Here is a 121,896-nt window from a genome sequence, read left to right as displayed (position 1 = left end):
CCTTTCTCGTAGTACTTGCCTTGCTACATTGCATTTCTGGGCTAGGAGTATAGACGAGCAAGCCTTGCTATCCACAAATGTCTCTTTGGCATGAAAACAATCAAGGCCCACAAGACTCAGGAAGAAACTTTGACCTTCCCCCAACTGCTTCAAAGAATTAGATAGAGAACCTGTTTCAGGAAGGGAGCTATTGTCATAGATAATTATAGTATGAACTATTTGTGTAGACAGAGAGGAACGTAGCAAAGTCTGTTTGTTAAAATTTCTCTCTGGGTCTCATTGTCTCTGCATGACCCAGCAAACATTTGTTTACCAAACATTTGCTTTTCCATCTCTGTGTAAATTGCCTTCCTCCACTTTGAGGTCCCAAACCACTCCCCACAACATCCTCTTTTGTCTTTAGCTGAAGATGACATTTCAGGTGAGGGTTTCAGCCATTTGGGTGGGTTACTCTGTTTTCCTGGGTTTCACCCTCATATACATGTTATTAAACTTTTGTTTGATTTTTCTCCTGTTAATCTGTCTCGTGTCAATTTAATTCTTGGACCAGCCAGAAGAACCTAGAAGAGTAGAGGAAAAATTTCTTCCTTCCCCACAGGGGACCATCTCTAACTCTAGACTGTAAATTCCTTCAAAAGAGATCATGCCACTCCTTTGTATCCCCAGAGCCTGACTTACAGATACACAATTGCTGCTCAAGAGATTTGTTGAGTGAATGAATGAATGTGACTTCTCAATCAAAGAGGGCTGAGATTACGTGTCAACTGAAATAAAAATACACACCACTGGATAAACAAGGTCCTACTGTATAGCACAGGGAACTATGTTCAATATCCTGTGATAAAACATAATAGAAAAGAATATGGAATATATGTATGCATATATGTATGTATATGTATATATGTATAACTGAATCACTTTGCTGTACAGCAGAAATTAACACAACATTGTAAATCAACTATACTTCAAGAAAATAAAATAAAATAAAACATAAAAATTGTGAGTTAAGCGCTTCCCTGGTGGTGCAGTGGTTGAGAGTCCGCCTGCCAATGCAGGGGACACGGGTTCGTGCCCCGGTCTGGGAAGATCCCACATGCTGCGGAGCGGCTGGGCCCTTGAGCCATGGCTGCTGAGCCTGCACGTCCGGAGCCTGTGCTCTGCAACGGGAGAGACCACAACAGTGAGAGGACCATGTACCGCAAAAAGCAAAAAACAAACAAACAAACAAAAAAACATTGTGAGTTAAGCTTTATTTGGGGAACTTACTGAAGACAATAGCCTGGGAGACAGGCTCTCAGATAGCTAAAGTGAAGCAAAGTGTTCTTTACCCAAAGTGAGGAACCTGAAAAGAGCTCAATGAGAGATGAGCAAAAGCTCTATCTATATAGGCTCTTCCTCAGCTCAAGTCAGATGTTTCTAGATTTCACAGAGTGGGTAAATTATCTATTCATGCTTTGGAATTTGTGCATTGTTTAGAAGATTAGAAATCCAAAGATTTCCCAAAGTTTCCTTTATATTATGCAGAGAACCAGAATTTTTAAGCAAAACCATTGTGACTTTTGTGACCACATAATAGAGAACAATATAAAAAAAAAGTGTAAAGCACCCAAAGAGCAAGGTACCTATTTTCTCCTAGATACTGTTTCAGTGGTTTCAGTTACCATCACCATGTGATGAGCCCATAAATGTATTCTTCTCTGTGGATAGGCTACACTCTAGGCGAGAAGAGAGCTGAAATGAACCTTTGATTCAGTTAATTATGATTGCTACTGTAAAAAGTATTTAAAAGAACTGTTAAGTTTTAGCTTGTTACTTAATGAAACATCTAAACAAAAGCATCATATTCTGACATTGACATCAATCTCTAACTTATTTATTTAATTTGACCCCAAGCAAAAATTTTCCAGGCAAGTTCCAGATGCTGTTCACCAGCTATTTTCTCCTCACATCTTCATTATTAAATCCTCATGCCTCATTATTCCAAGCCTGTAATAATTGAGGTCATTGACGAAGGTGTCCTCACTCTACTAATCCCCACTTATTTTTTCCCAAATTACTAATCTTCAGGGAATATCTCAAACCATCATTTCTATTTCTGAGTCAGAAAAACAAAAAGTGGAGAAAGATATGCATGACAAGGACTCTTGGAACATTAGACTTTAACATGGGCCATGTGGCAATCTCCCCTTTACCTGGAAAGAGATAGATTTGATACACTGTCATTGGAAATTCAAGGTGCCTCAAAGCTAGGATTATTTTATTCTCAATACATAACTTTTAAAAACTAAAAAGATCTAGGGAAAGAGTATGAAGGATGTTTTTGTCTTTGTATCTTTCTCTTTGTTATGAGAATTTTTGTGTACATGTGTTGAGGAGGGGGAAATTTCCCCCTCTACCCTTTTTGCATTCTTGTGGCTGGACTAAATAAAATTGACACAAGACTGATTAATAGGAGAAAAGGAAACAAAATTTAAATTCATGCATATGGCGGACCCATAGAAATGGGACCGAAGAAGTGACCAAAGGAGGCAGCTTTTATATTTTTTAGACAAAGAAACAATATATTTGTGAGGAATTGACTGGACAAAGAAACTTAGGTTTGGGGTGCCCAATTAGTGTTCTAAACAGAATTTGGGCTGGGGGTAGTAAATTAAAGATGTTGCCAGGTTTGTTTACACAGGCTTCTCAGCCCCAATTCCCTGTCTCTGGTGATAAGGGTGTCCTTTTACCTCCAGATGAAAAGAGGGCACCTTTCACATGAGCCATTTATTACCTGCTTTCAGGGAGACAGAGAGGAGGGTCAGAGTGGCCCTATTGCATTGGCTGTTCTTAAATAACTTTAATTCAAAATAATCAATATGCCATTGAGGTACATTTTGGGGCGGCCTACTCTGAAACCCAATACATGTAATGCTTCAGTTAAAAGAAGCCCACCCTTCAAGGCCCTAAATATAAAAAAAATAAAATGTTTTAATTTGGTGTCACTTTAGGCATCAAGGTCACTTTACAAGGAAAGAGGCAACTAGGTCATGACAATGGGTCCTGACCATAGATGGATTTTTCAAACTTTGGAGACAATTAAGGCAAGAAATTTCAGCAGCAGTCGCTTTTGCCCTACTGGAATTCTGCCTGAGACTACCATGTTAGAGCTAATCTAACCCACCATAGGATGGCAGGCCATCTCAGGAGACCTGAGACCTGTTGCTGACGGCCAGTGCCAAACTGCCCGTCTTGTAAGGCCACATTTCCCCCTGGCCAACCTATATGCAGCTACAAGAGTGGGCCCAGCAAAACTGACAGAGGAGCCATCCAACCAACCCCCAGAACTGGCATAAGGAATCCTTGCTGTTAAATCACTAAGCTTTGGGGTGGTCGAAACAGATTGGAACAGTTGAGGAAGACATCATGAAACTCAACTAAAAAGAAACAACAGGCCCCAAATGGAGTCATTTATGCTAAGTCCACATCACCAAACCAAGACTTAATACCTAACCTAATTGCTATCTCAACCCCCTAAGAATGTGACCTTTAACCAGTCAACCTGGAATTGTCTGTCGGCACTAATTGAGGTAATTTGCTCAATAGGTACTTTCCTTCCCCTTAGGAAGGTGACCCTGCCTGAAACTGCATTCTTTGTTAATAATTTTCTGTTTCTGCCCCCCTTTTTGCCTTTAATAACCTTTCCTTTTCTGTAACTCAAGGGAGCGCCTATCTATTTGCTAGGTGGATGCTGCCTGATTACGAACTGTTTAATAAAGCCAATTTGATCCTTAAATTGACTCCATTGAATTTTTATTGCTTAACAACATGTACAAAACTAAACTCAATTTTCTTGACCTTCCGAGTCCACTTTTTCTAGTAATAGTGCCTTCATTTCTATTCCATTGTGTCTTGAAACAGAGGCATGCTTTTTCCTTCATTTTCTTTATTTCCCTCTCTAATATACAGTGTGTAAGTCTCATTAATTCTTCCTTAATAATTTCCTTCTCCATTTTCCCTTCTTTTAACACTGTTACCATGTTTATGTTAATTTAATAACTAAAGCACAGCAATGATTCTTTGTTTTTGAACTTTAGCAGTTCAGTTTATCCTGAATCCTCATGGAGCTGTCATTGTAGTAAAATATTGCTCTAATTATGCTTCTTTCCTCCAAAAAATCTTTAAATGGCTTCCTTTGCTGACACAACACTGTTCTTACTCCTTCGTTTTATTGATTGAATCACCTCCCTCCCAATTCTGGTTGCCATGTGTAGTCCGGGGCATAACCTATCTTTCTTCCAAGCTATCACTTTTCTCCAAAACCCCCAATTCTGGCCCAATAACACTAGTTATTATTTCTACACTAATCCATAAGCATTCTTTCTTCAATACTTTTGCTCTTCCCTGACCATTCTCAGATTCTTTTTTAACTCCTTTAATATTTCGTCCAAACCATACGATTAACACCCACTATATAGGCATTTATTATAGTTACATTTTTCATATGTAATAAATGTTCTAACCACACACCTAAACTGCAGACTTCTGGAGATCAAGGTGCATACCTCAGACCTTGTATAAGGATGAAGTGTTGTCAGAGTAAAGAGTGATCAGTAAAGAGTAACTGATACTGAAGGAAGCAGTCAGGTTTGGGTAGGTGGGCAGAGAAAGGGCATTTGAGAGGAACAAGAGGAACAAGAGAAAATGCACCGCTTGTTCCAGAGACAGGAAATATGATATTAAATAAAGGGTCAGTTTAATTCCTTAAGAACAACAACAAAAGCAGGGCTCAGCTATTCTTCTTCCCCTTGCTTACTTTTCTCCAAGGCACAAGGGTGGGTCATTTTTGCCTCAGGACTTTTACACTTTTACACTTGTTGTGGAAAATATAATCACCAAAATAGAATTTTAAAATTACTTTGTTGTTTGCAAGAGCCCTGTTACAGGAAGGAAAGAGGGGGAGGGTTCACGAACTGTAGGCAAATTACCACCGTACCCCAGTTCCTTAACGTATAAAATGACAGGATCTATTTTATCCAACCCTCCCACCCCCGCCATCCCCCAGAGTTTCCTTGTGGTTAGCAGGGGGGAAATGCCTCCTACACCCAGCAGGGTGGAGGAAGGGAGGGCCCTGTAGTCAAAAGTTCCTGAGAGCTCTTTAAAACGGCGCTGTTTGCATAAATTTGCGGGTTTTTTAAATTTTTAATTTAAATTTTTTTTTTAATTTTTTGGCCATGCTGCGCAGCATGAGGGATCCTAGTTCCCCAACCAGGGATCGAACCCATGTCCCCTGCAGTGGAAGGGCAGAGTCCTAACCGCTGGACCTCCAGGGAAGTCCCTATCTGCATATATTCGAGAGGGTCACACAGCTGGTCCAGTAAAACACTCAGGAACCACTATTTACACAAGCCCTTAACTTCTCTAACAACTGATACGAAATGCTGTAACCATTCAACAAACTCATTTATTCAACAAATATTCTCTGAATACTAGAGAATATTTGAGATAAACACTGTTCTAGAGGAAACATGCCTCACAATAAACAATATACAAAAATCATATACACAGAAGTTTTATGAAAGAGTAGGGAAATATATATACCATGAAAATACTGATCAAAAGAAAGCTGGTCTAGCAATATTAATATAAATGAAATACACTTTCATACAAAAAATATTACTAGCAGTTCACTTGTAATGTTGAAGTGATCATCAGGAAGACATCACAATTTTGTTTCTGTATCCTCTGAATAACAGCCTCAATATATATAAAGCAAAAAAGTTGACCAAACTGTAATGGAAAATAAATAAATCCACATTTTTAGTAGATTATTGTGGAGAAGCTAATTTCTTTACCATCCCTTCTCTCCCTAAATCTTTGCATTGCGTATTCCTCTCCTTTTTTCCTGATATTATCTTCTTAGAGAGCTAGTTTCAAGTTATTCTATTTAAAATAATGCCTCCCTATTCTTTTTTTTCATTAAATTATTCTATAATTTAGACAGTAAATATGGTCTATTTTTGCTTCTTTCCAATAGAATACATTTGATCACATTTTTTTATACGGCAGGTTCTTAATAGTTCTCAATTTTATCCACATCAGTGTATACATGTCAATCCCAATTGCCCAATTCATCACACCACCACCCCCAGCCCCCGCTGCTTTCCCCCTTGGTGTCCATATGTTTGTTCTCTACATGTTTGCTTCAATTTCTGCCCTGCAAACCAGTTCATCTGTACCATTTTTCTAGGTTCCACATATATGCATTAATATTTGTTTGGTAATCAGATATTTGCCCCACCATGAAGGTAAATCTTTCAGATAGAAAAGTTATCTCTGGTAATAGCTCTCTCTCTGGGCCAAGCCTCCTATCTAAGTTCTTTTAGACAGTTAAGAGAGAGAGAAAAGTTTTTCTTGAATCAGCTGGGTCTTGATTGCCTTCAGCCCAAAATAATCCACATATGCAGCGGGACATATTTTGGGGTGGTGTATTCTGCTTTCCTTCACTCTAAAATACAAAGAGTTAAAATAGCTATGACACTGTTATTATGCCTAAGAAACTTGATAATATTATCAAATTTCCGGTCAAAGTTAAAATTTTCCTGATTGTTTCAGAAATGTTCTTGCAGTTGATTTGTTAACATAAGGATCTAATTAAGATTCATACACTACATTTGGTAGAATTGCTTCTTAAATCGTTTAAAGTATGTAACATTTTGTCACCTTTTTTTTTTTAAAAACAATATGTTTGTTGGAGAAATTGTTCTATAAACTTGCCCTTAATTTCGGATTTTTCTGATTGCAGCCCCATGATGTTATTTAACATGTTCCTTTGTCCCCTGTATTTTCTGTAGAACTGGTAATTAGGTATAGAGATTTGATCAGATTCAGGTTTAGTTTCTTTTGGCAGGAATACTTCATAGGTGTTGTACACATCCTATGGTATCAAATCAGGAGACCTATAAGCCTAATTGTCTCTCCTTTTGTGATGTCAGGAGCCATTGATCACCATTGCATAAATCCAGGATTTCATTAGGGTTTGCAGTCTGGTAATATTTTTGTTGCTGTTTTTTAACTTTTTAAAATTGAAGTATAGTTGATGTAAAATACTGTATGTTACATGTGTACAATATGGTGATTCACAATTTTTAAAGTTATACTCCATTTATAGTTATTATAAAATATTGGCTATATTCCCCATGTTGTGGAATATATCCTTGTAGATTACTTTATACCGAGTAGTGTGTACCTCTTAATCCCCTACCCTTATATTGTTCTTCCTCCCTTTCTTCTCCCCACTGGTAACCACCAGTTTGCTCTCTATATCTGTGAGTCTGCTTCTTTTTGGTTATATTCACTAGTTTGTTGTATTTTTTAGATTCCACATGTAAGAGATATCATACAGCATTTGTCTTTCTCTGTCTGACTTATTTCACTTAGCACAATGCCCTCCAAGTCCATCCATGTTGCTTCAAATGGCAAAATTTCATTCTTTTTATGGCTGTGTAGTTTTCCATTGTGTATGTATATATATATATACACACACACACCACATCTTCTTTATCCATGCATCTTTTTTTTTTTTTTTTTTTTTTTTTTTTTTCTGTATGCGGGCCTCTCACTGTTGTGGCCTCTCCCGTTGCGGAGCACAGGCTCCGGATGCGCAGGCCCAGCGGCCATGGCTCACGGGCCCAGCCGCTCCGTGGCATATGGGATCCTCCCAGACCGGGGCACGAACCCGTATCCCCTGCATCGGCAGGCGGACTCTTAACCACTGCGCCACCAGGGAGGCCCTATCCATGCATCTTTTGAACACTTAGATTGCTTCCATATCTTGGCAATTGTAAATATTGTTATGAACATTGGGGTGCATCTATCTTTTCAAATTAGAGTTTTTGTTTTTTTCTGGTATATACCCAAGAGTGGAATTGCTGGGTCATATTGATAGTTCAATTTTTAGTTTTTTGAGAAAACTCCATACTGTTTTGCACAGTGGCTATACCAGTTTATTGATACATTCCCACCAACAGTGTACAAGGCTTCCCTTTCTCCACTACCTCATCTACATTTGTTATTTGTGTTCTATTTGTTGATACACATTCTGACAGGTGTGAGGTGATATCTCATTGTGTTTCTTTTTTTAATTGAATATAGTTGATTTACAATGTTGTATTAGTTTCTGGTGTTCAGCAAAGTGATTCATATATAGTTTATATATATATAAACTATAATGGAAAAGAATATATACATATAAAGAATATAAAGAATATATATATATATATATATTCTTTTCCATTATAGTTTATTACAAGACACTGAATATAGTTCCCTGTGCTACACAGTGCAGACTGGTAATATTTTAATATTACTATTCCTTCTTCAATTATGAACTGGAATACATCTATATAGAGAAACTTTCCCTTATAAACTATTCCCTCAGGTTATCCTCAGGTGCAGTTCTTCTAGGAAAGGCAAGACAAATGCTTCATTCATTCTTTGTTTAGTTTCTGTCTTCAGAATAATGAGTTGGTTTCCTGGCATTCTCCAAAGGGAACAATGAGGCTTTTTATTCTATTGTTGGAAATACCACCATGACTTTTACAAATTTGAAATGTTCCAATAAAAGTATACATACATTGATGTGGTCCAAGAATAAATGTATGTACATTACATACATGTATACAACACCAATATTACTACTAACAATTTGATCACAGAAAACAGATTAAGATTTCTTTGTAGTTATTTTTGTCCTTAGGATACTTCCCAGTGGGGATACATAGATAAATTCCTATGTTGTAAAGACATTTGGAATAATTTTTTTCTATGTGATTAATCTGCCATCTTTCTACATAATTAGGTTTATTTATTTTATTTTGATTTCAATTATTTTTTAAATTTTACTTGGCTTTAAACTCACATATTTCCAAAGTCTATGCTACAAAACAAGGTACGTTTTTGAAAAGATTAACTTTTTTCCTATCTCACACACCCTGTCTTCTCTATCCCCTCATGGCTAACCATTTTTATTAGTTTTCATTTATTCTTCATTTTAAAATAATATATGTGAATACATTTCTCTATATTATTATTCCTCCCCTTCCTTAGGTAAAAGATACCTGGTGTTTTATTTTTTTTTTTCCTAAACATGTTTGTTTTCTAAACATGCTTGTTGGGCCTCCCTGGTGGCGCAAGTGGTTGAGAGTCCGCCTGCCGATGCAGGGGATACGGGTTCGTGCCCCGGTCTGGGAGGATCCCATGTGCCGCGGAGCGGCTGGGCCCGTGAGCCATGGCCGCTGAGCCTGCGCGTCCGGAGCCTGTGCTCCGCAACGGGAGAGGCCACAACAGTGAGAGGCCCGCATACCGCAAAAAAAAAAAAAAAAAAAAAAAAAAAATGCTTGTTTTTCATGCTTAGCCAGTATATCCTGGTAATTACTCCACAGTAGTATAGATACTGTCTTTATTCATTTTATAGTTGTATACTATTTAAATATGCAAAATAACATAGTAGTTTATTCAACCTGTCTTTTCATGATGGGCATATATGTTGTTCTTAGTCTTTTGCTGTTACAAAGAGTGCTATCATTTATAGCCTTGTGCATTCAACTTTCTGTGTTTTTGTTAGTGTTTCTTTGGGATAGGTTTCTGGAAGTGAGAGTTTTGCATCAACACAAACACATTTGCACTTGTCCTGAATATCACCACGTTCTCCTCCATGTCGGTTATGTAATTTTGCATTCCCACCAGCAATGTATGGTAATATCTGTTTCCCCACAGCCTTGCCAACAGAGTATGTTGTCAAGCTTGTGGGTTTTTCTCCATCTGATATGCAAGAAATGGCAACTCATAATGGTATTAATTTGCATCTTTTTTTTATTATGAGCAGCTTTCTATATGGTCAAGGATCATGTGATTTTTTTTCTGTGAGCCATCTGTTTATATTTCTTAACCATTTTTCAAAAGCTCTTTTAGATGTTCTTTATACATCAGGGATAGTGCTCCTTTGTGATACAAGTTCCAACTATTATTATGTGAGGAACATGTACGATTTTTCCTTTTCCATACAGCTATTCAGTTATCCCAACATCAGTCATTAAGAAATGGAACATGGCATTGTTTTGCAGCTGAAAGGGGACCAATGTAGTTGGAATAGGTCAGTGGGAGAGTCATGAAAATAAAGCTAATAAAGTTGGTAAGGGGTAGATTATATAAAATTTTACAGTACAGATTAGAAATTTTCATTTTTATCTTGGTAGCAGTAGATAGACAGTGAGGAGTAGTATATGTCAGGGGGTGTTTGAGCAAGCTTCCCTTGGCTGGGGGTGGTGGCAGTGGGTCAATTTCTTTACCCAAGTTGGAGGCAAGACAAGCCACAGAGGTTAAGTAGTAGCAAAGGTCCCAAGGTATGTAGCTGAATTTATACTTGGAATATTTATTCAAATCCCAACATATTTAGTATTAAAAGACATGTAGTTGACTTTTCTTGTTCCAATATGGTTCCCATAGGTATTGCTAAAATTTCAACTGGCCGCATCTGAATTGCAGTAGCTGTCTGCATGGATGGTGCCTGTAATGTGTGAAGCTACTCCCTCCTGTGGGAAGCAACTCAACCTACAGCAGGTCTAGAAATCCCTTATGCAACTGTCTGGAACAGAGTGTGTAGGCATCGTATCGCAGTGGGCTGTACAGGGATACTAGCCATAGATTCGGCTCACTTCTGTTCTTCCCATCAATTGCAGTAATTACTAACTGCCCCACTTGTTAGCACCCCTCCTCTAAATAGTCCACAGTGAGTTTAGCTTGGAAGCTGAATCTTGCTCAAGACACATTTAGTAAATATATCTCTCTAGTTTTACTTTTTAAGGTACATTGTATACATTATTGGACAGCCCCTCTAACCAAACGAAAATATTGGAAGTTAACAAAGGGGTTGGGAAATTATGTATCAGTGTAATCCAGTCAATGTTACAGTCAGTGTCTTTGTGAAGATAATAGCTTATAGCAGCGGTCCCCAACCTTTTTGTCATCAGGGACCGGTTTCGTGGCAGACAGTTTTTCCACGGACAGGGGGTGGCGGGGTGGGATGGTTCAGGCTGTAATGTGAGCGATGGGGAGCGGCAGATGAAGCTTCGCTCGCTGGCCTGCCATTCACCTCCCGCTGTGCGGCCGGGTTCTTAACAGGCCTCAGACTGGTACAGGTCTGCAGCCCAGAGGTTGGGGATGTCTGGCCTATAGGATCCTAAAAACTCTTAGTGCCACCTAACTGACAAAGGAAAAATAATGTAAATAGAGTGTTGAGTTAAAACTTTTAAGGGTCAGTTTTATAACTTGTAATGAACTGAGGTGAATTGGGATCTATTTCGGTTTGTATATACTGAAATGAAACAATTCATTCGAAAAACAATCCCCTTGAAATGGAACAATCTAGCACTAGGTGATAGGGTTAACACAGGTGGAGAATCATGGTTTGACTTGAAACAAACCCAACAAGGCAAAAATTAAATAAAAAACCCACTTCTGACTGATGCCCTTCTCTTTAAGTTCTGAACATTTTTACTTTCTTATGAAGAAAAGGGTCTCACAAGAATAAAGGGGCGTCACCTCGTCTTTGGCAAAAAATTCCCCTAAAATAGAGTGGTGCAAATATATTCACTATTTAAAAACATCACTTTGGCTGCTTCACGGTGAATGGATCAGAGGAAAGCAAGAGTGGAAGTGGGAGGGCTTCCCTGGTGGCGCAGTGGTTGAGAGTCCGCCTGCCGATGCAGGGGACACGGGTTCGTGCCCTGGTTCGGGAAGATCCCACATGCCGCGGAGCGGCTGGGACCGTGAGCCGTGGCCGCTGAGCCTGCGCGCCTGGAGCCTGTGCTTCGCAACGGGAGAGGCCACAACAGTGAGAGGCCCGAGCACTGCAAAAAAAAAAAAAAAAAAAGAGTGGAAGTGGGGATACCAGTCATTCAGGTGATAAACAATGGAGGAAAGTAGATGGATTTGAGAGATGTTTAGGAGTTATAAACCATGGGACTTGGTGATTCACTGGATGTCAACGGTAAGGAAGAGGAAGAGTCAAAGGTAATTGTCAACTGTGGCTAGACTTTTCCAGATAGACCTTAAGTACACATAAATGGAAAATCTCTCAGCTTTGCAGTACAGACACTAATAAAGGGAGCTTGTCCTGGTGCTGGCACGATAAGAAAGTCAAGGCCTTTAGCCTGCTTATTACACTTGCGTGACATGGCTCACTGAGCGCATTGATGGTTACTGACACAAAGCAATGGGTTCCACTTTAATAATCTAACGATCTGGAGCACATCTTACTCAATGTGGTGAGGATGCCCACCATCCACTGGGCTTGGCTTTATGAGATTCAAGGAAACCAATGGGAAGATGAGCCTACCTAGCTGCCTATTTGGCTCATTTTTATCCTTTATGCAGCTGATTTGCTGCTTTAGAAGTAAATCAATGCAAAAGGAACTGAACCGAGTTCAAGTTGTCATTTGTATTTACCCTCAATCTTAAACCAGTGAGTCTCTGGCTTGAGCACTTGACTAGGCATCTGGTTATGCTACTGTTTGAGATGGGGACCATAGTGGAGGAGAACTGGGCCTTTTATTTTGCTGCTGTTTTTGTAACTGCTGTTGCTGCAGCTGTGTGAGAGGTAAAGAAAATAAATTCCGTTTTGGATATGTTGACTTTAAGGTCGCTTTGATATTCCAAATGGAAATAGGAACTAGGCAGTTGTATATATGGGTCCAGATCCCAGAAGAAAGTTGTGGGCTAAAGATAAAAATGTGAGAATCCTTAGCCAAACAGATAGAAATGGAAATTATGAACATGAATGAGATCACCTAGGGAGAGAGTATAGTCAGAAGAGGAGTAAGAACGGGACTCTGAGAGAAACACGCTATTTGTCAAGGACAGAGAGCGGGCTGAGAAGACAGATGTATATAGCAGAATAGGGAAGAGAAGCTTGGGAGACTGTTTCAAGGGGAATGTGATCAACTGTCAAATGTTTTTGAGAGTCATGTAAAATGCAAACTGTCCACTGGATTTAGCGAGCAAAGTTTATTGATAGCCTTAAGTGAAAGCTGTTTTGGTATAGCGGTGGTAGCTAAAGCCAGATAGAAATAGTTTTAGGAGTGCCTGGGAGGTGAGGAGAGGACACCAAATATAGACAACCCTTGAGGAGCTTAACTTTGAGGGGATGGAGAGAGATTAACAGATTTTAGGAAGCCAGGAAAGAAGAGAGAGCAAAGTAGTAATAGTATATGTGCTAAATGTTACATAAATTAAATTCCACAAACATTTGTTGATCACGTGAGGGGCACAGGGCAGGGAACTGAGAATTGCAAGATGAGAGAGTAGAAAGCAGTCCTTCCCCTCAAGGTGCTCAACGTTGAATAGGGGAGAAACAGCTAAATAATTATGTATAAGGACAGTGTAGTAACACATGCGCTAGACACAGTGGTAGCATAGTATGTTTGTTACGAAGGAGAACAGGGAAGACATTTAAAGTCACGTTTAAACTGAGTTATGAATTCTTAACTGTTTTCTCGGATGACTATGAGAAAGGTATTCCAGGCAGAGGGAAAAGCATCATTTACCGGAAAACTGCATATACAGCCTTTAAAGAATATGGGTTCTTGGAATGGCATTGTCTAGATATAAATCCTGCCTCCAAAATTACCAGCTCTGTGACTTTGGGTAATGACCATACCTTTGCCAAGCCTCCACTTTCTCATCTATAAAATGAAAGCTGATAATTCCTACGTCAGATTTTTAGGGAGGCATAAAAGCTGAGATGCACTGAATTCAGCAGCTGGTACACAGTAAATATTCAATATACATTAGTTCTTGTTATTACTGTAGGATCTAAAATGCAAAAAGTGTGGCAAGGTATGAAGCTAAAGAAGGTAATCAGGAACCAGATCATGATGGATTTGTCAGGAAATTCAGCATTGTTCCCAGCACTAATGAAAAGAAACTGGTGCAATTATTAGAAGACAAACTGAAGTCAGGCTTAATTCTACCAAAAAAAAATTTTTTTTCAGGAAGCATCATAATTATAATCTCCTGTTGATGAAGCCTAAAGCAACAGCTATGTACAAGTACCTCTCAGGCTACTAATTAGGAGGCTGAACTGTTAACCTCTAACTGTGCAATTTGCAATTTTTTTTTTTTTTTACATTACAACATCTTGTAACACAATGCATTATTTTTCATTAAGATTGTTGCTAAACTTCAGTTTTCTAATTCTTCTCTTTATATTTTTTGGTATTTAAAAAGAAAAACTGGTAGTATGGCAATGCTTTAATTTCAGTAAAAAAGCTCTTTCACCTCTACCACCAAAACAAAACAAAACACACTAGGGTTAGCTGATCATGTACTATAGCTGACCTTAAGAGTATGGTAAGGGCATTTTTAAGTGTAGAGTTAGACTCCATAAAAAAACTGCAGGTAGACCTAAGGAAATTTGCATTGGAACTGTGGTCTCTATCCTTTTGTCATAGTTTGGATGGATAAAGGTTACTCTAGTCCAAAAAGTCAGTGGCTTCTCTCTTAGATTTTTATTTTGAGGTAGTTCAACTTCTCACTTATGTAAGCAATATTCCTTCTGTAGAAGAAAATTTTGCTTTGAAAAGATAATTCTGGGTCACCACTGCCTAGAGTACTTAATTTAACCTGTTGAGTAATTTTTTTTTTATTGAGGTAAGATTGGTATGTAACATTACATTAATTTCAGGTGTACGACATAATGATTTGATATATGTATACACCACAAAGTGATCAACACAGTAAGTCTAATTACCATCCATACAGTTGACCACTTTCACCCATTTTGCCCACCCCCAACTGTCTTCTCCTCTGGTAACCACCAATTTTTTCTCTGTATCTATGAGTTTAGTTTTGTTTTGTCTGTTCATTTGTTTTCTTCTTTAGATTCCACATGTAAGTGAAATCATATGGTATTTGTCTTTCTCTGACTTATATCACTTATCATGATACCCTCAAGTTCCATCCATGTTGTCACAAATGGCAACATTTCTTTTTTTTATGGTTAAGTAGTATTCCACTGTATATACATACACCACATCTTCTCTATCCATTCACCTATCAAGGGACACTTAGGTTGCTTCCATATCTTGGCTATTTTGTAAATAATGTTGCAATTCAAATGCATACATCTTTTCAAATTAGTGTTTTTGTGTTCAGCAAATACCAACAAGTGGAAGAGCTGGACCATATAGTAGTTTTATTTTTAATTTTTTGAGAAACCTCCATAATGTTTTCCATAGTGGCTGCACCAGTTTACACTCCCACCAACAATGTACAAGTGTTCTCTTTTCTCCACATCCTTTCCAACATTTGTTAAATTTTGTCTTTTTGATAGTAGTCATCCTAATGGGTGTGAGTTGCTATCTCATTGAAGTTTTGATTTGCATTTCCATGATAATTAGTGATGCTGAACATCTTTTCATGTGCCTGTTGCCCATCTGTATCTCTTCTCTAGAAAAATGTCTATTTAGATCCTTAGTCCATTTTAAAATCAGATTGTTTGATTTTTTGCTATTGAGTTGTTTGAATTCTTATACATTTTGGGTATGAACCCCTTATCAGATATATGATTTGTATTCCCATTCGGTAAGTTGTCTTTTAATTTTGTTGATGGTTTCCTTTGCTATGCAGAAGCTTTTAAGTTTGATGTAGTCCCACTTATTTTTGCTTTGGCTACCTTTGCTTTTGGAGTCAGTCCAAAATTTCAGTGCCAAGACCAATGTCAAGGATCTTACTGCCTATGTTTTCTTCTAGGAGTTTTATGGTTTCAGGTCTTACATTCAAGTCTTTAATCCATTTTGAGTTAATTTTTGCCTATGGTATAAGATAGTAGTCTAGTTTCATTCTTTTGATGTAGCTATTCAGTTTCCCACTGTATATTCTTGGCTCCCTTGTTGTTAGTTAATTGACCATATATTTGTGGGTCTATTTCTGGGCTCCCTATTCTGTTCCACTTACCTGTGTGCCTATTTTTATGACAATATCATACTGTTTTGATACTATAGCTTTGCAGTATAGCTTGAAATCATGGACTGTGATACCTCCAGTTTTGTTCTTCTTTCTCAGGATTGCTTTGGCCATTTGTGGTCTTTTGAGGTTTCATACAAATTTTAGTATTGTTTGTTCTAGTCCTTGAAAAATGGCATTGTAATTTTTGATAGGGATTACATTGAATCTGTAGAATGCTTTGGGTAATATGGATATTTCAACAATATTAATTCTTCCAATCCAGGAGCATGGAATATTTTTCAATATTTTGTGTCTTATTTCTTTCACCAATGTCTTATAGTTTTCAGTATACAAGTCTTTCACCTTGTATTAATTTATTCCTAGGTATTTTATTCTTTTTGATACAATTATAAATGGGATTGTTTTCTTAATTTCTCCTTCTGATAGTTGGTTATTAGTTTAAAGAAAGCAACAGGTTTCTATACATTGATTTTGTATCGTGCAACTATAGTGAATTCATTTATTAGTTCTAACTATTGTTCCGTGGAGTCTTTCTTTATACAGTATTATGTCATCTGTAAATAGTGACAGTTTTACTTCTTTCCTTCCAATTTGGATGCCTTTATTTTTGAGTATTTTTAAAGTTGAAAGTATCATCCTGATATCTTCATTTGGGAATTTTCCACTCCTGACGAATCCAGTGGTATAATCTTTTTACTGGAATGGTTAATGCTGATTTTAGTATTTGATATGGCATGTATTGTTATTGCTATTTTTGATGCGTGGTATGGAGTGATTTGTGTTACCTCTTGCGTGTGTGTGTTTCAACTTCCCTAATTTTTTTCTGATGGTCTGAGCTTATAAATTAAGCCTCATTTTAGCATCTATCTATCTATCTATCTATATACACAATTGGGTCGATTCTTCAAGATGTTTAATCAAGCTTATTTCGTCCAATTAGTCGAACACAATTTCCTATGGTAGGAGGTCCTGAACTACTGCCAGCATTGTAGGTCTTATCTTTAGGTTTGCAGATGTTTAATAACCACACTGAGATGATCTAAGAGTGCAGGGCAATTTCTTTCAAGCAGTGGCTTTGGATTTCGAAATTTTTTGTTTTTGTTTTTCCCCCAAGATCTACCTTAACATCTGTCACCCAGTACACGTGTATATGACTGAATAAAGAGTGTTACTGCAGAATACTTACTCGACTATCCGAGAGGTTCCTGAAATTTTTCACTCTGTTTCAGATATAAGAAAAACTGTACCCTTTCCAGGTGGAAACCGGTTAAGCTGATTTCACGAACTACTAGTGGGTCGTTAAAGGCAGACTGAAATCGCTCCTCTAGTAGTCTCCGCTGCTGCTCCTTCTGTCCCAGCCTTTTGGAAATGCATTGCAGAAGTTACCGAGCCGCAGCTGCGGTTCGTTCCTAGAGGGTGGGCCGGTTTTCTTCCTGGGAAGCAGCAGGGTACCAACCTACAGCCCCAGACTCGGTGGATGATGCGGGGCTCGACCCGTTTCCCTGCCTACCAGCTTCCTCGAAGTCCGTCCCGCCTCCTTCATCTGCTCTCCGCGAATTTAGTGCCTCCCGGGAGAAGTGGGCCGAGCGCCGAGCGATCGATGCCTCCTCCCCGCCCTGGGAGCCGCCATTTTGGGGGGAGGAGAAACACTCGTAGGGGCGGCTGCGGGTCAATGGGATGTTGACTAGCTTCTGCTTCTCTGGCCAGCGCTGTGGAGCCGGGGCAGAAGCCTCCACCGGGGCCGCTCCTCCGGCTGCCTCTCCGGAATGAGGCCTCAGTTCCCGCGCAGGACGGCTTCCTTTTTCTTCCGAGAGTAAGTGGCGGCCGGCGGCGTGGCACGTCCCCGCGCACCCTCCGCTGTCAGTTACCCCGCGCGCCCCAGTCCCTCCCCCGCCCCGCTGGGCTCTCGGCGCAGACTCGCTTGTTTATTTCTTCAGGAGTCCAAGGAGAGGCCGAAGCCGAGACGATGCCTGGGAAGCTGAAGGTGAAAATCGTGGCCGGGCGCCATTTGCCGGTGATGGACCGAGCTAGTGACCTGACTGATGCCTTCGTGGAGGTTGGTGCAAGGTCCTGCCCCTCCAAACACAGGGAGCGCCGAGCCCTGTGAAGGATCTTAGTCACCTCGCCCGCAGCCTCTCAGCCTATTCCCCTGTCGACCGCCCTGCTGGGTGCCGTGCTTGTCCAGCCCTCCCTGGAGGGCTGACTGCCGAGACTGCAGCCCATGTGATAGAAGCCCTGCTCGCAGGCGTCCGCGGCGCGCTGTGCCGCGCGGGGAGGCTGTTACTGCTCTGCCTGCAGGGTGACCCTGATGTCAGGACTCCTAACAGGCCACCTGCCAGTCAGGACATCCCAAGCAGTGATCACGCGGCCACTGAAACACACACACACACACCTTTCTTTGGTGGGGGGAGGGTAGCTAGCTTTTAATGCTAGAGTGATGGAGATGATGTTTAAGAATGTAGATACGGTCCGTTATGGGCACTGGGGGAGCTGCAAGGCGATCTAGTCTTTAACATAGGATTTTCTGAATCATCAGTGTAAGTTCTAAAACACAAGTGTAACACTTTTCTTCTCTCGTATAGACTGGTAGGTCTGAGGAGCTGTTTCAGGGTAATTTAGTGCCTTGTGGTATGAAGCCAATTAAGTGCCATGGATTTAAATTGCAAAATTGCTTTTTAAATCTAATGATTAGTTTAAAACTCATGCTAATTAGCACAGGCCCCGGAAAGTAATAATCCAGAGAAAGAAGCCAAGTGAGATTGTAATAAAAATTGTCACGATGAGCCAGAGCTCATGCTAATTAGCACAGGCCCCGGAAAGTAATAATCCAGAGAAAGAAGCCAAGTGAGATTGTAATAAAAATTGTCACGATGAGCCAGAGCATTAGAACGATAATCATTTGGGCTATTAATGTTTAGAGTTGATAGATGCATGATAATACACAGCCTGATTCCATATCAATATACAATATTATTGATGTTCGTTAAAGATTCTCTGACCTAATCAGGCATTGCCATTGCAATTCTCAAGCTCAACTTCATTTTTATGTGAGGAACAGTTACTGGGTGTGTTCTTGGGCCAGGTGATAGGTCATGGGGATACACAGATTGCCAAAGCCTCGTCTTTGCTTTCCGGTATCTCAGAGACTGACCCACACAGTTTAGGTTAATAATAGCTAATACGTATTGAGTCTCATTATTGCCAGGTCTGTGCTAAGTTTTTTTCAATTCTTAGTCCTTATAACAGTCCTGCTATTGTATTATTTTCCCATATTGTAATTGAAGTACCTGAAAGACACAAGTTTTTTGTTTATTTGTTTTAATATCACATGGACTTTTGTTTCCAAGCAATATATACTTGTAATCAATTAAAACATATCTGAAAGGAACCATGAAACCTGAGAACTGCTATGGGGACTTGCTGGTACATAAGAACCTAGCAAATTCAGGAAACAAGGGAAAATGTTCTGAGATAACATTTGCATCGTCAACCTCTACTGACTGTTTTTACAATTAAAAATATTTTATAACTTAAAAAAAAGCCTAGGAACAGTAAATAATTTGCCTAAGGTGCCTTAACCTTGTAAATCTCCAAAGCCTAGTGGTTTGTTAATCCACGGTGCAAATACTGACTCTCCAGACAAGATGATGAGTGTTTCTGTAGACTGTGGAAACTTAATTCTGTCTCTGAAGGTTTAGGGAGGTTTCCTAAAAAAAGTGACATTTGAACTGGGCCTTGTAGGGTACCCAGGATTTTACCAGGCAGAGGGAACATCAGAGGCACAGAGTGGCATACATGGTGTGTTAGGAAACCGTCTTAGTTTGGGATGTGTCTGGAGTCAAAGCGGATGTGTGCGTAGTGGAGGTTGTGAGGGATAAGGCTGGGAAGGTAGGTTGGTGCCAGCGCCCTTTTATGTGTTTTTTGTAAATAGAGGGCAAACGGGGGAAGTTCTTCAAGCAGAAAAGCAGTAAGATCATGTTTAGATGAGGTTGTTTCTTTGTACGATGACTTGAATGGTGATGTTATCGATGGGCTGGATAGATGAGAGATGAGGCAAGGAGATGAGTTAAGAAGGTGGTAAAATTACCCAGATAATATGTGCACATTTAGAATGGCAATGGGAACGGATTAAAGGGGAAAGATTTGAGGGACATTTCTTAGGTAAAATTCTCAGGCCTTGGTAACAAATGGCTTTTGCTGGTGAGGGAGGGGTTGGATTAAAGGGTGACTCATTAATTCCTTCTTTCAACAAATAGTTACTGAGTGTCTGCTCTTTGCCAGGCCCCATGCTAGTCACTGATCTAGCTGATGCATATGTGCTGGTGAACAAAATAGACTTGGTTCCTGTTTTTATGGAGTTTATATTTTGGTGGGGGAGCCAGACATTAAAAAGTAAAGAAAGAGGGCCTCCCTGGTGGCGCAGTGGTTAAGAGTCCGCCTGCCGATGCAGGGGATACGCGTTCGTGCCCCGGTCTGGGAGGATCCCATATGCCGCGGAGCGGCTGGGCCCGTGAGCCATGGCCGCTGGGCCTGCGCATCCGGAGCCTGTGCTCCGCAACGGGAGAGGCCACAACAGTGAGAGGCCCGCATACCGCAAAAAGGAAAAAAAAAAAAAAAAAAAAAAAAAAAGTAAAGAAAGAGTACATTTATTTATTTATATTTATATTTTTTATTTATTGGCTGCATTGGGTCTTCGTTGCTGCGTGTGGGCTTTCTCTAGTTGTGGCGAGCGGGGGCTATTCTTCATCGTGGTGCGCGGGCTTCTCATTGCAGTGGCTTCTTTTGTTGCGGAGCACGGGCTCTAGGGAGCGCGGGCTTCACTATCAGTAGTTGTGGCTCCTGGGCTCTATAGAGCACAGGCTCAGCAGTTGTGGTGCACGGGCTTAGTTGCTCCGCAGCACCTGGGATCTTCCTGGACCAGGGATTGAACCCGTTTCCCCTGCATTGGCAGGTGGATTCTTAACCACTGCGCCACCAGGGAAGTCCCAAGAGTACATTTATAATTACAAGTTGTGATGAGTGCCATGAAAGAAAATGATAGAGAATCTCAGGAACTTTAGGTTGAATTATCAGGGGAGGCCTCCGAGGAAGTGCCAGTTAGGCAGAGACCTGTGGATGAGAAGGAGCTAGCTGCTCAGGGTGTGTTTGTGTGTGTGTGTGTGTGTGTCTGTGTGTCTGTGTGTCTGTGTGTCTGTGTGTCTGTGTAGGGGAGGGGCCGGGCAAAAGGGGCCGGAGGATAGGAGAGTCTCAGCAGAGGGAAGATCCTGAGGGTTTGCTTTGTTTTAGGAAGTGAAGGAAGATGTGTGTGCTGGCATGTAGTAAGTGAAGGGGAGAGTGCTGTAAGGTAACGTTGGAGAGTTAATCAGGGAGCCAGTTGTGCAGGATCCTAGAGGCCATGACTGAAGGTTGGATTTTATTCTCAGTTCAGAGGGAAGCACTTGTTGAGATGAGCACTCTTGTTGCTGTTTGGAGAATGGACTGCAGAGGGGAAAGAGCTGAAGCAGGCAACTAGTTAGGAGATTCCATTATAGTTCAAAAAAGAGGCAGTGAGGGTCAAGGTGATGGTTTTGCGAGTAGAAGTGGATGGATTCCAGATATGCTTTGAAGATAGACAGTAGAGGATTTGTTGGTAGACTGGAGTAGGGATCAGGGAAAGGGAGACTGAAAGGTGATTCCTAGCTTTCTGGAGTCACTGGGGCAATTTTCTCACTCTCCATAGGGTTGAGATAAATTGAGTGGGTTGAGAATCAGCTTCCATTTGGGCATGCTAAATTTGAGATGTCTTTGGTTCCTTTAATTGGAGTTGTCAAGGAGAAAGTTGGATTTGTGAGTATGGTGTTTTGAAGAGAGGTATGAGTTAAAAATAAGCTCACACAGGCCAGTGCTTCTCAACTCTGTGAGACCCGGTCTGCCTTTATATAGCAGGTATTTTGAAATCTTCCCTTTACTATCTTGGTATGATATCTATAGCTAATATAACCTATCTATGCCCACAGTTTAAAAATATCAGTATAATGCTCTAACTGTAATATGATAGGGAAATAAAAGTATTTTTTAATGTGTTTCAATATGGAAGTGCTTGTTAATGACCGCAGAAGACATGAAGTAATCAGGTTGCGCCCATGATATTTACTGAGCCTTTGTTTATATCAGGTACTATACTGGCTGTTGTAAAGCATGCTGGGGATAGAGCAGTGAGCAAAATGAAAGTTTCTGTAGTCACGGAACTTAGGTTCTAGTGGGAGGAAGGAGTTAATCAAAAAAATAGTTAAGTAAGAGATAAAATATGCTAGATGGTGAGAAGCTCCCCATGTGGAGAAAATAAAGCAGAATTCAGGATAGGAAGTACCTCACCTCCATGTAAAATCACGTGAACATGACTGCTCCTCTCACAGAGTGAGACAGGTGTGTAGTTTTGGCATCTTGGATGGGCCTTCACTGCCATTGGTTATCTGATTTCCCAAAATACACTACAGTCAACTCATGGGAAAAAAAGAGTTGTCCATTAATTTTCACAGTGGTTACATTTCTTGACAGTTAATGTGTATTAAAACCCATCATAATATTCTATCTATAAACCTGAGTTAGGGTCTAGGTGGGTTTTTCGCCCATGTGGCTATCTGGTGTGGATATTTGAAAGTCATGACATGAGACAAGTCTTCATTGTTGGGGACTGTCTCTTGAATTGCAGGACACCTAGCATCTCTGGTCTTCCTTACTAAATACTATTATTATTCATCCCAAAAACGAAATTTTTGAAATTTAGAAATTATTCGTCCCTAAATTTGTAAAGTTTCTTTAGAAGTTGGTTCTGTCCCTTTTGCAAACCATTGACTTAGGGGAGAGAAGAGGGAGCGAGAAGATGGATGGATCCTTGAATGAACATGACATTAAGAATTTATTAGAGGTGGAGGACTAGGGGAAGGACACTGAGATTGTTAGCCAGTGGGTGGGAGAAAAATCCAGAAAGTAATGTCTCAGAAGGCAAGAGAGGAAGTTTCTAGAAAGAGGAAATCCTCAACTGTCAAATGGCACTGAGAGGTCAAGTAAGGGGACAGAAATCACTGGATTGGACAACATAAGGTTGTTAAGGGTCCTGGCTTGAGGAGTGACAAGGACGGAAGCCCATTACTGTAGTGATTTAGAGGGTTAAAGTACACGCGAGGGCTTCCCTGGTGTCGCAGTGGTTGAGAGTCCGCCTGCCGATGCAGGGGACACGGGTTCGTGCCCCGGTCCGGGAAGATCCCACATGCCGTGGAGCGGCTGGGCCCGTGAGCCATGACCGCTGAGCTGCGCGTCCGGAGCCTGTGCTCCACAATGGGAGAGGCCACAACAGTGAGAGGCCCGCGTACCGCAAAAAAAAAAAAAAAAAAAAAAGTACACGGGAGTAAGGAAGTAGGAGAGGCGTTAATAAGCAATTGTTACAGGAAATATGGCTGTGAAGGGAGAGGAGAAATAGTGTGATATTCGGGGGGAGTATGCAGTTTGTAGTACTTAAAAAAAAATAAGGTGGAAGATATTAGAACATATTTGTGTGCTAATAGGAATAACCCAGCAGAAAGGGAAAGATTAACGCAGGAAAAAGGGGATAATGAAGGATTACAATATCATAAAGGGATAAATTTTGTGCTATGGACTCTAAGTACTGTATAAGCTCATAGGAAAGGGACATAATGAAGCCCGAGCTGGTGATGAGAAATCTTTGTGCTGGGCTTGAAAGATGGTGCCATTTCCATAGGCAGAGAGGAAAAGGGGGCATTTTTTGGATGAAGGGGATAAACGTTAAAAGCAGAAGGAGGGAATATAGCACATGTAATTGAAGGGAGGATTCTTGTTGAATAGAAGTGGGAAATAAAATTTGGCTGGGTAGAGAGGATGCGTATTACTAAGTGGTCTGAAAACGCTGGGGAGAAGTCTATACGGCAGCTGCTCTCTTAACCAGTTTCTATTAACTGCCTCATCACAGTGCCCAGGGCTCTGCATTTCTGCCATAAACACATTCTTGAATACCCCATACCGTTAGATTATACTCCAGTGTGCCTGCTTCTCCCATCAGTTGGCTGATATGCTTTACCAAGAGGCAGTTGCCTTTATTCCCTAACCTATTTATGCCAACACTCTTTGTTATTGTTATTTATTTAAATCTTATACAAATCAGTGAAATAAGTGGGATAATGAAGTTGATAATGCTGTGTAAAGCATTATGGATACAGTTGCTAAAAATTGCTCTTGAATTAGATGAAGATTGTAAAAAATCTAGGATTCTCTATCCATAGTTATTTTACCAGTGATTTTAAGTTTTACCACATTTTAAAGAAACCCAGACTGGCAAACACAGATGATATGTTATGAGAGAGTGGCAAACACAGATGATATGTTTTGGTTTATGCAGAAAAGATGACACAGAACTGTCAACAGTGGACCCTTACTCAAAGAAGAGGCTTCAGTCTTACGATAAAAGATAGAGGAATGAATATTTATTTATATGTTTTATTTGAAAATGTTTACTGTTTGTATCATTTTTAATGATTATCTGATCTAACCAGATTATTTGATTGACTAATCAGATATTGGTCCTGATTGCGTTGGGGTTGAGGGAATTTCTACTATATATGATGTGAGGAGTTTAGGAAGCCAGTGAAGACCAGGTAGTACTTAAGGATGATTATTGTGGGAATCTCCAGGATGAACAGGATGGGATTCTGTACAAGGGGAGTATTAATCAAAATATATCCCAATATTAATGTGCATGTTACAAACTGTTCCGCTAAACTACATTATCATTTTGTGTTTATCCAGGAGCCTTTGAGGGAACAGGGAGAGGAAAAGAAATTAATATTTAATGAGCATTTTCTACCAGACATTTTGCTAAGTCTCTACATACATTATCCTGTTTAATGCTCACAGCAACTCCCCTTTTCAGGGGAGGAAGCAGCTTTAAATAACAGGTTAAATAACTTTCTCAAGGTAATTTAGCTAATGAGTGGGGAAAGAGAATGCGTTTACCTTACTAGGGAATCTTGTTAAAATCCCTGATGTTCTTTAACTAAATTGTAAGGCATTCATTTAATTGCTGAGTAATAAAATCTCCTTCGAATTAAATAAGGCCAAATGAACTCTGATTCTTCTTTAGTAGAAGGGGAATCACCACAGTGTTGGCAAAATATACACTCTAGCCTTTTTCTTCTTCTAAAATCTTGTCTTTTGCTTGTTTGTTTAGTATAGTGTGGGGACTATCAGATTTTTACTATATCTAGAATGGACAGTTGACCAAAAAAAAGAAAAAAAAATCACAGTATAGCACTACATTATAATGGGACAAAACTGAAGAGGGCTCTGAAATCATAGCTTAAGAAATGATATGCTGTTTTTGGCAGTTGAGCCAAACTCCTTAAGTACATTTGGCTTTTGAATGGTTTTGAATGCTTTTATGACTCCTAATGACATTTTACTTCAAATAAGGCAGTTTTTAGGTAAGTTAAACAGTAAGTATTTCTTTGATATTTTGAATATTAAAATGTAATGAAAACTAGATAAGTAAATGAGCAGATTTCTTCCCAGGTTTCTTTTTCCTTGTTTCATTTCTTTAACATTTGTGATTTAAAAGTAAAAAAAAAAATTATGCAAGTAATACAGTTGGCCCTTCGTATCCCTGGGTTCCACTTCCTCGGATTCAACCAACTGCAGGTAGGAAATATTTGGAGAAAAATTCCAGAAAGTTCCAGAAAGCAAAACTGGACTTTGTTGTGTGTGTTCGCTATTTACATAGTATTCACATGGTATTTACAACTAGTTACATAGCATTTCCATTGTGTTAGGTACTAAAGAGATGATTTAAAGTGTATGGGAGGTTGTGCATAGGTTATGTGCAGGTACTGTGCCATTTTATATGAGAAACTTGAGCGTCCACAGATTTGGATATCTGTGGGGAGGGGGAATGGGTGGGAGGAGTCCTGGAACCAATACCCGTGGGTACTGAGGGATGACCGTACATGAATAGCTCCTGTTAGAAAAGATTCAAATACTCAGGTAAAACTTGAAAGCCCCTTACTTCTTACTTACAACACTGTACTGTGTTGTCTACACCCTTATCAGTCCCTTCTTCAGAGATAATTGCTGTCACTTCTTTGGCATGTATTCATGTACTCCTTCTCCCCTGCTTTAAAAACAAAAACAAAAACAAAAACTTTTACATATTTTTAAAAACAAATATAATCGTACTTTTTATATTCTACTACTTGGTTTTTTCAGTTATTATGCCACTGACATCGTCCCCTGACAGTACATGTAATCAACTCCATTCTTTAGTAGGGAGCATGTGATTTATTTAGTCATTTTCTTGTTGTCACTAGGTTTTTGTATATCTTTTGGGAAGGGGCCATATGTGAAAGTATTTCAGGATAAATTCTCGGCAGTGAATCCAGAATTTTATAACTGAATCAAAACAGTTTTTGCCATTTGAATTTTATTTTAATTTTTGATGTTTTTGAATTTTCAATAATCCATTTAAAAAATAGGTAATATATGTGCATGGCTCAAAATTCAAAAGGTACAGAATGAGTCAGCCTCTCATCGCCTTTCCTTTAACCGATCTGTCTTGTTTCGTTTAGTGGCCGCTGTTAACATTTGTTGTATATCCTTCCAGAAATAATCTGTGCATATATAGGCATATATCATATGCCTTATAACATTTTGTCATTTTTTTTCCTCTACAAAGAATGCCGTACATACTGCTCTGCAGTAGAGGGATGTATGTATCTTGGACATTGTTCCATACTAGTGCACGGAGAACTGCTTCGATCTTCTGTATAGCACTGCATTGTGTGGCTTTCCCATACTTAATTTAACCAGTTCCTGACTGATGGATTTCTAAGTTATTTCCAATCTTTTGCTACTATAATGCTGCTTATATATGTCATTGTGCTCCTGTGTATGAATTTAAAGGGTATAGGCATTTAAAATTTTGATAAGTGTTGTCAGACTGCACTTTGTGAAGATTGTTGTAATTTGCATTCACAGCAACACAGTATGAGAGTGCCTCATTCACAGTGTGTTTTCAAACTTTTTGATCTTTGCCAACCTGAGTAGTAAAAATGTCGGTTTAGTTTGATTTCTCTTAGTCTGAATGAGGTTTTCCGCTCTTGATATACTTAAAAGACATCTATATTTCTATTTCTTTGAATTTCCTTTTTTTGGTTGGTTTGTTGATCTTTTTCTTATTGCTTTGTAGGAACTTGTTGGAAATTGAAGAAATTAGCTGTTTGTGACATATTTGGCAAATCCTTTTTCTCACTTTCTTACTTATCTTTGACTTTATCATATTCCTTACCATTCAGGAACTCATTATTTTTATGTAATTTCTTAAACCTTTTCAACCCTCTGACCAAACTGCCTAGGTACCAAATGGTTGGTATCATTCCTTGATAATTCAAATTGCATGATAAAATAACTAGAAAAATGTACAGAAGATAATAACTCTAGGTTTGGGTATTTTGCTTTTAGAACATTTTCTGGACTGATTAAACATTAATGTCTACAAGTATTATAATACCAATAGTAGGGTTGTAGGTCAAGAAGGAAAGGAGATTTCATAGATTATCTGATTGAACCAGCATTTCCTAAGTATCTACAACATGCAAAACTCTTTACTGGGTATCGGGATAAACCTTTAATGAATTTTGAGGTTAGAAAAGATACTTAATGGTGATAACTGATAGAATTAGGGAAGAGCTTAGAGAGATCAAATTTAGGAAAGGTGAGACAATTTAGGAAGTAGTTTCTTAACTATTTTGCTCTTAAGCTTCCTGACCGCTTCTCAAGTCCAGCCTGAGGTTTCACAATCTCCATCCTTTCTTAGAAGCAAGTCCCAGGGATTTAGCCTCCTTTCTGCCTTCTTCCTTTTCTTCTTATTTACTTTTGCATTTTGATTTAGTGTCTGCCAAGACTGGCTATGAAACAGGGTAGTCTCCCCATTCCAACCCCTTTTATTGTCCCTGAAGATAGAAACATAAAACCCTTAATGACCATAGTTTATTGCTGATCACTGTGTATGCACAGGTAAGGATTTAAAAAGTAACAAATACTGAGGAAATGAGAAAATATGAGGATATGTTACTAAGTTCTTATAAAAATGGGCTGTAGTTCTGGATTCCCTCGATGAGATGGTAAGAGTCAGCTGTCCTTTCTACCTTCTGATTATATTTTGCTGGTCCTCCACCCTTAAGACTTTCCCCTTTTGTCTGAGCTCCTGTTTAGTGAAGGCCATGTGATTACTTTCTCCACATAATGGTCTGATTTTAATTTCCCTGTAGAGCCAGTGAAGCAGAACAGTGGGTGATCCCTTGTTCCAGGTGTAGTTTATAAACTTGCCTGGACCCGTCCATACTTTCTTGCCTTTTGTCTCAGGGGATAGTTGTCTTTTATCCCCTTCATGGTTAATCCTCCTATTGTTTAGCTGATGTTAAATTTTAATTTTATTCACATTTTTTATATTTTTATTTGAATTGTTCTTACTTGTTTTTAGGTAAAATTTGGTAATACCACCTTTAAAACAGATGTGTATCTCAAGTCACTCAACCCTCAGTGGAACTCAGAATGGTTTAAATTTGAGGTAAGTTTTTAAATGTCAGCATTTTTGTGTGTGTATTTTTGAGGTGACCCTTTTTTCCCAGGAATGATTGGACTACATTTTATTTCAGGTATAGTAGTTTTCCTACACCATAAAAATATTTCCTAAGAATATTGAGTTTTCAAAAAATTATGTTATAGTTCAGAAAATATCATATATGAATAGGAGAACCCAGATTAAAAAGGTATTATATTATTATATAGTAATTTTCTCTGGATTTTAGCATATACCAAAAATCACTTAAGAATAATGTACAGATTAAACATCTTTTTGAATTTTATGTGATAAAAATACATATCATAAATATTGCCATTTTAGCCATTTTTAAGTGTACAATACAGTAACATTAATTGCATTCACATACATACAATGTTGTGCAACCATCACCACTATTTCCAAAATTTTTTCATCACTCCAAAGAGAAAATACTCATTCAGCAACGACTCCCCATGCCCTCCTCTCTCCAGCCCCTCATAACCTCTAATCTACTTTCTGACTCTGAATTTGCCTATATAAGCATTTCATATAAGTAGAATCATAAGTATTTGTCCTCTTGTGTATGGCGTCTTTCACTTAGCATAATGTTTTCAAGGTTCATCCATGTTGTGTAGCATGTATCAGAATTTCATTCCTTTTTATGGCCGAATAATAGTCCATTGTATGAATATACCCTATTTTGTTTATCCTCCATCTGTTGATGCACACTTGGGTTTGGTTCTGCCTTTTGGCTATGGTGAATAATGCTGCAGTGAACATTGGTGTACCAGTATCTGTTTGACTCCCTGTTTTCAGTTCTTTTGGGTCTATACCTAGAAGTGGAATGGCTGAGTCACATGGTAATTTCTGTGTTAAGCTTTTTAAGGACCTGCCAAACTTTTCCACAGTGGTTGCACCATCTTACATTCCTACCAGCATGTGTGAGAGTTTTGGTTTTTCCATATCCTTGTCAATACTTGTTATTTTATTTTATTTATTTTTTAAATGTAAGCCATCCTAGTAGGTCTGAAGTGGTATTCACAGTATAATTTTTTTTTTTTTTTTTTTTTTTGCTGTACGCGGGCCTCTCACTGCTGTGGCCTCTCCCGTTGCGGAGCACAGGCTCCGGACACACAGGCCCCGCGGCCATGGCTCGCGGGCCCAGCCGCTCCGCGGCATGTGGGATCCTCCGGGATCGGGGCACAAACCCGTGTCCCCTACATCGGCAGGCGGACTCTCAACCACTGCGCCACCAGGGAGGCCCCACAGTATAATTTTAATGTGCATTTTTATTATGAATGAAGTGAGTTTGATTTCCTATGGCTAAGGACCACCATCTGCATTCTTTTACTTTGAACTGTCTCATATTTAAACCACCTGAAGAAGGTATTTAGGTTTCGGAGGTTGACTTCACCAGACTTGATGACCAGTTTAATACAAAGAATGTAGATGTGAGGTGTTATCTGATTGGTTTTGATTTGTATTTCCCTAATGACTAATCGCTCTACCTTTGCTTAGAGATAAATCTATAAGATTTCTTTTCCTGGAAATAAGTAATCTTTTACATTTGGTATATGTATACATTTATGGTAATGAAGATTTTTAAATTATAAGATTTAATTTTTAAGATATACTTTTTTAGGTGGATGATGAAGATTTACAAGATGAACCTCTCCAGATCACAGTTCTTGACCATGATACATATAGCGCAAATGATGCCATTGGTAAAGTGTACATTGACATTGATCCTTTACTCTACAGTGAGGCTGCAACAGTCATCTCAGGATGGTTTCCAATTTATGATACCATTCATGGTAAGCAGTTCATTTTAAGAAAATAAGTCACAGTCTTTTAATTTATCCTTAAAGACTTTTGTGCTGTGCCTGGTATTTTTAAAATACGTATCTTCAAAAGATGTCTTCTCTTTTAGTAGACATGTGGTAGTCTGTATTGTTGGTAGAATTGTAACTTTTCTGACCATAATTTGAAATAATGCCTGCTAAATTTGTACAATATAGTAAGCAAATGCATCATTTGAAAATCATCTAATATTGCTACTCTGTTTCTAAAACACATTTTAAAATGAATAATCTTGAAACTTTTCTGCTTAAAAATTCTTGAAAGGAAAAAAAAATCTTCAAAGGCTTTTTGTTGCCTAAAGCAAAGTTCTCAAAGTGTGGTCTGGGGACATCTGTGGGTCCATGAGATACTTTCACAGGCTCTGTGAAGTGAGATGAGAACTGTTTTCAGGATAATACTTACATGACATTTGCCATTTTTAGTCTCACTTTCTTACAAGTTGACTGGAGTTTTCAGAGGTTTTGTGATGTATGATGTTACCACACATTGAATGTAGAGCAGAAATTAGAATCTAACTATTTCATTAAGCTACACACTATAGAGATTGGCAAAAATGTAATGTAATGCCACTCTTATCACTAAAATTTATTTTGTTTTTCAAAATAGTTATTTTTATAAAAAGTGTTTATTTTGACATAAATTGATTTACTGCTACTTTAAATGAAGTAATAAGTAAATATTTGTCTAAATTCTCAATTTAAATTTATAGTATCGTAAATATTGAAGGTTTTGACCCACATAGACAAAGATTCTTTGAGATCTTCAATAATTTTTGAGATTGTAGAGGGGTCCTGCAATCAAAAAGTCTGAGAACCACTGGCCTAAAAATATGTCATCTCTTTAAAATGGCAGATGGACCATTATGGGCATAAGGAACTGGCAGATGCTTCTGCCTACAGTCTTGCATTTTTCTGTCTATTTTACATTTTTGACCTGGCAATTCCATTGATAGTAGTTTATTATAAGAAGATCAGATGTTTGATGAGATTTATGTGTATTGTGACATTATTCATATTCTATATTATTTATTGATGTTTAAAATGGTAAAATAAATTGGAGAACAGGATTTACTTAAATAAATTATAGAGCATCTATAGAATGAAAATAATTAGGAAACAAAGTTAGCATTGCTGTTATGATTGATACGTTATTTTTAAATCATTAATTATTTGCCTGATTATTTAATTATACTTTATTTTCTTAAGGTAGAAACTTGTTTTTCCTTTTGAAATTTTAGGTATCCGTGGGGAAATCAATGTAGTTGTCAAAGTAGACCTCTTCAATGATTTAAATCGATTTAGGCAGTCGTCATGTGGAGTCAAATTCTTTTGCAGTAAGTAAATATATTTTATTACTCATTTGATAGGAAATTTAATAATTGTTAAATATGAGAAATCAAATTAATGTTTCAGAAGTCTAATGGAAAACCTATCATACTTTGGTCTTAAAGCCAAAGAGAAAATTGTGAATTTTTCAGAAGTAATTACTGTAGCTCTGGGAACTGTTTATCTGATTTTAAAGTAAATGATATCTAATTTTTCACAAGTTCATAGAAAGTTGTTTTAGAAAAATCCAGTGGGGCATGTGTGTGCATGCGGTCATCATGACAGTGACACTGTGGCCCACAGGGAGGCTGCCTCTGGCTGTTCCCCACATCCCCGCTTCTCTAGTCTCTGTGCCAGCCTCTGCCCACAAGAGTGTGATTAGAAGGAATCACATTAATCATTGCTGGTTACAGTCACTTAACTCCAGTAGAAAGAGTAACAGGTGAAGATTTTTGGATCTTTTTCAGAATTTTTAAAGAAGAATCCATATATTAATGAGACAATATTTACATAAACCTTATGTTTAGTGATATTGGGTCTGAGGTGGAGAATTGATTGTTAAAGCACTACATAAGATTACAGCTCTGAAATAAGAATGACTGGAAACAAGATTGAAAATAAAGGTGGAACGTTTTTTCCTGCAATGCAACAAATTAATTCATCCTTAGAGAAATTAGATATGGGAATGCGAAGTGTGCATTTGTAGGTGAACTGTGCATTTGCTACAGTCCTAACTCAAAACCCAACAATTAAGGGAATAAACCCAAACGGACCTATACAGAAAGAGTCCACAATTCATTTAGGCCACATGTTGAAAGAAAATCACTTCATTGTTAAACTAGGTATGTGTCTGCATAATATAAAACATTGTGATATGACTCAGGTGATACACTGTATCTGAACAGTAGCCTATGCTACTTTGATGTCAGCGGGTTGTCAGAGGTTAGCGACAACATAGAGGGAGAGGACTTTTCACACTTTCTCAGCCAATGAAAACAAATCCCATTAATGTCTACATTTGGGAAACAAATTTGATGAGGCTACCCGTGTGGCGTATTCAGACTTAATTCAAATGGGCTCTTCAAAACCAGGCCATACAGACGTGGAGCCATTTGTGGTGGATGGACGTGTATATCTTGCAGAAGTCTCAAATGGCTTTAAAAAGCAGAATTATTTAAAAAGCATAATTACTGGACACTAATTTATAGAGAAGATTGCAAGCTACTCATCTAATGTATGTTTTACTCTTGTACCAGTAGGTCAACAAAAGGTTAAAATAATTTTCACGTATTTGTCTTACTTTATAAAGGTTAATATTTTATTGCCTATTACGTTTCTTTCAAAAGTTAAAACAAATTACTTTTGTCAAATGTGTAAAAGATCTGACTATAATTAAGCTTTGAATAACTGTCCAAAAAAAGAAAAAGCCAGTGGCATTTTATGCTGGTATAGGATGCTGAAAGATAGGAGTGGAGCTCTAGAGGCGGCACTGTGGTACTATCCACAATGACATAAGCATCTACAGGTATGGAGCCCTGCGGATGCCATGAAATATGGGTCACAATTAAACAGATCTGGGCAGTTCATAGCCAGCCTGGCCTAATAGGGTTGAAAACTCCTATGTGGTTGAGTTAGTTTCAAGGCATGAATATAGTTTGGTACAGATGTTCTCACATTCTCCCCTTTTTAATAAATCCAGTGACGTTGTTCTATGTATTGAATGAGTCTGTTAAGTAGTATAATGACTACTGAACCAATTGGCCTTATAACCATGGATTATTAGAAACTACAGGCCTGTATGACTTCTCAGATTATGTCAGAAAGGTAATGGTTTGGTTTTTAAGGCTGCAGTATGTAGTGTGCAGAACTTTTTCAAAGGGCTTCCAATAACTAGAGTGTTTTGGTATTCATTATCTGCTTTCTGATTTTTTATATAATATCAGCTAGCTCACTTTAATTTTGACTTTTTTACACTTCGTATTGAACGCTATTTAAGATGGTCTGTAGCTGTTTTCTAAATTATAAAAATACAGTTTATATCTACTATGCTTACTTGAGAAAGGCGAGAGGCCTCATGAAGGAAAATGATTATTTCTAAGAATAAAATGGAACTTAGAAGACTGTTTGATTGAAAGTATTTTTATGATTGCATTGAGGTTATCACAGTAAAAGATGTTCTTGTACTATGTATCCAAAAGGTAAGAACTTAGTTGTACATTTTTAAAAAGTTAAATTTAGCCTTGTGATAAATAGAAGCATAATAGATAATTTTTTTAACAGCGACATCTATTCCAAAGTGCTATAGAGCTGTAATAATTCATGGATTTGTAGAAGAACTTGTGGTCAACGAAGACCCAGAATATCAATGGATTGATCGAATTCGCACACCAAGGGCATCAAATGAGGCCAGACAGAGACTCATTTCTTTAATGTCAGGTATTTAAAAAAAAAAAATAATAACTTCATGGCTGATTGACTTAATCCTCCAAAATTCTTCACTTCCTTTTGACATGCTACTAAAACTTTACAATGAAGACTATGAATTGTTAACTGACTGATTCCCTATCCCTGGCCCCGTCCTTCTGAACACATGTGCATTGCCATCTTATAACAAGACGAAACCTGAATCAGAAGCTTATAGTTACATCTTAACTAGGTAGTAAAAGGAAATTGTGCTCATGAAGTGGCATGGTAGAAAATGCCCTGAACAAGGAGGTAGGAAACTGAGTCCTAGTTTTCCTCCTTGGAGTGTTTATTTGTAGTCAGAGCTTAGGTAATCTCTCTAAGGTGTTTTGTTTAAATGTTGCCTTTTCATAGTCCTTCTCTGACGACTTGTACCTCCTTTTACCCCTACTCCCCCGCCACTCTTATCCCATTACTTTTCTTTATTTTCCTTTGAAAAACTTATTTCCATCTAAAGTTTGTATTTATTATGTACGTATGTGTGAGTGTATATATACGCTCGTGCATACATACACACGCAGTCTCACACAGATATATCAGATAATAAATATGTTATATTTAATAAGTACAAATGTTATATTTATAATAAATTTATGTATTTAAATAGAAAATAGAAATATATTTATACTTATATTAACATATTAATTATATTTAATATTTATAAATACATACAAATGTTATATTTATACTTAACATAATGTTACACTTAATATGTTAAATAATCTGATTTTCTGGACTCTTTCCTATTACCACCATGTCCAGCTTTGTATTATGCAACATGCAGATAAGAGGCTGACTGTATTTTCTTCCTTTTTTCGTAGGTGAACTGCAGAGGAAGATTGGCTTGAAAGTACTTGAAATGAGAGGAAATGCAGTTGTCGGGTACTTACAGTGCTTTGATCTGGAAGGCGAATCTGGGTTAGTGGTACGAGCCATAGGAACAGCGTGTACGCTGGATAAATTAAGTAGCCCAGCAGCATTCCTTCCTGCATGTAATTCCCCATCCAAAGAAATGAAGGAGTAAGTATGAATCAATAAATTGTTCTTATGGAGCTTTTTATCTTTTGTCTACATATTTTCATTTGATTTGAAACATTTTAGTAGAGTTGTTCAACATACATTTTTTCCTGCAGCAATTTTCTTATCAGAGATGGCTATCAATATTTGGAGCTTAAAACTATTTGGATATTCCTAATATTTTATTTATACTGTCATGAAATTCAAATTAAGTAATGTAAAATTAAACTTGTTCCACATCTTTAGACACTGTATAGCTAAAGCACAAAATGAATGTTTATGCATTCTGAAGAATTTTACTTGTTGTCTGGGGAATGCTTAATACCCTATATCTGATAATCCAATTATGCCTATTATTAGCAACATAGTATAGAAAGCAGGAAAGATTGACCTGTGCAGGGGTCTCAAACTCCAGTGTCTACAGAGGCCAAGCAGTTTATATAAATAAAATAATTGGGTATAATGGAGAATACTGGGGACTGCATAAAGCAGATGTTGGCAGACTTTTTCTGTAAAAGGCCAGATAGTTAATATTTCAAGCACTGGCCATATAGTTTTTATGTTTGTTTACCAAAAAAAAAAAAAGGAGTTTGCCAACCTTGATCTAAAGGAATTTAAACTCTTACATTTTTTAAAAAAAGTATTTGTGATCCAACAGAACACTTCTGTTGGCTCCATTTGGCTAATGTGTCATCATTTGTGCCTAAGGCAGAGATTCTCAACATGGTGTTGGTGGTGCTATCAACAAAGAATGCTTGAAATGAATATTTTCTGTTGTAATGCTTGAGGTGAGGGGGATGATTCTATTGGGGACCAGAAATGCTGACTGTCCCGCACAGCTAGGGACAACTATGTACAACAAAGACTTGTTCCATACTAAATGCCAATACTCCTTCCATTGAGAACCATTGCTCTAGAGATTCTTCTAGATCAAGGGTCAACAAACTTTTTTGGTAGATGACTGGAATGGAAATAGCAAGGACTCAACTCTGCAGATGTTGCATGAAAGCAGCCGTCAATAGTGTACAAATAAATGAGTGTGTCTTTGTTCCAATAAAACTTAATTATTTTTGAAACAGATGGCAGGATGGATTTGGCCTGTACTGTATATAGTGTGCTGACCTCTGTCTTTTGTCATCAGGAGGTCAGAGTTCTGTAGTCAGAAAACCCAAAATGTTTCCCAGTTCAGCAGTAGTCAAGAGAGGTTGCCTAGAAAGCAATCACAATTTTTTTTTCAAACAGTCTATGTAAAAGTGAGATTCTTTATCTCAACTTTTTCTTTTTGTTTAATTGTTCCTTTCTTCTGGCCTTTAGTTATTTGGGTTAAATTTTAGTCACAAGAGGGAGCACAGTATTACATCTATTGCCTAATTTTATTTGGAAATACATTGATAAGTGAAATAATTGTTTTAAATGATTTATTGAGGGAATTTGCTTTATCTTCCATTTAAAATCTGTCTTAAAAAAGATATGAACTGCCTTCTGCTACAGGTAAAGTCAGATTGCAGGTATAACTTTTTGAGGGATTTAGGTTTTTGTTCTCTTTCCGTAGCAAATGTAAGTAAAGAGCTGGGTCCCTCTTCCTTCTGCCACCCTCCAGCTTTATCTGTACTGCCTGAAGGGGCCTGGCCTTTGCAACTGTGATGTCTGAAGTTTTCCTCTTTTCACTGAATTACTTAGTGGAAAGAAGGCTGCAGTACCTGTTGGTGCCTTCAAGTGATATATGGATGGTAGGGGAATACATTTCGCCTTCATTCAGGAAGAGTTCCATTAATGTAAATCTGAGCTTGTCTAAGTTTTCTTTTTCTAATTTTGTTGTAGCCATTTGCCTTAAACTGTCAGCTATTCACACCATGAAGAATTTAAGTGGCTTCATTAAGATTTTCTAATGGCGTATTACTGCATAAGTCATGTTATTTAAAAAAAACAAACAAACCTCAGGCTGCTTTATTTCAACCAGCTTCTTTGTATTTTTGTTAATGAATCAATTTGGGAGCTAGTTTAAAATTGTTTTATGAGTCACCTGATTATAATTATTTTGGTATTTAATTTTAACATTGTTGATTCTAGACAGAGATTTGATAAGGTAGTTTGGATTATGTTCCTGCCTGAATAGATTTAATGTTAGAAATACCACTAGGGTATTCTTGTAAGGCAACCTTTCATGCAAGGAGATTGATAAGAATTAGGACTCAAAGAATACATCATGGTGATGCTCTCTCCATTGTACTTGGATTTTAATTTGATGTCATAATTTGAACATTTAATGATGTTCATTTTATTTTACTTTTATTAATGGTGTGTTCTGCTCCATCAGTTTGTGTTTTCCTTTTAGATATTTAGTGTATTACGGAGTATAAAGCTCTTTGGTGTTTCCTAGCTGAACTATCTTGATGGTAGAAAGTGCATTTAAATATGGTTTATTGATTCTCTACTTTAAATAAAAAGTACTTTCTAGGAGACATTAGTCATAGTTTCTCCTCTGTCCGGCACCGATTCTTAGACTGTTTAACTCCATTAGCCACTTACTTGAACAGAGAAAGAAAAAACAAAAATAAAACCTCACCCAGTTGCTTGTGTAGAAATTGCTCACCAATGAGATATTTGATTTTTACCAGTTAAACACTTAAAAAATTTAAATTAGCAACAAAAGCAGAAACATTTGTCCTATAGTAAAAACAGTGATATTTTCAGAAAGTAGATGGTCTTTAAAAGACCATTATTGTCAGTTAACGAAAACTCATGTTTGGATCTTGATAAATTGTGATTATTGGGAATGTTCACTGGGCAGCGGAAAAGGAAAAAAGACCAGGAAAAGTTGGGCTCTCGATTACTTTTAATTTGAATTCTAAAAAAATGGGAGTATGGTAGTTTTTCAGAGTGTAGTGACTTAATTCATTTCCCCTCATTGTGCATAAGGGAAGGCATTGCACAATGAAATAGTTGCTAATATGAAGTCTAGGATTCTTAATTATATAATATACCTTTTTTTCCCCATCCACTGTAACTGCTCTTTCAGCTAAATTTCTTTGTGAAAATTTTAAGTGCCATAGATGTATGTATCTGTGTATCTGGTCTAAGTATCTTTTACATGTGCATAGATGTGATCTATTGAAGAATATTAGTTGATATCTTACACAATTTCAATTTAGAATGTAGTTTAAATTCTGTTTAAGTTTAATAATCTATTCTGTTTGAAAGCTACACAAAAGTCATTATATTGCTTAACTAATGTTTTTTTTTTTTTAAAGCGGTGTCCCTTTGCTTTGTTTTGTTCCCAGTGTAACCTGGTTTTAAGCTATATACTTGGGGTGCTGAAATATGGAATAATTGGATCTACTTATATTAATTCAATTCACTCATTTCTCTTTATGCTATCATTTTTCATATTCTTATATAACTGTCTTGATATGCTAGACAGAAACAGTTCTGTTAGTTAAACTTCCTTTGTAGAAAAATATAATTATATCAGCAGTTATTCATATCTCAGTTTCAAAGTAGTATAAGAACATCATATTTGGCTTTTCATTTTTATGTGTGTTTTCTTCCCGAAATATTGTTTAGTAAGCTCTGTGGTGATCAAAATAATAGCAAACATTTTAAAGTAACTGAAAATCCAAATTTTAATCTTTTTCTTACTTATTTCCACTGGCAGTTCTGCTTGCTATTTTTCTTATTCACATTCCTAATTTATTAATCTGATTCTTTGTAACTATTTCTTAACAAATTAATATTTAGCTCTTCTTTTTTATCTCAACTTGTTTTGTGCATGCTAGGGATTAAAAAATAATTCTTCTCCCCTAACTAAAAACTCCTTTGAAATTATTTTAACATAACTTTGCTATCTCTTGTATGTATTGTTTTCTTTTCTTCCACTTTGACCACAAATTCCTTCAGGTCTCCGCTGGTTCATCCTCCAAGCCATGGATGCCGCTCGACTCACAACAGCCCAATTCACACTGCTACTGGCTCACGACTTACTCAGAACTTCTCTGTGTCTGTTCCCACTCTCATCTATACTGGTACGAGACTGCTCAGACTCCAGAGCTGGGGAAGCAGGCCACGGGCAGAGTGGCTGCAGAGGGCAGGCAGGCAGGTAGCGTAGGCAGGTACCACAAGTCTTTGCTTCCTCCTTTTCTCACTCGTAGTCCAGCGGCACTGAAGAAATCCTGTTTTTAGCCGCCGCAGAGGCTCTAACTACATGGAAGTGAAAGTGTTCTTCCAGCTTCCAAAGTCTCTTCCATAGATCCTCTAAGAACCCTATCTTGTATATGTATACTGTGCGTTTTTAGGAGAATCCTCCAGTATGTATTTTTGCCATTATTTCTGCATTTGGTTAGAAATAAAATTGATGATTGGACTCTAAGTGAAATAGCTACCAAAGCTTCTGATTTGCTTATTTTCTTTATATACAAAACTTGTTACAGTAGGGTCTGTTTCATTCTGTGGAAGAGAGCTGTTGGAAAACAGGTAAGCGACTCTTCTGCATAAAATGCAATGTTTCTGTGTAGCCTATATTCATTTTCCACTCTGCTGTGTTTTTAGCTGTGGCACTCTTGATGCTATAGGATAAGGAAACATGTTTTTCTTTTCAAGATATCTGTGTGTGCAAATATAAAAAATATTGTGAATATTTACACACACCATTTGCAGTCATCATTTTTTCTTTCGTAACTTAAAAAAGCATTGTTTGTTTGAAAATATTTTTATTTATGTATTTATTCTTTTTGTTTATTTCTTCTTTTAATGTTTTTTTACCCCCTTAGTCTGCCATTTCATGCTTTTTTGCTTTTTTACTTGGCTTATTAACTGTTTCAAGGCAGATAATTACTTATCTGGAGAATGATGAATGGTTAAACAGCAATTGGATGTCTTTGGCCTCACACCCAGCTCCACACTTAAGAAATGACTGCTGGCCCTGCCCCAATACTTTCCTGGTGTTTAGATCATGCTGCCTCCGTCAAGTCCTTTGGCACATGATTACTTAATATTTCTCCACCTTCTTCTGGCAGGATTCCCTTCAATGAAGATCCCAATCCCAATACTCACTCATCAGGACCCTCAACCCCTCTGAAAAACCAAACTTATTCCTTTTCACCTTCCAAGTCCTACAGTCGACAGTCCTCTTCTTCTGATACAGATTTGAGTTTGACACCCAAAACTGGTAAGGCACTTCCACTCACTTTTTCTCTTTTTTCTTTTTTTTCCAAATTTGTTTATGTTCCTTATTAGCTTTCCATCCAAGCCTTTCTTCCTGTTTTTGGCATTTAAGTTAAAAGATAATGTGAATACTGATCATTTTCAGTTACTAAAATTAAAATGTGAAAATTTTGTGTAGTTCAGAAGTTATCTTGTTCAGAGAGTGACATTTTGTTGATTTAATCATAGCATAGATAAGAAGGCCAGGATTTATTTTTGCATGTAGTCATTTTCCATTTCATGCTCAAATTAAGAGGAATAACGCCGTAAAGCATTTGAATAGAAAGTAACACTAGTAGCTTGCGATCCAATTCCTCATGCAGTATAAGCATTTTTGAATTCATTGTTTCTATTTTGGAATTCTAAGATTTTATTAAGAAAAAAATCTTATCACTGATATGGTTATTTTGGAGTACATATATCTATTTACTAGCTTATTATTTAAAATATTTGGTTTTGCTAATCTCACTCTCTAGGTAAGAAAATAGCATTTTTGCTTTACTTATTCTTGCATATTTGCCAGGGTATGAAATTCATAAATTTTCCCTCTCCTATTTGTATTTTGTTAATCTCTGAGTTTTTGTGAATATGTTTTATGATAAAAACTGTTTAAAAAATCAAATTAGTTTCTTACTCCTTAAAATAGAATTAGCTTATTTAAATCATTGAATTATTATTCTTAAGAAAAATAAAAAATAAGTAAAACATTTAAAAGTTAATAGTTTGCAATTTTTGCAAATAGTATTTTTGTCTGGGAGTTTCCTTGCCAGATTGATGAAAACATTTTGCCTAGTTTATTTGCATTATTTTTAATTTATCATCTTTAATAACTTTATTTTTGTGTTAGACAAGAGATTTAGAAAATGACCCCAGATTTTATGAAAACAATGAAAAGAACCAGCACTACTTCCAAAGTAAATAAAGGGCGTTTTAAAAAATCCTATAGACATAATATCTATTTTTATAAATGTAGTCACAAAATGTAAAGAAGATAATTATTAACACCTAATTCTTTGAAAATAATTGCTTTATTTTTACATGTATAATTATAAATAACAACCTAATGTGATATTTGATAGTAATGGATGCTTTGGAATATGGCATCTTCACCATATTTGTGTCATAAAAACTGAACCATTGAAATTGTAGTGAAATGGGTTTTTTTGTTTTGTTTTTAAATAAAGACTGAGGTTCTGGCCTTGAAATTAATAACAATGAAAACAATAAAGACCTAGGATAGCATTTGAAGAGTAAGTTTTCTTAAAAGTATTTTTGAGGCTTTGTCCCCTGGTTGTTTATTTGTGTATTCCAGGTCACTTTTCAGTATTTCTTATCTTCCTTTTTTTTGCCATACTACAGACACATTTTTGAAAGTATTTCCTTGGTTTTTCTGTTTCTTTCTTTACATTCACCAGAAAAGCCAAGTCTAAAGAAGATTGTCAAGTAATAAATTAACTGAGTGAGACTTCTCTTCCCTTAGCTTTCTAGTAGGCAATCAATTGTACTATCAACGAAAACTTTTTTGCATTTTATTTTCTAGCTCTAAATTTTTAGTTTTTAAAATTAACTTACAAAAGGGGTATTATTCTCATTTTTTTCTATATTTATAAGCTGTCGCTAAATTAATCATTTTGTTTTCCTATAACCTCAATCGCATATTTATAGGATATTAACAATTTTTAGTTGTTTGGCCTTATCACGGGTCCCAAAAAAATCTTCAAATACTCCTGAGGAGCATTCCTATTTCTCATGGAAATTTAAAGTGGCAAAATTATGAATGTTCTAAAATTCCTAGAGCTATAGTTCAGCATGTATTTCATGATAGATTAGTTGTTTATGATTGATTTATTATAGGTAAATTGGAGAGCCAAAAAGAGAATAGAATAAAGTTAATAAAACTTAGACTGAGAAAGTTGTTTTTCTGTTTGTAGTTAAAGCTATCACCCACCTTCTGATGGGTCTTCAGATGGGTTTTTTAAAAATTTCATATTGATTTAAATATTTTTGTAGAGTCTAATTTTTGACATTTTACAAGGTTTTATTTTCTTTTTTTTTTTTTCAAGTATTCAACTAGTAGGAGTGGAATTTTAGAATTCTAGTGTTAGGATATTGATGTGACACCTGACTCAAGCCAGTTTTTACTTTTTTTGGTCAGATTTTTGCCATGTATGTTTTTTGTGATCCAGAGGGTATTTCTTTGGCTCTTAGGTACTCAAATCTTTGTAAATATAAACAGTATTGTGATAGGATTTGCGTATTTAAAATTTTAGAGGAAAAAGAAAATCATTAATGTACATCTCAAAGATGGACAGAAAGAAGTTAATATTTTATTTATTTAAACTTAATAATGGTGACTATCTGCTTAATGTGGTAGCAAGTATTGATATTTTTTGAATGGGTATTCAATTAAAATACTCATAAGTGGTATGTTTTAGTTAATAACATTTGAAGAACTCTACTTTTACCACTTTGAATAAGTTTTTATATTTGAGACAACAAATTTCTGGCTTTAAAAAATGTGGTACATTTTAGCTTTACACAGTCTTAAGCAAAAAATGGCAGGAAAGTCAGCTAAAAGTAATTAGAATGGCATAAAATCCTATGTTAGTGATTTAAAAAATTTTGATGAGTGCAGAGTTTGTAAAGGTTTTGTCGAGTTTTAGACTGCCTTTTATTTATATTATGTTGAATAGATGATCTTGCTGATGACTTCATATGCTTACTTGATTTGTGTATGCATTTTACAGTTCATTTCTACTGTTATGTTTTGCTTCATCATTGCTTTCCTTATCCTGTATTTTCTGGTCATCTTCTGAATCTGCAACTTTTCTCTGCTACTTTCCTCCACAGCACCTTACCCACAGGGGGCTAGGATTTACCTGTGTCCCAGCTCCCCCTCTCTCTCTTGTGGTTCCCTTCATCTTAAAAAGTCCTGTCTTCTCCTCTCGGAATCTAGCCTTCCCCCTCATCCTTCTAGCCTTGTCAGCCCAGTTCTGAGGAAAAGTGTTTCTTTCAGTGAAGAGCTGTTCCTGGCTGCTTCTGGTAGGATCATATTATGTCAGCTTTTTAATCCCTTTATTTTAAATCATCTTTGAAAAAAATTAATTATTTCATACCATATAGAAGTACTGGGTATTTTACACAGGATGTACTCTTATTTTTCTTATTGGCAGACAGAGTTTAATGGTTAGAATTATTATGAGGACATGATTGAGGATTACTTGATGGATAATTATGAATATTCTGCTAAAAGAATTTTATGTATTAAAAAATATATATGTCTAAGGACACGTAGATCTGCATATTTCCAATAATTATTAGATTCTCATCAGAGTTTCTGTTTTAGATGCTTTACTTTCTTTCCTTTCACACCAACTCCATTCATTTTGGACCTATACCATCATGTTGTTAAACCATATGGTTACATTAGTAAATTATTCTGTTTGAATCAGTTTAAGTCTCATTTTGATGATATTGTTTCATTGTCCATTTTTTTCTGTCCGTTGCATTAATTTTCAAGTTATTCTGCTCTATTTTCTGATATTTCATTTATCTCTACAAAATTACGTTTTATTTTATGGCTTTCAATATGCTTCATATAAAGATCTTAGTTTCATTTCTGTGTTTAGTATTGTATAGTCTCTAAAAATTACGTTTAGGTTACTACAAGAAAAATACATTTCTTTTTTATTTTTAAAGAACAGAATGGGACTATACACATGCTAACTTTTGTTTCCTTATCCAAGAACAGCTAAAAATATAAAAGTAAATTAGTTCCTTTTTTAACTCATCGTAGTAAATCTGCCTGCATGTATCTTCAGTTTTAAAAGGTGGGACTAAACTATTAACTCTAGTTTGTAGAGTACTGGCTTCTCACCTGTCCCCTGCTTTCTATAATTCTTTGACTATAATTGGTCTATTAGTATTATCAAAATAATAAACTAAGATAGGGAAAGAAATTTAAAATTAAGCCTTTAAAAAAATACATCTAAGAGCTTGGGAAATGTAATTCTTTCATCCATGACTGTGTACATTTGTGAGGTGTCTATTATATGCCTCTGTTTTTTTAAAAAAATTCTTTATGTTAATTTTTGCAAACGAGTGTTGAAAACTGTGATATGAATATTAATACTGTTTTGTCATGAATGTTATGTTTAGGAATGGGAAATTATCAGAAAACAGATGTGACTATATTTCAAAATTGCCTGAAATTATTCATGCTCTTTAGAGAATTTTGGAATATTTTATATAAGCCCAATTAGTGCTTTTTCTCTCTATATATTTACTTTTAAACAAACATTTAATTTTCTCTTATTTCTTCTAGTACTCTTAAATTGTTAGCATGGTATAAATAATTGGTATTATATTGATTATTTTTTATTAGAAGATTCAACTTTAAAAATTGAATATTATATAAAAATTTATATATAAATTATATAATTTATATAATAAAATTATATAATAAAATTAATATAATTTTATAAATGATTTTTAGAACAAATTAAGTCCAAAGCTTGCTGTGATCAGTAGGACTTTGGCATCTTGCTTCTAAAGAAAACTTTGTCAATAAAAAAAGTAAAATATGTGCTTAGTTGCCATCACAAATACTTTAAATGTTTGTATTGTTTTTAACAGATTTTGACTCATGATATTTATGAAGATGAATGCAATTAAACTGTCTGTTTCTCTAGTTGTTTTTTGGTTGTTATTTATGTACTGATGTTCTGTAGGAATGGGAAGTGGTAGTGCTGGAAAAGAAGGGGGGCCCTTTAAAGCTCTTTTAAGACAACAGACTCAGTCAGCATTGGAACAGAGGGTAAGAGTCACTCAACATTCTTTATTCTTACACTGTTAATATGATTTTATTATCATGCTTCCATGTACTTATAACTTATTTTTATAAACTAGTTTTGGTCATGTATCTATAATACTGTAATTTCAATCCAAAATATATTTAAGGTATCAGAGTAATTCATTTATGAATAATTACTTTTAATTTGAATAATTCTATAAATATTTTTGTTTTATGTTCCAATATTATATTAGAAATAATCTATTTAGAAGTATCTATTGAATGATGAAATCATTTCTGATTTTACATTAAAGTTATAATATGTAAAAGAAAATAGATAATTTTCTAGAAAAAATTTTATTGATGTTATATTAAAAATAATTCTTTAGTATATTAATATATTTATTTTCTGAGATGATTTTTATCACTGGCCAATGTCCTTGGGGTTAAGAAATTCAGATTCCATATTTCTACAGATTAACATAGATAATGTGGTTGTTCAGTATGTGCATACATCACTTTTAATTGCTATAAATTTGTTTTATTAAATATGTTGTATGGAACAATGAATAGTTAAAGTTTTGGGATGATTTTCTCTTTTTATATTTTATTTTTTTGTATAAACTTCATTGCTAAGGGAGGATCACCTCATAGGTTCTGTAGGAGGCGGGTATGTTTCTGAACCTGTGTGAGAACTTATTTCATGTATCAGTAGCTTTTGTAGTTTTAATCTTGATCATTTAAATTTTATTTAAGCTGTTAACAAATGTTGCCAGCTTTTTTTCTTTTCATAATGCAAAGTTTTTTTTCTTTTAATTTAATAGCACTATGAGGCTCATTTTTTTTTCTACTTAACTAATACAGTGCATGATTTTATATGTCATGTCAGTTATTTTAAGGCACAGTTCCATAGCTTTCATTATGTCTGATTTGGAAGTTATAAGCGTTCACAGAATTTTCTTTTACATGTTCCATTTTTTACTAGCATTAAATTAAAAAAAGATGAAACATAGTGAATGACTGTAAAAGGATGTATTTTATAAACAAAAGGTATTTCTTTTCTAGAGGTTGACTTTTGAGAAGAGTGTTTTTCAGATCCTATTATTATAAACAGTACAATAAGTAATTTTTTTAGACTTTCTTTCCTGGTGCTGAAAGTATCTGTGTACGCACTGTTTGCCTGTTAGACGAGGCTGGAGAGAACAGAGCTGAACAAACAGAGCGATGGGACTTTAGCAATACCTAGTTCTTTGCCTTATGCTCTGTCAGGCAGCAGTTGCCTTTCAGCTACTCTCACATCTGGCAGGCATACCAACTACTGCCATCAAGTAGCCCACCTAAACATTCAGACTGTGCACTGAAACCAAACATAGACTAACAACATGGGGAAGAGGGTCAGATAAAGGTGTTTGTGTCACTTACAGTTTTTAGGCCAAAGAGCTCTTACCGCCTCCCTACTCCCAGTTTTACACTCTCTCGAGTCCCGTACACTAGGAATATTTCCTGTTATCTAATTACCATTCTAGAATTCACAGGAACAGAAAAACTTGAGTTGCCTTGACATTTGCTATAATGAGATTTTGCTTGTGTGTTAAGCCCGTGACTTCACTCTCTGTACTAAGAAGTTTGAAGAGCACCTAGCTTTAAAAGAAAAAAAAATACTAATCAATGAAAATTGTTTTGGGTTTAGTTTGGATAATATTTATGTTTTCAAATATGCTTTCAAAAATTCTTAAAATTTTGGACACATTAACACATTGGGCATACATTACTAGATAATCCTCGTGGCATTAACAGCAAAGGTGTGGAGAACAACAGTTTTCATTTACAACTTTATAAAACCTTAGTTGGCAATGTATTTACATTACCGAACCTTGCAGTGGCAGTTACTTGAATTTGTGAGCCTCCCTCTCTACCCTGTGTACGTAATAAATAGAAAATGCATTATCTTGTTTGGCTTTCCCATTTACCTGTGGTTGCCATTAGTGTGGGAAAAATATGTACAGAAGTATGAAGAATTCTCCCTGTATGTGTACAGATATGCCTTAACTCTGCCAAGTTGAACACTCGATCAAGTCGAACACATGATCTACTTATCATTTTGTATATTCATTTTAAAATACTCATTTCTACCCCTTGCTACCTTTAATAAATTATATGGCTTTTTTTTCTTATGGAAAAGAGAAGCTTTATTTGTCCATCATCTTTTATTTTATGAGTTATTCAAGTAGCAGTTCTCAAAAATAAAAGCGTTATTATTTTTTTTCTCTCACAAAAGCATTAAAAAATAAGTTGGCAAGATCTTGGTAATAGGTCTCAGATTATTGGGAGATGAGAAATAGAGATAAAACTTTTATTTAGATTTAGGTTCTGCCTATGAACTATTTGCTGTAAAGCAAATAGATTTATTTTTTCAATATGATTTTTTTTTCACTTGTAAGAAAAATGAAGTTACTTTTTAGATTCCGGGATGTATATTTTTCTTCAATAAAGAAACCTAATTGACTTAATTTAAGCTAGTATTTCCCAAATATATTTTACCATGGAGTCTTCCATTTAAAGAAAGAAACTTTCTTTAACTTTGGGAAACTTAGATATAAAGCAGAGTTTTTTGACAAATTATCTTTTTAGAAGTGGGGATAAAATTATATAATAAATCATAGTAGGAACCTGGCATGGAGTTTTATATCTAGAAAGTTTTCTCTGGTGTCTTGAGATAATAAAAAGAATCTCTGATTTCAAAACAAATTGCTTAAATATCTTCTAAGAAAAATCCTATTTAACTCTTAAAAAAATCCATTTTGTTCTCAGAATTTTCAACTAGCCTGTCTTTGAGCACATGCTATTAAATGATTTATGCTGCATGTACTTGGCTTATGTCAAAGTATCAACATATGAAGTCTTATCTAGGCTCCACAGGGCAAGATTTTTTTTAAATTAATTAATTAATTATTTTATTTATTTATTTTTTGGCTGTGTTGGGTCTTCGTTGCTGCACATGGGCTTTCTCTAGTTGCAGTGAGCAGGGGCTACTCTTTTTTTTATTTAAAAATTTTTTTATTGGGGTATAATTGATTTACAATGATGTATTAGTTTCTGCTATACAGCAAAGTGAATCAGTTATCCATATACATATATCCACTCTTAGATACTTTTCCCATATAAGCCATTACAGAGTATTGAGTAGAGTTCCCTGTGCTATACAGTAGGTCCTTATTAGTTATCTCATTTATATATAGTAGTGTGTATGTGTCAATCCCAATCTCCCAATTTAAACCTCCCCCCTCCCTTACCGCCTGGTAAACCATAAGTTTATTTTATACATCTGTAACTCTATTTCAGTTTTGTAGATAAGTTCATTTGTAGCCTTATTCCATGTATAAGTGATATCATATGATATTTGCCTTTCTCTGTCTGACTGACTTCACCCAATATAACAATCTCTAGGTCCATCCATGTTGCTGCAAATGGCATTATTTTCTTTTCTATGGTAGAGTAATATTTCATTGTATATATACCACATCTTCTTTATCCATTCCTCTATCAATGGACATTTAGGTCGCTTCCATGTCTTGGCTATTGTAAATACCACTGCAGTTACCACTGGGTTGCATGTAGCTTTTCGAATTATGGTTTTCTCTGGATATATGCGCAGGAGTGGGATTGCTGGATCATATGGTAATTCTATATTTAGTTTTTTAAGGAACCTCCATACTATTCTCCATAGTGGCTGTATCAGTTTACATTCCCACCAACAGTGCAAGAGGGTTCCCTTTTCCCCACACCCTCTCCAGCATTTATTGTTTGTAGATTTTTTGATGATGGTCATTCTGACCTGTGTAAGGTGACACCTCATTATAGTTTTGATTTGCATTTCTCTAATAACTAGTGATGTTGAGCATCTTTTCATGTGCTTTTTAACCATCTGTATGTCTTCTTTGAAGAAATGTCTATTTAGATCTTCCACCCATTTTTTCATTGGGTTTTTTTGTTTTTGTTTTTGTTTTTTTAATATTGAGCTGCATGAGCTGTTTGTATATTTTGGAGATTAATCCCTTGTCGGTTGCTTCATTTGCAAATATTTTCTCCCATTCTGAGGGTTGTCTTTTCGTTTTGTTTATGGTTTCCTTTGCTCTGCAAAAGCTTTTAAATTTCATTAGGTCCCATTTGTTTATTTTTGTTTTTATTTCCATTTCTCAAGGAGGTGGATCGAAAAAGATCTTGCTGTGATTTATGTCATAGCGTATTCTGCCTATGTTTTCCTCTAAGAGTTGTATAGTATCCAGCCTTACATTTAGGTCTTTAATCCATTTTGAGTTTATTTTTGTGTATGGTGTTAGAGAATGTTCTAATTTCCTTCTTTTGCATGTAGGTATACAGTTTTCCCAGCACCACTTATTGAAGAGACTGAGGGGCTACTCTTGGTTGCGGTGTGTGGGCTTCTCATTGCGGTGGCTTCTCTTGTTGCGGAGCACAGGCTCCAGGCGTGTGGGCTTCAGTAGTTGTGGCACGCAGGCTCAGTAGTTGTGGCTCGCGGGCTCTAGAGCACAGGCTCAGTAGTTGTGGCACTGGGGCTTAGTTGCTCCGTGGCATGTGGGATCTTCCTGGACCAGGGCTCAAACCCATGTCCCTTGCATTGGCAGGCGGATTCTTAACCACTGTGCTACCAGGGAAGTCCAGGATATTTTTAATATAAGGGCTTTCCAGAGAAAATGTCTTCTGTAGTCCCTGGCATTCCCACCTGGACATTGAAAGCAGGGTGTGCTTGGGCTGATCTTAAGGAGGCTGTCCATTTCAGTGAAAGAGAACCTATAGATTCATCAGGTATAGTAACAGACTAGAGATTAAAATGAATTCTTTAACTCAGTGCTTTAACCAGAAATGGCAAGAAGCCAGGTGATAAAGTCTGTGGTTCAGAGAGAACCTAAGCTCTCTTCATCTCAGTTTTTGACCTGAAACATGGAGATGATAGTACCTCTGTCTCAGGGTGTGGGAAAGATTGTGAAGCATAGTTTCAAGCTACTGTGCATAGGACTGGCACGCTGTAAGTGCTCCATAGTAGTCACTGGTGATGGTAGTGGTAGGATAGGTATTTAACAGTCAGCTGAGATACTGGCAGTAGCTCTTCTGAGAGAATTGTCTGAAGATGCTAGTTTGGGTTGATTAACCATGTCATTTTAATTGTAGGTTAAATTTGTGTGTTAAACTGAGGGAGTGTGCTGGATGAACTGGGGACAGTTAGGACAGAGTTTAAGTTGGTAGGGTGGGTCTCCGCCTCTTTGGGCAGCCATTCCCCTACATTTTCTGCTGTGACCGGCTCTAGAGTGATGCTTTCCCTCCTGTCCCTTTATCCCATCTTCTGAAATCTGGGGAGAAGAGTCAAAGAATCCTGAATAGAGAAATCATTTAGGTTCCTTTTTTTCATACTTATCTGAAATCTTATATGCAGATGGTTTCCAGCATGGAATTTACCTAATTTATTTCTCAATTTTTGGTGCAAGTGTTTTCCATTTAGCTTACAGAATTTTTATTTTCACTGTCTCTTACCCAGAATATTAAAAATGTTAACTATCAAGATTAAGTGTAAAGTGCTTTTTTATACTTGGCCACAGTAGTTTGAGGAAATTTAAAAACTTCCGTATTCTTAAAATTGAAAAATCTTAAAGATCTAACTCATTAGGTAAAATACTAAAGTTTCCAGTAACATAAGCTTACCTGTACATTTCTCATTTAAAACTTATATTTTTAAAAATTTAGATGAAAATAAGGAGCTATCTTGACTAACCATTTTATAATACTTTTAAGTAAAATTCTCCTCCTGTTGTCTCCCTTCTCTTCCTTTTCCTCTTCCTATCAGCTGGGCCAAACCTGTCCACTTCGATTGACTGTTTTTTTACTCCTTTTTATATAGCCTAGGTTTTTCTTGCCCTTGTTAAAGATTACTTTTAAATTCGAATGAATTTATTTCTAAATATGTATGTGTGTATATGTATACACATATATGCACACACATATTTTTTAATACTGTATCTCATGGGTTATTGAGGTGTGCAGGACTGTTTGCCTCTACGGTAAATGGCTTCAAGTTGCTATGCTGTGTGAATTATGCTTTGGTCAGTTCGTATTCTCCATGATTTAAGCAGACAATCAGTAATCTTGCTGTGTTTAATGTGCCTGCTTCTAGTAGTATTCTGTATCTCTTTATCTCCCAGCTTTTATTTGCTGCATTTAATCTTCTGTGGGTCCAGAAAAAAAGATACCAATAGATTTTAGAATATGTTCCTAACATTATACATTTATAATTACCATATATCATCATATGAATATGATCTGTGGGGATCTCTTATGAATGAAGTACCTGAAGTTTAGTACTTGGAACCGTAACAGTTCTTTTGACTGTTGAGAGCCCTGTTTTGCTTATTTTCCAGTTCTCAGTTATGTTCTGAATAGCTGAGGCTACTGGTAAGTGACTTTTGGTTAAGTGAGCTACATTAATCTTGCAGCTAGACAGGTTGAATATTAAGTTTCCCTTACTTGCATCCAATTTGTACAACGTGAGAGGCTTCTGTATTTGGGCAACCACAGGAACTCCCCTTTCTTTCTGGGTGTTGTTTCAATGAATTTCCTTTCTCTGCTTTACCATTTCTCTCTTGCATGCTTCTCTTTGTCTCTAAATTGACAAGTTTGATATCCTTGAGAGAGAAGGGGAGAATAAAGCCTAAAAGAACTTGTAGAATTTTATCGCCCCCCTTACTGTCATCTGCATACCTCTCCCCTTTCTCAATACGCATTTATGTTTTTACATTTTTTTCCTGCCGCCCCCATGTTGATAGAGTAAATAATCTCGCACAGTGATTCTCTGCCCACCTGAACTTGACATTGGCTCTTCTCTTCACCTTTCTATGTAGCTGTCAACCTGCTCTGCTCATCTGTGTCTCCTACTCCCTGAGTCCCACATTCTTTTCCATCTCCGGCCCCAGACCTTCAGAGTCTTTACCGGTAGCCCGGGATAGGGTATGTGTGTTGAGGGAGAGTCTACGCCCACTGAGAAGTAGATGTGGGGTAGCGGGGCAGGCAGATTCCCCCCCGCCCTCCCGTCTCATTGCCACCTTGCATCAGAATAGGACATTGCGAGGAAGGAAGAGTGTGTTCAAATATCTTTTTTTTGGGGGGGGGGGCACGCCGTGTGGCTTGTGGGATCTTAGTTCCCCGACGAGGGATTGAACCCGGGCCCTCAGTAGTGAGAGCGAGGAGTCCCACCCACTTGGCTTCCACGGAAGCCCCCTGTTCAAATATCTTAATTTGGAACTCTGAGAATGTTTTTTTTTCTCATTTAGAATTGATAAAAAGAGTGTTCACACATGGGAAAATGGATTTAGAACTCTAACATCCAAGAAACCTTTTAATTACAAAACACCTGTAATGCATAATTGGTAGCCTTTTGTAAGGGGTAGAATTCATTTCCTTATGACAAGCTTTTTAACAAGCACACTTTTTGTACTTCACACATGGTCAGTTGTTTTCTTCCCCCATTCTTTCTACTAGGAATTTCCATTTTTTACCTTGACCGCGTTTCCTCCTGGATTCCTCGTGCATGTCGGGGGAGTTGTTAGTGCACGCTCTGTGAAGCTTTTGGATCGTATCCACAATCCTGGTATGTTCTTTAGAAGTTTGTTTTCGATGTTTCATTTACTTACATTGTGATTATTAATATTGATTTTTATAACTTTTTAAGCCAAATCTATCCAGAAAGAAAAATGACAAAGTATGAACTGACGCACATTGCTCTAAAATATTTGCAGTAATCTTAATTAAAAATAATTAAACTAAGTAGAAGTATATATTTTAGTTACTTTTGTATACAGAACAAATCTTGATTCATCTTTGGCCAAGGTATATCACTTTGAGGGAATCCTTAAGTCACTCTTGAGTCAGCTATTATTTTCTTTGACCCATGCAGATAACAAATTTTACAATTTGATCATTGTGGCCATTAGCTTAAGATGTTAATTCTTTTCACTAGCAATAACTCTTTATGGATTTTGAGTAATTTCCTTATTCATAAAAGAAGTATTCTTTTAAAATGTAATTGTAAACATTGTGTAGAGTGCCTAAGAGTTTAAAAAAGGCAACTATTCTCTTTGGGTCCTTGGTTTCTTTTATGTAGCTATTTGTTCCATATAAGTGAACAAGAAAAAATAACAGCTCACTTCTTTAAAACACGGGGTCTTGATTATAAAAGAGAAGAGGCATGGAAGTCCTAGTAATTTCAAGCCCTTGGATTAAAAATGCTTTGATGATTTTTCTAAACCTAAAATAAGCATGATAAGTATGGTAGGAACTTTCCTGTGGAATCTGTTCTCACATCTCTCATTGACTAGATGCCCAATAACTTGCTCAAATCATTTATTATTTTGATCACATACCTTAAACCTGAAGTTATATTAATGTTCTTACTTGGCACATAATACAGATATGTTTTTGAAAATTTCAAATTGTCACTTTCAGTAACCTCTTCCTGGGGCTTGTACCGACAGCTATATAAAAGAGAAAAATGCTTTGAAATCATTGTATGCTAAACACAAATAGTAATTTTGAGGATACAGAGCATTACCATTCTTTTAGATTTTTAGGAAATTTAATCTGTGTCCCATGGTTTGATGTCATTTGAGTTAAGCAGAATGGAATATTTCTAGACCCTGAACAGGATTTCAGAAAAGCAAGACTAGCTAGGATTATTTAACTCTAAAGCTGAGCAAATACATCTTTTAAGCACCAGTCTTCTCTTTTTCTTCTCTGGTTTATTTTTTTTTCCCTGTTCCTTACTTTTTGGGTCAATCTAAGATCTTACCTTAATGTAGTATTTGCGTATTCTGCAATAATTAAAAGGCACGTTTAGACTGAGGCCAGTTTACTGGATTGAGACCTTGAGGACTATGCCAAGTTTCATACTGATGTGTTTAGGAACTTGAATTATTTGGAAAGTGCAAGGAAATACCGAGTTAATACTTGACATTAACTGGGTGACCCAAGGCCAGTTACCTGTGTTTCTGTGGACCCTTGACTCAAATATTTTGATAGATGGCACCCACCCGTGGATCTAATAGCTCCAAAAATTCAGGAATATATTCAGTTGTTGGTGATGTCTTCTGTTTATTGAAAACATTTTGGTGTCATCATTACTTCCATGTACTCTGAGTAAGCTGTAGAGTCTGGGAGAACAAATGAAGGTTACTTAACTAAGTTTAAGTAGAGAGCCATATTTTACATGGCATTACTTAAAAGCAACAACAACTGCTTTTGGGGGTTTTCCATGCTTGCCAGTTTATTCTAGCTGTGTAAGAAATGTAAGAATCCAGAGCCAGGGAAGAAAACACAAATCCTTCCTTATTACAGAATATGTTTTGTGTATTGTAACTACAGCTCATCCATTCTCTTCCTTTCCTTCTCTGTCAGAATATTTTTTCGATTCACATAGAGAAATTCTCAGTTACTAATGTTTTATTTCCCAGAAGACTGTGGGCATATACATATAAATACTTTAATGTTATATAAGTTGTATTTCAGTTTTGTTTTATTTTCAGTTAAACACAAATCAATTACATAGTCTAATGGTCGAGTTATTATATTATTTTGATATAGTCATCACATTCTTTGTATTGTTTTTTTTGTATGTGTATTATGCATTAAAAAGGAACATTTGCTTAACATTTTCTTAATCTCCAGGCCCCTTAAATAATTATTCATGAAAAAATTTTAATTTTGAAAAGAGCTGAATGTTAAAACAAAACAAAACTCAGTTAGCATCTACCATAATGATGATGTATTAATTTTATGACACTGAGTTACTCTGCCGAGAGAAGATTATGATGGATGAGGTGCATGTGCTAATGTTAAAAGTGCTGTATTGGACTCTCAGATGAGTCTTGCAGCTATTTTTTGACTAGTGAATATGGGAAATTTTCTTTTCACACTGAGTGTAAAAGGAAAAGTCTTATTTTAAAATCACAACCACCTACTAACTCTATGGGTTGTTATTTTGGAGTTATTTCTTTTAGAACTTCCTCTTTTTAAACATTAAGCAAACAGGGTCATACAATAAGGGAAAGAATGGGGTGGTTTTGAAAAGATAATTATCTTTAATTAGACTTTAGTTAATGTTAGATTATGATAGCATGTTCCTTCTTCTCTATCTATTTCTACTTCTTATTAACTCCGCTGTCTGTGTCTTTCTAGTTCCTGTCAAGTGGTGTTGTCAATTGTGTTCTTATTTGTAGTGTTTTTTGTTTTTTTCTTACTATTCTGCACCTAAAACTGATCTACTAATTTGCTGTTTTGAACTCAGCCTTTGTCGGAATTATGGGTAACACAAGATCTTACAAACTACTAGACTGGAATAGTTTCAATTCAGGTATTTTAATGGTCATTCAGTACTACATATGCTGACAAAAATTATGGCAGCTCAGTGAAGTTTTTAGAAATGTTCTAGATTAAATAGGCTTAATGTCAATTCAGTTATACAGATACATTTTGTAATACGTATGTGATAACTTTTGTAATCTCCATGGAAATGGCAAACATAAAAATGTATTAACTAAAATGAATTAATCAAAACCATAGAAATACCATAAATTATGAATGACTTCTGTTAGGTGATTAACTTTCAGAATGATAATTTTAAATTATATTTATTACATTTTGGACAGTTTTTTCATATCAGGTAAATGACACTGGCATTAGCTTTATGATTAAGGAAATAATAATTGTTAAATATATATTATAAGTATTAAATGACTAGTTTAATAATTGTAAAGTATATTTAAACTTCAATTGAGATTTGATTATATTTAGTGCTCTATAAGTATTATAAAAGTATAACAGCATTTTTATTTATAATTCTAGAGTGTTCCAAAATTTGGTAAGTAAGAGCAGATTTTGGGGGGATTAACAGCTTTCATAAGCTTTCCTACTTCCCCTTCGAAATGAGAATATATTTTTTCTTTTTAAGTAATTTTACATATGAATATAGTTTGTAGCTTTTAAAGAAACTAAACTAAGATAGCTTTACAGCTGATGATGTAGTTTAGAGTCAAAGGCAATTTTTCTTTTTGATAAAAGCATGTTCTCTTAATATAAATATCTACATTTTTATGTTATTTCTATTTTAGATTTAAATTAAATAATAGAGCCATTTTCATTTGGTATAAGAAACTGGTATTTTCCTATAGAACTTTTTCAGTTAATTGCGTCAGAAAGTACATCTAGTTACAGAAAAATAAAAACAGAAACACCAGGAGGCTTAGCATTTGAGATAATATCCCATAATCTTTCCAATATTGTAAACTTTTTTTGTTCTTAGGAGTCCAGGATGTAAGTTCTGATGTAAGTAGTGCATGTTTGACTATGAAGTAACTCATGTTCATCATGTAGATTTACCTAAAATCAGTCTAGTCCACAATCTGATCAAGTCCAACCTTTGCAGGTTTAGACGGACATCAATTGGTAAATCTTTGGGGAAATTACCTCTATTTCCTATCCAAGTTTTTACCAGCATGTTATCACATTGATTAGAATTAATCATTTGTAATGTCATGCTTTATACTTAATTTTTAGTGAGAAATTAAAAATACCCTGCTGGATTCATTTAATAAAAATAAGAATATATTTTTAAAACATAGGCAGATTAGGGTAGTGGGCAGAGAAAAAGGCTAATTACATAAGAACAGGACATTCAGGGCATCAATCATTAATAATTTAAGGAGGCTGAAACCTTGTGAGGGCAAAGATGTTTAGAATGAGAGATGTATTAAATGACAGAACAGTTTTGGAAAAGTGGAAAAGGCAAAAGTTAAATCTTGTAGACATAATAAAGACTTTGTCTCATGAAAGCAGAATTACAGAATTTGGCGAGGAAAAACATGGTTGAGGAAGCAGTATATCTTGCCATCATTTAAAATAAAGTCCAGTAGTAAGTATAAGAAAGAAAAGGTGGATATGTTATAGCATATTAAAAGATGACGCTTTTAGTTTAATGTGCTCATAGTTGTATGCTTTTGATTGAGGTGTTAGAATCTTTTGATTCTAATTGAGGTGTTAGAGTATTTTGATAATAGTTGGCACATATTCAGAAACCAGGTTTTTTCGGATACTAGTTTCAGAAAAATAACTTGATAATTCAGAAAAAAAGTGATTTATTTGGTAAATATATTCAAATCATTTATATATTTTTCTCCATCATTAGGGAATATTTAGCCACTCCTGTCCTGTATTACCATAGAAAATTAAGAATTGACCACATCAGTAAGAAAAGTAGTTGTTGATACAGTTTTTATTAATGCTAGAAACTGTTCATCAATATTGTATTTTCTGGACTCTCTGAATACCAGGTGTTAGATGCCTTCCAAGAGAAAAGAGAAGGGAACACATGGTAGTCAAACATACTTACTAATTATTAGACATTCCTATTTCAGAAACATTAAAATGTGGAAAGATATAGGAAAACATTTTATATCACACAATAGTATTTCATGAAATATGATATATCATGCACACATTTATTAGAATTTATTTTGTGCCATACAGTTCACTAGATAATAGGTGTGCAAAGGTGCCAGTCCTCCTATTTTCAGAAAGCTCTTATTCTGGGAGGATAGGAGAATATGTAAATGGCTTACTGTGTGTTATGGAGTGATACAAGATACAGAGTTAAAGAGGAAGGCAGGATTAACTCTGTGTGGTAGGGAAGCTTATAGAGGTGGTAATTCTTGAGCTCAGTGTTGGATGGTATATGGGAGATTCACGCAGATTTATTTTCAGACAGTGTATTTGGAGCCATGTTAATACATTCTTTGAATGTAGTTCTGAAACTTCAAGCATTTGCAAAACAATATCCTAGCCATTACTCATTTGATGATGTTATTACATAGCTACTTCATACTTATTTTAAGTTTTTTGCCTTTAATACAGAATGTCTTGGTTAGTTTACCTTTTTTTTTCCTGCCCCCTTTTCTCCTGCTTTGTTGCCTTAGTTTGTGTTAACTACAAGTGATAGAAAATACTTTTATAGAGCAGGAAGAAGGGAACTCAGTATCTGAGAATTTATTTAAAAATTATTACCTTTTCTTACCTCGTTTCTTATTTTTTTGGCCTGGTAACAGACTTTGAGAAAGACAAGATGAATCTTCCTGCTAGGAAGGAGGATGTAACATTTGCAGATCTGTATGTGACATGCCAGGAACAGGAGGTGCATAGGAATAAGACAGGGTAGCCCATGGCCACATTTGCATTAAATCATTGACTAGAGGTTGGAGAATGGATTTAAAAGCAGCAAGACTAGAGACAGGGAGCCCAGTTAGTAGACTGCAGTGGTACTGGCCAGATAAGTGACCTAGGATTTGGTGGTAATAGGAGAGCGAAAGGTTTATAGTGCACTTACTATGTACTACATACTCTTCTAAGTGCTTTATGGTAGTAGGTCATTTAATCCTCAAAACACAACCCTGACATAGGTATTATTCCTATTTTGTAGATGAGCAATATGAAACGTAGCAGTTTCCCCAAAGTAAAATAGAAAGTGACTGAGCCACACTATCAACCTTACTACTTTGGCTTCAGGACTTACACTGGTAACCATAAATTTACAAACTATTTATAATGTAAAATCCACAGGACTTGGTGATTAGTAGGATGTGGTGAGTGAAACAGGCTCTTGGCAACTTTCAGCTGAGAGAAAAAGATAGATTATGGTTATTCCACATGTCTACAAGTCTGACATCCCAGGGGGCATGTGGAAACTCAAGTCTATTTGAAAGTTCAGTTGTAAACTTTTAAGAGTAAATTTTCATAGCCCGAGCTTATTGTTTCTCAGATGGCTATGATCTTTTTTTTTCTTCTGAGTTTACCACTAAAGGTATTTCTGAATAGCTCACACATACATGTTTCTTAATTAGTAATAGTCTCAGTGAGTTGAGGAAAATTTGTTATTCTTTCTTGTGTAGGATGCATGTCAGCTTAGGTAATTTTTTCAGGAAGTGACAAGAGGAAATATAAAGTAGTTATATAATGTGGTTTGAAAAGTACTAGTTTGAAATAGCTTATAAACTTAGACAATATTTTTAAGAGTGTTTTTAAGTCCTGAGTTAGTAAAACAAGGTGTTTGAAACTAGGTAACTTTTCTTTTGTTTCTGAGAATATTCTAAAAAGTTTTTTTTTTTTTTAAGTTTTAGACAGATTGTAGATTTTAAGACATATTAGACTGAAGATTTTCTCAATCTTACAGTAAATGAACTTTGGCTAGTGATAATGCAAGCTCTAGATTAGTGGTTTGAATTTAGAATATATTACTCTTTTTTGTTAGTTTTTAGAACTGTAGTTTAGAAATTTCACTTTATTTTGGGGGCAAAAATTAATAGTTAAAACCTAAGAAATGTATAGTTACTGCTTTAAAAATATTTAATTTTAACAAAATACGAGTCAGCTGACATATAAGGAAATATTTATAGAATATACATATCAGTCTGATCATGCAAATTTTTCTTCAGTGGTTGTTTGTGGAGTGCCCACCATGTCTTGAGCACAATGCTGGGGATTGGGAACACCCAGTGTTCATGCAGTGTAAATCCTCATCCTTTTTACATACCTGGTCTAGGCTTTTTCTTATACTATTTTACTGTGTTTGTGTGTGTGTGTTCGTTAAATGGAGATGGGCTTTCTTGGAACTTGAATTCTGCTGATGATCTCAGCAATTATTATTTTTCTGCGTCTGAGAGACACTCATGAGCAGCTGTGCAAACTAAGCCTAAAGTAGTTAAGCAGATTTTGGTTTTCAGTATTTTAATAAGGTTTTCAGGAAATAGATATATAGAGTTCAAGAAGGCATAAATATAGCATGCGCGATATGTGAGCTTTTCTTTATAATGTGACATATAACTGTAATAGATAATTTTCTCTATATACATAATGTAATGATATTCATTACTTTTCATTCTTTACTATCTGTTAAAAAAAAAGTCAGATGGGTAATCTCCTTAAGTGTGAAATTTCACTCTTTTCATATATATGTATATGTAAAGTGTAACTGGATATTCCGTTACATTATTTTAATGTAACATGTAAATGTAATATATCATTCTCTCTCTGTGTAAAATAATGTAACTGGTTGCCAGTTACAGTATATATAAAGAGTGGAATTTTACAATCAAGGAGTAGATTACATATTTGACTTTTTTTTTTTTACAAATAGTAAAGACTCCAGTTTGATCCAACATGGATTGTATCCCAGCCACCATCCTAACATTATAAATTACTATGTCTTGAAGTTTGCTATGACTTTGCACATCACTTCTTCTATAGTGAGACTCTTCTTTTTAGTCTGTATTGAATCACCACCCAGTTTAAGGTTGTATACTCCCTTGAACCTGAACTCTCTAATTTCTGTTTCATTAGGGGAAATATATCTTCTTCAAAAGGTTGTTTTGGGTTGGAATATTAATTTCAGGTATTTGAGAATGTAACTTTTTGTGCTGTCCATTAACAAGATACACTATCATGGGCTTCCCTGGTGGCACAGTGGTTGAGAGTCCGCCTGCCGATGCAGGGGACACGGGTTTGTGCCCCGGTCTGGGAGGATCCCACATGCCGCGGAGCGGCTGGGCCTGTGAGCCATGGCCGCTGAGCCTGCACATCCGGAGCCTGTGCTCTGCAACGGGAGAGGCCACAGCAGTGAGAGGCCCGCATACCGCAAAAAAAAAAAAAAAAAGATACACTGTCATTGTACTGAAAATCCTACCTAACACTTCATCTTCTCTTGCTTATTTAAAAATTAGATTGAATAACTATCCATTTTCTGTTTTTCTTTCAACTAGATTAAAGGATTCCCAAGGACAGAGTTATTCTCTTCGAGAGCTATATAAAAATAGAACTAAATTGAACATTTTAGGTAGTCAACATTTCTTAGTTGCAAGTGTGTAATTGCCTAAAATCTCAAAGGGATTCAGTTTTATAAAAGCATGTTATGTTGAGTTGTTCACTTCTTTACTTTTTGAGGTGTAAACTATTACTGTCATTTTAGGAATCTTTACCAGTGTCACCTTACTTCAAAAACAAGATAAAATGCTAAAACGATGGCAAGATATCAAGCTATGGCCATGCTCTAGACAAGTAACAGTAGTAAAATGAATTGACTGTGGTGTCAACCCAGGCGTGAAGACATTACCCCTAAAAAAGGCATCAGTGAGGTATTGATCTAGATAGAGCTCAGTTCATGCCTACAATTAAAAGGATATAGTAAAAGATTTGTGATATTAACAATGAAGAGTTTTGACCCTTAGAAGAAAAACATAGAATAGTATGAAATATAGTTTGTATAAATAAATAACTTTTAATATCTCCTAAAGTGATAATCTTTTTATAATTATAAATAATTCTATAGATTATTGGGAGGAGCATGGTATTTAAAGTGAAAATATTTTTTTCTTGACATCTCTGAAATGTTTATTTGCAACCCTCGCATCTCAGCTGTATATCCTTCAAGTGACCAGATTGTATCCAGTTTCATATATGGCATGTATAGTTGCCAGTAAATTTTTAAGCCAGACTCTTTGTTTTGCCTTTTATATAAGTATGGTAAATCCTTGGTTTTTACTTTTGTAGGGTGAATAAAACACTTCAAATTCACTAGTGTGTTTCCTGTAAGAAATGTAATTAGCTGTTTCTAAGCTTTAAAAATTCCATTAATAGAGATTAAATACTATGATATTTCTCAATTTTCAGTGGTAGTAAGTTAGGCTGAGTTATGATTACTACTTGACTTTTCTCTGGCTCATCTCTGGCATTAAGTATAAACTAGGCTTTGAAGATAAATTTAATTTTTCTGTAATATTAAATAAATTGATTTATCCTAATTTTATCTTAATTAATCCCTAAATTCAGTAGCCAAAAAGTTCCTTTGACTTCTTGCTTACAGTTGTAGGTAATTATTGTTATTGTTAATCCATTTACTAGTTTGTGATTAAGTGCTCCCTACTGTATGCTTGCCTTGCTTTCACCTAGAATCTAGGGCCATTACTTTCTGTAACCATTTCAGTGAGCTGCCATAGTTTTCAGTCTGTACTGTCACCTGATCCAAGCATGCGCCAAAACATCCACTGTTTCTGGCTCTTGTCTGCTGAATCTGCTTTGCAAAACCCTTCATTCTTTGAGCTTTTGCTTTAGCCAAAAACCAAATTTAAGAAATTCTTTGGAGTGTGGACATATGCCATTTGCTTCCTTAGCCCCCCTGTTATGTAACTCTTTAGCTTTTATTAAGCTTGTAAATACTTTATTAAGTACAACAGTGGCATCCCCATGTGTAATTGTGTGGCTCATGTGTCAAAATAAAGGCTGCTTGTGAACTTGTCAGAAGAGAATGAATGCTGTACTTGAACTGCATTCAGCATTTTTTCTTGTTTGTTTGTTTTTTTTTTTTTAAATCAGCCACTTATTCTTTCATAGTGTTTGGTTTAGTTATCTGAGTATTTTATGTATTATACCAAGGTAAGTTTGATGTAAAAAACCTTTGTATTCTGTGTGCTTACATGTATCTCATAGTAATTATTATTACATATTTTTCCATTTAGGCTTGCTGGCCTTTCTAAATAAATAGATCTTGAACTTAAAATAAGTAACTTCCTCCATTTTTCATTAATTTAAACAACAATATTGTGGATTACTTCCTGTAAAATTCATTTTTAAAACAGAAAAGCTACCATGTATTACTTGCAGCAAGATGTAGGCAAACCTAATGTGAGAAATCTAAAAACGTAGTATATGATTATTTGGTTTAGCAAGTAATATTTGTAAACTACCAGAATGATTTAAAAAGTAAATAGCATGTTCTACTATTAAATTTTAGAAAAGTTAGACTTTTTATTTTACATAGTTTTTCAGGAAAATAATTATTTTCTAAACTGAAATATATTTCTCTTATTTGTGATATCTATTTTCAAAGAATCATAAGTACTTTGATAGATTGATCAGCTACTTGAATATATATCATCTTATGATATAAAATTTCCCTATTAGGAAAGGATGATGTTAAATAGATATCTGAATTGGTCTGAAAACATGTATGTCCTAAAAAGAATAGATTTGAAAGTGTATTTGTGCTGTTGACGTCTACATGTCAGTTAGGAATATGAAGAAGTTCTTTAACATAGTAGTGTATGTGCAAAATAGGGCTACCTAATTGTCTCACACATTCCTTAATTCATAACATTGATTGCTAACACCATATTGTAGTATTTTCTGTTTCTTTTCCTTCTTTATCTTGTACTCTGATCTTTTCCTGAGTTTCTTGGAGTTTGCCTTTCTTTCTTTTCTTCTGAAAGAAAGTTTTAGGGTAGCTCTGTATTGGATCCAAAACTTTAAATCAAGAACTGGCTGGCATCATTTGTAGTTCTGGCTTTTATCTCCTCATCTCTCCCCTTTGCTGATCTCCTCCCTGCGGAGGAGATCATAGGAATGTGAGCTATACCAAGGCTTTTAACCTTTCTTTACTTTGCTGTCTTCAGTATTTCACTAGTGAGTATGATTCTACTTATTCTACTTATTTTGAAAAATGTATTTGAAAACTGCATAAGTACTGAAATTCAAAAAAGAAGGCTTTTGGATTGTTTGATTTTCAGTCTTATTAGTGCCTTTTATGTGGAAAATTTACAGTAAGAACTTAGCATATTATTTAGAGTTGTTTTTTCTATTCCAAATTGTTCCCAAACGGAATTGCCACAAAAAGAGACAAATTAGGATATGCTGATTATAGACCGTTTCTGTTTTTAACATCTTTGCACTTAAAAAGTTGCTATATATGCAGCTGCTGTTCACCAGTAGTTTGCAGCTAAATGCAAGTGATTAGGAAGTATGTGTGACAGATGCTCCATCTATAATGCTCCATTACAAGCAATATTGGACTCCTCTATGGTAATAAAATGCAATTCTGTGATTCTAAAGCATTTTCTTAATGACAGAGCCATTTATGGAGTTACAGTGTTCTATCTGAAATTTGTCCTTATATACATTAACCAGATTCTTTGTATTAATCTTTTAAATGTATTTGCTTTCCTTATTTTGCATTGTCCAGTCCCTTTATTTCTTGCCACTTTGCTTCAGGACCCACATCTCTTTAGAAGAATGGCTACAGATGGCTTTCTGCTTTTTAACATTGACAAATCTTTGTCTTGGAAAGAACCCAGAATATAGCGCATTATAAAAAATAGGTACCAGGAAATGAAATCAGAATTTAAGTTAAAGTTATGGATATGACTCATAAGGTATCCACTCAGTGAGGTGAGACATAGGATGTCCTTTTAGGTTAAGATTGGAATCTGGAAACTCTGGGTCTACCTTTCAAGTTGTATCTAATAAAATACATCCCTATAGATGTCCCTTAAAGTAATAAAGCAAATAGAACTAGGTGGTTTATCTTCTAGCAATCGAGTTTAAAATGTTAAACTTTTTGAGAAGTAGCATTAAATTAAAATGTTAATAAGCTTTTTGAGAAGTAGCATTTTAAAGATGTGAAGTTTTAAAAACTGTTGTAGAATAGTACTTCTTTGCCTTCCAGAGTATGCTTATTTTAAACATTTCTTGTTCAAATAGACAATGTGCTATATTGAGTATTGAACTGATTTAAAACTTATTTTTCAGATGAACCAGAAACTCGAGATGCGTGGTGGGCAGAAATCAGACAAGAAATAAAATCACATGCCAAAGCATTAGGCTGTCATGCTGTAGTGGGCTACAGTGAATCAACTAGCATCTGGTAAATGAAAACAACTTGATTTTCTAGATGCTGTAAGTTACAGATTGTCATCTGAAAGGGGGAGAGCTTTATGCAGATACAGGGAAAAGAAGAATAGTGGAGTGGTCCAGGAGGATGGGCTTTTTTAGAGTATATCACACCGAGGTTCATACGCCATTTTTGCTACTTAATTAATGTGAAACTTTGGGAAAGTTACTCTACTCCTGTGAGCCCCAGTTTGTACACTGAAGTGGAAATGATAACTGCCTATCAGTTAAGGTTATTGAGGGATTAAATGAGAATATAATACTGGCACATAGCAAGTATTAACTCTAGGCCTACTTTACTCCAGTATGTGACTCCGCTAACTCCTTCCTCTGGGATTTTGGAACCCTTGATCTATTGTAAATGAACTTGCCATGTGTCTTTAAAGTTCATTGTAAACTCTTTCTGCCTTCTTTTACTAACTGTAACTTAACTTTCTCCTGCCAACAAGTCATCCTTTCTTTTTTTTTTTTTGCGGTACACGGGCCTCTCACTGTTGTGGCCTCTCCCGTTGCGGAGCACAGGCTCCAGACGCGCAGGCTCAGCGGCCATGGCTCACGGGCCCAGCCGCTCCGCAGCATGTGGGATCCTCCCAGACCAGGGCATGAACCCGTGTCCCCTGCATCGGCAGGTGGACTCTCAACCACTGCGCCACCAGGGAAGCCCACAAATCATCCTTTCTAACTCTACCCAGTTAGGAAGGGACTTGCGTACTCTTAGTTCTCAATCCACTTTTCTCCTCCCTTTCATTTGGACAGCCTCTCCTCCTTAACGTCCATGCCATTCCACAGTTCAGAATTTTCTACCTCCAAAACTTTCTTCTGCCTTGTTCATTACTGCTTGGCCCATCTCCTCCAGTTAAACAAGGTTATCTCCCTTCTAACAGCCTGGCATTGTACTTTCTCATTCTCAAATCCTCTGTCCCCATGTGACTTTCAGCCTTATTTTGGACCTCACTGTCACTTGAAACTGCTTCTCTTTAAAAATTTGAAACCATAAAGTTTCCCTCTTGGATCACAACTTAATATTTTTCCACCCATCCCATTTGCTCATTTACACCTAGTTTGTCTTGACCCTTATCCTACCCAAGAGTTTTCCCAGCTCCTTACATAGGTTCTGACTTGACTTGCTATCTGCCATCCTTGAACCCTACTTCCCACTCGTTCAGAAGTTTGTATTGGATGTCATCTAGAAACTGTGTGACCTTCTGCTGTCTTCTTTTTCCACCTTGTGCTGGATAATTCTTACTGCCAGCTATTACATGGATAACTCTCTTGTGGTGGTGGCGATCATTTTTGTTGGAGAAAAAATGATTAGACTGTAGTAAATGAGGATGTTACAGAGCCATGCTGTTTCGTCTTCTGAGGACCCTTTCTTTTCCTTTGCAGACCCTTGAACTGCTGTATTCCCATAGTAGCTGTTCTACTTTTGTTAAACTACTAACTTTGTTATGCTTATCCTGCCTTAATCCCCAGTAGGTTATTGCTTATTGCTTGTTTATTCATGGATTTCATGTCATGCGCTCTCCGGTCTTAGGGATATGGTTTTAAAAGACCTAGTTCTTGCCATCAGATTCACATTCTCCTGGAGAATTATGACAAGTATAATATATTTTATGATAGAGACATCCTAGGATGCTTTAGGATCTCAGAAGGCTGGAGGTTAGAATTAGGATTAGAAGAAAGTGTGAAGGAAGTAACTGAAGCTTGAACTGAATCTTGGCAGATGAGCATGAGTTATATCAATGAAGAAAAAGGCATAGGGAGGGTTTTCAAGGTGAAAAGACTAGCATGTGGAGAAGTCCAGAGGTGTAGATCAGTGGCTGGAGATAAAGCAGTTGCAGGAGTCTATAGAAATGAGTTCAATTAATTTACTTAGAAGTTTGCATTCACCTGATACAAACTTCTCTTTTCCCTCTAGACCTCAAAATATCATTGTCTTTAAATCCTGTCTTTACTAGTTTTTTCTGTTCTAACCCATCCTACTTACTATTACTGAATTCAGTTCCCTGAAACGCATACCTTGAAATGCACACCTGCTCTTGTAGCTCCTTGATTTGGCGCCTTCTGTGGCTCCCTGTTACTTTTTCTGACGTTCTCAGTGCCCACTTAAACATTGTAAGCCTGGCCTCTTACAGACCATTTCTTTTATATCCTTTCTTCTGGTCCGTTTACTCTTTGTTTCCAGCATTTTGTCCCTAGGCTGCTACTTTTCTCATTAGCTTTGGGTGATCTCATTCAATAATTATGTTGATTGTTTAATTTTTTGGTTTTCAAGCTGGGTGGTATGTAATCAAGAGTTTCAAAGAATTCTTTTGAAAATCAGTTTTTATCATACATATAATGATGTAGCATAAGCTCTGTTTAGTTTATTTTGTATTTTATTTGTTTCAGATATCTTTTTATTATTAAGTTTGAATTAAGCTATAACAATATTGATATTTACATAGTTGTGCTTTTAGAATAATTTTAATAAAATTCAATATACATTTAAAGAGTATTTTAATACAGTTTGATGGGTTATTGCTGGATTCAGCAATATAGTTTATTACTACCTTTATTTTGAAACATTCCACTCTTTATCAGCTTTACCATATTTTAAAGGAATCACACTGCTGTATTTAAAATAAAATGCCTTTCCATGGAAAAATAAAAAAATAAAAAACAAAGAAAATAAAGGAATCAGTTGTCATTAATATGTTTTTATATCTTTTAAAAATATCTTTAATATCTTTTTTTAATATCTTTATCTTGTACAATTTTTAAATAAGAAAGAATTCTTATCCTTTCCATTTTAACAACATTACTTCTGTTTTCTATTCTAGGTTTAGGAGGTAATCCTGTGATATTAATATTTAGTAGAGTCTAACTTTAAATTTAAATTGTCACCCTTGTAATCACTTTGATATTTAACATTTTCCAAAGTTAGATTCCCTGAAAATGTTAACTTGTTTATGTTTTTTTCTTTTGTAGTGAAGAGGTCTGTATTTTATCTGCATCCGGCACAGCAGCTGTACTGAACCCTAGATTTCTGCAGGATGGCACCGTGGAGGGCTGTTTGGAACAGAGGTTGTCATGACATCCTGGCTTATTTTCCTTAAGGGCAGAGAAGGGAGAGGTTGACTTTCTTCCTCTCAGAGCTGGGCTAGTCCTTCTCTATGAGGGTGGGTTATAGGCGTGCAATTTTGAAATCAGGACCAGGCACTTTACTGATTTTTACTTAATCCGTAGCAACAAAGAAGTGTTGGGTTCTGCACTGTATGACACATCATTATTTCTAATATCTTGATAAATGACACATATGATTACCAATCGAAGGATTTCAAGTATACATTTTTTTGTTTGCTACAGTGTAGAAATTATTTTATTTGAGTTTTCTCTTCCTTTCCTTTTCCTTTCTCTTACCTCCAAAACAGGAAAAGGTCATGAAACAATTTTCATAAAATTCTTAATTTACAAAACAATCAAAACACTATGTTATCCGAAAATTATGTATAAAAGCTTCAATTATGTTATAAAACTTCATGAAATATAACTTTAATATATGTGAAAGAGAAAGTAAAAATGAAAGCATTAGGTAAAATGAGATTACTTTTTGGTTTATTTGATTATTGGTCCCTTTAATCTGTTAGCTTCCATAAATGTCATAAGTATTTTCCATAAAACGAAGTTATCAAATATATATCCAAAAAACTATTAGTTTGGTACCAGAGTTTTCCCAAATAATATAAATTTTAAATACTCCTTGCCCTACACTATGCATATTTATTTTCCCCCAGTATTAATGTATTAGTGTATATTAAGGAAGAAAGCAAAAAAAATTCTGTATGTGATCAAATTTAGTATAAATTTGCAAGTCTCTGTATAGCAAAGAAAGATATGCTAGCTCTGGTAGACACACAGAAGACCTTGGTCAGTTTCTTCTTTTGTCAGTATTAAAAATGGGTTTTGACCATAATATATTTCTGAGCATTAAAAGTCATGGTAAATAGGAAAGTGGAGGTGGGACATTTTGAAGTATATTGAACAATTGGAATATTCCTTTGAGAAAACTGACTTTGCCAGTGAGTTGTCCCAGTCCTGTCATATAGTTCTCACCTGTGTCAATAGATTCCATTCTTCACTAGATAGAAGCCTAATTAAACAAACAGCCTTTCCCATCCAGATTGCTTATTTCGGTATTGTGGCTTGGATGGACACAGCTCTCTTGAATGGCAGTCTGATGCAACAGATACCATCCCTACTTGTAAAAGAGGAAAATGTCTTTTTCTTTCTGCTATGAAATTATTAGTGCTTAGTAGAGAAAATTTGAAAAATGTAGGAGAGTAGAAGGAAGAAAAAAATTCCCTAGGGTATGAGTATTCAAAGATAATGCCTTTTGTACATTTCATATTTCAAATGCTTTCATAAATTTTAGCACTTTTATTTTTTATGCCTTATGATGTTACATCACTTATGTTCAAATTTCTGTGAGGTGTTTAGTTAAAAATTGCCCCAGTTTTCATCTTTCTGTGTCCCCTTGTAACACATGGGCTTTGGATTCAAACAAACTGGCATAAAAATCTGAGGTCTGCTACTTAGTACTTAGTGTGACTGAGCAAGTTACTTAATATCTCAGCTTGGTTTCAGGCCAAGTGGAACTAGTTTTTGTTGCCCTGTGTTGGGTGTTATATTACAGGGAGTGAGTATTTAGCTATAGTTTTCTTACTTAATCTTCAAAAAAACCAAAAAAGACCCTTTCTAGGTGGATATTGTTGTTGCACTTTTATAGAGGAGGCTCTGAGAGGTTAAATGACTTGCTCAGAGTCACACGGCTCTGCCCAGATCTGTCTGACTCCCCTGTTACTTCTAATAGGCGAGAATGCCATCTCAACAATAAAAGAATAATATCTGGGAGAAACTTAATTTGATTTAGAGGGTTATTGTGAAAATTCAGTGAAATAATATATACAAAGAATCTACAGAAAGCCTGACTCCTGGTAGGCGTTGTATGAGTTTTCTGTTCCCTTTTTAATGTGTCTACTTGCCAAATTTCAACTTTTATTTTTTTAAATTTGAAAAAAATTTTTTTATTTTTTGTGGTACGCGGGCCTCTCACTGTTGTGGCCTCTCCCGTTGCGGAGCACAGGCTCCGGACGCACAGGCCCAGCGGCCATGGCTCACAAGCCCAGCCGCTCCGCGGCATGTGGGATCTTCCCAGACCGGGGCGTGAACCCGTGTCCCCTGCATTGGCAGGCGGACTCTCAACCACTGCGCCACCAGGGGAGCCCCCAAATTTCAACTTTTAAAGGGTTACTTTAGATGAAAGGGATTGGAGAACCCACATCTTACCAGAGCCATAGAAGATGTGGCTGTGTGAAAGCTGGGATTTCTCCATGGAGCTTCCCTCTGTTTCCCTTCCTGTTCTCCTCATTTCCTCATATTTAATGACTGAATGATTAAATACTTAATCATTCTAAAATGATTTCATAAACAGCACAGTACAGCAGACATTTTGCAGTGAATGGGGAGGTTGTGGGTTGTTCATTTTTGCTTTATGTATGATGGATATTCATTTCTGAAACACAGGTGTTTTGGTTTCGCAGAAATGCTAAAACAGACATCATAAATTAGAAACTTTAGAGTATGCCTGGCTTTAACTTACATTTTTTCCTCTTAAATAGATTTGTTTTTAACCATAGATTTTTTTCAAATTGTTAGGTTGGTTAAAAAGTTTTTTTTCTTAGGAATTATTTTGTGATTTTTTTTGTGTTATCTTTGTCACACAGTAGAAAAATGTCACACTTATTGTCTAGCCATTTGTTTTTATGTTGTATCCCAAAGGAAAAACCATTGGAATGATTGTGGTTTTTGTCAGGTGATAAGTAATCAAACATAAGAATTGATGCAAAATGACTCTATTTGTATAAGCCTCTTCTTTCATAGCACAGTGCATGGTTCTGATTTCCTGGTCATTTCTTATCAGTCATAGTGGTACCTACTATGGTCGAAGTTGTGGTGTAGTATGTATACAAGTACTGGATTTGTAATATATGTTTTTGAAAAAATGCATAGAATTTTCAAGAATACCTTTTTTTCTTAATGTATTCTTAATAGGCTAGAAGAAAATTTGCCTGCAGGCTGTGGATTTTGCCATATACCATATGATGAACTGAATATGCCATTTCCAGCTCATCTCACATATTGCTATAACTGCAGGAAACAAAAAGTTCCCGATGTTCTCTTTACAACTATAGACCTCCCAATGGATGCAGCAGTTATTGGAAAAGGTTGTCTCATCCAAGCAAGGTATGTTTGTGAAGATGGTATTTGGGGTCCTTGAGGAGCATAGGGTATGGAGTCAAATAGACGTATTTTCAAATATCTGCTGCTTCCTACCTGTGTGATCCTGGGAAGGCTTGGCAATTCTTTCTGAACCTATTATTTTACTGTATGGGAAATATGGAGGAAAAATATCCTCTTTATGAAACTCAGATAAGTTTATATGCAAAAGCAGTTTTAAACATTGAAATTCTGTACAAATGTGTATTATTATGAGGATTATTAATTAACCTGTTGCAGGCTGGGGGTGTGACTCGGTATGCTTTAATGACATTAAATATCTAATACATTGTGGAAATTGACTTTTTCGTCTTTTTTTTTTTTTTTGCGGTATATGGGCCTCTCACTGTTGTGGCCTCTCCCGTTGCGGAGCACAGGCTCCGGACGCACAGGCCCAACGGCCATGGCTCACGGGCCCAGCCGCTCCGCGGCACGTGGGATTTTCCCAGACCGGGGCACGAACCCGTGTCCCCTGCATCGGCAGGCGGACTCTCAACCACTGCGCCACCAGGGAAGCCCACTTTTTCGTCTTTTTAAGAACAGTGCTATGTGGTGTTTCCTTTACAACTTCAGTTAGCTGTTAAGAGTTCCTTTTAAAGTGTACTGGAATAGGAAATGCTAAATTATGGTTGGCACACAGGAAACAGCTGCAGCTATCTAGGTCACCAACAACTGCCAGGCTACCAAATCCATTGAGCATTTCTGTCCTCATTTTACTTAACATCTCAGCAATAATCACACACTTGATCATTTTCTCCTTCTTGAAACTTTTGATTTCACAATGCCACACCTCCTCCTTTTTACTACCTTTATGTATAGTCTTCAGTCTCCTTGTTGATTCCTCCTCATTTCTTGTTCCTTGAGAGCCGTGAGTTTGGACCCCCTTTCAAAGCTTTCTCCCTAGTTGAACTCATCAACTCCTATAAGTCTGTATGCTGTCTGTAAGTCTAGGACTCCCAAATTTATAGCTCTAGTCCAGAACTTTCTTGTGAGTTTCAGACCCATAATACCTTCCTATCTGCTTTACACATCATTTTCTTAGGCGTCTCATACTTGTTCCAAATTGAACTGCTGATTTTCTCCATTTCTTTCTTTGGTCTTTACTGTTTTAATAAGTGATACTTGCTCTATCCAGTTCTTTCTTCCAGATATGGTATTCTACCTCCCCATATCAAAGTTATTACAAAGGCATGTTACATCTTCTTCTAAAGTATGTTTCTAATCCTTTTGCTTTCATTCCCTGTTGCATCTTAGACCTTCCATTTAGGATTGTTTTTCTTTTGCTTGAGTTATCTTGAGTATTTTTTTTGGTGGATCTGCTGGTGGTGAGCTGTCTATTTTTACTTGTCTGAAAATGAGTCTATTTTATCTTTAAAAGATATTTTGGGCTGGCAGTTATTTTCTTTAAGCACACTGAAGATACCCTTCCACTGCCTTCTGGCTTTCATTGCGACTGTTGAGAAATAACCTATTAGACTAAATGTTGTTCCTTTGAACTTTGTCTATTTTTTCCCCTCAGGCTGTGTGTGAGCTATTTTATTTGTCTTTGGTTTCTGCAGTTTCCCTATAAAGTGTTAGGTATGGAGTTCTCTTTATCCTAATTGTTATACCTTGGGCTTCTTGAATCTGTAGATTGGTGTCTTTCATGAATTAAAAAAATTTTTTAGGTTCTGTGTTTCATTTGTTCTCTCTTCTTGATACTCCAATTAAAAGTATGTTAGACTTTCTCACTGCCTCCTCTATGTCTGTTATTTTCTTGTCTTATGTTTTTTAATCTTTTTGTTTCTTTATGTTATATTTTGGATATTTTCTTGTTTATCTTTCAATTCTTTAATTTTCTCTTCAGCTGTCTTTAATATGCTATTACACCTAATAATTGGGTTTTAAAATTTTTGATAATCTATTTTTATTCCAAGAAGTTTTATTTTGTTCTTTTTCAAATATATCATATACTATAGTCTATGATTGATCCTGTAACTGATGATTTTAATATCTAAAATCTTCTTTTTCTGTTATTTCTGCTGGTTACTGTTCATTATGTTTTACCTGCTTTGACTCACAGAAAGTTACAAAAATTGTATAGAGTCCTGTGTACCCTTCAATGAGCTTCCCCCATTGGTGACATCTCATACAGCTGTAGTATAGTATCAACTAGGAAATTGACATTGTTATAATACTGTTAACTATGCTACAGACCTTATTCAGTTTTACACTTTTTTAAACTTGCATTCATTTATGTATTTGTGTATATATGTATAGGTCTATGCAGTTTTATCCCACAAATAGATTTGTGTAAACCACCACCGCAGTCAAGATACAGAACTGTCCCACCACCACAAAAGAATTTCCTTATGCTACCTCCTTATGTTTGTACCCTGCATTGCTCCTTGCCCTGGTCCTGTGATGCTTTTAGGAAGATTTTTAAAGATATAGTTTATTCAGTTTTTTTTTTTTTCTCTGTTTTAGGTAAGAGGGAATTAGTCTTCATCAGCAGTTCTCAGAGTGTGGTAGCTAGACCAATAGCATCACCATCTTTGGGGGACCGTATAGAAATGCAAATTCTCAGGTCATGTGCCAGACCTGTTGAATCGGAAACTCTGGGGATGGTAATTGTTTTTTAACAAGCCCTCCAGGTGGTTCTGATGCAAGGCAGAGTTTGAGAACTATTGTCCTAAATAGCCTGGCTTGCCAATTTGGGGATCTTTCCTTCATCTTCACAGCTACCTTTTTTAGTCCAAGCTCTCATTGTCTCTTACCTAAATTTAAGCCTCTTGTCTGCCATCCCCACATCATTTCTCTTATCTTTACTCCATTCTCTGTGTAGCAGTATAAATGATGTCCTAAAATATACTTTGGATCGTGTTACTACCTAAAACCTATGTGGGGGTTCCCATTGCTGGCAGAATAAAATCAAACTCCTCACCATGACCCGAAGCCCCTAACATGCTCATGCCCATGCTTAACTGCACCCTCATCTGTGCTGCCCTCACCCTTGCTCACTTCACTTGACCCACAGTGGTCTCCTTTTGGTTCTTCTAATATGCCAGCTCCATTCCGTCATTGTCTTTTTCCAGTGCTCTCAATTCCATCGTGCTTTTAAGATCCCAGTTCAGGTGTCATCTCTGCTGTGAGGCCTTATGTTGAGTTATTCTCACTTTTCTTCACCTGGTTTATTTTCTGCACAGACTGGATTCTTAAGCTTTATCTGTGGTTGCCTTGTTTCTTTGTTTATTCCTACTCCCCTCCCCTCTGCCCCCACTGGAATATAAGACTGAACAGGGACTTTGTGTTTTATTCATTGATCAGTGCTCACCACCTAGAACAGTGCCTGGCACATGGTGTATACTCAAGTAGGCTTTGTATTCTTTTAATGAGTAAATTAAGATTTTTCCTTTGCTATCCACCCATTATATGATCACAGGGAGTTATGAAACCTAAGGTGCAAAATTATATTCTCTAGTGATTTTGATCAGTATTTATTTCATTTCTAGAGATTTTGAGATTTTTTTCCTTTTTATTCAAATAGGACTTTTAGCAAAAGTATGTACAGTGAAAAAAATGACAGAAAAGATTATTGATAAAACTTAAGAAGTCCGTTTGAAACAAGTAAATGTTTTATCAAGCACACTTTTAGAAACTTTAAGAAAATTGGACATTTCTTAAGATTGTACCAAGAACACTCTCCACTGACTAAATTATTTTCCTTAACAGGTTGTGTCGCTTAAAAAAGAAGGCACAAGCAGAAGCAAATGCCACAGCTATCAGTAATCTGTTGCCATTTATGGAATATGAAGTGCATACTCAGCTAATGAATAAACTAAAACTCAAAGGAATGAATGCTTTATTTGGACTGAGAATTCAGATCTCAGTGGGTGAAAATATGTTGATGGGCTTAGCGGTGAGTTTCGATGTTTTGGTTTTGTTCTGTGATTCCTGTAGTTGTAGATTCTGTTTTATGTGATTCAAAGAGTCTTCTAAAAAGACTTATCTAAAGATCTGGCATTAAGGCTTCTAAGGCTTAAGGGACATTATAAGAAGTAAAAAAAAAAAGTCTAGTGATAGGCTTTCAAATGTTTTTATATTTATAAATTATTATTTGAAATTAAATTAATAAACTATTATATAAATTTATTTATATTTATACTATTATTATATTTTTGTATTCTGATCATAATTCCTATGGTCAGATTTCTAAGAATTGCCATGTATAGCTTGTAAATTGGCCGCCACTGTTCTGAACTTTATTATTGTTTGTACATTGCTAAAACAGGGTTTCTCCTTCTTGGCACTATTGACATTTGGGGCTGGATAACTCCGTTATATGGAGCTGTCTTGTTCACTGTAGGATGTTTAGCCGCATCCCTGGCCTCTGTCCACTAGATGCTAACAGCTTCCCCACAGTGTGACAACCAAAACTGTCCCCAAACGTTACCAGATATCCTTTGGGGGACAAAATCACTCCTGAGCAGGGAGGACCACTGTGCTAAAAGAATCTTTAGTTTTAATGGAGAAAATCAATACATGAGAGACGTGCACCAGTGCTCAGCAGTGGATTGTGCAATAAAATACATGTGTTTCTGAAGTGCTAATAAATTGTGAGGCAGTGAAAAGCTTTTTATCTCAGCTTCACATTCACCTTGGCTTATTAGAAAATAAGTTCCAACTAGAAAGTTATCAGTGGGGAAAGTGAGAACTGCCTTTTTAAGTAGCCTGAGACCCAGAGAACTAGATACCTGCAAAATATTTATGGAAATTCTTTCATATTCTCCACACTTTGCCAGCCAGAATTTTTGTCTATGTCACCAGTACTTTTCAAATTGGAATTCTCTGTCATCTTTCTGAGACATGCATAGAATTTAATTTTAAGAAATTTATGGGGGACTTCCATGGTGCTTCAGGGGGTAAGACTCCACACTCCCAATGCACAGGGCCCAGGTTTGATCCCTGGTTGGGGAACTAGATCCCACATGCCACAACTAAGAAGTCAGCGTGGCGCAACAAAGACCCAGTGCAGCCTAAATAAATAAATAGATAGATAGATAGATAGATAGAAATTTATGGAATTTGGTTTCTTTTTCTCAGTATGTATTTATAGATAAAATGCTAAATTGTTTCCTGCTTCATCTATTCTTTCTATAAAAGCAAATATGCAAATTTATGTATGTAGGGGATAAGTGTGTGTTGATGATTAATTAGGAAATCTCACTTTTTTAACAAGAGGAATTTGCAGTGATTAATAAAGGTAATCTGATTCATATTAAAATACTTGATATTTAGGTTAATTTGGGGAAAAGAGTGTTAGTTATAATTCACCCATCTAAAAACTCACAAGCTTAGCGAGGGCATAACATAAATGTGTAGTCAGGCTGAATATAGAACTGTAGTTATTGGTGGGTGTCTTGGGAACTAAGAGCTTGGTTTAGATTCAGAAGTTTAAAGAACATTGTGCCAATTGTAGCGAACACTTTCGATGGTTGAGCCCCAGGAAACTAGTTTGTGACCCTGGTATAATTCTTCAGTGCCTGCCTCAAATACTGCCTTTTCTGATTCTTACTAATCTTTTCTTCTTGATCACTAGTGACACTCATTGTAACTGTTTGAGCTTTTGATCTTTGTGCTGTTTCAGCCTGTGCAGTTAAATCTCAAGGTCCCGAGAGTAGCCTCCATGATAACTAATCTCCGACGAGTGCCTCCTGGGTGTCTGGCACTGGGCTGCTCCAGAAAGAATGTAATATTATCTTCACTTTATAAGACAAGGAAACGGATGCTCTGATAGGTTGAGACTTGTCCAAAGTGATATGGTTATATGTACCGGAACTCAGTTTCAAACCCAGGCCTGTCTAGTTCTGGTGTTTGTGTTCTCAGCCATTCTGGGCTGTTGCCTCATTAGTGAATGCAGTTAAGAAAGTGTTAGAGATAGGGCGCTATGGTGCAGAAGGCGTCTGAGCTTGAGCATCAGAGACTGGGTGGTGAGTGCAGTCATGGACACATGAACAACCCAGGAGAAAGAGCTTCTGGGGATCAATTTCATCTGCTGCACAGACTTCCTCATAGAGTACTATACCCTTTCTAGGAAAGACTTTTACAAAATTGGCAATTGTGTAATAACAATAACAACAACAACTCTAACAATTCAAAATATGCAAATATCCAGAGTTAAAAGAATTGTCTTCTCTTTTCTCCATTCCACTCCTTTGATGTTAACAATTTGATGTTTGTACTTTTATACATTTTTTTTTGCTTTGCTTTACTTACAGAAGCATATTTAAACATAAATGTACATAGGTGTGTGTGTGTGTGTGTGTGTGTGTGTGTGTGTGTGTGTATGTGTGTTTTATCTTGTTTTGATTTCCCCTAATAGTTTTTCAGTACTAATGGCATGTAGTACTGTTACAAAGTCACAATTCAGTAGTTATTTAATTAAATATTTAAAATAAGTCTGTATCAAGTTTTCTCTCTTGGTGATTATGGAGGCAGGATGGTATAGTGGAGAGTTCTTGGTATTTGGAGTCGGAAACAGATGCAAGTCTCTTCCCCACATTTATTGACAGTGTGATCTTGAGTAAGTTTCCTATCCTTTCTGAACTCAGTTTCTTTACTTGCTTTGCATGTTTCCCTTTTACTTTTGCCACTTTAAATGTAAACTACTCATTCATGAAAAATTTACTTTTCAACAACTTTCAGTCATATTTTTATAAGCTGTTTTTTTCAGTGCAGTTTTTTTACAATCATAACAAAAAAAACTTTAAAGTCCAGTTGGGTATGCAGTGAAAAGTAAATCATCCTTTCACTGCTGTCCCCAGCCTACCCAGAGTTCTTGCTGAAGTAACCAACCCTTGTTACCAGTTCTGATTTTCTGTGCCCTTCCACATATGTCCTATGCAAGCACTGGTGCTAATTATCTTTTTCCTCCAGGGCAAGGACCACATTCCTGAATATGAAAACTTAAAGACTATTATTCTTTAGATACTTTTTTCTGATTATTTCCCCATTATTTTTACCAGTCGGCCACAGGTGTGTATTTAGCAGCTTTACCAACACCTGGTGGTATTCAGATTGCTGGGAAGACTCCTAATGATGGCTCGTACGAGCAGCATATATCTCATATGCAGAAGAAGATAAATGACACGATTGCTAAGAATAAAGAATTATATGAAATCAATCCTCCGGTAAGTGAAATAATTATCTCCACTGTGAATATATAAGTTGCTATTTCGATTTTAGTATATTTTTAGGTTCTCTTAAAAATTTTTCCGCCACTGTCTAGATTTGCTCTCCTCATTGCTCATTCTTTCACCTCCCTTTACATCCATGCTCAAATGTCTTATTTTTTAGGGAGGCTGACTTTGACCACCCTATTTAAAAAATTAACTCTCCTGTCAACTTTTGGTACTTCCTATCCTCCTTCTGTGTTTTATTGTTTTCTGTTTCTCTTACCTCTGTGTGTCTTTGTGTGTGAAATATGTTTTTGATTTTTGTCTACTGCTTGATACTCCCAATAGAATGAAGCTCCATCAGGGCTGTATTCCTAATGGCTAGACCAGTTCCTCCTGGTAGTAGCCACCTGATAAATACTTGTTGAATGCCTAAAGGAATGGCTTAAAATGTTCTTTTTTAGTAAAAAGAAAGATTGCTTATCTGTGGTAAAAATGTTCAAGAATACAGAGTCTTTTCTTTCTCATTTTTGTAGTCACTGTAATAGGTACCCTGTCAGGTTTATCTAGGGCAGGTTAATGTGGAGTGTAAGTAAGATAAATGGATGCAAAGGTGCTGCAGAGGTAACTGTGTTATGAAACTGTGTGGTTGCAGTCTTATGCAAGGTATGCCCTAGCAATGAACATTGAAAACATTTTTGAAAAACCTTTTTTAAAATAATCCTTTTTTTTTAAAAGATAGTTCTGTTACACCAACAACAGGCTGTGTCTTTTACATTTGTGCTTACATACCCACATTCTCTTGATATTCCTTGTGGCCAGCAGATATTTAGAACCTCTGATTAGCTGTGATCTTTGGCTAAAAAATGGGTGAAAGCTTACTAACCCATATAAGATTGTAGCCTACACTGACCTCAAAAAGATCATTACTGTAACTATCAAAGTTTATTTAGCTAAATAAGTTGCATAGCAAATGCATGTATAATATGTGTATTATATAAATATACACATACATAGATACATATATCATATTCCACATTTTACTATGTGAGACTTTGAAAAATTACCACTGCATAAGATATAAAAGATTAGAATCTTATTTGGGTACATAAATCTTTAATTCTTTACAGGTTATTAAGACTTTTAAATGCTGAGTAGAAAATACCTTCTGATCTGGAAGGACCGCCAATTCCCTACTAATTGTAGTGTCCTCTTTTTACACTAGATGTCAGTGTTGTCTTGCTGTGTCTGTGATGGTTTCTGGATTAGTGTATGAAGGTTGTTATTACCAATTAAAGGAAATAACTATGTACTCTGTAAAAGGTTAATTAGTCATAAAGGTTATACTTAAATATGGACTATGAATACATTTTACATACTCCCCTCCCCCCCGGTAGTTTTCTGTTAATATAAAAATGTAAAACCAGACTGAAGCATACAAATATCAAATCACTATGTTGAACACCTGAAACTAATATGTTACATGTCAGTTGTACCTCAATAAAAAAAAAAAGACTGCAGTTTACAAAAACACCCCAAAACAGAAAAAGACAGTCATATGATATAAATCAATTATATTTCTTTTAGGAGATATGTGAAGAGATTATAGGATCACCCATTCCAGAACCTAGACAACGCTCAAGACTTTTGAGATCTCAATCAGAAAGCTCTGATGAAGTTACAGAATTGGACCTTTCACATGGGAAAAAAGATGCATTTGTTTTGGAGGTATTATTGCATTGGACTAATTTCTTAAAGTTTTTGGAAGATAAGATATATATTTTTACAGTTAGGTCCTAAATTGGTGTGATATTTTTGTATCATTACAACTGTTAAAAATATCAAAAGAATATTTTATTACAGAAATTACAACAAACTTGTTAACATATCTTTTGTTTAACAAAAGTTAAAAAAGTTTTGGAAAACTTTGTTTTGGAAAAATTAGTGTTTGGGTTGAAATATAATTAAAATATTAAACTTTTGGAGCTTTTTTTGTAAACTTGGATTAATTTCAATAAGATGGTTCTCTTCTTTCACTTACTATAATTATTACCTGCTTTATATGCCATAACATGTTACTATAATTATAACATTTTTACATTTAACACAATAATATAGGCACTGTGAATTCTGAGTGTAGTGTTTTTTTACTGAATTCAGAGGGTGTAATTGAACTTTCATTGTAAAAACGCATCCAGAATGAACTAACTTTCTTGGAGAATAAATGTGACATGAAAGGTTTATGGAGCCTGTGCCCTCACAGACCTTCTTCCCATGCACTCCCCTGTAGGATGGTTAGCTCTGAAAGGATAGACGATCTTCCTTTGATATTGAAGGAAAGGAAAATAAACAAGGATACTTAGAAATGTTTTCTGGTAAGGTGCCAGTTGAGAGAAAAAATCAGATGCCTGGATCTCAATAAAGCAGGAAGGTGCCAGTAGAATTGTATTGGGATGGTATTGGAGGTTTGAAGAGTCTAGAATAGTGCCCTTGAATGTGATCAGGATGTCAGCTGTGGGAGATGCTCAAGGTTTAACTGAGGTGAGAGTGTTACCTTGTAGAAAACTCAAACTATATGAATTTGTGCCTCTTTCTCATAATCTCTACAGTCTGAGAATGGAGAAGAAAAATGGAGGTTGGTAAAAGGTTAAGGAATAAAAAGTTCCAGGGTGCAGTTTAGAGCAGTTGTACTCAAAGTGCCCTGTGATGGTGGCATCAGCAACAGTTGGGAGCTTGTAAGAAATGCAAACTCTGGGGCCCCTACTTCAGACCTAGTAAATGAAAATTTCAAGGTGGGGCCCAGGAATCTGTTTAGCAAACCCTCCAGATGAGGGTTACTTTCACTTTGATCCAGAGCATTTTTCATATTTTCTGATCCAAGGATCCTGGCTAAGTAGAGAACAGAAGTGATTGGAGTATGGGCAGAAGAGGGCAAGGTGTAGATACAGTGAGAGAGATGGGGGTTATAGTTGGAGAATGCTGGAGATCTGAGTGTAGAATGTTTTGGGGAATACCACAATCGAGTTATGGCCATGACTGTGAGTGGCTAAAGCAAAGTGGAAGTGAAAGTGGTTCTTGACATCTCGGGTGTAAGTCAGGACTTAGATCCCCAGTGTACAGATGAATGTCAATATATGTCCAGTTGGATATGTTCATTACTTATAATTCACAACAGAATATTGTGATGTAGGAAAAATGGAATTTGTACTTATTCTTTTAAGACATGCCTTTAAATTTACCCCTATGTAATTTTATTTTAAAGCAGTTCTGTATTTAGTCAAAAGATTTTTTAAATTGCACTTTATTAATTGAAACAAATAGAGATAATGATTGCTTGTTATCTTTGTAAATCTTTTGGAACATGCCCTCATAAAGACTTGAGAAAAGGCTCAATTTTTTTAAAACTCAATATACTTTATAATGTAAAATATTTCATTTAGAAGTATTTATAATTGTTGTGGAAAAATTTATAGATACTACAAAAATTTTTTCAAGTTTTGTATTTTAACTTAGGGAAAAATGGCCCTACTTTTCCTTGACTCTTACATTTTCTATTTAATAAATAATAAAAACAATTTTTAAAAATTTGAAACAATTATATATTTACTACTTATGTGATAGGTTCATTCTTTCATTTTCAGATCGATGACACAGATGCTATGGAAGACGTACATTCTCTACTCACTGATGTTCCGCCTCCTTCAGGTGAACAGAGAAAAATTACCTGGAGATTTGACTAGTTTTGCATATCAGTATTTCAGTTCATAATTATTATAGCACTAACTTTATTTTAACGGCTTTATCAGTGTTACCTTCTGTCACATTCTTTGCTGTTCCAAGATTGAAACCACATCGTTTAAAAATATTTACATTACAACTTAGGTGAACTGATTTTTAATCCTTTTATGTTTATGCATTACAAAAAAACCATGATAATTTATTAACATGGTCTAAAGTTTCCCAGAGATATAGAGTTTTAGAAAAAAAGAATGAATGGATCTTAGTTAGAACTTCATGTAATAATTGAAAAATGTTGTTCTTTTTTTTTTATTAGTTTATTTATTATTCATTTTTGGCTGCATTGGGTCTTCGTTGCTGCACACAGCTTTCTCTAGTTGCAGTGAGCGGGGGCTACTCATCGTTGCAGTGCGTGGGGTTCTCATTGCGGTGGCTTCTCTTGGTGTGGAGCTCGGGCTCTAGGCACGTGGGCTTCAGTAGTTGTGGCATGTGGGCTCAGTAGTTGTGGCTCGTGGGCTCTAGAGTGCAGGCTCAGTAGTTGTGGTGCCCGGGCTTAGTTGCTCCACAGCATGTAGGATCTTCCCAGACCAGGGCTCGAACCTGTGTCCCCTGCATTGGCAGGCAGACTCTTAACCACTGTGTCATCAGGGAAGCCCCCCAAAATGTTATTCTTTAACACAAAAATAAATGAAATGTTATCATATGTTTTCCCTATAATTTATTTTGACAGGCTTTTATAGTTGTAATACAGAAATTATGCCTGGTATAAATAATTGGACATCTGAAATACAGGTAAACCTTTTATTCTTTATTTTAAGCAAATATAGCATATGTGATTTTAACAAGTTTTTTCTTAATATATGTTTTCTTTTCGGCCTCTTTACTGCAGTTAAAATCTTATCTTTAAAAAAAATACCACAGTAGTTATGATTGTTTATTTTCTGTTACAGTATTTAGTTCAAAATAATGAAATGACATGCCATTGTATCTCCCCATATTTAGATGTTCACATCAGTAAGAGTAATCCGATTAAGCAGCCTTAATCTAACTAATCAAGCCCTCAATAAGAATTTTAATGATCTCTGTGAAAACTTGCTCAAGGTAGGAACCTTTTGACTAACTATACTTTAGCTAAAACTCCTCAGGACCATGAAATTAAAGAAGAAAAGTATATTGTCTGGAATACCTTACACAGTTGCAGGCCGAATTATTTTTATTTACTTATCAGTCTTAACCTGTCATCAAGTAAAATGCTAAAGATGTCCTCTCCATCTTAATATGCCACACTATAAAAGGAATATATTTTAAGTTATTTCATAGCGTTAAACTTCATAAAAATCTATATTTGTAAATTTAAAAAACCCCTTATTTTTTTATGACTTAGAAATATGATTAAATCTTATTGTCTGCTTAGATATTAAAAATGTATTCTTAATGAAAGAATAGATGAAACAGAAGTGTTTTAATCTTCTCAACTTTATTTGCCATAGTATAATGTACATTAAAAGATCAGTTTTTATAAATTTTTAAATTAAAAGAAATGATATTACTAATATTTTCTTTTGTATAGAGCCTGTATTTTAAACTACGGTCTATGATCCCCTGCTGCCTTTGCCATGTAAATTTTACAGTATCTCTCCCTGAAGATGAATTAATTCAGGTAACTAAGTTTCAGTCTGTTATTAAAGAAGATTTCTAACTTTGGTCTGTTTTAATATTATACATTTGCCATAATTAAAGAAGTATAAGCTGCTTTACTTCAAAATATTTTTAAACGTACTAGTATGAGTCAGACCTTGTCTGTCTGTTTCACTTTTGTGAACTCTAGTTATCTGAAGGTGTACTCATATGTGTGTTCCAGCGTATGTACACTAGAAGGTGTGCTTCTGTGCGACTTCTCTAGACCCCATCTTTTAGAGAAGGTTTTTGAGCTCTTTCTGGAATACCTACGTTTAGGTATACATGTTGGGCTTAGTTGTAGTCTGAATGTCTGAGTTTATGTGCAGTTCTGGTTGAGAATCTTAACCGGAAAGGCAAATTAGCCAGTTTGTATAAGTTGTTCCATGGTACTGAAAAAGAATTATAAGAAGCTTTTTTGGGGAATGATTGTTTTGCTAATCATATTGTTTCTGTGATTCTAGGTTACAGTCACAGCAGTTGCAATAACTTTTGACAAAAATCAGGCTTTACAGACCACAAAAACACATGCTGAGAAGTCATTGCAAAGAGGTAAACCTATGGTAGATGGGAGCATAGTTCATGTTTGTCTGTGTTATAGTTCAGTGATAAAATATAGAGGATAGGTAGAATAAATAAATGACGTGTTTCTTGACAGGATACTGTCACTTTTTCTGTTTTCTTTATCAAGATAACTGTGGATAAGCATATGGCTGACGATATTTTTCACACATGAATAGGTGTTTGGCTGCTATTTACATAGAAAATGCTGCTGTTTTTTAGAGTTAGCTTATAACATTAGTTCTGCAGTAATTTAGAGGCTCCTATCCTAGGAATTCTGGGGAGGTCCTCAAGGCATCTGAGAACCAACTGATGTAGCAAGCACCATGGATTTTTCTCAGGAACGGTCCCATAGTGTTCAGCAGATTCTCAGAGTTGTTCTTTATCCAGTAAAATTTAGGAAGTACCATGCTTAATATATTCCAAAGAAATGCAAAATCTTAGAAACCATTTGTGTGTTCTGAAAAAAAAGAAGAGGGAAATAGTGTACTTTCTAAAGTTGAATGACTTACTGGCTAAATAAATATTCATGATTAATCTAAAATTTTTTAAGTTGAATATATCCTACATCTATAGCATTGAATTAATATCAGATAGATGTATTAAATGATTCTGTGTTCAGATATTTATCAAAAAATATAGGTAATAACTGGTTTAAGTGTCATAGAACTAGTATAGTACAAAAAGTAGGATAATAATAATCATTAGTGAGTACTTATTCTTTGCCAGGCACTGTGCTAAGAGATCTATATACATTACCCTTTCTAAATCTCACAAGAGCCCCACCAGAGAAGATAGCAACCACTCTCAGTGTCTGCAGGTAAAGGACCCCCATGGAAGAAAGCAAGGACAAAACAACCAGAATTAACTGAGTTGGGGGGAAATTTATATGTTATCCCAGAGTAATTTTTAAAAAACTAGTAAGAGATCATTACTAATTAACTTGTGTTTTTCCTGCCTCTCAAGCCTCTACAGATAATGAAGAACTTCTGCAGTTTCCCCTCGAACTCTGTTCAGATTCACTTCCTTCTCATCCTTTTCCACCGGCTAAAGGTTGGTTAAATAAGGGAAATGCAAGCACAAATATTAGTTTCTAGATCCTTTCACTTGCCTCTTCACTGTAGGTAATCTTAACTTAATTTTGAGATGGAGATTTATTCTTCATTTCCTTATTGTATGTTTCTTCATGTTCATAAAGGGGAGAGAGTAATGTTCCTTTTATTTTAATTTCTCAAGTAATCTCATCATAACTTATTAAGGTAATTTTTTGTGTGATATTCCATTCTTGTAACTCAAATGTATTAAAGTTTTATTTTCAGAGATTTGGATTTCCCAAAGTAACTATTCACATATGGTATATTTTGATATTTATATTATATCTGGTAAATTTTTTTCTAGCAACACTAACCTTCGGCAAAAATTTTTAGATTTTCATAGACAAACAGAATACTTATTTTCTTCAGAAGCTATGTGGAGAGGTTTTGGGTGGAGGTTAGTACAAGTGAGAAAGGGATGAGCTTTCTGTCTTTTGGGTGTCTTGGTTATATTTGAGGAACATTTTTTCAAATGCAAAATGATTGTCCCTTAATTCAATAGCAGTAAATCTACTTAGATCTGTACAATCTTTGGAGAAAAGTGGGAGGTGTTTTTTTCCATTTCTCTTCTGATGTCAGTGTAATTTTTATTATAAAAATTTCAGAATTACTGTACCTTATCTTGTAGCATTACATACACAATAAATGTAGTTTGTGTTTTTTCCTAAATTTTTTTCTTAGAAATGGTGCTTTTGTTATTTAAAACCAAATTGGCATTTCTAATTTTTCCATTTTATAATACAAGTGACATTACTTTATGGTTTCTACTTGTCAGTAACTTTATCTGATACCATATTAGTTATAATACAGCATAGTTTTATATTCACATTGCCTATATGTCAATAGAGTCTTTACTAAATCAGTGCAAGGCCTGTGTAGATAAATAGATCTTGTCTCATATTTTGAAGCTGAAAAGAAGCTACTTTCAGATTCTGAACTTTCTAACATGGTAACTGTGGTTCTTTTTCCTTTTTGTCTAAATTAAAATTCTAATTTAGAACTCCATAGAGAATTTCTTGAAAGAATAGAGAGGAAAAATCAAATCCAAAGACAATCTGAGTTCAGATTTATAACTTAAACATAGCTTTCAGAACAAAAAGCAGAACAGTCTAGAATCTTCCTTGAACTGACTAGATAGGATTTTATTTTTTTTTATTTTTATTTTTATTTTTTTTTCTTTTTGCGGTATGTGGGCCTCTCACTGTTGTGGCCTCTCCCGTTGCGGAGCACAGGCTCCGGACGCGCAGGCCCAGCTGCCATGGCTCACGGGCCCAGCCGCTCCGCGGCATATGGGATCCTCCCAGACCGGGGCACGAACCCGTATCCCCTGCATCGGCAGGCGGACTCTCAACCACTGCGCCACCAGGGAGGCCCAGGATTTTATTTTAAACACCTATTTTCTACAGAAACTTACATTTAACACAGGGTTAGTTCCAAACCACTTTTAGGTATCACTTCTTTTATCCTTACCCAGCAGTGGTGGCGAGGGGGAAACCAAAACCAAAAACCCAATCAGCAACGACGAAAAGGTTTGATCAATTGCTAACCTATACAAATATTTATTTGTGGATTTGGGGTCCCTGTTAGCTCAACTTTACCATGTTGTTAATACCTACTGAATTCTGCAGAAGATTAGGTTTAAACTCTGTAAATTGGCCATATCTATATTGATAACTTACAGTTTCTGCAATAGCTTTCAAAATATTTTCAAAGGTAATGAGAACTAGTGCTTTTTGAAGTCATTAGTATATTTTGCACAAATGATACTCTGAACTTAAAAACAAGGAAAGAAGAATTTGAGTAGAATGAGTCATATCTGAACAATCCCTAAAATATTTGCAATTTATTTTAAGGAGCATGGAGAGGGGCCATAGGTGGAGTAATAAACCAAGAGATCTGGCTTTTCTTCTCAGTTCTGCTACTGATAAAGTGTGAGAACTTGGGCCAGGTAACCTCTAATTAAGCCACTTAAGTCTTAGTTCCTCATTTGTAAAATGTGAAAGGATTAAGATTCTCTCTAGCCTTTAAAATTCTCTGATTTCTTGAGTTTCTATAGTTTATGGTTCTTCAATTATTAACATGTCCCTATTATTAAAAACATAAAAGCTAAATTATGCCTGAGGTCACACTGAGCTTCTGTTAATTAATTTTCCAAATAACTTCAAATCAGTTAAACCAATGATTTTTAAACTCTGTTCCTCCAGACCATAGAGTTTCTTCAGAGGTGCCTCATGGCCTTCCAGGAGGCAAGGTGCCGGGGGGGTGAGAAGATAGGTCTCTAGACCCCCTACTTCTGAACTAGAGCAGCTTCAATGCACTACGCTTTATGTATCAGCTTTCTATATATGGTTTTGTTGGAAGAAAGTGTTTCAAAGAGTTTGAAAATCACTGAATCAGATCATGCCACCCTTATCATCATCATCATCATCGTCACCATTGTCAGCTTCATAATGATCAATATCATCACATCTAATACTAATATATATAAAACTTTAATACTAAGTGCTTAACTATAAAACCTATGTGCCTTTCCTTGAATGTTACATTTTAAAATCATCAACGAACGCTAAAAAGTTTATCTGTTTATTTTTTTTAAAGTCGTGTAAATTGTGGTTTACGTTGCATGCTTATGTATTGTCTTTGCTTCCTCATGTTTTGCCAGGAGAACATGGGCTATGATGTATATATTAGAAAAAGTTATCTCAAAGTATTTTGGAAAATTTGAGGATAGAATTGGTTTTGAAAAGGTCTGAAAAGTGTAATAATAGAGTGTTATATCATGAATGTAGTAATTGAACATTGTAACATGAAGGAAGGCTTTGAATAGAGAATAGAAATATCTGGGAAAAGATAAGCTTAGCAGTTTAGAGGAAATAGGTGGGAGAGAGAAAGGTGAGGGTGAGGAATAAACGCTCCAAGAACTTCTCTACTTTCTTATCTGCAACCACAAGAGGTTTAAAAGTTAACTAATACTGATAAGTAAATAAATATATAGTTTTTATAGTTTTGTTAGGTCAGTTAGCTAAGCTGATCGAGATTTATCTTTTTTAACTTTGAATACTAATTTATTTTTCATGTTCTTATCACAAATGGGATAATTTATTAAAATTTTTTATTTCCTTTTATGTTGACAGAGTACTCTCAAGAGCTATGCACAGTATGTTTATTAATACTTCCATCTTTTCACTTGTAGATAAACCTTTCCTTATCTTTTTGTGTTATTGAAAATGAGTGAGTATTATGTGAAGAAAAGATGCTTCAATAACATGTTTCCTAACTGACAGTGTAGAGTAAGCTTGGGCCTGAATTGTCCATCCATGCTTAATTTTTTTTCCTTCCATCTTTTGTTATATTTATTACATATTTTGTTTCTCCAGGTAACAGAATAGTTTGATGTATGTCTCAAATTTGTGGTTGATTTGGTGTTACCTTGATAGTTACCATGGTTTTTCCGATTTGAAATATTAAAACCTGCTGAGCCTAAGTAATTTCTTAAAGGACATTATCATGTGAAGGTCATCAAAATTCTTTGATGAATACTATGAGGAACAGAGATGATGTGGCATCACCATAAATTACTTTTTTTAAAATATGAAACTGTATTAAGAAAAAAGATGACTATAGCAAATTTTTTATACCACTTTCATAATGTTTTTTCCTCCTCATTAATATCTACATGTCAGCTTTCTGAATATCTGTCACTTCACTCTGAAATGGTTTTTTAAGAGGCTTTAAAAATGATATATATTTTTATGAAATGAAAATGAAAAAAGATGGAGCAAATATAGTAAAAATAAGGAATCTGAGTGAATGTAATCTGGGTAAAAATTTTTAAAAAATCAATAAGATATTTCTCATGAACTGTAATTAATCTTAAAAATTTTATGCATGTAATTTCTGTAAAAGGTTGGCATGTTACTTTAGATACATGTCTAAAGACCTGAATCTCGAGATATTTGATACCATATTGTGGGACTTAAGAACTTATATTAGACAAATGTGTCTGAATTATATACCACTATAAATAGATCTCAAATACTTTATAAATCTAATCTATAGTAAGATAATTGCTTTCATTAAAATTCTGAGAGTTTAAGGCTATAAAAGGGTTTAATTAAGTCAGTTTTAGTATTTATATACTGTTGGATGAAACTGTATAGAGGAAAAGTTTTTTATACCACCCTTGTTTCTGTGTTCATTTTGCTTTATGCTGGAGTGGTATCCTCACATTCAGTGGCATTAGCTATAGCCTGGGAGAAGTTCTTTTTTCACTGAGCAGTTGCTGACGAATAAGACAAATATAGGTCAAATTCTGGGTTACAGTAAAAAAGAAAACAAGTTTGCTTACACCCTCAATATATTATACTCCATAATTAGATATCCACATTTGAAGCTTTTTTCTTTATTTTTATGGTAGGCTATCAGAATTACTTTTTGTTAAACCAAATTTGATTTTAAAAGACAGTTTAATTTTTTAAACTTAAATGACTTTCCTCACATTATTTTAAACTTGTAATTAGAAATATAAATCTATAGGAACTACAAAAGTTAGCTTTTCCTTTTTCCTGCCAAACTAATGGTTCTGAATTCTTACAAGTATATATAATTCTTTATGCTAACTAAAAACGTTTTTATGTATTAAGAGTTCATTGCATGTCTGTTTTCTCTCTTACTTTTTTAAGATATATTTTGTCACTGTGACCAAATGATAGCAACTATAAAAAATGCTAAAGTTCTTTATGTTATCCGTGGCCACAGCAGTGAGTGAGGGGTCCTGAAAGGAGAAAAATGCTGAGGGGAAGGAGAATGAGAGGAAAATAGAAACTAAAGAGTAGAAAATGTGAAAACCTCACCCAAGAAGTGGGAAGGAAAGAAAGAGTTGATGGAGAAGTAGAGATAAGGAATCTTAGCTTCTCCAAGAGCTCAAGGGCAGTGAAATCCAGAGTCAGAGGAAGAGGGAGTGAAAAGCAAAGAAAATTGAATTGGGTTACTGACCCTAAACAAGGATTATTTGGAAAAAAGGATACAAAGGATGGGAGTGAGAGGAAGAGTGAATGATGGGGATTGAAGAAGAAAAGTGAGTTAGAATGTTGCACACCCGGGGTTGGAAGCTATAATGACTCAAATAGGGCAGCTAATTGTCTTTTGTCATCTACTGTATGTATTATCTGTGTAGCTATGTAGTTGAATTTTTTTTTTTTTTTACCAGTGGAATATCCAGATCGAAGCAATTTGTGTCTTTCTGTATGCCTTAGTAATTTTTAACTATAATATGGCAATTTCATTATCAATCCACCAATATTTAAAGACCATTATGGACCAGATTTATACTGAATGTTTATGTACATCATTTGTTTAACTCAGTCATTAAGCCAGATTTTATCGTTATAAGACATAGCTGATCAATGCATTATAGATTGATGGAAGTGCTTAGAGGGACATAAAACCAAATTTTGATCATAATAATTTAAAACTAAGAGTGGTTAAACAGGAAAATAAAGCATACAGTTTAAGGACTCCAGATTGCATATATTTTAATCTGCCAGAGAATCTTTTCAGAATTTGCAGGAGGTTTTTCAAATTCTGTAATTTTCTTAGGGTGACTGGAAAAGATGATCTCAAATACTTTTTAGCTATTCAAAGCAAAGGTGATCTGTAAATTTTAATGGTAGAAAGTAAGTTGTTAGAAGAGTAGTCAGTGTAAAACTTTATCATAGCTAACCCATAGCTTTGTCATTGGTTATTTAGGAGAATGGAAGCATCTCAACTTCGGAAGCACTGGCAGGTGTCTAATTGAGGGAGGAGGAATTCTTGCCACATTTTTTTTCTGTTTTTCATCTATATGCTCATTTCCACTAAACTGCTTTAATCTAGGTTAATCCCCCTCCCCACTCCGCTAAGGCCTGTTAAAAACTGCTCAAGTGTAGTAAGAAAATAGTCACTCTGCATGTTCTGTTGGCCTCAGTAACTTTCTAGGGTTGTTTTTTGAGGGATAGCAGGATTATCAGTAACTGGTGACTTTTCAAAAAAGCAAAATTGTATTCAATGGGAAAGGAAATGCTAAGAGAAGTGGGCTGCTGGGTGGCTTGATGTAGACTGTCTTTGCAGCTACAGTGGGGACCTCACATACGAAGTATTTGTGTCAAACTCTTCCACAGAGGTGTGCAAATAGCCAGCCAGAACTGGGTGCCAGCTCCTCAACAAAGCCCAAAGGACTTCTAATAAGATTTCTACCCCTGAGTATGAAATATGTTGTCTTTTTTTTAAGTATTGGCTTAGAGATTGCATACGGATTTATTTATTCTTAAGCAGAATTACTGCTTCGTCAGTGAGCCGGACAGCTAATATCTGCAGTTCCTTCTCTTGTGAAAAGCCTGTTACTACCTGGGAAGCCAAACTGTAATCGGAAGGAGCAGAGTGACCGCGAGTCTGAGGTCATGAGATACTTGAGGTGTTCAGAGCAGTCCGAGGTGCTGACGTCCAGCTGCTGCCAGGACCAGCTCCTCTTGGGCCTTTTCTCTGAGAGAAAACATGAGCATCCTGGCAAGCATGTTAGGAGATGAACCTGCTCTCCTTCAGTGAGGTCAAAAATCTCGTCGCTCAGCCTTTCCCTCCATGTCTCTAATTGAAAAGTTTTGTTCTTTTCAAATTTTAATTCAAACACATTCATATTTGAGGGCGGGGAATAAATATTTTCCCTCTCTTGTTTCTCCTCTTCCCTACCTTTCGTAAAATTTATTTTGGAAAAGTAGTAAGTGTACTAAGTGTACATGGTGAAAAATTCAAATACTACAAAAAAAATCACATTGTCCAAAATAAAGCTTCCTTCTCCCTTCATTTTCATTCCCAAGAGGCAGATACTCTTTAACAGCTTATTGTCTGTCTTTGCAAAGATACTCTATTCTTTTTTAAAAGCACAAATATTCTACAGATCATTGTATACCTTTGTTTTTTTCCACCTGACATATTTAGAGATGGGAACAGATACCTTCTACATGTTTAAGCTCTTTTCATGGGTACTTGCCATTAAATTATGTACAGTTGCTACTAGAGAATTCCGTATTACCAAGATAATATCAAGGTATAGAGGACAATTTTAGTAATTTTCACTTTTTCTTTTAGTTTCCTCCCCCTCCTTCCCATCCGCACATTTTAAAAACTTTTACAGAATACCTAAAGCCGACTATATTTTCTGTGTCTATACTTACCGAGGCTGTACTGCACAGGACATACGAGAGCTCTGGGACCCTCCTGGGATGTATGAGCCTGGGGTGGGCTATTTACTGTCCCAGCTTCTGCACTGGGTCTGTTTCCAGGCTGAGCTGTCCCTAGAGATCTGGTAAGCCTCGAATGTCAGTTCTGTTCTGGCTTCCCCCTGTAGGTCCCATCGCTTCCTGGGCTTCCATTGCCCCTCGGGATCCTGAATCAGGAGGATACTCCCTCTAGAACTATAGTCTGAGGGCATGATGGTCAGGGCACGTCCAGCGTGATCTCCTCATAGCCATTGTATGGACCTCACCTAGTGATCCCTTTTATTGGACAGTTCTGTATTGTAAGAGGATTGTCAGCCACTGTACACTCTCCAGTATTAGCTTGTGGTCATTGCCTTAAAAATTGGGAGGTGGGGTGGGTGCGGGAGATACTTCCATTACACCCAATTAACAGAAACATTCTATAAATCCGATTTTTGAAAAGTTTAACTTTTGCTAATTTAAGAATATTACCAGAAAGTCAACACATTAAGCAGAGACAAAAATACATATATTTACTTAGTTTATAATTTAAAAAAAGACTGGCTGACCCAAATTATTCTTAGTGTTTTTATGTGTTATTTCTGTCTTGGCCACACTATATTCTCAGTTCTGAAATTCTTTGAAACAAAAATTCAAATAATGCTAGTGTGGATAGAGCCTGAACATTAGAAATAGATTATGAAGTTTTCTATTTTTATAGTACTGTTTAAATTTGTACAATGACTTAAATATCTATAGTAAAAATATAAACTATCAGGGAGAATGCAGGATGCTGCTTTTATGAGCTTACTGTAAAAAGGATTCTAGTTTGGGATTCCTAGTTATTTCCGTGGAGAGCGGTCACCTTTTAGTTCTACAAAGTCTTGATAGCTCCAGAAGGAGCTGTTGAACGCGAAGGCCTTGAATGAAGGGGTTGGTGGTGAGGGGGCGGGTCAGGCTGAGGTTTGTGTTTATCTGTGAGACATAGGACATTGCCTTGTCTGTAATTTTTAATCTTACTGGCTCTTCCGCCACAAACATTTCCCTTCTGTTTTTCATTTCAGATTTTCTTCCCAGTAGGTTGACCCTTTTCTCTGTTCAGTCTTCTCACGTCCTGCTTCCATCCCACTAACATTTGTTACTGTGTTGATATTTTGTGTGTAGAGTTTCTGAAACTTTTTTTGTGTTGTAGCAACAAGTAATCTTTCTTGGCATGGTATTTATTAATGGAGCTAGTTTTCATATATCAATAGAAACTGTGTTTTAAACCTAAATACTTCTATTTGGTTTACTTTTATAATGAAGCCATAAAGATTTCCTCCTATTCGTCTGGCTTTTAGAGAGTATTAACCAAGAGCAAAGAAGAGATACTGGCTTATGCTTAGCACCCAAGCTAATGTTGTTCATATTGTCTTATTAGAACACCTGGAGAGTGCAAGTTCTAACTCAGGTATACCAGCTGCACAGAGAGGTGAGTTTGTCTAATTAAGCAAATAGTCTCCAAAGGTGTGAAATTCTAGTGTGGTGATTCATGAGCGTACAGACATCAGAGAAATGCACTGGACGATGGAATAGACACCAAAATGTGGCTTTATTGTAGTTAGAATGTGTCTTACAAAATAGTAATTAAACGAATATTTACATTTTTAGCCTTTTAATAGTGTCCCACTTTCTAAAAATAAGGCTTTAGCTTTTTAACATTGTTTTTTTAGCTCGGCAGTAGTAAAAGTTATTCTTTTTAAAATAAGAACTTGTTTGGCTCACACTTGCCCCTCCCCCCATGTTATCAGAAGCTTTGTCGCCAAAATCAGACATGGAAATAGAATATTGACAAAAATGACCCTTTGGCTTTCCTACTATTGGTAGAAAGAAGATATTTTAATAAAAGATAAATTAACTAGTGATTTTTTTTCATGTATTCTTTACCATTTGATTCTCATTATTTTTAGTTTTGATTTCAGGGTAAAATTAGGGCAAGGAATTATTCACAAAGTTCTGATTGTAAATTAAAGCCCTGAATATAAACAGCTAAAACAGTGTGAAGTAAAAAGAATGGGAAATGAAGTTAGTTAAAACACAGCGTATGGTCCTTTCCCTGATCTCTCTGTTAGACCCGCTTCCATTCCCCCTAAGAGACCACACAGCTGTGACATCACCAAAGATTCTCAGCCAGCCGAGAACTTGGTTTTGGACAAATCAGTGTCTAAAGCTTGACTCTTTACTATCTCTCTTATCTGACTTGAAAAGGACCACTTTTTCCCCTAAGTTACAGTTAAATTACGTCATCGGAAGGAGTGTTACGACGAGTAAGAGACGTCATCCATATTTTTTCTTTGTTTTTTCTTTTGTTTTCTGTCTGTGTTTTCAGCAACGTCAGTTGATTACAGTTCCTTTGCAGACAGATGCAGCAGCTGGATAGAGCTCATTAAACTGAAAGCTCAGACCATAAGGCGTGGATCAATTAAGACAAGTAGGCGGATGTTTCTACCATGTTACAATCTGAGAAGCATATCCTTGATTTCCCAGTGGTGAAGGCTAGACCTGACTACTCAGTAATAACATTGCCAATCAATCATGTATTGGAGTGTGAAAGCTGCAGACTCTAAAGGTCATTTAGCAAAAGCTATTGAAGGGCCTTTAGATCTTTTTAACTTTAACTGTAGGGTTGTGTTTTTAGTATTTTATTTTTGTGAAGGTATTCTTGAAAGTATATAAATAGATATTATATCATCTAGTGTAAGGAAATGATGAACTCTCTTATTGAAGAGACACTCTTCCAGGACCCAAGGTACTAGATAGTGTACGGTATTTGTCAGTTTACTAAGAGTGATATCCAGAGTGATAAAAGAATGAGGTATTTCCAGAGAGAAAGTGGTCAACTCTTATCTCACTGCTAGACTCAGGATCAGTACTTACATGTTCTTTATCTATACTCCATGTGTTTTGGTAGACTTTGAGGTATTTGAGTGAAAGATTTTACATTAAAGGGAAGGAACTGTGTTTTAGGGGGAAGATATGGAACCAGCCAGATCTGGTTTTGAATCCTAGTAGTGCCATTTTAATAGCTGTGTAACCTTGGGCAAGTTATTTAAGTTTTGTGAGCCTCAGTTTCCTCATGTGTAAAATGGAGATAACACCTACGTTGCTGGGTTATTGTAAGGATTATATATATACATATATGTGTGTGTGTGTATATATATGTATATATGTCTGCTTTATAGTAGTTATTTGATAAGTGGTAGCTATTATTTGTTATTTTATGAACAAACAACTTTTAGACAGCCAAGGTCATTTGTTGAATTTTTTAAATTATGAGTTTTATTGAGAAGGTTTGGAAAAGAAACCTACTACAACTAGTTAAGATATGGTTTATCTACAAGTTGACAATGATGAAGTCGTCTGAAAAAAAGCTGGAAAAAGCTGCACTGGGAAATGTAACAACTTTCACACTCTCCTTATAATAATTTGTTCCTACAGCAGATAATTTTTAATGCTCTACCGCTTTTTCTTCACTTTATAACGATCATTGTGTGTGTAGCTCCACCTCATCAACATTTTCTTTTGCAGGAATGCCATTTTTCTTCCAAAAGATTCCATTCCAGCATTTCCTCTTATGTTTTTCTTTCTGTCTCTATTTTTAATTGCATGCAGTGCATGATAATTTCTTTTCTTTCATGACATGGCTTAGCCTCACAGACAGCTGAATGTTGTCACCACTTATTTGGAAACCTTAGGGAGTAATTGAGTCACCAGCATATGATCTTGATGCTTTCTCTTCTTTCTCCAATTTTAGCTGTGACAGTCGAAAAAGCAAGTCCAGTGGGTGAAGGAAATTTCCGGAATCGTTCTTCTCCACCTTGTGCAAATTCTACAGTTGGCGTGGTTAAGATGACACCTCTTTCCTTCATTCCTGGAGCAAAAATAACGAAATATCTTGGGATAATTAACATGTTTTTTATTCGGGAAACCACTTCTCTTCGTGAGGTAATTTTATAATTGTTATTTAATTGTTTTTGTGCATTTTCTGTGGTTGAAGATATTAGTATCAAAACCAAACAAGTTTCAAATTGGTTGTTTATTTGCCAGAAGTAACATAAACACACACACATACACACACACACACCCTTTTTTTCATAACTTGTCTGGATTGTCTCTAGCAGCTAGTATTATCCCAAGAGTTGTGTTGGGTTTAATCCCATTTGTTATTAGAAAGTCCAGGTCCTTATCATGTGGTAACTAAAACAAATAAATGTATCCGTGTTTGATTAGAGGTTTAAAATAGCCCTGAAAGAACAGCTTAGTCTTCTCAGTAGGTATTTGCCTGAGATATATTTAAACAGCAATTTTTAAGGGTTTACATTTAGAAATAGTAAGGGACTGTATCATGGAGGATGTCTTGGGGATTGTTCATGTCATTTAGCTCTATCGTTTTCTTCCTCTGAAAAAGACTGAGGCCGCTTGTTTTCTTCGCCTCTTGCCATCAGTGTATAAAAATGTTTGTTCAAGTTCTTACCTCACACTGGCTGGGTATCATTAAACTTTAATTTGTTTTTTAAGTAACAGCAGTTCTAATCTTCTACTTGATGTAGTCAAAGTTAAGAATCAGAGTCAGCCTATTATATTTTGCATTACAGAGGAATTTAAACTCAAGAAAAGATTATATTTCTATTTGTCTTATGTTTTGGAGCAGGACTGCTAAGCAAATTATTGTGAATGGGGAAAATTTTTAATTATTTAGGTGTGAAACCCAATAAACTCTTCAAAATTTACTTCAGCACTAGTTTGTATTTTTAAAAAGTGTGTTCATTATAAACATGACTTAACTATGCTTTTTCCCCATTGCTTCACTAGTAGTGTTTCTATACTTTCTTGGAAATAACAGCTTGCTTATTAATTTTTGATATCATGCTCACCCTCCTGCACCTAGCACAGTGCCTGGTGCAGAGTAAACATAAGTTGTTTTTGTGTAAATGAGAGAGTGACTTCTGACAGATTAACTAATTAGATAGATGTTTCCTTTAAGATAAATTACTTTTTAAAATCATATTCTAATTGTGTTGAGATGGGAAAGAAACTATCTTAAGATACTCTCAAAAACCTTTTAGTGTAGAATTAAAATAGGAGACACTTTTATTAAGTTTGACACAGAAATTTGGGTGTGAGAAGTTGGCATAGATTGGTGAATTGACCTTTTCCGGTTGCTCTTACTAACACATGGATATTGTACTCTTGAATCCATAAAATTTTATTTCCTAAGTGCCTTCTCTACTGCTTAAGCAACCATACCCCAAAATGTTACTTCACAGTAGAGTTCCTTTCGACAGAGATTTGTAATATTAACTGTATGGTATAATATCCCAAATTTATTCATTGCTTGATGAATTATTTGCTTACAATTATATAATCTTTTAAAAAGTACCCCTCTGTAGTCTCTGTTACTCTGCTATCAGAATTTCTTGATTTGAGATGGAGGAGGAAAACTGATAAAAGTAAAAGAAAACACTGTCCCGGGTGATGATTGAGTCAGAGGCAGGCTGACACAACTCACTTAATTCCTTAATTACCAACAGAGATACCTGTACAAAACTTTATGTAGCATCCTGTGACTTTTCAGAAAGATGTGACCTGGACGAATGGTTCTTCTAACAGTGTATTAAATTTTGCCCTTAACCTCCAGTTTAAAGTTGGAAATTTCTTCCTAGACTCTAAATAACATCCAGTAAAATTTGTGGAAAACTTAGGTTGAAAAGCATCTTAAGCTCTCATTTAGCCTTTGGTTTCTGTTTTGTTTGTTTTTGAACATGGAAAAAGTTCCCCAAACTATTGGATTTCATTCCCTAATATGTACAGACCACTTAGTACGTGCATCTGTTGAAGTAGGTGTAGTTGTGAGCACAGCAGAGTCAGTTCCTGACCTGATGGGATTTAGTCTAGTGGAACTCGGGCATGGTGGACAGTAAATAAATAATCATGTGATTAATAGGTAACTCCTAGTAATAGTAAGTGATATAAAGAAATAAAACAGGGCCTGTCAGAGAATATAATGGGAGAACTTAATTTAGATCTGATAAGGAAGGTTTCTCTGAGGAAGTCACATGTAAACCAGGACCTGAAGAATTGAGTAAAAGTTACCCTGGTGGAAAATTGGGTGTGGAACCTTCATGTGCAATGACCCCGAGGCAGGAAAAGGTGTCACACCTTTGAGAAACTGAAAAAGACGAGTGCGACTGGAACCTGGTTCATTTTCAGAATAGGAGATATGGATAGCAGGGAAGTCTCATTGTTTATATTTACCATCAATTTATTTGAATGATGATGGGAACGACTTGATAGAGGGAGGTGCATCTGTCCGCTAGCTCTGTGGTCCTGGCTCGTCATGGGCACGTCACAGATTCTCTGAGCTTCAGTTTCATCATCTGTAAAATGAAGATAGTAATCCCCGTCGTAGACATGTGCTCAGTAAAGGTTTGTTTGTTTGTTTGTTCATTCATGCAACAAATCCCCATTATGGAGGGAATTAAAATGATCGTCCATTATATTAAGATCAGTTAAGATGTTTTAATATGTATTCTTTGATGTTTTATGTACATTAGTTTACACATGTATCCAGTTTGGTTTTTTGCGCGTCATCATTTAGGAAGGAGGTGTCAGTGGTTTTCTCCATGCTTTTATTGCTGAAGTGTTTGCGATGGTGAGAGCTCACGTGGCTGCACTGGGAGGGAATGCTGTTGTCTCCTACATAATGAAGCAGTGTGTCTTCATGGAGAATCCAAATAAAAACCAGGTGAGATGGGGTTAAAAACCTCTGATGGCGGGAACCTGTGAATGTATCCCATGGCCTTTTCACCTCCCACCCTCCCCCGAAAAAGAGAATTGCTCTTCAAAGCTCTTTGATTCTAGAGGCTTAAAACATGTTTTAATGAATATGTTGGTAACCATGGTCCTGCATAGGTCAGATGCTGTTTTCACATCCCCAGTGACTAGTTATTATTCTTAAATACCTCTGGAAGTTTTGCTCCTAAATTACTGTTTCCTCCACCTTCTTGGTGGGTCTTTGGGATCCAGTGGTGGCTAACGGAGGACAGTTACAGACGCCTTCTGGTTTGGAATGTGATGCTGTCCAGTTCTAACTGCCCTGCTGGTGAAGAGTACATCATGATGGGGCCACACTGTTTGTTTCTTTCTAATAAGTAATATAATTCTGTTAATGGGGACAAGAGAATGTTGCTTAGGTTAAATCCTAGAGTAAATTTCTTTTATCAGTTTGTTAATAACTCACAATTGTTAAAGATCCCTTTAAAAAATCAAATACCTATATTAATGAGTTTCTTTGTTTCCTGTGAATTGCCTTCTTATCCTTTGCTCATTTTTCTCTTGGGTTGTACGCTTTTTCAGCTCTACGGCACTGCCCCCAGGGTAGCCAGAAGAGTATGAGCATGTTGTTGAGTTTGTGACTGAACATGTCCTGTTGTTCTTATAGGCACAGTGTCTTATAAACGTAAGTGGTGATGCAGTGGTTTTTGTTCGTGAATCTGAATTAGAAGTGGTGTCAACTCAGCAACCAGCTGCCACCTGCCAGCCCTCATGTACTGGAGGAGAAGTTACAACCTGAAGTCAGTTAGAAAGAATGAGCTTCACTAAATGACATTCATGGGTCTCCTTTGTTTTGTCACTCATTTATCTTACTAGACGTAAAAAATGAACTTGAGAGAACTGAGGAAGAATTGATACATTATGAGTATATTCGATTTGTCTGGGATCACTTGGAGGCCTGAGAATGTTCAAATCTTGACATTTTAGTTTGGCCAGCCTAGACGGACAGGCCCCGTGGAGCCTTGACCGCACCTCCCCCCACAGGAAGTTCAGATAAACTTCTCTGAGAACTGTAGTAAAGATGGAAGCTATGTATAATTTATGTTGATTTTAATAAAATCATAATTTAGAAAACAAAATGATAAGATTATCAGGAAATTAGGATAGCTCTCCTAGTGTAATTTAGAGAAACTGAGCAAGAAATGAACAAATTGTTAATGAGTAAGTCATCTGATTCGAGGAATGTATGGGGAAAATGGAGAAAAATTTTCAGAAAACTATGTGGGTTTCTTAATATGTTATTTTGATGAAGAATTTGGTAACAACTGAAAGGGAAAATTGCTTCAGCCATCTTTGAAAAAGAAGTTAAAATTCTGCAACTTGTATCCATAGTATGTCCTAACTACTGGAAAAGAAAAGTAATTTATCAGAGCCAGTGTCCTTCCATTGGAAGTTTAAATAAGGAAGGAGGAAAAACATTACTATATAACTTCGTTTCTAGCCAAGTTTCAATTTGTGTTTAATTTGTCTGGAAGAGGCTTGGCTTCAACTGGGAAGAAAAGGCCAGTGAATTTTGTTGAAGTAGTTAAAATATAATTGATCTAGAAGGAACATAAAATTATTTTCTGATAAAGTCATATTGCACTCCTACCAAATAAACAGAATTTTAGTAATATCTTAGAGATTTTTGATGGTGAGTTAGACTATTTGGCATAGAGTTTGGAAATGTAACTTGAATGTAAATATGCTGCAGAATGTTGAATATATAGATAGAAATACTTTTTTTTGTCAATGCCAAATACCTATTACAAGTGAACCTTTAAAAATACATTCCTCCTTTGCACAACAAAATTTCTTTATAAAACTCATGATTTTGCTCTTCCAGGGTAACAACTGCCCTAAAGATTAGGAGTCGTTTCCTTGTTATCACAGGTGTCAATATTTTTCTGTACTTTGTTTATAATTTTATTTTTTAAATAAAAAGTTTATAAACTGGAATATTCCTAAATCTCTTTTTTTGCCTCTTTGATGTAGTACTGTCAGTGGTCAGAAATCACTTTCCATCTGATCATCTCCATTCATTTCTTTAGTCAACAGTCATCTGTTGTGCGTATACTATATGCAAGGCCCTGTTCTTTTTTTTTTTTTTTTTTGTGCGGTATGCGGGCCTCTCACTGTTGTGGCCTCTCCCGTTGTGGAGCACAGGCTCCGGACATGCAGTCTCAGCGGCCATGGCTCACGGGCCCAGCCGCTCCGCGGCATATGGGATCCTCCCAGACCGGGGCACGAACCCGTATCCCCTGCATCGGCAGGCGGACTCTCAACCACTGCGCCACCAGGGAGGCCCAAGGCCCTGTTCTTAATTTTGGGGAAAAAATACATATGTAATTGTGCTACTCTCATTGCCTTTGGTAGGAAACCTACCCTAATAATTGAGAAAATGTGTGTAGCTTGGGATGAAGGTAGCTTCCCCAAGGAAATGATACTTAAGCTCAGTCTGGAAAAATAGGTCCCTGGAATTGACTGACTTGTTCATAGTTTTATTTATCCATCCATCCATCCATCCATCCATCCAGCAGCTATTTTGGGATTCCTGAGTATGTTTCTGAGTCCTTTCTTGGCAGGGGATTCATAATGTAATTATCACTAATTGAGTACCTGTTTTGTGCCACATCCTGTGTATATGCATTATTACTAATTCTTAAAACATAAAACTAGCTGGGTGATGTTATCTCCATTTTGGTCTGAATATTTGGATACTCAACAGAGGCACAGGCTGATTTCTAGAAAAGCCAGAGTTACAGAACTCAGGCTTGCTGTCTGCAGACCCAGGCCGTTTGCTCAGGGTGGGTTACCTGTGAAGTACAGTCAGCCCATGCCAAGATTGGCTCCTTCCAGAAAAGCTGCTGTTCCCTGATGCCCCAAGAGTTGCTGCTGTTCCCTGTGTGTGGATTCCCTCAGAAACATCATTTTAGACATGCTGGGACTTAATCTTTTGGAAATATTGAGGCCAGTTATGGGATTTAACAGCACACCTCATAGTATCTCTTTCATTCTTTATTGCTGCTCCAAAGCTTAACTACACAATTTAACCAATACTTTGCTAGTTTGCTAGACTCACTGTCCCACTTCCTCCACCTCCTACTCTGCTGTAATCCATCACCATCTGGCTTCCATCACCTGATCTACCCCTAAATTTGAACATGCCAAGGATGCAAGTGTTGGATTTCAATATTGCAGCATCAGATAGCTGACAGGTTTCTTCATGCATACACATATAATTTTTCATAAATGCATAAATTGGATCATGTACATAATTTTTAAATAGAGTGGTTTTATTTTTTACCTTTTCACCTAGCTTTCTCTTCCCCCATCTCATCCCTCCCAATCCATGTTAATAACCTAGTATGTATCCTTCTTACATATTAAAGTATGCTAGTGAGGTATAATTTACATTCAATAAATTTAAGTGTACAAGTTTTGACAAATAGGTTCAGTTGTGTAACCAAGATAAAGAACATTTCATCCCCCGAAGAGCACACCCTGTTCCCTTTTGCAGTCAGTTCACTTCCCCTTCCATGTAAATAGGATCTTGTGCTTGGTAAATTTCACTTAGTATAATACTTTCTAGATGCATCCCCATTTGGACAACATTTTTGGCTATTATGAATAAAACCATTTTATTTAAGTTCACACTTTCCTGTGAAAATAGGATTTCTGTTCTTTGGGGTTGACTCTCATTGATAGATAATCTGCCATATGTGTGACAAAACTTCCCCTGATTTTGCTGTCCATCCATGTAGCTTATGGCAACTTTGATCATATCCAAACTTGTAATTTTATTATAGATAGTACAACTTTCCTTCCTTAGATTCCGAGTTAAGATGACCTCCCCTTGAGTTTTTGGCTGTCTTGCAGGTTCATCCAACTTGTCCTGAATTGCTTTCATCTTGGTGGCTCCCCATCAGACTTGCTACCCTTCATTATTTGTTATTAGATAAATGCCATCACCACTTGACCAGTTTTAGCTTGAGTCAGACACCTGAGAGATTCAAAGCCCACAATCTTCCCACGGTATCCCCCAGCCTCACTGAACGAGATGCAGAAAAATGTGGAAGCATGAAAATGTACGTTATGCGAAAGCAACATATTTATTGTCAAACACTTTTGTAGCTTTTTCTTTTTTCAGGGGGAGGGTCTTTCAGCGAGTACTTTGAGAATCTGATCTAAGCTCTGTACCTTGTCTCCAGAAGAATAAGCATACATGTAAAACTTTGCACACGACTTCAGGAGGTTTATCAAAAACCCTCCGTTGACCTCAAATTAAATGTAGTGTAGGCTGAATGGAGGGGAATAAGGAACCAGGCTGAAGGAAATATTAGGAAGGATTGGGTAAATCCTAAAAAGTTTGACTTTTCTCCAGTAGAAATGTCAAGACATTTTTAAGATTAGACTTTTAAACATTAAAAAATACATATTTATAGTAGGCAGAATAATGGCCCTCCTGCCACCCCTTGCAAAGCTGAATCTCCAGGGCCTGTGAATCTATTACCTTACGTGACAAAAGGGACTTTGAAGTTAGGGTCATAGCTAAAGACCCTGAGATGGGGAAATTATCCAAGGTTATCTTCGAGGGTCCTCGAATCTAATCAGTTGAATCCTTAGAAGTGGAAAGGAGGGGTAGAAGAGTAGGTCAGAGAGATTGGACGAGAGGTGAACTCCACCTGCTGGCTTTCAAGGAGGAAGAAGGGAGCTACAAACCAAGGAATGTGGGTGGATCTGCATGCTGACAGCCAGCAAGGAAACGGGGTTCTCAGTTCTACAACTGCAAGGAACTGAATTTTGCCAACAACTTAAATGGGTGAGGAAACGGATTCTTCCCTCGAGCCTCTAGAAAGGAACAGGGCTGAAGCCAACAGCTTGGTTTTAGCCTGGTGAGACCCACGTCAGACTTATCACCTGTGGAACTGTAAGATAAACTGAAGTCACTCGGTTTGTGATCATTTGTTATGGTAGCAATGGAAAACTAATACAAGTTCTCATAACTTTAAATTGTAGAGATATAGTTCAAGTATCAAGTTACCATATAGTTATGCCATTTATGATAACATCTAATATGAAATGCTTCGCAGACTCAAGGTACAGTTGTAACTTTTATTTTCCAATTAATTTTTTAATTGGAATACACATCTGAATAATTAGCAGAAATCCATAATCTCCAGTCTTTGAAGTCATCGTCATTTCTAGGGGCTTGACACAGTCCCCCAGATATTCAATCAGCTTCCAGAACCTCTTTGGTTTGCATTTGCTTCTCACTGCCACATGGTGTCGCTGTTGGAATGGGTTCCACACAGTAGAAGATGTTGGTCTTCTGCAGCAAGGGTGCCAAACTGGCCAAGACTCCCATACAGGTTTCCAGGATTCTTTAGCAGGTAATTTCCTCCATGCCTACTCCATTCGAAGAAGGCTGCCAAGTTTCAGTTCGTAGTGCTCAGCAGCTTTTGCAAATATTTCCCCTCAGTCTGTGGCTTATTTTGTGTTCTTTAAACATTATCTTTTGAGGAAAAGAAGTGTTTAATTTTGATGAAGTCTAATTCTTTTTTTTTTCTTTTTTGGTTTGTGCTGTGTTCTATCTAAGAAATTTTTGCCTGATGAACCTCACAAACATTTTCTAGAAATTTCACAGTTTTTGGCTTTATATTTAGGTACATGATCATTTCAAGTTGTGTTTTTATATGGTGTGAGGTAGGGGTCAAGGATTTATTCATTCATTCATTTGCTTGCATATGGATGTCCAATTGCTCCAGCAATGGACAATGTTGACTAGCTTTTCTACATTGGATTGACATGGCATCTTTGTTGAAAATTGATTTTTAGTATATACAAGTATAATTGATTTTTTACATTGATCTTGCATCCTGCAGCCATGTATTGATTCTAGTAGATTTTTCCGTGTTTCTTTGGAGTTTTCATGTAGACAATCATTTTATGATTGTACATGGGACAGTTTTATTTATTCCTTTGAATCTAAATAGCTTATATTTATTTTTCTTGTTCCTTACTAAATTGGCCTTATTATTACCTTATTAAATTATTAAGGAAATATAACGTAGAGTGATAAGGGTGGATATTCTAGCCTGTTCCAGACCTCAGGGGGAAGGCATTCACTATTAAGTGTGATGTTATCTGTGGTTTTTTCCAACATACTCTGAATATTATCAAGTGCTTACTCTCCATCTACTGAGATGATCAGATGAATTTTCTTCTTCAGTTCACTGATATGGTGAATTACACTTATTGATTTTCAAATGTTAAAACTAAATTTTCAAATGTTAAACAAAATGTTCCCTCCTTTTTTTTTTTTTTTTTTTTTTTTTTTGTGGTACACGGGCCTCTCACTGTTGTGGCCTCTCCCATTGCAGAGCACAGGCTCTGGACGCACAGGCTCAGCAGCCATGGCTCATGGGCCCAGCCGCTCTGCGGCATGCGGGATCCTCCTGGACCGGGGCATGAACTCGCGTCCCCTGCATCGGCAGGTGGACTCTCAACCACTGCGCCACCAGGGAAGCCCCCTCCTTTTTTATTTTCCAGAAGTTTGTCTAAAATTGATGCTATTATTTTCCATAAATGTGTGATAGAATTTGCCTATGAAGCCATCTAAGTCTTGGGTTTTCTTTGTTCAAATATCTTTAACTATAAATTGATTTTATTGAATTTATTAATAGATATGGGGCTGTCCAGGTTATCTTTTTCTTCTTGTGTAAGCATTGGTAGTTTGTGTCTAAGTAATTTGTTTTTTCTGATTTGTGGTTTATTGCTATAAAGTTATTAATACTAGCTCCTTATTTATCTTTGTAATATCTGTGGGAACTGTAGTGATGTATCCTCTTTAATTCCTGATATCGGTAATTTGCGGCTCCTCACTTCTTTTCTTGATAAGCTTGGCTGGAAGTTTATCTCATTAATTGACTTTTTCAAAGAACCCGCTTTTGGTTTTACTGATTTTTCTCTATTGTTTTTTTCCTCTGTTGTCAATGCTATTTGAGTCTGCTTTTATCTTTATATTTCCTTCCTGACACTTGTTTTGGTTTAATTTGCTCTTATTTTTCTAGTTTCTTCTAAGGTGGAAGCTTAGATCATTGATTTGAGGCCTTTCTTCTTTTCTAATATATAAAAGTGAATGTGACACATTTCTCTATATACACTACTTTAAGAGGCTCCCCAAATTTTGATATGTTGTTTTCATTAAATTCAAAGTATTTTATAATTTTCCGTTTTATTTCCTCTTGGACTAATGGGTTATTTAAAAGAGTGTTGTTTAGGGATTCTTCCAGTTATATTTTTGTGGTGATAACAAGATCTAGTCTCTTAGCAACTTTGAAGCTTGTAATACAGTATTGTTGACCATAGTCACCATGCTGTGCGTTAGAGCTCCAAGACTTACTTATCTACTATTTGAAAGTTTGTACCCTTAAACAACATCCTGCCAATGCCCACCCCATCTTCATTCCAGGCCCTGGTAACCACCATTCTGCTCCCTGTTTTTTATGAGTTTGGCTTTTTTAATTTTTAAATATTTATTATTTATTTATTTATTTAATTTATTGATATAATTGACATGTAACCTTGTGTAACTTTAAGGTGTACAACATGTTGATTTGATACATTTATATATTGCAATGGGAAATAGCACCATACTGTTAACTAACACCTCTATTTCATCATGTAATTACGATTTCTTTTTTGTGGTGGGAATAATTAAGATCTAGTCTCTTAGCAAGTGTTACATTTGCAGTACTACAGTATTGTTGTCTATAATCACTATACTATACAAGTTTGATTTTTTTAAGATTCCACATACTTTACAGTATTTGTATTTGTCTTTTCTGTCTGACTTATCTCACTTAGCATAATGTCCTCAAGGTCTGATTTTTTTAATTTCATTTTATCTTCAATATTGACATATAAACCATGCCTCTTCTTAAAAAAGTTTTGGTGGTTGTTTAGCCTTTTCAATATATACTTTTAATTGATCACAGTCAACCATCAAATAATAGTATAGTATTTCTTCCTTCAAATAAACTAGCGTGATTACTTTGTGGTTTGAGAATATCCTCTGAATGATTGCAATCAATTTTACTTTTTTTTTTTTTTCATTTTTCTTCCTTTAGGCTTTATCAGCTTCCTGGGGTGAATACTTAGCTTGTTTATTGTCATTCTTTGTTTCTCATAAGTGTATCTAAAGTTATAAATTCCCCTGCAATTGCTCTTTTATCATCCCACAAGTTTAATGCAGTATTCTTATTTTTAAATCTGAATATTTATAATTACCGTTATGATGTCTTCATCAGTCTATAAATTATTTAGAAGTGTATTTCTAGTTTCCAAATACATGATTTTTGGATTTTTTTTTTACTTTGTTGTTTTCTAATTAAGTTGCACTATGATAAAATACTGTGATCTCAAGGACAAGTTCTTTGAAAACTGTTGAAAATTCCCTGGTTGTTTTTCTGTTCAGTTTGTGTAACTGTTTCATATGTGCTTGAAAAGAAAATTTATTTGTTACGTGCAAGTTATGTATCTCTGTATCATCTATCTAATGTCTATCATGGATCTATAAAATCAAGCTTGTTAATTATGTTATTAAATCTTCTACATCCTTAACACTATTTTTATCCACTTGACATATCAATTTCTGAGAGAGGTAAATGTGACATATTGATTACATTGATGACTGTAAATAATGGCCTCTGGATAACCATGCATTTAGTATATGACTTTGTGACTCCTACCATCAAGAGGTGGAATCTGTTTCCCCATGTCTTGAGTTTGGGCTGGCCTCCTGCCTTGCATTGGCCAGTAGGATAAAAGCAGAAGTAATGATTTGCCTACACTGAGCCTAGATCACAGATGTATTATGTGCTTCTGCTTTCTCTCTGGAACCTCTGCCTTGCCATGCAAACAGGCCCTGGCTAGTCTAAGAAACTCTGTGAAGCAAAGATAAGTTGTCCTAACTAGGTCCATCCTGCACTTGAATTAATTAACTGAAGTGTAGATTCATGAATAATAACAAAGGACAATTATTTTAAGCCAGAGAGTTTTGGGGTAATTTTTATGAAGGAATAGCTAACTGATACATAGCATTAAAAATTTCCACTGTAATTATGCAGTTGCCAATTTGTCTTTATAACTTTGGCACTTTTACCTTTTATATTTTGAGGCTACGACTTTAGGTGCATGGTATTTTACAATTTTCATATCATTTTTGTTGTTTATATCATTTACCAATATAAATATCTGTTACTAATGTGAAATGTATTCCCACTAATGCATTTTTAAAAAATCACATTTATATTTTGAACAATATGAACACTGACATACCAATTTTCTTTGGGTAATTTTACCTGATATACTTTTTCCCCAACCCATTATATTTTTAATTCCCTGTGAATTTTTGTTCTGATTGTGTCTCTTCTGTGTGGTCCACCATTCCTTTGCTTGTTTTTTCTTTTCTCTTTCTCTGTTTTCTATTGAATCAATCAAGTCCTCTCACTTTTTTTTGTCCTTATCAGCTAGACAATTGAGATTTCAAAAGTGAATGTTTAATATCCTGCTTTCCTCTATGTGTGTTCAGAAGCAATTGAGAGTTGGACAGGAGGAAGGCAGATGTCGATCAAATGCCACCTTTATTATTAATGATGGTTTTGGAGAATGTGGCTTTAAGTCTACCATCTCTGCATTAGACAGACTTACCTGGTCCCTAACAGTGTTGAATGACCACAGGACCCCTTCCTTATGGAGGAGCAAAGCAGAGCAGAGCAGAATGCATGGTCTCTGCTGATAAGCTGATCCCAAGACAGGTAGGAGATTAGAAAGGACTGAGCTGAGTGTTCAGTCGTTGGAAGAGATCATCAAGAGGATGTGACTGCCGATTGACCCCCGAGCTGGACCAGGGCAATCAGAAGCTCCTCTCCCCCTCCCCTCCCCTTGGAACGTATGTTCTGCCTACCTTTCCCACAGCCAAAGCCATTTTCAAGGATGCAACCTTGAGAGAGTGAGGTGTTGTTGAGACCGTCTGGAGTCTACCTGTGACAGAACCCAATTAAGGTCTCTGCATAGACTTTTAAGATTCTTTTGGGCGGGTGCAGAGATCTACTCAACTTGTGGTCCCAAGATGAGCCTCCTAAGTAAGTAAGTTCCATGCTGATTACAACTGCCACCTACCAGTCTGGAGTGGTCTGCCTCTTTCTTTGGTCTCTCCTTGCCCTCTGTGTGCAGGGTCAGTTTGAGAACCAACAAGTTGCCTCTCCCAACCATCATTCAGAGAGGTAATTTTGTTTCTACTGGACAAGAGTCAGAAGGCATGGCCTAAGTGCTCGGGAGTATTATTTTAATAAAAATCACCCCTAGAAGCAGAAGAAGGAGAGGCATAAGTATTCCTCCCAAATAAGTCATATATTCCATGTCCATTCTTTTAGTGATTACCCTCACATTCTTCATATATCCCTTTCCTACAGCTGCTGTAACAATTAGCACAGATTAGGTGGTTTAAAACAACACACATTTATTCTTTTACAGTTCTGGAGGCCAGAAGTCTGAGAGGATCACTGGGCTGAGGTTGAGGTGACGGCAGGGCTGAGCTCCTTCCAGGCCCTCTAGGGCATAAATCTGCTTCCTTTTATTTTCAGCATCTAGAGCTGCATTCATTACATTTCTTGGCTGTGGCCCCTTCCTCCATCTTCAAAGCCAGAAATTTAGCATCTTGCTTCAGTCATCACATTATCCTCTGGCTGTGCTACCATCAAATCTTCTATGTGGACACCTGTGGTTACATTTAGGACCCACCTGGATAACCCAGGAAAATCTTCCAATCTCAAGATCCTTAATCCCATCTGCAAAGTCCCTTTGCCATATAAAATAATATTCACAGGCCTGGAGATTAGGATGTGGCTATCTCTGGGGGCCATTATTCAGCCTACCACATATAAGTTCTTAATATGTGATTTCTGTAACAAATCTAAGCTTAAAGTGTCCCTATCCTTCTCCCAAATAAGCAAAGAGTTAATGTTGTTGACTATGATTTTTAATTCTCACATTTTAAAATATATACAACTTGTGATTGTTTTTTTAAACATCTTTATTGCAGTATGATTGCTTTACAATGGTGTATTAGTTTCCGCTTTATAACAAAATGAATCAACTATACATATACATATGTCCGCATATCTCCTTCCTGTTGCGTCTCCCTCCCACCCTCCCCATCCCACCCCTCTAGGTGGCCACAAAGCACTAAGCTGATCTCCCTGTGCTATGTGGCTGCTTCCCACTAGCTATCTATTTTACATTTGGTAGTGTATATATGTCCATGCCACTCTCTCACTTTGTACCAGCTTACCCTTTCCTCTCCCCATTGCCTCAAGTCCATTCTCTACGTTTGCATCTTTATTCCTGTCCTGCCCCTATGTTCTTCAGAACCACTTTTTTTTTTTTTTTAGGTTCCATATATACGTGTTAGAATATGGTATTTGTTTTTCTCTTTCTGACTTACTTCACTCTGTATGACAGACTCTAGGTCCATCCACCTCACTACAAATAACTCAATTTCCTTTCTTTGTATGGCTGAGTAATATTCCATTGTATATGTGTCACATCTTCTTTATCCATTCATCTGTCGATGGACACTTAGGTTGCTTCCATGTCCTGGCTATTGTAAATAGAGCTGCAATGAACATTGTGGTACATGACTCTTTTTGAATTATGGTTTTCTCAGAGTATATGCCCAGTAGTGGAATTGCTGGGGTGCATGATATTTCTATTTTCAGTTTTTTAAGGAACAACCATACTGTTCTCCATAGTAGCTGTATCAATTTACATTCCCACTAACAGTGCAAGAGGGTTCCCTTTTCTTCACAATCTCTCCAGCATTTATTGTTTGTCGATTTTTTGATGATGGCCATTCTTACTGGTGTGAGGTGATACCTCATTGTAGTTTTGATTTACATTTCTCTAATGATTAATGATGTTGAGCATCCTTTCATGTGTTTGTTGGCAGTCTGTATATCTTCTGTGGAGAAATGTCTATTTAGGTCTTCTGCCCATTTTTGGATTGGGTTGTTTGTTTTCTTGATATTGAGCCGCATGAGCTGCTTGTAAATTTTGGAGATTAATCCTTTGTCAGTTGCTTCATTTGCAAATATTTTCTGTCATTCTGAGAGTTGTCTTTTCGTCTTGTTTATGGTTTCCTCTGCTGTGCAAAAGCTTTTAAGTTTCATTAGGTCCCATTTGTTTATTTTTGTTTTTATTTCCATTTCTCTAGGAGGTAGGTCAAAAGGATCTTGCTGTGATTTATGTCATAGAGTATTCTGCCTAGGTTTTCCTCTAATAGTTTTATAGTGTCTGCCCTAACATTTAGGTCTTCAACCCATTTCGAGTTTATTTTTGTGTATGGTGTTAAGGAGTGTTCTAATTTCATTCTTTTACATGTAGCTGTCCAGTTTTCCCAGCACAACTTATTGAAGAGGCTGTCTTTTCTCCATTGTATATTCTTGCCTCCTTTATCAAAAATAAGGTGACCAACTGTGTGTGGGTTTATCTCTGGGCTTTCTATCCTGTTCCATTGATCTATATTTCTGTTTTTGTGCCAGTACCATACTGTCTCGATTACTATAGCTTTGTGTATAGTCTGAAGTCAGGGAGCTTGATTCCTCCAGCTCTGTTTTTCTTTCTCAAGATTGCTTTGGCTATTTGGGGTCTTTTTTGTTTCCATACAAATTTTGAACCTTTTGGTTCTAGTTCTGTGAAAAATGCCATTGGTAGTTTGATAGGGATTGCATTGAATCTGTAGATTGCTTTGGGTAGTAGAGTCATTTTCACAATGTTGATTCTTCCAATCCAAGAACATGGTATATCTCTCCATCTGTTTGTAGCATCTTTAATTTCTTTCATCAGTGTCTTATAGTTTTCTGCATACAGGTCTTTTGTCTCCTTAGGTAGGTTTATTCCTAAGTATTTTATTCTTTTTGTTTCAATGGTAAATGGGAGTGTTTCCTTAATTTCTCTTTCAGATTTTTCATCATTAGTGTATAGGAAGGCAAGAGATTTTTGTGCATTAAGTTTTTATCCTGCTACTTTACCAAATTCATTGATTAACTCTAGGAGTTTTCTGGTAGTATCTTTAGGATTCTCTATGTATAGTATCATGTCATCAGCAAACAGTGACCATTTTACTTCTTCTTTTCTGATTTGGATTCCATTTATTTCTTTTTCTTCTCTGATTGCCATGGCTAAAACTTCCAACACTATGTTGAATAATAGTGGTGAGACTGGGCAACCTTGTCTTGTTCCTGATCTTAGAGGAAATGGTTTCAGTTCTTCACCATTGAGAATGATGTTGACTGTGGGTTTGTCATATATGGCCTTTATTATGTTGAGGTAGTTTCCCTCTATGCCTACTTTCTGGAGGGTTTTTATCATAAATCAGTGTTGAATTTTGTCAGAAGCATTTTCTGCATCTATTGAAGTGATCATATTGTTTTTCTCCTTCAATTTTTTAATATGGTTTATCACATTGATTGATTTACGTATATTGAAGAATCCTTGCATTCCTGGGATAAACCCCACTTGATCATGGTGTATGACCCTTTTAATGTGCTGTTGGACTCTGTTTGCTAGTATTTTGTTGAGGATTCTTGCCTCTATGTTCATCAGAGATATTGGCCTGTAGTTTTCTTTCTTTGTGACATCTTTGTCTGGTTTTGGTATCAGGGTGATGGTGGCCTCGTAGAATGAGTTTGGGAGTGTTCCTCCCTCTGCTCTATTTTGGAAGAGTTTGAGAAGGATAGGTGTTAACTTTTCTCTAAATGTTTGATAAAATTTGCCTGAGAAGCCATCTGGTCCTGGGCTTTTGTTCATTGGAAGAATTTTAAACATAATCTCAATTTCAGTGCTTGTGATTTGTCTGTTTATATTTTCTATTTCTTCCTGGTTCAGTATGGGAAGGACGTGCTTTTCTAAGAATTTGTCCATTTCTTCCAGGTTGTCCATTTTATTGGCATATAGTTGCTTGTAGTAATCTCTCATGATCCTTTGTATTTCTGCAGTATCATTTGTTACTTCTTTTTCATTTCTAATTCTCTTGATTTGAGTCTTCTCCCTTTTTTTCTTGATAAGTCTGGCTAATGGTTTATCAGTTTTGTTCATCTTCTCAAAGAACCAGCTTTTAGTTTTATTGATCTTTGCTATTGTTTTCTTCATTTCTTTTTCATTTATTTCTGATCTGATCTTTATGATTTCTTTCCTTCTGCTAGCTTTGGAGTTTTTTGTTCTTCTTTCTGTAATTGCTTTAGGTGTAAGGTTAGGTTGTTTGTTTAAGATGCTTCTTGTTTCCTGAGGTAGGATTATATTGCTGTAAACTTCCCTCTTAGAACTGCTTTTGCTGCATCCCATAGGTTTTGGGTTGTCGTGTTTTCCTTGTCATTTGTTTCTAGGTATTTTTTGATTTCCTCTTTGATTTCTTCAGTGATCTCCTGGTTATTTTGTAGTGTATTGTTTAGTCTCCATGTGTTTGTAATTTTTACAGATTTTTTCCTGTAATCAATATCTAGTCTCATAGTGTTTTGGTCGGAAAAGATACCTGATACAGTTTCAATTTTCTTAAATTTATCAAGGTTTGATTTGTGACCCAAGATATGATCTAGCCTGAATGTTCCATGAACACTTGAGAAGAAAGTGAATTCTGTTGTTTATGGATGGAATGTCCTGTAAATATCAATTAAGTCCATCTTGTTTAATATCATTTAAAGCTTGTGTTTCCTTATTTATTTTCATTTTGGATGATCTGTACATTGGTGAAAGCAGGGTGTTAAAGTCCCCTACTATGATTGTGTTACTGTCGATTTCCCCTTTTATGGCTCTTAGTATTTGCCTTATGTATTGAGGTGCTCTTATGTTGGATGCATAAATACTTACAATTGCTATATCTTTTTGGATTGATCCCTTGATCTTTAGGTAGTGTCCTTCTTTGTCTCTTGTAATAGTCTTTCTTTTAAAGTCTATTTTGTCTGATATGAGAATTGCTACTCCAGCTTTCTTTTGATTTCCATTTGCATGGAATATCTTTTTCCATCCCCTCAGTTTCATTCTGTGTGTGTCCCTAGGTCTGAAGTGGGTCTCTTGTAGATAGCATATATATGGGTCTTGTTTTTGTATCCATTCAGCCAGTCTATGTGTTTTGGTTGGAACATTTAATCCATTTACATTTAAGGTAGTTATTGATATGTATGTTCCTATGACTATTTTGTTAACTGTTTTGGGTTTGTTATTGTAGGTCTTTTCCTTCTTTTGTGTTTCCTGCTTAGAGAAATTCCTTTAGCATTTGTTGTAAAGCTGGTTTTGTGGTGCTGAATTCTCTTAGCTTTTGCTTGTCTGTAAAGTTTTTAATTTCTTCATTGAATATGAATGAGACTCTTGCTAGGTAGAGTAATCTTGGTTGTAGTTTCTTCCCTTTCATCATTTTTTTTTTGGTTTAATAAAGCCAATTTATTCAAAATTCAAAGTAAATCTTCCAATTTACTCAGTTAAATTTTGTTTTTTAATACATTGGTGGCATGCAGAGGTGGCCACTAACAGTTTAATATGTATCCCTCCAGAAATGTTCTGTATAAAAATATGTATGTGCACTTTTCTAAAATCCACTCTTATGATTGCTACTGCTAACAAGATGATTTTATGATTAAATGCTTATCTTTTTTTTTCTATATATATATTTTTTATTTTACAAATTTAATCAGTTATACATATACATATGTTCCCATATCCCCTCCCTTTTGCATCTCCCTCCCACCCTCCCTATCCCACCCCTCCAGGCGGTCACAAAGAACCGAGCTGATCTCCCTGTGCTATGCGGCTGCTTCCCACTAGCTATCTACCTTACGTTTGGTAGTGTATATATGTCCATGCCGCTCTTTCACTTTGTCACAGCTTACCCTTCCCCCTCCCCATATCCTCAAGTCCATGCTCTAGTAGGTCTGTATCTTTATTCCTGTCTTACCCCTATGTTCTTCATGACATTTTTTTTCTTAAATTCCATATATATGTGTCAGCATACAGTATTTGTCTTTCTCTTTCTGACTTACTTCACTCTGTATGACAGACTCTAGGTCCATCCACCTCATTACAAATAGCTCAATTTCATTTCTTTTTATGGCTGAGTGATATTCCATTGTATATATGTGCCACATCTTCTTTACCCATTCATCCGATGATGGACACTTAGGTTGTTTCCATCTCCGGGCTATTGTAAATAGGGCTGCTATGAACATTTTGGTACATGTCTCTTTTTGAATTATGGTTTTCTCAGGGTATATGCCCAGTAGTGGGATTGCTGGGTCATATGGTAGTTCTATTTGTAGTTTTTTAAGGAACCTCCATACCGTTCTCCATAGTGGCTGTACCAATTCACATTCCCACCAGCAGTGCAAGAGTGTTCCCTTTTTTCCACACCCTCTCCAGCATTTATTGTTTCTAGATTTTTTGATGATGGCCATTCTGACTGGTGTGAGATGATATCTCATTGTAGTTTTGATTTGCATTTCTCTAATGAGTAAAGATGTTGAGCATCCTTTCATGTGTTTGTTGGCAGTCTGTATATCTTCTGTGGAGAAATGTCTATTTAGGTCTTCTGCCCATTTTTGGATTGGGTTGTTTGTTTTTTTGCTATTGAGCTGCATGAGCTGCTTATAAATTTTGGAGATTAATCCTTTGTCAGTTGCTTCATTTGCAAATATTTTCTCCCATTCTGAGGGTTGTCTTTTCGTCTTGTTTATGGTTTCCTTTGCTGTGCAAAAGCTTAGAAGTTTCATTAGGTCCCATGTGTTTATTTTTGTCTTTATTTCCATTTCTCTAGGAGGTGGGTCAAAAAAGATCTTGCTGTGATTTATGTCATAGAGTGTTCTGCCTATGTTTTCCTCTAGGAGTTTGATAGTGTCTGGCCTTACATTTAGGTCTTTAATCCATTTTGAGCTTATTTTTGTGTATGGTGTTAGGGAATGATCTAATCTCATACTTTTACATGTCCCTGTCCAGTTTTCCCAGCACCACTTATTGAAGAGACTGTCCTTTCTCCACTGTACATTCCTGCCTCCTTTATCAAAGATAAGGTGACCATATGTCCGTGGGTTTATCTCTGGGCTTTCTATCCTGTTCCATTGATCTATCTTTCTGTTTTTGTGCCAGTACCATACTGTCTTGATTACTGTAGCTTTGTAGTATACTCTGAAGTCAGGGAGCCTGATTCCTCCAGCTCCATTTTTCGTTCTCAAGATTGCTTTGGCTATTCGGGGTCTTTTGTGTTTCCATACAAATTGTGAAATTTTTTGCTCTAGTTCTGTGAAAAATGCCATTGGTAGTTTGATAGGGATTGCATTGAATCTGTAGATTGCTTTGGGTAGTAGAGTCATTTTCACAATGTTGATTCTTCCAATCCAAGAACATGGTACATCTCTCCATCTATTTGTATCATCTTTAATTTCTTTCATCAGTGTCTTATAATTTTCTGCATACAGGTCTTTTGTCTCCTTAGGTAGGTTTATTCCTAGATATTTTATTCTTTTTGTTGCAATGGTAAATGGGAGTGTTTCCTTGATTTCACTTTCAGATTTTTCATCATTAGTATATAGGAATGCCAGAGATTTCTGTGCATTAATTTTGTATCCTGCAACTTTACCAAATTCATTGATTAGCTCTAGTAGTTTTCTGGTAACATCTTTAGGATTCTCTATGTATAGAATCATGTCATCTGCAAACAGTGACAGCTTTACTTCTTCTTTTCCCATTTGGATTCCTTTTATTTCCTTTTCTTCTCTGATTGCTGTGGCTAAAACTTCCAAAACTATGTTGAATAAGATTGGTGAGAGTGGGCAACCTTGTCTTGTTCCTGATCTTAGTGGAAATGGTTTCAGTTTTTCACCATTGAGGACGATGCTGGCTGTGGGTTTGTCATATATGGCCTTTATTATGTTGAGGAAAGTTCCCTCTATGCCTACTTTCTGCAGGGTTTTTATCATAAATGGGTGTTGAATTTTGTCAAAAGCTTTCTCTGCATCTATTGAGATGATCATATGGTTTTTCTCCTTCAGTTTGTTAATATGGTGTATCACGTTGATTGATTTGCGTATATTGAAGAATCCTTGCATTCCTGGAATAAACCCCACTTGATCATGGTGTATGATCCTTTTAATGTGCTGTTGGATTCTGTTTGCTAGTATTTTGTTGAGGATTTTTGCATCTATGTTCATCAGTGATATTGTCCTGTAGTTTTCTTTCTTTGTGACATCCTTGTCTGGTTTTGGTATCAAGGTGATGGTGGCCTCATAGAATGAGTTTGGGAGTGTTCCTCCCTCTGCTATATTTTGGAAGAGTTTCAGAAGGATAGGTGTTAGCTCTTCTCTAAATGCTTGATAGAATTCCCCTGTGAAGCCATTTGGTCCTGGGCTTTTGTTTGTCAGAAGATTTTTTATCACAGTTTCAATTTCAGTGCTTGTGATTGGTCTGTTCATATTTTCTATTTCTTCCTGATTCAGTCTTGGCAGGTTGTGCATTTCTAAGAATTTGTCCATTTCTTCCAGGTTGTCCATTTTATTGGCATAGAGTTGCTTATAGTAATCTCTCATGATCTTTTGTATTTCTGCAGTGTCAGTTGTTACTTCTCCTTTTTCATTTCTAATTCTATTGATTTGAGTCTTCTCCCTTTTCTTCTTGATGAGTGTGGCTAATGGTTTATCAATTTTGTTTATCTTCTCAAAGAACCAGCTTTTAGTTTTATTGATCTTTGCTATCGTTTCCTTCCTTTCTTTTTCATTTATTTCTGATCTGATTTTTATGATTTCTTTCCTTCTGCTAACTTTGGGATGTTTTTGTTCTTCTTTCTCTAATTGCTTTAGGTGCAAGGTTAGGTTGTTTATTCGAGATGTTTCCTGTTTCTTAAGGTGGGATTGTATTGCCATAAACTTCCCTCTTAGAACTGCTTTTGCTGCATCCCATAGGTTTTGGGTCGTCGTGTCTCCATTGTCTTTTGTTTCTAGGTATTTTTTAATTTCCTCTTTGATTTCTTCAGTGATCACTTCGTTATTAAGTAGTGTATTGTTTAGCCTCCATGTGTTTGTATGTTTTACAGCTCTTTTCCTGTAATTGATATCTAGTCTCATAGCATTGTGGTCGGAAAAGATACTTGATACAATTTCAATTTTCTTAAATTTACCAAGGCTTGATTTGTGACCCAAGATATGATCTATCCTGGAGAATGTTCCATGAGCACTTGAGAAAAATGTGTATTCTGTTGTTTTTGGATGGAATGTCCTATAAATATCAATTAAGTCCATCTTGTTTAATGTATCATTTAAAGCTTGTGTTTCCTTATTTATTTTCATTTTGGATGACCGGTCCATTGGTGAAAGTGGGGTGTTAAAGTCCCCTACTATGATTGTGTTACTGTCGATTTCTCCTTTTATGGCTGTTAATATTTCCCTTATGTATTGAGGTGCTCCTATGTTTGGTGCATAAATATTTACAATTGTTATATCTTCTTCTTGGATCGATCCCTTGATCATTATGTAGTGTCCTTCTTTGTCTCTTCTAGTAGTCTTTATTTTATTTTATTTTATTTTATTTTATTTTTTTTATTTTTATTTTTTTTCTTTTTGCGGTATGCGGGCCTCTCACTGTTGTGGCCTCTCCCGTTGCGGAGCACAGGCTCCGGATGCGCAGGCCCAGCGGCCATGGCTCACGGGCCCAGCCGCTCCGCGGCATATGGGATCCTCCCAGACCGGGGCACGAACCCGTATCCCCTGCATCGGCAGGCGGACTCTTAACCACTGTGCCACCAGGGAGGCCCAGTCTTTATTTTAAAGTCTATTTTGTCTGATATGAGAATTGCTACTCCAGCTTTCTTTTGGTTTCCATTTGCATGGAATATCTTTTTCCATCCCCTTACTTTCAGTCTGTATGTGTCTCTAGGTCTGAAGTGGGTCTCTTGTAGACAGCATATATATGGGTCTTGTTTTTGTATCCATTCAGCCAGTCTGTGTCTTTTGGTGGGAGCATTTAGTCCATTTACATTTAAGGTAATTATTGATATGTATGTTTCTATTCCCATTTTCTTAATTGTTTTGGGTTCGTTATTGTAGTTCTTTTCCTTCTGTTGTGTTTCTTGCCTAGAGAAGTTCCTTTAGCATTTGTTGTAAAGCTCGTTTGGTGGTGCTGAATTCTCTCAGCTTTTGCTTGTCTGTAAACGTTTTAATTTCTCCATCAAATCTGAATGAGATCCTTGCTGGGTAGAGTAATCTTGGTTGCAGGTTTTTCTCCTTCATCACTTTAATTATGTCCTGCCACTCCCTTCTGGCTTGTAGAGTTTCTGCTGAGAGATCAGCTGTTATCCTGATGGGGATTCCCTTGTGTGTTATTTGTTGTTTTTGCCTTGCTGCTTTTAATATGATTTCTTTGTGTTTAATTTTTGACAGTTTGATTAATATGTGTCTTGGTGTATTTCTCCTTGGATTTATTCTGTATGGGACTCTCTGTGCCTCCTGGACTTGATTAACTATTTCTTTTCCCATATTAGGGAAGTTTTCAACTATAATCTCTTCAAATATTTTCTCAGTCCCTTTCTTTTTCTCTTCTTCTTCTGGAACCCCTATAATTCGAATGTTGGTGCGTTTAATGTTGTCCCAGAGGTCTCTGAGACTGTCCTCTGTTCTTTTCATTCTTTTTTCTTTATTTTGCTCTGCAGCAGTTATTTCCACTATTTTATCTTCCACCTCACTTATCCGTTCTTCTGCCTCAGTTATTCTGCTATTGATCCCATCTAGAGTATTTTTTATTTCATTTATTGTGTTTTTAATCGATGCTTGATTCGTCTTTAGTTCTTCTAGGTCCTTGTTAACTGTTTCTTGCATTTTGTCTATTCTATTTCCAAGATTTTGGATCATCTTTACCATCATTATTCTGAATTCTTTTTCAGGTAGACTGCCTATTACCTCTTCATTTGTTAGGTCTGGTGGGTTTTTATCTTGCTCCTTCTCCTGCTGTGTGTTTTTCTGTCTTCTCATTTTGCTTATGTTACTGTGTTTGGGGTCTCCTTTTTGCAGGCTGCAGGTTCGTAGTTCCCGTTGTTTTTGGTGTCTGTCCCCAGTGGCTAAGGTTGGTTTAGTGGGTTGTGTAGGCTTCTTGGTGGAGGGGACTACTGCCTGTGTTCTGGTGGATGAGGCTGGATCTTGTCTTTCTGGTGGGCAGGTCCACGTCTGGTGGTGTGTTTTGGGGTGTCTGCGGACTTTTTATGATTTTAGGCCACCTGTCTGCTAATGGGTGGCGTTGTGTTCCTGTCTTGCTAGTTGTTTGGCATAGGGTGTCCAGCACTGTAGCTTGCTGGTCGTTGAGTGAAGCTGGGTGCTGGTGTTGAGATGGAGATCTCTGGAAGATTTTCGCCGTTTGATATTATGTGGAGCTGGGAGGTCTCTTGTGGACCAGTGTCCTGAAGTTGGCTCTCCCACCTCAGAGGCACAGCACTGACTCCTGGCTCCTCAATTTGGGATGATTTGTTGTCTATTCATGTATTCCACAGATGCAGGGTACATCAAGTTGATTGTGGAGCTTTAATCCGCTGCTTCTGAGGCTGCTGGGAGAGGTTTCCCTTTCTCTTCTTTGTTCTCACAGCTCCTGGGTCTCAGCTTTGGATTTGGCCCCGCCTCTGCGTGTAGGTCGCCGGAGGGCGTCTGTTCTTCGCTCAGACAGGACAGGGTTAAAGGAGCAGCCTCTTCGGGGGCTCTGGCTCACTCAGGCCCGGCGGGAGGGAGGGGCACGGAGTGCGGGGCGAGCCTGCAGCTGCAGAGGTCGGCGTGACGTTGCACCAGCCCGAGGCGCGCCGTGCGTTCTCCCACGGAAGCCGCCCCTGGATCCCGGGACCCCGGCAGTGGCAGGCTGCACAGGCTCCCGGAAGGGCGGTGTGGACAGTGACCTGCGCTCGCACACAGGCTTCTTGGCGGTGGCAGCAGCAGCCCCAGCGTCCACGCCCGTCTCTGGGCTCCGCGCTTTCAGCCGCGACTCGCGCCCGTCTCTGGAGCTCCTTTACGCGGCGCTCTTAATCCCCTCTCCTCGCGCACCAGGAAACCAAGAGGGAAGAAAAAGTCTCCTGCCTCTTCGGCAGCTCCAGAGTTTTCCCGGACTCCCTCCCG

At 36.3% G+C, this 121,896-nt stretch overlaps 1 protein-coding gene and 1 pseudogene across 4 annotated transcripts; both read left to right on the top strand.

The window, feature by feature from the left end:
- The first annotated feature begins 17,626 nt into the window (after positions 1-17,626).
- On the top strand, positions 17,627-101,671 carry C2CD5 (C2 calcium dependent domain containing 5). 4 transcript variants are annotated; one of them, XM_060111856.1, is made up of 27 exons: positions 17,627-17,818; positions 17,943-18,061; positions 28,529-28,615; positions 30,252-30,423; positions 31,707-31,802; positions 34,075-34,230; positions 35,079-35,277; positions 40,287-40,438; positions 45,204-45,289; positions 52,811-52,919; positions 64,946-65,060; positions 68,057-68,152; positions 71,180-71,371; positions 75,116-75,302; positions 78,409-78,573; positions 80,146-80,286; positions 82,200-82,263; positions 83,027-83,088; positions 83,299-83,397; positions 83,867-83,956; positions 84,438-84,525; positions 85,501-85,587; positions 94,281-94,331; positions 95,259-95,330; positions 96,654-96,844; positions 99,498-99,644; positions 100,341-101,671. In XM_060111856.1, the coding sequence occupies exons 2-27, from the start codon at positions 17,972-17,974 to the stop codon at positions 100,470-100,472; spliced, it is 3,126 nt and encodes a 1,041-aa protein (XP_059967839.1). In that variant the 5' UTR covers positions 17,627-17,818; positions 17,943-17,971; the 3' UTR covers positions 100,473-101,671. The 4 variants fall into 4 exon arrangements, with proteins under 4 accessions (XP_059967839.1, XP_059967838.1, XP_059967840.1 ...); XM_060111855.1 differs by having other exon boundaries at positions 95,229-95,330; XM_060111857.1 differs by lacking the exon at positions 95,259-95,330.
- LOC132498986 (leucine-rich repeat-containing protein 34-like) lies at positions 31,889-32,995 on the top strand (annotated as a pseudogene).
- Positions 101,672-121,896: the final 20,225 nt, after the last annotated feature.

Source organism: Mesoplodon densirostris, chromosome 11, assembly GCF_025265405.1.
Source record: "Mesoplodon densirostris isolate mMesDen1 chromosome 11, mMesDen1 primary haplotype, whole genome shotgun sequence".
In the NCBI taxonomy this organism is placed as follows: domain Eukaryota; kingdom Metazoa; phylum Chordata; class Mammalia; order Artiodactyla; family Ziphiidae; genus Mesoplodon; species Mesoplodon densirostris.
Note: the sequence above shows the minus strand (reverse complement) of the source record. Positions and strands in the feature narration are given on the sequence as shown.

What these genes read in the sequence shown, in the direction of transcription:
- C2CD5 (XM_060111855.1), top strand. Translation starts at nt 17,972, where the DNA reads ATGCCTGGGAAGCTGAAGGTGAAAATCGTGGCCGGGCGCCATTTGCCG. An exon ending in CTGAAGATGAATTAATTCAG is followed by an intron (nt 83,957 to 84,437) that starts GTAACTAAGTTT and finishes CTGTGATTCTAG; the next exon opens with GTTACAGTCACAGCAGTTGC. An exon ending in AGAATCCAAATAAAAACCAG is followed by an intron (nt 99,645 to 100,340) that starts GTGAGATGGGGT and finishes TTGTTCTTATAG; the next exon opens with GCACAGTGTCTTATAAACGT.